The 144,179-nt window shown below is 43.0% G+C and overlaps 1 protein-coding gene across 1 annotated transcript; it reads left to right on the forward strand.

Annotated features, from left to right (window-relative positions):
• The first annotated feature begins 53,651 nt into the window (after positions 1–53,651).
• Positions 53,652–114,086, forward strand: LOC147445213 (coenzyme Q biosynthesis Coq4 family protein / ubiquinone biosynthesis Coq4 family protein). The gene is made up of 2 exons (XM_086524768.1): positions 53,652–54,011; positions 113,363–114,086. Exons 1-2 carry the CDS (start codon positions 53,715–53,717, stop codon positions 113,870–113,872), a joined length of 807 nt encoding a protein of 268 aa, XP_086380894.1. The 5' UTR covers positions 53,652–53,714; the 3' UTR covers positions 113,873–114,086.
• The last annotated feature ends 30,093 nt before the right edge of the window (positions 114,087–144,179 follow it).

A 144,179-nucleotide genomic window follows, 5' to 3' on the forward strand; every position in this document is an offset into this window, starting at 1 on the left:
AGTTGTGAAAAGGAAGATGAGAAAGAGTGTGGATCACTTCTGACTCCAAGTAAAATTTATTAACCAAGTCGGTTAAACATTAAGAAGGGCATCAAAAGCTAAGTGAGGGTTAAGTGGAGGGAGGGGAATATGGTTTAATCCTTTGTTCAGCAAGGTATGAATCTCATGATCCTTGCAAAGGTCTAAGTTTGAAGTACAAATATCTGAGCCATATTTATCAAATTGTGAAACAAACTCTGTATGAGCAGAACAAATACAAGTAGGAGTGATGTGTAATCTTAAAAAGTCAGTATTGTAAAACCAATTTTTTAGTGGATATGTGTATTTCCATCCAAACATAATTGAATTAAGCAATGAAATATTACCAAAATATTGCTAAAACATTTCCATAAAAATAGACTTAGGTGAGGACAATTCTAAATTTTGTTAACAAAAAGACAGTGCACAAAAATTTGGTTATGAGCCTCCTTATTTTTACACAAAATCTTCTTGCCCTCCAGATTAGCAATAGCCTAAAAATATTACAATCACATATCAAGAAGATGCTTTACAGGAAGATTTTTGGCCCTCCCTCTACGTGTGTAGCTTTTAGTTTTACGTCTACCAAAGTTAGAACTAGAGGTGTAGAGGGAGTCAAAAAAGAAGTAAGCGAATTTGGAGTGTTAGTTAAAGAAATGGGTCTTTTTAGGGAAGGGGTAGATAATTCTTCCGTATTGGGTTTAAGCAGACTAAGAAGAGTCTTCACTCCTTTGTAATTGCCATAACATGTCAGGATAATACAAGGTTCATCTTCTTTAAGCTCTTTGAGAACTTCAGGCATCATGTTGCAAAAGTGAATGAATGTGATATGTGCTAAAACTAAGTTACGAGCTTGTCTTCCTAGCCAAGAACCTGTTAAAGATAATAGAAAATCTGCAACTTCGTCAAGGCATAATAATTCCCGGTGATTAAGAATATACCATACTGCTTGATCAAACCAAATGATGCTTGATTTGCATGCAACTTTGTTTTCTAGGAACTTACATGCACATTTGATATAAGGCCTGTAAATATTCCAAATCGAATCGGAATAGTAGTTTTCATTTGGCGTAGAGAAAGCCATAATACCCTCTAGGCGTTCATAGATCCCAGTATTGGTGGAACATTTGGCAGGATCCAAAAAATTCATGGCAAAGGGAGCATTGATTAACTCTCCTTTATCTAAGAATTGAGCACCTTCAAGAATATGAACCCTACATTCATCCATGCAGGCTGCAGGCAAGTTTGCTAAATAAAATCCAAGATTCAAGTGAGATTTGTTACCATATACATGTGGTAGTGATGTGTGTGAACACACTAGGACCACCGAGGAATTTTTTCTCTCTTTCCCCGTGCATTGTATACACGCCCATCACTCTAGGGCTATCTATCTTTCCATTGCACACTAAGTAACACACTCTCTATTGTGTGCCTTGAGCTTCATTTGTCTTCTTCAAGCTGTGTGTGTTCTCCTGCAACCCTAATTCCAACAATTGGTATCAGAGTAGGTTGCATCCTCTCGGGCTTAGTTGCCAGCAGCTCCAGCACACGCATGCTCACTTTCTCCAATTTCAGTGAGCTTTCGTAGGTCGACAAAAAATATCCGCCTCCGTTTCCACTACAGGCAACACATGCAATTTTGTCATTTAGTGCAAAATTTCAGTCGGTGCCGTTTTCTGCATAACAGGTCCTATACAGTCTATTGCAGGTTGTGCTATATAGCACGTACTAGTCTCGCTCAGTTTCTCCTCATTTTGGGCAGTTTCACATTAGGTGCAGACATTTTCCATGGCTGACAACAACATAGATGTGTTCAAGATGTTTGTTGTTGAGGACAAGTTGGGTGGGGACAATTACCCTATGTGGGCTTACATGATGCAACATGTTCTTGTGTCAAAGGGCATCTAGAATATTGTGCAGGGCATTAGTGTACATCCTTGTTCTGAGGATGTAGGCGATATTGAGGATGTTGCAGGTCTTGAAGCAAGGATTACTGCTGTTAGAGTTGTTTTGCATACGACAGAACACGCTCGTTGGGATGTAAAGGATGCACAGGCTCATGCATTGATTGCATGTTTGTAAAGTGCACCATTACTCCTCACATTCGTTCAGCAAAGTCTACCAAAACAGTCTTGGAATATTTTGGCTGGTCTTTATGCAAGCCGCAATGTGGCAAAAATTGCTTTGCTGCGTAAAGAGCTGGAATCGAAGATTATGCATGAGGAAGATGATAAGGACAATTTCCTTGCTGGTATCAAGGATATAAATGAGAAACTTATTTTTGTAGGTGAAGTCATTTCAGAGAGTTCTCTTGTGCATACTGTTCTCGATGCCTTGCCAAATTCTTACCAGACTTTTTCTAGTACTTAGAGACTTATGACCCAAGGAAATCCTAAAGTTGTCAAGTTTGATGCATTGTGCACATTGCTGTTGCAAGAGTCACTTTCCCAAAACAACAAGACTAGAGAGTGTGCAGTTGAACAGGATTTTATTGCTCCTCAAAGAAAGGCTGGTAACAACAATGCAGCCACTTCTTATGGTTCTGATGCGAGTGGCAAAACTTCTGTTCCCAATGCTTCTATTGCCAGCACTTCGTCTAGCAATTCAAGTGATAAGGGCAAAAAGAAGATGCATTGCCATTATTGTAGAGCTAATGATCACTTGATCAAGCAGTGTCCTAAGTTGAAGGCCAAAGAGGCTGAGAAGAAAGAGGGTGCTTCCACTGCAAATGCTGGTTCCACTACAAATGCAGCCATTGTTGAGTCTTCTATGAAAGGAGACTGTGATGATGATGTTGATGTAGAATGGGCTTTTATTGCAAAGTACACTTACAATCTTGTTGTCCATGATGCATGCATGTCAGTCACTGCAAATTCACATGTGAATTATTTTGACAGTGGTGCTACAAAGCACATTACCTCACATCGTGAATTGTTCACCTCTCTTGAGTCTGTCCATCATGGGAATTCAGTCACTTGTGCCAACAATGCCTCTTATCCAATTCAGGGAGTTGGAAAGATTGTGCTTACTGCTGCAAATGGCAATTCTTTCACACTTGTTGATGCACTTTGTGTACTTGGTATCAAGAAGAATCTTTTGTTTGTATCTGCACTTGTTAGACTTGGACTTGTACTCAAATTTGTGGATGACAGATGTATAGTTCATGATCTCAGTTTTGGTGATGAAATTTTGCATCTGTCCTTTTGTGCCATGCGCTGTATAATCTCACCTTGTATGACAGGTGTGGACAAAATTTTGCAAATACAGTTGCAGATTCATGGGTTGTTTCAGATGCAAAATTGTGGCATGCACGTTTTGAAAATCTAAATTTACCCAGTTTGCTGCATTTGCAGAAAGCTGATATGGTTGCTTCTTTGCCACCTCTTGAAGCACTTGTCAAACATGTTATATGCATCAGATTGTTATGCTTTGGCTGTGTCTAGCTTACATGATGTTGAGGAACCTCTCTCTTTTGATGAAGCACAGAATTCAAAAAATTGGATGGCTGCCATGCAATCAAAATATGATGCACTTACAAAAAATGACTCATGGACTTTATGTGATTTGCCTCTTGGGAAAAAGGCCATTGGTACAAAGTGGGTTTACAAGTTGAAATGCAAGCCGGACAGTGAGGTTGATTGCCATAAGGCTCAACTTGTTGCAAAAGGCTATGTGCAGCAAAAAGGCATAGATTATGAAGAAACTTTTGCTCCCACTCGTATGACTACTATTCATTTTCTGTGTTCATTGGCATCTCATTTTGGTTGGGATGTACATCAATCAGACATTGTTATTGCTTTCTTGAATTGTGCATATTTGAGGAAGTTTATGTAACGCAGTCTCGTGGTTTTATCAAGAAAGGACAAGAGCACAAAGTATGCAGATGTTAAAAGGCCTTGTATGAGTTGAAGCAATCTCCTCATGCTTGGTATGAGAAAGCTGACACTCATTTGGTCAAACGAGGCTTTCAAAACATTCCAATAGAAAGCACATTGTATGTCAAGTGTGAGGGTGATGTACTTCTGATTGTGGTTCTTTATGTAGATGATATGTTGATCATTGGACCAAATGAGAGACATATTGCTGAATTTAAGGCTGATTTGAATGCTACTTTCAAGATGAAAGATTTGGGGCTGTTGCATCATTACTTGGGTATACAGTTTAAGCAATGTGATGGTGGTATTGCCTTATGTCAGAAAAGTTACATAGAGACATTGCTATCAAAGCTTGGACTTGAGGATTGCAAACCTGCTGCCACTCCCATGGAAACAGGTTTGAAAATTGAGTCTTCATGATGCTGATGATCCTCCTAATGTTACTCTTTACCAAAATGTTGTTGAATGCCTCATTTATGTATGCAACACGAGGCCGGATATTCACTTTGCAGTCTCACAGGCATGTTCTTGTGTCAAAAGCGTTTGGAATATTGTGCAGGGCATTGATGTATGTCCTGGTTCTGAGGATGCAGGCAATGTTGAGGATGTTTGTTGGAATTACGGTTGCATAGAAATGCACACAGCTTGGAGAAGATGAAGGAAGCCCAGGGCACACAATAGAGAGTGTGTTACTTAGTGTGCAATGGAAAGATAGATAGCCCTAGAGTGATGGGCGTATGTTTGGAATATTGTGCAGGGCATTGATGTACGTCCTGGTTCTGAGGATGCAGGCGATGTTGAGGATTTTTTTTGGAATTACGGTTGCAGAGAAATTCACACAGCTTGGAGAAGAAGAAGGAAGCTCAAGGCACACAATAGAGAGTGTGTTAGTGTGCATGGAAAGATAGATAGCCCTAGAGTGATGGGCGTATATACAATGCTCGGGGGGAAAACCTCCTAAAGAGGGAAGAAATGCCCCAGTGGTCCTAGTGTGTTCACACACATCACTACCACATGTATATGGTAACAAATCCCCCCTAGAGTGATGCAGTGAACGAGAGCTGGCACATGAGTAAAGGGAAGTGCCATGCCCTGAGGACATGATCAGTCCACAAAGGGGAGTAAGCCCAAAGCTTTGCGGAAAGCTTCAAGCTTCTCATGAGACAATGCCTTTGTGAAAATATCTGCAAGGTTGTCCTGTGTTGGCACATAAGCCAAGCTGATCTCTCCTGCTGAGAGCCTCTCCCTGACATAGTGGTAATGCACCTGTTGGTCTTCACCAATCATGCCTTGCAGCAAAGAAACTAGCCTTTTAGAAGAGCAGGAAGAATTGCAGTTTTCTATGTGTGTGTGTGTGTGAGAGAGAGAGAGAGAGAGAGAGAGAGATAGGCTTCTATATGCTTTTTTTTCCTCTGCATTTTGCTTAACTTTGTTCCTCGTACCTTTACAAAAGCAGAAGATGGGCAAAGATGGGCTTCCTGTCCGGAATGTCATCAATTGGAACGAAGGTTGATTGTAGGACATCTATGGCAAGGAAAAACTATATTTTTCACACAAGATGCAAAAGGAAGGTCCCTATCCAGATGCAATCACCTATGCTTGCAGCTTGAAGGCCTCTGGCCCTACGCAAGATGTTGCCTTGGTTTCCTATCAGGAATGTCATCAATTCGAAAGCGCTAATTGAATGATGGCTATGGCAAGGAAGCACAATTCTTTTCTCACCAAATGCATAGAGAGGGTCTCTATTATGCTTGCACCTCAAAGGCCACTGGCCTTACGCAAGACATCGACATGGGTATGAGAATTCACGATGAGATTCCTAGTCACGGGTTGTCCGAGAAAGATCTCATGCTTGGCGATGCTTTGATCAATATGTATGAAAAATGTGGTTCCCTCACAAAGGACAAAAAGTTCTCATCATCATCAACTCAATTAGAAAAATAAATAGACAGCACATAATTAACCATTATGCCACTTATCCCAATTGCAGCTAACCACTACAACAGGAGGGTGCCTAGTCTTGTAACATCCCTCCCACCAGGGATAACAACTGTCCTTAGTTGCTTAATAGAGAAATCCAATGGACCGTGAGTGATGAAAATTGTGGAGAAGGTTTCGGAAGTTGCGAGAAACTTTTCAGGCATCCAGTTGGCATCCTCTCTAGGGTGTCCCTTGAAAGTCAAAAGGTAACGGTCATAAACCATACTAGTGTGTGTAGTGATGGTCTCCTGATCAACTATTTTGTCAAGGATGAGTTGCTCTTCTTTGTCTACAAGTGAAGGTGGATCTTGATAGATCGTTGATTGCAGGTGTGCCCACATTTTGCTTGGGGGTGATTTGGCTGATATTTATGCAAACTATGGTGCCCTCACGAAGCATGCAAAGTTCTGGATAGACTATTGATATAAGGAGGTGCCCAATTGTTGAAATTAGGGATGCAGAAAAATACAGACATCTTGGAGAAGACAAAGCAAGCTCGAGGCACAAAACAGAGGATATATTACTTAGTGTGCAATGGAAAGATAGATAGCCCTAGAGTGATGGGCGTATATACAATGCACGGTAAAAAAACCTCCTATTGAGGGGAAAAATGCCCTTGCGGTCCTAAGTATGTTTATTGTTCACACACATCACTACCAATGTATATGGTAATAAATCCCCCCTGGGAGTGATGCAATGAACGAGAGCTAGCACATAGAGTATAGGGAAGTGCCCTAGAGGACATAATCAGTCCACAAAGGGGAGTAAGCCCAAAGCTTTGCGAAAAGCTTTGAACTTATCACGAAACAATGCCTTTGTGAAAAGATCTGCAAGGTTGTCCTGTGTTGGCACATAAGCCAAGTTAATCTCTCCTATTGAGAGCCTCTCCCTGACATAGTGGTAATGCATCTCAATGTGCTTTGTGCGAGCATGAAAAGTTCCTCGCAACTGTGAATGCGCTTTGACTATCAATGTAGATAGTGTTGGTAGTGTCCTGTCCAACACCCAAATCAACCATAAGGCGTCTGAGCCATGAGATTCCTAGTCATGGGTTTTCCAAGAAAGATCTCATGCTTGGCAATGCTTTGATCAATATGTATGAAAAATGTGGTTTCCTCACAAAGGAAAAAAAGTTCTTGATGGATCGTTGATTGCAGGTATGCCCATATGGCTATGGCATGGAAGCTCTAGGCTGTTCAAGAATGATCTCTTGCTTGGGGGTGATTTGGCTGATATTTATGCAAAATATGGTGCCTTCATGAAGCATACAAAGTTCTTGATAGACTATTGATATAAGGAGGTGCCCAATTGTTGAAATTAGGGATGCAAAAAAATACACATTGCTTGGAGAAAACAAAGCGAGCTCAAGGCACACAACAGAGGGTATATTACTTAGTGCGCAATGGAAAGATAGATAGCCCTAGAGTGATGGGCGTATATACAATGCACAGCAAAAAAATCTCCTAGTGAGGGAAAAAATGCCCTGGCGGTCCTAAATATGTTCATTGTTCACACACACCACTACCAATGTATATGGTAACAAATCCCCCTTGGGAGTGATGCAATGAACGAAAGTTGACACATAGAGTATAGGGAAGTGCCCTAGAGGACATAATCAGTCCACAAAGGGGAGTAAGCCCAAAGCTTTGCAAAAAGCTTTGAACTTATCACGAGACAATGCCTTTGTGAAAAGATCTACAAGGTTATCCTGTGTTGGCACATGAACCAAGCTGATCTCTCCTGTTGAGAGTCTCTCCTTGACATAGTGGTTATGCACCTCAATGTGCTTTGTGCGAGTATGAAAGGTTCCTCGCAACTGCCAATGCGCTTCGACTATCAGTATAGATAGTGTTGGCAGTGTCCTATCTAACACCCAAAGAGCCATGGAATTCCTAGTCAGGGGTTGTTTGAGAAAGATCTCATGCTTGGCGATGCTTTGATCAATATGTATGAAAAATGTGGTTCCCTCACAAAGAACAAAAAGTTCTTGATGGATCATTGATTGCAGGTATGCCCACATGGCTATGGCATGGAAACTCTAGACTGTTCGAGAATGATCTCTTGCTTGGGAGTGATTTGGCTGATATTTATGCAAAATCTGGTGCCCTCACTAAGCATGCAAAGTTCTTGATAGACTACTAATATAAAGAGTTGCCCAATTGTTGAAATTAGGGATGCAAAAAAATACACACAGCTTGGAGAAGATAAAGCAAGCTCAAGACACACAACAGAGGGTATATTACTTAGTGTGCAATGAAAAGATCGATAGCCCTAGAGTGATGAGCATTGTATAAGGCATCTGAGCCATACACACTCAACCGTAGCTGTGAAGACTATCTTGTACTCAGCCTCACAACTAGAAGTGGCCACAGTAGGTTGCTTCTTGCTCAACCATGATATACATGAACTGCCAAGCATGAAACAAAAAATACTTGTGGACACTCGCGTGTCAAAACAACCAGCCCAGTCTGAGTCCGAAAAGCATGTAAGTCTGGCAGCACTGATCCCCCCTTGGGATAAAACAAGCCAAGATGGAAAGTGCTACTCAAGTAGCAAAAAATCCTCTTGACAGCCTGCCAATGCTTAGACCCTAGGCTATGCATAAATCTACTAACATGTGAGACTGCAAACTGAATATGCGGTCTCGTGTTGCATACATAAATGAGGCATCCAACATCAGTTTGGTAAAGAGTGACATCTGCAGGATCACCAGCATCATGAAGACTCAATTTTAAACTTTTTTCCATGGGAGTGGCAATAGGTTTGCAATCTTCAAGTCCAAACTTACATAGCAATGTCCCTATGTAACTTTTCTGACACAAGACAATACCACCATCACACTGCTTAAACTGTATCCCAAGTAATTATGCAACAGCCCCAAATTGTTCATCTTGAAAGTAGCATTCAAATCAGCCTTACATTCAACAATATTTGGTCCAATCATCACCAAATCATCTACATAAATAACCACAATGAGAAGTACATCACCCTCATGCTTTACATACTATGTGCTTTCTGTTGGACTGTTACAAAAGCCTCGTTTGACCAAATGAGTGTCAGCTTTCTCATACCAAGCACGAGGAGATTGCTTCAACCCATACAAAGCCTTCTTACATCTGCACACTTTGTCCTCTTGTCCTTTCTTGACAAAACCACGAGGCTGCGTTACCCAAACCGCGAGGCTGCATTACATAAACTTCCTTAAATATGTCACCATTCAAGAAAGCAGTAACAATGTCTGATTGATGTACATCCCAACCAAAATGAGCTACCAATGCACATAGAACATGCACAGTATTCATACGGCAATTGGGAGCAAAAGTCTCTTCATAATCTATGCCTTTTTGTTGTGCATAACCCTTTGCAACAAGTCGAGCCTTATGGCGAGCGATCTCACCATCCGACTTGCGTTTCAACTTGTAAACCCAGTTCGTATCAATGGCCTTTTTGCCAGGAGGCAAATGACATAAAGTCCATGCGTCATTTTGTATAAGTGCATCATATTCTGATTGCATGGCATCCATCCAATTTTTTGAATTATGTGCTTCATCAAAAGACAGAGGTTCCTCAACATCATTAAGCTAGACACATCCAAAGCATAACAATCTGATGCATAAGATGCATGGCCAGAGCCTGAACGAGTACGACTAGACAAAAGTGCATCCAATTTATTGTCACGCAACGTATGTACCAGCCATTTTGGCATACCTCTAGCTTGCTCATTTTCAGCCCTTTCCTCATCAAGTACATCATGTACATTTGCATGAGTAATAGGCTGATTCGTAACATTATCCAAAACCCCCATAGGTTGTACTGTTTTCTTATTGGAATTTACATTGGAACTTCCACAATTGAAAGGAGGCAACAAAGTGTCATAAATGTTCTGTGAGCTTACATTACTGTCTCTAGTACATGACAGCAAGGGCTGAACAGAATCTTCCACAAACATTACATCTCGTGAAACCAAAATATGCTTTGTTTGTGGATGATACAACCTGTAACCTTTGCTTTCAGCACTATAACCGACAAAAAAACATTTGATAGCCTTATCATCTAATTTTTTGCGTTGTGTTTGTGGCACCAAAGCATATGCCAAACAGCCAAAAACACGCATGTGCTCAATAGAAGGCTTTTTATCATGCCATGCTTCATATGGAGTAATAATTGCAAAGCTTTTGTAGGACACTTGTTAAGTACATAAGTGGCACACATGATGGCTCAAGCCAAAAAGAATGCGGCAAAGCTTGACTTTTGACCATACATCGTGCCATTTCCGTAAGTGACCTAATTTTCCTCCCAGCAACACCATTTTGTTGAGGTGTATAAGGCACTGTACATTGGTGTTTTATCCCATGACTAGCCAAAAATGCATTAAATTCATGAGACATATACTCCCCCCCTCGATCAGAACCGAGGGTGCATATAGTACATTTTGATACATTTTTAGCCATAGCCACAAATTGTTTGAAGCACATAAAATCTTCGGACTTCGCTTTAAGCAGAAATACCCATGCATGCCTGGAGTAATCATTAATAAAAGTCACGAAGTAAAGGTAATTGCCCAAGGACGGAGTTTGCATGGGCCCACAAACATCACTATGCACAAGTTGCAACCTGCATGTGGCCCTAACTGAACCATACTTTGGAAACTTTGTTACCCAAAATACAACCTTCACAAACATGTTTGGCAGGTGCTTTAAGAGGAGGCAAAGAAGCAACTATATCAGATTTTTGCAAACGCAGCAAATTTGCAAAATTCAAATGCCCAAAACGTGCATGCCATAGTTTTGCATCTGAAACAGCCCTTGAATCTGCAACTGCATTTGCAAAATTTTATCCACACTTGTCATACAAAGTGAGCTTATACAGCCCACGACACAAAAGGCCAAATGCAATAATTTTATCACCAAAGTTGAGATCATGAATTGTACATCTGTCATCCACAAATTTGACCACAAGTCCAAGTCTAGCAAGTGCAGATACAGACAAAAGATTCTTCTTGATCCCAGGTACATAAAGTGCATCAACAAGTGTGAAAGAACTACCATTTGTAGCAATAAGCACAATCTTTCCAACTCCCTGAACTGGATAAGAGACATTGTTGGCACAAGTGACTGAATTCCCATGAGGGACAGACTCAAGAGAGGTGAACAATTCATGATGTGAGGTAATGTGCTTTGTAGCACCACTGTCGAAATACCACACATGTGAATCGGCAGCAACTGACATGCATGCATCATGGACAGCATGATTGTAAGTGCACTCTGCACTAAAAGCCCATTTTGCATCAACATCAGCATCATAGTCTCCTTTCACAGAAGACTCAACAATGGTTGCATTTGTAGTAGAACCAGCATTTGCAGTGGAAGCACCCTCTTTCTTCTTAGCCTCTTTGGCCTTCAACTTAGAACATTGCTTGATCAAGTGATCATTAGCTTCACAAGAATGGAAACGCATCTTCTTTTTGCCCTTATCGCCAGAATATTGCTGCCGACACAAGCATTAGGAACAGGTGATTTTCCCCTCGCAGAAGAACCATAAGAAGTGGTTGCATTGATGTTACCATCCTTTCTTTGAGAAGCAATGAAAGCCTGTTCAACTGCACACTGTCCAGTCCTATTTTTTTTGGAAACTGCCTCATGCAATAGCAACGTGCACAATGCATCAAACTTGACAACTTCAGGATTTCCTTGGGTCATAAGTCTCCAAGTCCTAGCAAAAGTCTGGTAAGAATCTGGTAAGGCATCAAGAATAGCCAGCACAAGGGAACTATCTGAAATGACTTCACTTGCAAAAATAAGTTTCTCATTCATATCCTTGACACCAACAAGGAAAGTGTCCATATCATCTTCCTCATGCATAATCTTTGACTCCAGCTCTTTATGCAGCAATGCAATTTTAGCCTCATTTGCGACTAGCATAAAGACCAACCAGAATATCCCAAGCCTGTTTTGCATATTTTGTTGAACGAATGTGAGGAGTAATGGTGCGCTTCACAGACAACACAATCAATGCATGAGCATGTGTATCCTTTACATCCCAACGAGCTTCATCTGTCGTAGGCAAAACAACTCTTACAGGAGCAATCCGTGCAGCAAGACCTGCAACATCCTCAACATCGTCTACATCCTCAAGTTCCTTGGTTAAAGCTTGAAGATTGACACCAAACAAAACACACTCTAGAGGGATCCACATGGTAGAGAGCTTGAGGAGTTGCAAGTTTTATTGACTTTGGGACTAATTAGCATGGATGAATTACAGATCAGAGAAGAGGCATACAATCATCATCATACATGCAAACAGAGGAATTCAAATTTGAAAACCTTCAAATATAGTAAATTTGCTTCAAAAATTTCACACACAAAACAATTTTTTGTAGGATTGGCATGTGTACACACACACACAACCTTGGGTGCTTGCACTAATTCACTCAACTAGATTGGACTCTCTTAGACACACAACACCAATGCCCAGTCGCATTGTAGGTTGAGATTCCAGTCTCATATAGACATATAGCCAGTGGCCAATTGTGTTGCTTCTCTCTCTCTCTCTCTCTCTCTCTCTCTCTCTCTCACACACACACACACACACACACACACACACACACAGAGAGCATGGATGTGAATGCGTGCACGAGCAATTGTTGCACGTCGAGATTGGATTGAGACCTTCAAGCTCTAAGGTCGTCAAGCTACAGTTATTTCATGGAGTTCCAAACGTGGAGGTTTGTGCAAGCTACAGTGGATGACACGTGGAAGGCCTCTCCTTGCTTGGAAAATTTAAGCTCCATTATATATGTGTATATTTACTTTAAAATTATTTTGATCAAGAAAAAAGGTTTGACACTCTCTCTCTCTCTCTCTCTCACACACACACACACACACACACACACACACACACACACACACATACACACCCTTCCATTTTGGGGCTATTCAAAAGCGATATTTTATTAAAATTGGGGTTTAGTTTATTAATTGCAAAATCTTAGCGAGATTCCAAGTTTGCCTTGAAATAAAACGGCATAATTTTGCTAGTGTACATACGAACAATTTCTTAAATTTTGAACTTTTATGGGCATTGGATTTTCAAAAACAAAGTTGAGCCACCCCTCAATTGGCTTTCAAAAGGAAAATAAATTATGGAAAAATAGAGAACCTTTTTGGTATGCCTCCTTAAAGGAGTAAGGCCTTCGTGATGCTCCCCCCTTTTTGCTAATGAAAAAGGGGAGATTATTTTAAATACAAACTTTGTATTTTTTAAATTGATTAATTTTTTTATTGGCATTTGAAGTTAATGGTCATTTATGTCATTTATTCGATGTTATAGGAATCCTAGGTAGAAGCAATGAGCAATTTTTTATGCCGAGCTTGAAGATATGGGTGTGTCGAGTCTTGACATAGATGTCACGCAAGATTAGTGGAGGCATCTAGGGCATCAAATGAGTGGTGGTCGGATGCAGTAGCAACGACGGGCTATCAAATAGTGAGGAGGTGGTCTAGGGTGGCTATGTGATTGCAATGCAGAAAGGAGAGGTAGATGATGACAGAGCCTTGCGGCAGTGCACACCATGGACAATAAAGATGGACCATTGACAGCTAGCGCTTTGGAGTGACAAAGAGGCGGAGGAGGCACTGATGTGCAGGGCTCGGGAAACATTTTTTGTGGACCCGGCTTTGGAACCTTTTCACACGCATATGAACAAGCTAATTCTAAATTTGAGAAGGGTAATCACACTAAAAATCTCATATTATAACTAAAAATTCCATAATCTGAACCGACTTGAGAACCTTCTTGCCCAAACTTGAGCTGGCCATTTTTCATTTTGAACAGGCTTTGGATAAAGCGAACCTATCTTTTCCCGAGCCCTGCTGATGTGCAACCTATCTAGTAGGCCGACAACCGGACGACAATTTCAATATGACAAAGAGGAGCACAAATTTGAAGGCCATGGGTAGGCGCTAATGTGCAACCTGAACAATGAGGTGGCACTTTGCAATAAGGCAGCAACACGAGGAGGGGGTGGTTTAAAGCGTCTTTTTGGTAGCTCCCTTAAGGGCAGGACAAGAAGTGTAGTAGGGAAGTAATGGAGAGGCAAAGCATAGAATAGTAGCTCCCTCAAGGGTGGAGATGGTTGAGCAGTAGGGGGGCGCTTGAGGTGGCCTAGGTGGTGGTCGTCGACTGTAGGCAACATCCATGCTGCAGGGTTGGAGCTCGTCGCGATGATGGTCGGAAAACACAAAGAGCCAAGAGCTTTTGGGGGGAGAGAGAGAGAGAGAGAGAGAGGAGGAATTGTGTGCTAAGGGAGCCACACTCGCCAACACACACACAGAGGTAGTGGCAATGGCAATGAACCAAGAGATGGGCACGTCCCTGTCATTTAGTCTGACCCACCCACATAACACGCTTCATCAAGGCCCTACCTCCTTCAAGTAGGATGCAATCCTAGCCCACCCAGTCGAGATCCTGCAATCCAACTCTAAGAAGCATCGACGATCTTTGCTCAAAAGGGCTTATGGGTCAGTGGTTCCCTTGCATATGGATAATGGCAGGTAGATTCTCTCAAGGGTTCAACGCCCTCCGTGCCTATTACCATCCTCGATGTGGGGGCTACATTCTTTGACATGAGAGCTGGATGAATTTTAAGCTCTCAAGTGCTAGAGTTTTGAAAGACAAGATTTGGTAAAGAAAAGGATATGTTGTATAATACGGTTTTGAAGGAGTGATGATTGAATGAGAGAGAGAGAGAGAGAGAGAGAGAGAGAGAGAGAGAGAGAGAGAGAGAGAGAGAGAGAGAGAGAGAGAGAGAGAGAGAGAAGGCATGGCACGTGTAGAGAGAAAACCCTTAAAGAGACAGACCAAGTGGGAGTGAGGGCAAATAAAGTCAGCGAATTTAAAAAAAAAAATTAAATTCACCACTGCTGCTCAAAAAACATTTTTCCAAAAACTTATGAAACCTACGTATGGAGGTAAATTGACTAAATTTGAATGTCTTTACACAAATCCTTTATATTTTGTATATTTTACTGCCTTCAAACATAAAATTTAGGGGTAGATCTTAAATTCGTTTGTGGCATCACACTAAACTCACGTTTTTTCAAGCACTCAAATCACTACCTTCCTTTTTCTCCCATGCTATTCAAGTGTTGGCCTCTGATGACTACCACATCCAGTTCTTACTCTTCTTCTTGCTGCTAGGTCACCCTCTTTGCCGCCTTTCTTCTCTTGCATCGACACAACATGCCTTCCTACATTTTAGAGATGTAAATATCCCAATTTTGAAACGAAGATGCTTTTTTGAGATGTAATTATACCTATTTTGAGACGTAAATACCCCAAATTTGAGGTTTAAAGGCATTTTTGAGATAAAAATATCCCAATTTTGGAAATAAAGTAATTGCTATTGCATGCCTTCCATAATGTTATTTCATTATTTTTCTTAAAGATTGCAATGGTGGTCTTTACCTTCCCGTGCTCTTCTCAAGGGCAGGCCTCACCATCATCATTAGATGTTGAATCAATGGCGTCTTCAACAAATAATGCGTAAGGCACTGCGACACCTTCCTCCCCCTACTAAAAATCTCAAAGCTTACATCTCTTGTAACATCGATATTATGTATCCCAGTGCTGGAAAAAGGGCTAGGTTTAGTGCAATCCCATCTAGAAATGTAATTGAGTGTACGCTTATTGTAATCATATGTAGGTTTTCTAAGTTTTTTGGGAAAAATATTGTGTATCTAAGTGCTCCCAAAAAACCTAATTTCAGTGTGATCCCATATACAATATAAAACCTTCAAATATAGTAAATATGCCTCTAAAATTTCTCATACGTATGATTTTCAAGTTTTTGGGAGAAAGTATTCTGTATGTAAGTGCTAAAAAAAACCTACTTGTATTGTAAGCTGACCTACAAATTTTGAGGTTTACCTCTAAATTCTAGATTTGAAGGTAAAAACGCCTATAAAGTTTAGACAAATTTAGCGTAAAAACCATCAAATACAATAAATTTGTCTCTAAAATTTCTCATAGGTAGGTTTTCCAAATTTTTGAAACACGACTGCTCGAAGAAAACCTAAGTTTAATGTAAATATTTAAATTTGAATCCTTGCAAAGTGTAAGAACTTCTAAGAATGGGGGTGCCAAGGGCCACATAAGTGCGTTCCAAATTTTTGAAACACGAGTGCTCGAAGAAAACCTATGTTTAATGTAAATATTTAAATTTGAATCCTTGGAAAGTGTAAGAACTTCTAAGAATGGGGGTGCCAAGGGCCACATAAGTGCATTCCAAGAGGCTACATTTAAATACATGTACATGACCAAAACGTTTTGAAACACACGGGTTTTTTTAAAGAGCACGTCAATAGCCAATTTCATTTGCTCATGTCAAATACTTGCATGATGCCACATGTCTTTGAGATATAAGGATACACAAGTGTATCTGGATAGGAGCCCTCACCTTGCCTCATGTGAAAACTACTCAGAGCTTCCTTACCCTCACCCTTCTCCTTTGAAACATATACGACATTCTAAACTACAAACATTGATACCATCGAAACCTTGTTGTGCATTTTTCAGTACATGATCACACTTAGTGTACATGTTGAGCAAAGCATTTTCTACTTGAATGTGCTTTTTGGGCTTCTCCAAGAGCCCTTAATAGGAATCTCATCATGAATTCTTTCATTCATGTCAACTTTTTAAATGTTGGCATTGGATAATGCTACATATCTTCAAGGTGCAAGCCAATATTAACATCATTTGGGCCATTTAATAAGCAAAAAAAATGCTAGTTGTGGTGGCAAGCGAAGCGGGCGAGTTTGGATGTAAGTTTCTAGGAAGGGAAACTATGTGTGATGACTTCTCAAGTTCTTTGGTGAAAGTCCAAAGATTGACACCGACAAAACACACTCTAGAGGGATCCAGAAGGTAGAGAGCTTGAGGAGTTGCAAGTTTTGTTGACTTTGGGACCAATTAGCAGGGATGAATTACAAATCAGAGAAGAAGCATACAATCATCATCATACATGCAAATTGAGAAAATCAAATTTGAAAAGCTTCATATATAGTAGATTTTCTTCTAAAATTTCACTTACAATATTTTTTTTATAGGATTGGCCCTTGATGACCTCCAAATCTAGTAAAATCCTTCAATCTTAGATGCAAGTCTCCAAACTTTTAGAGGAAAATTTTAGGAAAATCATATAAAAATCTTCAAGTATAGAAATTTTGCCTCTAAAATTTTCCCATATGGAGGTTTTCCAAGTATTTGGAAAAATGCATTGTATATCCAAGTGCTCGAAAAACACTATGTTAAATGTAGTCCCACCTACAAATTTTTAGGTTTACCTTTAAATTCTAGAATTGAAGGTGAGAAAACATACAAAGTTCAAAGAAATTATTAGGGATGAATTGTAGATCAGAGGGGAGGCATACAATCATCATCATACACGCAAACTGAGAAATTCAAATATAAAACCCTTCAAATATAGTAAATTTGCTTCTAAAATTTTATCATATGTATGTTTTTCAAATTTCAATTCTTCATGGGATTCTCTAAGAGTCCTTGATGGCAACCTCTAAATTTCGTAAAAACCTTTAAATTTTAAATGTGAATCTCCAAATTTTAGGACAATCATGTAAAAATCTTCAAATATACTTTTCTCATATGTAGGTTTTTCGAGTTTTTGAAAAGGAGCACTATGTATCCGAGTGATCGAAAAAAGGCTAGGTTTAGTGTAATCCCACTACAAATTTTAAATTCTAGATTTGAATGTGAGAAAACTCCTAAAGTTTATGAAAACTTAGTGTAAAAACACTCAAATCTACTAAATCTCAAGATTAAAGTTCTCATATGTAGGTTTTCTAAGTTTTAGGAAAAAAGCACTATGTATCCAAGTGCTCGAAAAAACCTAGGTTTGGTGTAATCCCACCTAAATTTTTTGAGATTTACCTCTAAACTCTAATTTGAAGGTGAGAATACCATAAAGTTCATACGGAAAAGCCTCAGTCTAGTGTAATCCCACCCACAAATTTTGACATTTACCTTTGAATTCTAATTTTGAAGCTATGAACACCTATGAAAGTTCAAAGAAATTTAGTGCAAAAACCTTTAAACAAAGTCAACAGTTTACTCCGCGTTCCACCGTTGTCAACTTGCAATTGCTCGCCACCCGCCCTATATTTTCTCCCTGTCTTGGATTTGTCAACTTGGACTTACTTGCCTTATTCGTCATTGGCTATGAGACCAGTTGCGCTCTCTCTCTCTCTCTCTCTCTCTCTCTCTCTCTCTCTCTCTCTCTCTCTCTCTCTCTCTCTCTCTCTCTCTCACACACACACACACACACACACACATATTTTATTTTTAGTAAATCTGTTTTGATTAGTTTACCAGTGGGAAATCTCAAAGCGAGGAAAACCCACCAAAAAGATCAGATACAAAGGAGGAACACAAAAGTGTTCTATAATGTGAAAGCGCTAAAAGCAAACATAGAAGAGTTGCAAGATTTCCAAGTATATGTCCCCAATATCAAAGGCAAAATGTAATGATTGCCTTAGCAAAATCTTGAACAAGGGAAAAGGATCCGCCTCATGCCGGTGAAACATGCAGAAATTGTGTTGGCGCCACAAGAACCATAGTGATCAAAATCTGGCCTATGTGAAGAAGATGTCAAATCATTGCAAAAGAATTCCAAAAAGGCAGAATTGTTTGTGGAAAATTGCTGAGGGAAATCAAAGGTGCATACAAGCAAAAACGTGGCAAAGGAAATCCTCGGTGCAACGATAATCCCAAAGCAGATGACTAACAATCTCATCACCAGCAAAGAAATCGACACAACGAGAGGAGCTAATGTGATGCACTGCAAGGAGAGTTCCAATCGGAAGAACTCCCATCAAACAACACCAAAGAAACAGACGCTCCTTAAGAAGCAAGTGGGACTTCCATATTGCAATAAGAGCCTTTCTCCACCAGTGATCAGCCAGCAGCCTAGAGTCTTGCACAAGAGAGCATAGATACGGTGGGTAGAAATCGTATAAAGAGGAATGTCCCATAAATTCCAATCCTACATATGACATCCACTAGCCAACGACACAATGGGGAAGAAAACATCCAACATATTCTGAAGTAGCTCCAAATCTGATGATAATACAGGCCCAACCCAAAGCATGCTTCTACCTAAGAAAAAGTAAGCAAATTCCCAAATGATTCCACCACATCATCCACCGTGCGCATGCCTCAACCAAAGAGGAAGTAAGCTTGGTGGTGAGGCTACCGATTAACCAGAGTAAGAGAGAACACCCTACTCCAGTGAATGATTTCCAAACGCAACGAATTCTCATGTGCTTGCTACGTGCCATGCCAAGAGAGATGACCCGTAACAACTTTCCAAGTGGAGAGCAAGCTAGAGATGATAAAGCAACCAAGAATATGACCAACCATCTTACCAAACACAATCTCCCAAAGGGAAGTCTGCCAATGACCAAAGGCAAGAGTGGCAACATGCCAACATAGATCAACAACCATAATTGTCCATGGCTGTAACTGTCGTGCAAGAGTAGGCAATAACATAGCCTTCCTAGCCAATGCGTGGCGGCGAATGTCTAGAATATTACAAAGTTTCTCCATTGCTAACAAACAGAGGCCTTTCTTATGAGAACTAGTGTGCCACAAGTGAGATACAATAATAGACATAAGTAATGAGAGACGGGAGTGCGTCCAGTGCAACAATGGCAAGTAAAAATGAACATATGCTATCATGATACTTTGCATAATACGAAGTCGAACATGTAGCGACCATGTAGACAATTTCCAATAGTGCAATTTGACATTTAATTGTTGCATGACCCAATCGATTTGCTGGGTATTAGTTACCTGCCAACCAATAGGATATCCTAAGTGTCTGACCACCACATGCAGATCAAGAATCTCACCTCTCTCTCTCTCTCTCTCTCTCTCTCTCTCTCTCTCTCTCACACACACACACACACACACACACACTCATATGCATGTGCAGGCAACGAGCAATTGCGATATCGTGTTCTCTCTCTTTCACACACATCATTGCAACTAGTTGCTCTCTCTCTCTCTCTCTCTCTCTCTCTCTCTCTCTCTCTCTCACACACACACACACACACACACACACACACACAACCTTGGGTGAGTGCACAAGCTCACTCAATAAGATTGGACTCTCTCACACATACAACACCAATGTCGAGTCGCACTGTAGGTTGAGGTTCAAGTCTCATACACACACATAGCCAACGGCCAATCGTGTTGCTTCTCTCTCTCTCTCTCTCTCTCTCTCTCTCTCTCTCTCTCTCTCTCTCTCTCTCTCTCTCTCACACACACACACACACACACACACACACAAAATGGACACAAATGTATGCACAAGCAATTGTTTCAAGTCAAGATTGGACGGACTCCTTCAAGCTCCGAGGTCGTCGAGATGCAGTTATTTCATGGAGTTCCCAACGTGGAGGTTTGTGCAAGCTGCAATGGATGACACATGGAAGGCATCTCCTTGCTTGGAAAATTTAAGCTCCATCATATATGTATATATTTACTTTAAAATTATTTCGATCAAGGAGAAAGATTTGGAACTCTCTTTGAGACCTACCCCTCTGTGTGTGTGTGTGTGTGTGTGTGTGTGTGTGTGTGAGAGAGAGAGAGAGAGAATATCACACACATACACGTGCACGCACACAGGCCCTTCCATTTTGGGGCTATTCAAGATCGATATTCGATTAAAATTGGGATTTAGTGTCTTGATTGCAAAGTCCTAGCCAAATTTCAAGTTTGTCTTGAAATAAACGGTAAAATTTTGCTACAAACAATTTCTTAAATTCTTAACTTTTACGGTCATTGGTTTTCCAAAAGCTAAGTTTAGCCAACTTTTTTAAAAAACTTGAAAGCTTGAATGAAAAGTTAAAAAGATTCACAAATTTCAAGCTTCATAGAAATGAGACATTTTGTAAGGTTTTCTTTACTTTGTTAGCGTAGGAGCCAATTTCAAATCCGTGCCCTCTCGTAACCCACGTGGTAGAGCTTTAAAATGGTTGTCTCCCTTTATTTATCATCATGCGGATTTTTATATTGCAGTGAATCTCAATGCAAATTTATATAGCAATTGTGATTCTCTATGCACTCGCAGATTCAAACAGCGATTGCGACAATCAGTAGTAGTCTCACCTCATATCTCCACTCCTATGAGCACATGCTAAGTGATGGCTTCTTTGCTGATGCCGTTACTTACTCTTTGCATCTTGAAGGCCTGCGGTGTCACCCAAAATCTTGACATTGACACACAAATTCATGATGAGATTTCCAACCCCAGGGGCTATTGAGAGGAGATATTGTGCTTGGCCGTTCTTTGGTCGTATGCCAAATGTGGTGCGCTTGAGAAAGCACAAAAACTGTTTGAGGAGCTTCCTGCCTGAAATTTTACCTCTTGGAATGCTCAGAATACGGGAAGTGCATAACAAGAGCAAAGCCAGAAAGCTCTAGGCTGCTTTCAACAGATGAAAAGCATTGGAATGCATTGGTCGTGGGATATGCACAACAAGAGTAGGCCAAAAATTGTTTTCAGCAGATGCAAAGCAAGGGCCTCTCTATAGATGAAATCACCTATGCATGCATCTTGAAGGCATGTGGCACAAGATGCTGATATGGACACAAAAATCAATTCTGTTGTTTGTCAGAGTCTGTTGGAAAAAGTTGTCATGCTTGGCACTATCTTGGTTGATATGTATGCCAAATTTGGTGCGCTTGAGAAAGATGTTGTGCTTGGCATTGTCTTGGTCGATATGTATGCCAAATGTGGTGCACTTCAAAAATCACAAAAAGTGCTTGAGGAGCTTCTTGTCTGGAATGTCGCCTCTCGAAATGCACTTGGGGATGTGCACAACAATAGTAGCGCCAGAGTCTGAAGTGTGGACTCTTGAATGTAGTGATTTCAGGATTCTCTAGACTGTTCTCAGCAGATGCAATCACCTGTGCATGCATCTTGAAGGCATGTGGCTCTACGCACGACAAGAGCAGGGCTAGAAACATGTCGTGCCTTGCACTACCTTGGTTGATATGTATGCCCAATGTGGTGCGCTTGAGAAAGCACAAAAACTGCTTGAGGAGCTTCCTGTCTGAAATGTCACCTCTTGGAATGCATTGAATGTGGGATGTGCATAACAAGAGCAGAGCCATAAAGCTCTAGGCTGTTTTCAATGGATGCACTTGGAATGCATTGGTCATGGGATATGCACTACAGAAGCAAGGCCAGAAAGCTCTAGTCTATTTTCAGCTTCCTATCCGGAGTGTGGACTCTTGGAATGCATTGATTGCAGGATTTGCCCCACAGGAGAAAGATCTAGTTTGTTTTCAGTAGATGCAATCACCTACGCATGCATCTTGAAGGCATGTGGTGCAAGAAGCTGATATGGGCACGAAAAAATCACAATTATATTGTTTGTCAGAGTTTCTTAAAAAAAGATGTCGTGCTAGGCACTGTCTTTGTTGATATGTATGCCAAATGTGGTGCGCTTGAGAAAGATGTCAAGCTTTGCACTGTCTTGGTCGATATGTATGCCAAATGTGGTGCACTTCAGAAAGCAAAAAAAGTGCTAGAGGAGCTTCCAACTCTGAATGTCGCCTCTTGGAATGCACTAACTATGGGCTTCCTTTTGTGAAGTGTTTCTAGCCATTTTCTTGCTTGTTGGCTTGTTGGCTCAATTCATTGCCATTTGAAGTTTCCTCAAGTTTTTGGGTTCTCTCTTTGTGGGTAGCAAAGCTAGGTTTCCTACTTCTTGCAACATTCGCAAATTATTTTGATAGAGGTTCTCTGTCTTGAAGAGTTACGAGCTCGCTCTCTACAGACGTCTCGGATCAGGTCACGGTAAGGATGCCGTTAATTTAATACCTTCCGCCCCTTCTTGAGCAATATTGCAATGCACAGGTGTGAGGGTTCATTGCCATCATCTGGCTGTAGATTGTCATTTCAAAATTACTTTTTTAGCATTTGGAAACAAATAAGTGAATAGTGTTGGCCTTCGCTCCAATGAGCATACATATTCTCATTTGTTTACCGACTGTTGACTCCTAATCATCCCACACATCCAAGGAGATGCAATGATGGCCCGTGTGCTAGTCCAACGAGAGGAAGGTTCCTCAAATGTCAGGCCAACTTCATCTTTCTCGTCCACGACTTTATCTTCCATGTGGCTCTATGCAATATGCTGATATGGGAAAAAAGATGTTGTGCTTGGCACTATCTTGGTTGATATGTATGCGTCCTTGCAGAGCTTCCTACTGAAGTATGCTCGAGGCTCTGGGATGGTAGATGAGAACATGGCCATCCAGGCTTCAACACCAAAGGTCATGGATGTTAGTGAGGCTGTTGAAAAAGATGTCGTGCTTGGCATTGCCTTGGGTGATATGTATGTTAAAAATGTGGTGCGCTTGAGATGCTGATATGTCATGCTTGGTACTGTCTTTGTCGATATGTAAGCATCCTTGCAAAGCTTTCTGATAAAGTATGCTCAAGGCTCTAGGATAGCAGATGAGAACATGGCCATTGAGGCTTCAACATCAAAGGTCATGGATGCTAGTGAGGCTATTGAAAAAAGATGTCAGGGTTGGCGTTTCCTTGATCAATAGTGTATGCTAAATTTGGTGTGCTAGAGAAAGCACAAAAAGTGTCTGAGAAGCTTTCTATCGGGAATGTTGTCTCTTGGAATGCATTTAGTGTAGGATACATGCAACAGGAGCAGGGCTAGAAAGCTCTTGGCTGCTTTCAACGGGGATGCAAAGTGAGGGTGTCTCTCCAAATGCAATCACATAAGCGTGCATCAAGATGCTGATATTGGCCTAAACAATCACTTTGATATTGTTAGTTAGGGGTTGTTGCCAACAATTCCCATGCTTGGAAATGCCTTGGTTGATATGTATGCCACATGTGGTGCAGGATGTTGTCTTTTGGAACGCTATGATTGCAGGATATGCTCGACAAGGGCCGCGTCAGGAGCTCTGTGCTATTTTTTGCAAGTGCTTGAGGAGCTTACTCTTCGGAAAGGTGTTAATTGATTGCGGGATACGCGCACAAAGCCGGAGCCTCTCTCCAGATGCAATCACATATGTGTGCATCTTGATGTACGCAAGATACCGATATGGGCTTGAAAATTCACTTTAATAGGGGCTGTTGCAAAAAATTGTCGTGCTTGGCAATGCCTTGGTCGATATGTATGCCAAATGTGGTGCGGGATGTTGTCTCTTGGAACGCTATGATTGCAGGATATGCCCGACGAGGGCTGCGCAGGGAGCTCTGGGCTGTTTTTTGCAAATGCTTGAGGAGCTTACTATTTGAAACGGCATTAATTGATTGCAGAATACGCACAATAGGAGCAGGGAAGAAAAGCTCTTGGCTATTCTCAGTGCATGCAAAGTCAGGGCCTTGGTCCAGATGCAATCACCTACGCGGGCATCTTGAAGGCATTCACCAAATGTGAAGTGAGATCTCTTGGAGTGCTCTGGGCTGCTTTATACAAATTCCAAGTGAGGGTTTCTCATATGAAGATTTTTGATAAGGGATTGTTGGTGAAGAAATATCGTACTTGGGGGGTGCTTTGGTCTAACTGTATGTCAAATGTGGTGCTCCCACAATAGCAAAAAAAGCTCTTGATGGGCTTCCCTCCAGAATGTCATCACCTCGAATGCATTGATTGTTGGATATGCCCAACTTCATTGTGACAGTGTAGCTCTGGAAGCGGATGCAAATGGAAGACTTTTCTCCAAATACTTTTCTCCAAATACATTCACCTACGCTTGCACCTTGAAGGCCAGTGGCCTTATGCAAGTTGTTGACATGGGTGAGAGAATTAAGTGACCTTGATGGGTATCCTTTTTGAAATCATCTTTGCGGGGTGGATTAAATATCTTATAAGCATCATTGGTTCATGGTCCACATAGCAGTAGTTTAAGTTTGCTTCCCCATGTGGTAGACATGACCGTTGATTTACGTAGCCTACGTAGCGTCTTTACTCGCACCAAGCTTATTTTATTGATCGTGTGCATCAAATTTATATAATGAATCGGGAGATAATGTCACCTGCAATGACTTGGAATGACGTCTCTTGGAATGCACACGTTGCGGCGGAATACGCACAACAGGAGCAGGGCCAGTAGCTCAACCTTATACTAGATTCCAACCAAGTTACCAAAGGCACGGATGTTGCCTATTTCAAAAAGGGCCAAAATTTAGGGCCTCTCTCCTGATGCAATCACATACATGTGCATCTTGAAGGCATGCGGCTCTATGCAAGATGCTGATATGGGCATAAACATTCAGGCCGATATTGTTAGTCAGGGGCTATTGAGAAAAGATTTATGTTTGGCACTGCCTTGAAAGCATGTGGCTCTATGCAAGATGCTAATATGGGCATAAACATTCAGGCTGATATTGTTACTCAGGGGCTGATGTCGTGCTTGGGTGTCGAAATTCACGATGTGATCGCTGGTCAACGTTTGTTGGGAGTACGATTTCATGCTTGGTGGTGGTTTGATCAATGTGTATACAAAATGTAATGTCCTCACAATAGCACAAAAACTTCTTGAAGGGTATCCTCCATGGGATGTCGTCTCTTGCAGCGGGTTAAGTGCAGGAGATACCCGACATCGTTGATATAAGGAAGTGCATTGGCGATAGACATTCAATCGCGCGGTGAGTAAGCATTATCATTTTTTGATTTTTGACACTGAAAACGCAGTTAATGAACACACTAAAAATTGAACGTTGCCGTGGGAATGGCGCGTTCCCTCGTATTATAAAAATTGGGGAGGACTGTGCAAACTCCCCCATGCAAGGAGACTTGCACGTTTTCTTTTTTTTAAAACATAAAAATGGAACAACAAACAATTAATAACATTGACATCTTGTATGATCATGAACATTGAGCTTGACAAAACTCTAACACTCCTTGTGGTTTTGGGCGAGGTACCCCTCTGAAGCACTACGATCGGTAACCAATTTATGCGGAGGTACACGATCAGTATCCCAAACACTCTCAGGTAGAAAAATCTAACATGCTTTTATGAAATCTCTCTCTCTCTCTGTGTATCCAATATTTTGTTTGATCTCAATTCAATGCGAATGCAGCTAACAAAGCACTCTACTTGAAGTGAAGCAGTGAGTGACACGTTGGTACCCTCTCCTTTCTCCAAAATTTTAAACTGCATTATATATAGTAAGTATTATATATAGTAAGTAAGTATACGTATAAATTAAGGAGGTATGTGCAAAATCCGATGTATACACGATGACTCTGATTTGGATATTGAACCACGCATACATAGGACTTACAAACTTGTGTCATTCGTCGCATGTGCCGAAGTCCGTAGTTCGGATAGGTGTTTCGTTTGAAGCTCGAAACAGTGTCATTCACTGTTAGAAATATATGGAGGTTTTACCCTAGCGTATAGTGTACTAGCTCGCGTGACCTGCCTATCGACGGGTCTCGCTCGCTCTTAAAATGACACACACAAACGATCAACACTATCACCAATAACCTACGAATACTTTTTTACCCATTGTTCAAATGCAAGATTTTGTCTCACTCTGTCTTTGCTCCCTTTACTCCTGTTACATTTAACCTTTTGCATCTTTCTCTTCTCCTTCCCCCTTTTGTAGAGAGAGAGAGAGAGAGAGAGAGAGAGAGAGAGAGAGATTACATAAAAGAACATCACTAAAGAGACATATTTCAAACAAAAAAAGTTTTTGTCTACATTATTGCCAAAAAGGCTTAGGAATATATCTGCATAGCACTCTTAATCGTGCTATTTCAACAGGATCATGATATTGAGTTGGAGCTCTACACACTTCTCTTAAATCTATTTTTCGAACCCAACTTAAGTAAATCTTGTAATGACGAATCAACCCAAGCTCTTGCTTTAAGAGCATGAGCATAAGATTGGGAAAGAAATAGGGATCAAGCAACCTGATGTAAATCATGTCTAACTCTTCATCTACATAAGACCCCCATGCAGTGTAGTTTTTCTCAATAACTTCCCTTGCCCATTGCCATCCCCATTCAACAGGTAACAAACCCTCTTCAAAGGCATCAACAATAAGATTTTTTACACTTGGAAAAATATTCACAATTTCTTGGGCCATTTGTTTGGCTGCAAGAAAAGAGGACAACATTAGTACTCAAAAGCTTAAAATTATGAGAGGGGGGGGGGGGGGAGAGAGAGAGAGAGAGAGAGAGAGAGAGAGAGAGAGAGATGATCAACATGGTCACTTTTTAAACGTGCACTTAAAACATTGCCAAAAAGTGCCAAGAGATCCATTAGGTCAAAGTCTTTACAGCAACCTCATTGGTTTTGTTTACAACGACACATATTCTACTCTATAGTTAGACGCCTGAAGATCACTCCAATATATCCCATTGATAAACTTCACAATTAATTTCAAAACTTCAAACTCTTCATATGAAATATAAGATTTATGATTGTGATGTATCTTTTGCAACTGAATATCACAACCACAAACATTGACATAATAAATATCAACCATATGTAGTTCATGTAGAACTCTCATTAATTTTATCTCGCTCAATACTTGTGACACTTTGCATAGTGAAATGCTTAAGCGTCCACAATTTCCATACCACCCATGTGCATATGAATACACCCAATGATGCCACCAACACCATGTACTATTTCCTTGACAAATGTATTCATCCTTAACTTTCAAATATATAAGCATCTTTATATGTATTGGGAGAACAACCAATACATCATGACCCATATTAAGTTACATTAGCAATTAGCAAAGTTCTCTCTCTCTCTCTCTCTCTCTCTCTCTCTCTCTCTCTCTCTCTCTCTCACATTAACCCATGTAGTAGATAAAAACCCACTTCAATAAACCAACAAGGATACCAAATAGTTGCAATGTAAGTAAAAAAAATATGGTTATTAGAATGCATAGACAATGGATTAGAGTGTTCGATCATCTAGAGAAGTTGAGCCTACGACACACCCTACTTGGAACTCTCAAGATCCAAGGTCTAACACGTCAAACACTACAACCGAGGCGTCGAGGCGAGTTACCCAAAGAATAGATTCTAAACATCCATTCATCCACTCCATAGGGACCGTATGAAAAGTTGCAATTGAGAGGCTGTTGCATACCTAACTCTCGTACAGTGACTTGCATATCATCGATATCAAAGTCCATGTGATAATAGCCTACAATACTTCTTAAATATCGTGCTTCATATAATGCCAAGTCTGCAATAATACTGAAGCCTGCGATGAAGACAACCAGCCATTCAAACATAAAAAGTAACAACTTATTTAGCGTCATATGGATTCAAGTTCAAGCTATACGCACCGAAGGATTTCAAAATCCTTAATAAGACAAACAAGACCCTCAGCATGTGCAGGATCCCTCCACAATGGAGGATCTTAAAAAAATGTCACACGTTAAATACACAAAATAAAGACCATAATTTTCTCAGTCATGGTAAAAAAGTAAATATCAAAGATAAGTTTTTTCATACCTCTAATATAAGAAGGTACATCATTGAGGGTGTACAAAACCATGATGTATCGTGCCATTGTTTATCTCCTCTAACAATGGAGATATAAAATTTTAAGAGAAAGAGAGATGAAATAGAATAAAGAAGACTTTGAGGATCATAACGTAGAGCATCATGTCCTTCTTTCTTTTGTTTAAAAGGAGGATTTAAAATATTGAGAGAGAGAGAGAGAGAGAGAGAGAGAGGGGGGGGGGGGGGGGAATGAAAGCAAGTCAAAGGACCTGGAAATTTCACAATTTCACAAAGATGCGTTGAATATTTTGAATGTAGTAGAGATAATACAAAAGTGTTATTCAAAGTGTAGCCTTTGAGAGACCACATTAGGGATTCTATAAGTCCAAGCACCTACGTTGTATACATTTTGCAAGATACGGGGGGTGTTTCAACTTGAGTGAATATCCTCAAAGGATATGGTGTAGTGCGGTCTCCAGCAGCCCCCACTTGTTGTGCATTGACTGGCCTTTTATCACTCACAAACCAAATATTAACTTGAATTTGACGATGCTCGTGGTCCAAAGAAAATGCAACATGGTAGTATCCAAGAACTACCATAGACATATCTCTATCTAAGTATAGCATTTCATAAACACCTACAATGATAAATCCTCGATGGTAGTGATCTCTGCAAAGGTATCTATGAATTATGTAGAGCAAGAAAAGCTTAAAACTACCAAAATACCACATAGAAACTCTTACAATATAATATGAGTCGTATCAAATAATATCACCAGAAACATAGCAAGAACTCTTCCCCTCCATTGCGGTGGATCTTTAAAAAAGTAAGTCAATGTATAAGCCAATCTTCTCAAGAAAATAATAGGTAGTCAATACTCTAATTTAAAAAAGAAGATAAATACCTCAAATGAATTCAGTGATGTAACCAACTTCATAGGATGCACTGCGTCGAGGATCCATTTGTGGCCAATACTTTGATCTAAGAGATATCAATAGAATTTAATATCAAGTGTGTCTGACTTTAAGTGAGAGACACAATGTCAATTTGAACTTGTTGTTATGAGTTTGCTAGTTCTAATACTTCCTTGAATACAATGTTTGGAGTGTAGTAACACTCTTCTTGAGTGTTTTTAGTATTGACAACAATCCTCATAGTAGCAGATGCACTTCGCACACCTGACATTGCAACATATAATTTCCCGTGAGAGAAGATCGACGATGCAAGATATAGACCAAGAATTCCCAGTGTTTGCCCTTGTGCTTTGTTGATAGTCATCCCAAAAGCTAGCCTAATTGGAAACTAGCAACGCTTCATTTGAAATGGAAGCCTTTGATGATTTCCAACAATGAAGTCAGTCCTTGGAATAAAATCTCTCTCTCCAATATTTGATCAGCTGACTATCTCAGTCTCAAGTACCTTATGATGAAATTGTTTGCATATCAATCTGGTTTCGTTACACAATCCACGTCTTGGATCCAAATTCCGTAGCAACATGATAGGAGCATTTTCTTTCAAGACTAAAGCATGAGGTGGAAAACCACCACCAAGAGTGTTGGCGGATACGCCGCTACGGACGTCAGCACAGCGAGAACTCACCTAACAAGATTTGTCAGCTAAGGACGAAGCTCGACCCGCAGGCACGTGGAAGCAAGCATAGGGTGTCAACCTACACTCGACCGACTCTCAACTAATTCCTACAGAGGTATCTACCCAATGTCTAAGCTACAGCCCTCAGGAGTGCATAAGAGGAGAATTCCTACAACGCTTCCAAGAGCCAAATACCCATCAAACGTTCTCGAAACGCCACAGAACTTGAAGGAGACCCTATTAACACCAATAGGTCGCTCTCCCTAAGGCCCATGAACCAAAATCCCAACTCTAAACACCTGGTGCAAAATCACGTAGGATGTCTGGTCGAAATTCGCAGGTTGTCGTTTCCGAAAACTAAAGTGCCTAATGTGTAGCTCTACTCAATGCGAACGTGTGGATATGCTGAAATGCGAAAACAGACAACGTATGCTCACCGAATCACCAGATGTAGCTCGTGGTTCGAGTTCGCAAAACCAGACCGTACACCCGCAATGTAGGTATTGGTGCGTAGCTCTCGTCGGTGGCAACACGCTGCACTTCTCCGCACTCGATTCCGACCATCGATGCGCGCGTAGCGTCAAGATGAAACTCTCACTCTCTCTCGTACACAGTACGCTCACTCACACAGACATAACTTTTTAAAAATGACAAAGGTTTTTTTATTAAGGTCAAAAGTGGTATAAATACCTTACAATCTCAAACCCTAAGGTTCCAATTTAACCATCCACTCAATCTAAATGTCAAAAATGGGGTACAATCTGAAAACTTCTGTAAGCCCCACTATTTACAAAGGTAAAATGTCGGTTTTTCTCAATTAAAGAATAATTACAAAAAATAATATTCTGCCGAGCAATCATTCTCTGTTGGGTGTGTCCAGCTACTAACACTCCCCCCCTCCTAGTTCATGTCATCCCCGACATGGCAATTGAGCTGCTTCTTTAATGTAGGCTTTCGCGCATCTTTAGAAGGGACTCATATCGCGCATGTTGAGCCAGTAACGTCGGGCTGAATATCTCTGTGTTGATGGTGAAGAAGCCGGTGTAGAAGGCTTCTTCGAAGGCCTGGAGGTGATACGAAGGCAAAAACATGATTCTCTGATAAAGTGCATGTATCACCTCGTGGGAAGGCTGAGCAGACAGATCGTAGGCACATCTGTATGTATCTTGGAAGAAAAAGATACTGTCTGTCGCCTGCCTAGGTTTGAAGGTCAGGCGAGCCAGTGAACAATTTGATGGCGTCCGTTAGGGTTTTCATCATGTATTGCTCACTCATTCTCTCGCCTGCCTTCAAGCCTGGAAACTTCAGGTAATCGAGCCAAGTGGGTTGGGTTCTCTGCAACAGCTCATGTGCTTTCCATGTCCGCATCCTTGGTAGAGGGCAAAAAATGAGGTTGTCTCTGATTCTTTTGGGCGGATATTTTGTGAGCCATGCTTTTCTCCACCTAGATATTGCGGATATTTTGTTAGCCATGCCTTTCTCCACCTAGGTTGAGAATCCACTATCAGGTTAACTCCTTCAGGTTTGGAGATATCTGTTTTGTACAATGGCAGTGTTGGCTCCTCTTTTATCCGTTTGTTGATCGTAGCAGCTTCATACTTTAGTAGTGGATATGGGAGAGAAGGCTGTAGCCATTCACGCCGAATGGTATTGGCATCTATCTTCTGAATGGTCATTGATTTAAACACTCTCTGCTCCCACTCCAATGCTTCTTTGGCTGTGTCTCTTACTGCCACTTCTATGGCCTTCTGCAGCTTTTCTTCTTCTTCTTGTGTCAGATCCTAGGGTTCTTGTGAGGGTCCCACCAGGATGTCCTCTTGCATGGTGGTGTCCACCATGCAAGAATGTGTCCACTGGATGTGACACATTCTCTATGTCTATTCCTTCCGTTGTTGCTGGCCCGGTGCTATTTTGTTGCTCTTCAGTTTGTTGTTGGCCTTTCAGCTCATCTATCTGCTGTTGAAATGCCTTCTTTGCCTCTTCCGCTTGATCTCCCATGTTTACTAGGAGGTCGTTCAGATCTGCATTGATTTTTTCTGCCTCCTCAAGCTTCCTCTCGATGGCTTCATTTTCTGTTTGCCATCTCTAAAATTCCTCATCCATCTTTCTTTTAACAGCTTCTAGCTCATTTTTCATGGCCTGGTTCTCTTCTTCCAAGCGTTTTTGCATTACAAGAGATCCCTCGGCCAGCATCAGTCTTTGCCTCTTCTCCAGTGTTAACTCCTTTTGGAGTTCCTTCATTTGTTCTTCATACAAATCAGTCTCTGAAGTTGTGCCAGCCGAGCTAGCAACTCTAACTCTGGCCGGAGATGCTCTTGGCCTTTGGATGGTCTAATCTTTTACTTTAATCTGATCTTTTAACTCTATTACCTCATCCTGGCTTGCCTCATGTTCTATCTCGGCCTTTTACTTGGCATTCCTCAGGGTTTCAACCTCTTTCGACTCTTCAGCAAGTTGTAGAGTCAGATTGTCCCTCTCTCTCTCTCCGCATCTGTCAAAATGACTTGCTGATTTTCTTGTATTCTTCCTCTGCTCTTTGGAGTTTGTGTTCGGCTGCCTGATTCTGTCGTTCCATCTCCTAGCATCTTTGTAATACCGTGTCCAGACTGGCTTGCAGCTCTGTTTGTTTCTCTATATGCTCTTGGCCCTGTTTTTGTAGTGAGTCCACTTCAGCTTTGATATGCACTTCGTTTTTTTTGAGAGTATCAATCTCACTCTCAGTGGCCATTGATCTTGCTATGAGCCCGGTTAGCTTTTGCATTACCACAACCCAATCATTGGTCGGTGGGCTGTAGGTCCACTGTATCGATGGCCATCTCTTTCAATTCTACTAACCAAAGGCTCTGCATCTGTTCCTTGGACCTTATGCTTGTTAACTCAAAGGCTACCGTATCTACCTCTTCTCGAGAGTACCTCGCAGCTAGTAGATCAAGAAATATTCTAAAATTTATTTCCTTTGGATCTAGCTGCTCATCTTTTGGTTCAGCTTCTTCTTTCTGCTCTTCCTCTTTGGTCTTCTCTTGCTTGGAATCTTCTTGTTCATCAGGTCTGTCCAGCTCCTCTTTTTGTTGGGTTTGTGGAGGGCTAAGAGGAGGTGGTGATGGGGGTGGGCTGGATTCCCGGCTTGATGGTGGAGTTGGTGGCTTCTTCTCTGAATCTCGGTCCACCTTGGTTTTTCTCTCTCTTTCTTGGCCCTCTTGCTCTTCTAGCAGCTGCCGTCTCACTTCGTCCACTTCTTCTTCTGTAAATGGGATATTCGGGATATTCTCCGCCGTGGCATCTAAGATCTCAAAGTTTTTGATATAGTCTTCGAACCGATCCTCGTGAACCCTTCGAGATGATCTCGACATGGCTTCTAGGGATGGCTTCCACAACTCGCTCAAATCTCCTTTGAGTGCTCTCTCGGTTCTGAAGCTTTCCATTAGTCTTTCTAGCCGCGCCGCTTTCTGTGACTTGGTTTCTTTGATTGGCACTTGTAGACTTTCTTTCTTTCCCTTCTTCGACTCTGGCGGCTCTTCTAGCACGCTCTCTAACCGGCGCTTCATCCTTGTGGCTACTCTGGGTGCCTTGGGAGGTTCTTCTTCTTTGTCTTCTTTCATCGTTAGCCAATCATTTTGTGAGGGAGGTTCATGCCAGTTTCCCTTGGCAAGCAATGCTCCATAGACAACTTTTGTTATCAGCTCACCAGGTACAATATAGGTGGGATTCCTGTTCCCCATCTTCACCAGGTTGTCGTGGATGTAAGCGGCATAATTTATCTCTTTTGGTTTTCCCTTCTGCATTGCCCAGGTGAAAGTGGTGACAATGGCTCCAGGTGGCATCCTGTACTTCTGTATCCGCTTTATACACATGTGGAAGTATTGGTTGTAGAGTTGGCTCATGATAGCCACTTTTGGGTTTGCAATGTCTTCAAAGGTGTAGTTATTCTTCTTTTCCGAGTAGACCTTGACTTCTTTTCCGAGTAGACCTTGACTTCATCTCGCCTCTTTGTCACACTGTCCCCTTTATTTGAGATGTCAAGTGTGGCTGCCACCACCCTCTCTGTGATGACAATCATGGTATCTGGCTTGCCTTGAAGATCTGTGACTTGGGCCACTCCATCTTCTTTGGTTGTGGTTACAAATTCCCACACTCTTTTGATGTCAATCCCCGTTGGCAAAGCTTCAAAGCAGTTGTGTAGATCCAGCTTCTCTAGGTAATCCCCCATCTTGCTCTTGACAAATTCATTGAGCTCTCGTGGTATCATGGGTAACTCTACTGCATTTCCTTCAGGATCTTTGAATACTCCTTGGTAGATTCTCAGATCATTGGACTCGAGCACATCATCTTGAATCCATGTGCTGGTGGGGTTCAGGGTTCCTTCTGGGATCACAAATGGCTCCACTTCTTCCAAGTAGTCTTTTATAGTCATCCTTTTCTTCTTTGCAGGTGATTTTGCGGCTGCCATGGATCCTGTTGCACTCAGTAGTCCGAAGTTAGTGTTTTTTCCATATTAGCTGATAAACTGAGTTCTAACATGACTTGAAAATTGAAATAAAACTTAAAAGGAACTAAGGAAACTTTGCATTTGCCCACAGTAGCTTCTGGCTAAAAAATTATCATTTAGACACCTACGTGTAGGATGTCTAACTTGTCTGTCTTTGGTGAAACTTGGTAGGCTGGTGGCCCTTGACCTGTGCAACATGGCTATGTAATTGGAATTGGGTTTGGGCATCAAAAAGTGCAATTTTAGGCAGATTTAGGCTTTAGGCTCACAAATTGGGTAGGATGTCCTCAATAGGTGGCAAATGATATTCAAATGGGTTGAAAGTTGATATACATGCTTCTTACACCATGTTAATGGTTTTCATAAAGTCAGATCCTACACAGTAGGTCAAAATCACAATGGAGACATCCTACGCGTAGGATGTCTGTTTTATCAAAATGACTTGAAGTTGGTTCTGGGGGTAGCCCTTAGCATGTGGAACATGGCCCTGCTCTTGGATTTTGATTTGGATAAGCATTGGTGTTGTTAAGAGCATGTGTAGTGTTTTTAGGCTCAAAAAGTGCATCTTGGAGGTTTTGGGGGCCAAAGGTGATGGGAATGGCTTGAAATTTGATACATGAGCTTAGGAAGGTGTTATAAAGAGATCTAAAACTCAAAAATACCATGTGGGGACCAAATTGGTCATTTAGACGTCCTACGCGTAGGATGTCTATTTCATCAATTTTCACATCTGACCCCACACTTAGCTTGGCAATGTGCTCATGAGTATATCGTGCAAGTTTCATGTGATTTGGACTAGTTTTGGTAGGTCTATGACCCTAGCAAATGTGTCATTATATGTGTAAGGAAGCAGCTTGCTAGGTTTGGCATCTGATTTCAACGGTATTGTATATTGGCATATCGATGGATCAACTCCTTTTGGTCTTTGTAGGACCATGCAAACACATCTTTATACTTCTTGAGAAGTTGTGTTAGCAGTTCTTCTTCTTCAGGCTCTAAATCAGTTGCGATATAGACCGGTTGAGGCTTTTCGCCTGGCTAAGCGAGGTCTATCCGTTTTGCATTTTTCCGCCCATCGTAAGATTCCTGGTTTATTCTTTCCCTGACTAGTGGTGTCATTATGATTTTTCTACCTTGGATGGTGAATTTTTTTAGGTGGGATGGTATATTCATGTTTCCTTTTTCTGACTCCTCCTTACCATCACTTTCTCCCTCAGTAGTCCATACCTCTTGTAACGATCGTTTTAGTTCTTGGTATTTCTTTTTACGCTCCAATTTGGTCCACTCTGGGTCTTTTGTTTTCTCATGTTTTGATTCTTGAGTTTTTGTTGATTTTGTTTCTGTTTTAGCCTTCCATACCTGTTTTATTTTCTCTTGCGTTCCTTCCCTTCGAACTTTTGAGAATCTGCCTGATATTTGGTCTTTTACACGATCCTCTGCTTTGACAAGCATTAGATAGTGAGTTTTATCTTTTATCATGGGCATCAGGTTCTCTCTCATTTTGTTTTCTGCTTGTTTTTTTCTATAGTGTTCCTGGCGTCTAGGGTGTTGATTGGCAAAATCATAAAACTTTATATTTGCTGTTTTCTCCCCACGCTCGCTTGAGCTGTCTGAACACTCGTTATCTCATCATTATTTACTTCCAGATGCTCAGAGGAGTTATAAAACTCTTCTTGTTCTGGTGGTTCTATATTCTCACCTTTTACTGGTATAAGGATTACCATGTAATAGGGTAGCACATCATAGCCGTCCTTATCGCAAAATTTTGTCGTTGGGCTATCTGTAATGGTACAGACATCCAATGTTGTTAGTATGTGTTCCCATTCCAGAGGTTCTGAGGCATCTTCGGAAAAAGGTTCCGGAATATAATCCTTGTCCTCAATAGCTCTTTCTAAGACACATTCCTCTCTTTTTAAGCTTCCACAATGTGAAGCTCTGCACATCCATAGCTCTTTTTTTTGCCCTAACCATGCTGGGAGTTCGGACCCTCCCAATGTAGCTGAATCAAACTCTTCCACTGGTGTCTGGTTAACATCTTTGTAACTATGGTCTTTTAGGTGTATTTTGGTTGTAGTCTCGCCATGTCTGAGGTATATGTGGTTGTAACCCCAATCCTGGACCATCTTTAATTGTCTCATGAATGGTCTTCCCAAGATGATCTCGTAATTGTCCTTTTTGTCGAAATCGACTATTGCAAATGTATGCTCATACTCGATTCCGCACAAGGTGACAATTACTTTTTCTAAAAGTCCTAGAGGCTTTTCCATGAACCCATCTGCCAATTGCAATTTCATTCTGGTAGCTCTCAAAGCAGGTTTTCCCCATTTTTTCCAGATTTCCTTGGTGGCGATAGCAACTCCTGCTCCACTGTCAAGAATAGCTTTGGAAACTACTCCTTGGAATTCAACTTGTAGTGTGGTATTTCCATCTTCTCCCTCGCAATATTCTCCAACCTTGTTTAAAGGTACTGGCCTAGTGTTTAGTTGAGGCTTGTCCAATTCTCTGATCCCTTCTTGAAGCTTCGAGGTGGGGTCTTTTACTCCAAATTTTTCTAAGAATTTGCCTACGGTGGTCCACATGTTTTGCCGTAACCTCAAGAGTTCGGCTAATGTGATTGTGCATGCCACAAGGGTGGACAATAACTCAATCAACCCTTGTGAATCCATCACTCTGTTGGAAGAAAGTCTTTGAGATGGGATTGCTCTCACCTCAGACTTGGCTTCATACTCTCCTAGGTAAGAGGGTAGAGTTTTTAGCAAGTCTGGGTGGCTGTGCCCCGAACTATTTGATCCATGATCTCCCCCTTGTGAATGTATATCAAAGTTCATTTGTGATCTTGCCTCAAATTCTTCAATGGGAGGTAAGATCTCATTTTTCTCTTTTCTCGTGCTATTTATTTGGTAACTCAACCTGTTAGCTTCATTGGCATCGCGGATTTGCTTCCACAGGTCATCTAGACCGTTACAATCCTTACCCATTTCTACCAATGTTTTAGGTTGGAAACCATCACTTGTCTCATCTGTTGTATTTGGCACTATGATAGGTTCTCTCCAAGACTCAGAGACAGTCATGAGTCCCTCCTTCGTGTCTACTTGTTTCTCTAAAGTTGATTTGATAGGGGTTGGAGCTGGTACTTCGTGCCAACTTGCAGGTTTACCAAGCGGGTTTTCTATCAAGGATTGGGATGTTTCAATCATCTTTCGACACATTTCCAACCTCTATTTTTCTATTTCAGCATATGGATAAGTCATCATCTTTGCTCTTGGGGTTGGTTGTTTTTTAGTCTGGCTTCGTATGCTTTTAAAAGTGCGTCTAAATGCTCATTTACCTTTTCTGCCAACACTGATCCTCCTGATCCTGCACTTTTGGGTTCTGCTATTTCCTTGGGTGCTATGGTTGCCGCAGTGTGTGAGCTTAGACTAGCTAGATCCTCTAATCGCTCTAATCTATCTTTTCTGTGTTTTAACTCCTCGGATAGAGCCTTTTGCTCTCGTTCTTTCCTGGCTTTCATACGCGCCTTTCTAGCTTTCCAAGTGCTTCTCTGATTTTTCATTTTGAAACTTGGGGCATCGGTTTTTGGCTCTTCAATTATGGGTTCATTCGTCATTCTTTGAGCTTGGGCTCGTGTCACTGCCTGAATAGGTATTACTGTCTCGTTTTCTGACCCTCCACTGGAAGGCACTACTTCCAACATGTTCAAGGTAGTTTTTGCTCCTTTGCTCGGGTTCTTAGGGCAATCAGGAATCAAATGAGTAATTCCACACTCGGTGCAATATGCCTTGACTCTAATGATTTCATCATGAGGACAGTCTCTTAGCCAATGGTCTCCACCACACTTGTAGCAGGGTCCCTTAGGCTGTTGAGGTGCTCCTTGAGCTCCTCTTTGTTGGTATGCATGTCTCTGTCCGCCCATGCCTCCGTTGGCTATGAACAACAATGTTCGTTCATCCAAGCTATATCTTCCTTCTCCTGCTGCCTGTGCAGTTGTTGGTGGTCCTGCACTTCCCATCATGCTCCAAGGTTCTGGCATTGGGGGTTCTTCCGGTGGATAATAGACAGGATTTGTAGCATATCCATTGGGATCTTCGTAATATGCATGCATAGGAACCAAAGCCTTCTCCTATGGTTCATTTACTGTTGGTGTGTATCTTATGCTGACTGGTCGTAATCTTGGTAGGGGTGGTTGCTGCCCCAACACTGGTTGTGGTCTTTCTACACCTACAAGTCCTGGTAGGTTACCTGCTTGATACCTAGGCATCAGTGGAAGTTGAGGAGATGCTACCTAAGCCTGGGGAGCATAAGGTCTCTCTCTCACATATCCCTTGTTATAATAACATTCCTCCGTCACATGGTTTGTCCATTTTTGTTCAATAGCACACCACTTTGGTTGTTTAGCCTGGGGTTTGGCATACCGGTTAATCTTTTTTAGCACTTCCTCTACAAGCTGCTCCTGGCTTACAGCTACTTCTCCTTTCGGTGCTGTCTTAGCGGATTTGCTTCCACTTTGTTGTGAGGATGAATCGTCATCAAGATCCTTGAATTCACCCTCTTTGTAGACCGCACAATTGTCTACAAGGTAAAGAGCCTCCTTAGTTAACTCATTTAACGTCGTGCTCCTCTTCATATGTAAGTCCTCTGGAGATCTGCATTCCTTAGTCCTTGGATAAATATAAGCATAAGTCTCGACTGAGTCGGCAGTTCTTCCACAGGGCAGAACTTAACATATCTTTTTAGTCGTAAGGCTGTCTTTCGCACAGACTCCCCTTCTTTCTGTTTGAATTTATGGATTTGTTAGACTGTATTATGAGCTATCTCCCTTTGTGAGAATTCCTTGATAAACTCGTCAAACACCTCCTCCATAGACTCAAAGTCTCTACACTCCACAGAGTCAAACCAAGTAGCAGCATCCTCCACTAGGGTCAGTCCAAACCCTGCAAATTGGGTAGGAAAGTCTAACACCTCTTCAGCTCTAATTACACGCACAAAGGCTGCTACATGATCCTTAGGATCTTTGTTTCTCGTGTATTTCTTGTTTACCCATTTTTGCACTTGAGAAGGTCTAATTCTATGATGGTCTACAAATCTCATCATTGGTTCTCCTCGTCCTACTCGATATACCTCCTCTGGCCTTCGGTAGTGGGCGGGTTCCTCTCCCAGAGGTGCTCCTAAGCCATAATTTCTGACGGTTTTTGCAAGAGATGGTTCATCTCTTCGAACTCGTTCTATGTGTTGTCTTCCAGGCTCTGTTGACCCTTGAGTTTTCGGCTTACTCTTGCCTTGATACCGTGAATAGAGTGGTGGTTTTTGTGAATCCCTTAGCCCTCGTGCGGTTGGATTACCATCTCGGTTTCGGTCTTGTTCTAATGTTGCACTTTGTCGAAGCCATGCCTGCAATGATGGTTGAGTTGCCGGTTGGTTTTGGTAGTTGAATGTCTATTGTCGGTTAGAATGTGAGGTCGCGTCATACTCTTCTGAAAATGGATTTGTCGATTTGCTAGGGGTGTAGGTGACCCTTGGCACTTCTTCGGGGGCATATGTTGATGTCTCTGGAACTGTTTCCTTTTCTACCTCCTCTGGGAGAATACGTTTGTATTCTCGCCCGTACCTATCAACAAAAACAATATCCTTCCCCATAGCAATTTTATAAGAGAATAAGTAAAGAACCTTGTCTTTGCTTAATTCGTTTGGGTAGGGTTCTTTGCATCGAAAGTAAGAGACTATTCCCTCGCTCTCATGCTTGTAAATTCCCACATTCTCATTATAGGTTGAGACCCTGGTCGTTTTCTTATCATACATAAAAAGGGCTCCAGGTCGATCAATGTTTGGAGGTGGTTCTTGAGTTTCTGAAATCATTTTTCCTTTTGCCACGTTATCTCCATGTCTATTGTAATCCTCAGGGTTACTAACTATCAGATAGTGGTTCTCCTTTTTGTCTCGGAATCTATCTCCATCATCATAGACTCGAATTATTTCCAGTCTCAGAGCAGGTCTTTCCTCTATACAAATACACTGCGTCCTCGATAGTCAGAATAAACTAGGGCTCCCCTCGAGTTTGTTCCTTCTAAGAAGATTATAGTGAACTTGGAGTCGTTCAAAGGATTTTGGGAGGTGCTTCCTCCTAGCATTGGTCCTTCATCGGAGAAACCTCCCATCATGAAGAAGGACTTGTCTGATGAAGCATCAGTATCACTACCCTCCTCAATGATCGGTGCTAATGGATCTAGCCTTGCATGAGTTACACTCTCCTCAATAGACACTAAGCTACATTGATCACCTGCCACCTTTTGATCTCTAAGAATGTGTCTCCCTGATCTTAAATTCATCAAACTTAGCAATGCAGCTTATCAAAAATCTAACCACTCACCTGGTAAAGGATCAGTTTCAGCCCAACTTCTTGCTTTGCCGCTGAATATACCTGTACACAAGCGTTTAATTTCGGCAATCGAATCAAAGCATTTAACCGCTAGAGGTGGTCTTAGTAATGATTGGTATAACTGGAGGGTTAACCTCAACTGCTACTGTATTTTATACAATTTGGATGTTCTTGATTAGGTATACTAATTTGGAACTGTACTTCCCTCGGATGTTGGTCAATTTACATGGAAAGTCTTAATTCCGTCTTTGCTCCGTCAAAAGGTCAAACAAGGTCCAATTTCACTTCTGAAAGAAGTTCTGGAACTCTTAAGTCAATTGGAACATCACTCTATATCCTCAGTCAACTTTTCTCTTCACTAAGCCCCTGTAGACATTCTACGCGTAGGATGTCTACCTGCTCTGTTTTGCCTGGATTTTACACTATAGATTCCCTTTGATGTGCTGAGTCCACAGCTATTTTTACTTTTTGATTTGGACACCTATAAGCTGGTCAATTGATCAAAAATCTGTTCCAGCAGCCTTATGTTGGTCTGACCAGTCAAAACAACTCAAATTTGGACCAAAATTGACTAGGAAGCTTGCCTCAGGCTATACAACACCCTACTATGCCTACAGTCAGTTTTTGGCTTCAATTTCATGCATTAGATATTCTACGCGTAGCATGTCTAACTGCTCAGATGGCTTCAAATGCAAAGCACAGACTCCTCTTAAGGTGCTGATCACTTTGGTATGCTCAAAGTTGGGTTTGGAGTGCTAAATCACACAGAACACATCCTACGCGTAGGATGTCTATATGGTTTGGCTGACCCCAAACTTGAGCCACAGCTTCCCCTTGATGTCAGCAACCCAGTGCTATGCTTAGATTTTAGCTTGGATTTCAAAAGATCCCAATTCTAGCTGTCCTAGCCTTTTTCAGTCAAAAATGCTAAAGTCTGCTTAAAACCCAATTTTCTCACCCAATTGAGATGAAACCTTTCTCAGACACTCAATAAATCATGCATATCATGCTCATGCAGCCATCCTATGGTTTTGGTCTTAAAATAATGCCTTGGCACAATTTGGGTAGGATGTCTGGAAATTTTCTTTCTACCAGGCCTTATCCTGTCAAGATATGGTCAACTTCCACTTTCCAGGTGAAACTAGGGTAAAACCTACCTTTTGAACACACTGGTCAACTCAGAATTTCAAAATTTCCACCAGAACACCCTATAGACATCCTACGCGTAGGATGTCTCCTGGCTTAAAATTTATTTTTTTCCTGACAGAAGTACTCCTGATGCTCTACAGCTCTCTCAGAAACACTCACAGAAACTTTTGAACTTCACTTCAGCTTCTAAACACTCTTTTCCGTCTTTTACAACCTTGTGATGAACCTAACAGCAAATATAACATGCATGAAGTGCTCCAGATCATAAATCATGATGTCCTACTTACCCTACTCCTACTCATCATGTGAGATGGTGATATTGGTGTCTCGGTTGCTTCCTGGCCTCCCCAGACTCTCCTTCCACCGCCTCTACCACTCCAACTCCTACTCTCTACACCACAACTCAACTAATACCTAAAACTATCTAAGTCTACCTAAGTCGCAGGATCTAGGCCAGACACTCACTCCCTAGACTCCTCCTAAGACCTAGAGGGTCCTCCACCATCTGATCCTATCTAAATGTAAAATGAGACTCTGGCAAGCAAGAGAATCCCTATCCTCAAGGACTAGTCTCGGTCACCTACCTATGGTTTTCGTCCCCGGCAACAACGGCGCCAATGTTGGCCGATACGCCGCAACGGGCATCAGCACAGCGAGAACTCACTTAACAAGATTTGTCAACTAAGGATGAAGCTCGACCCGCAGGCACATGGAAGCAAGCATAGGGTGTCAACCTACACTCGATCGACTCTCGACTAATTCCTACATAGGTATCTACCCAATGTCTAAGCTACAGCCCTCAGGAGTGCATAAGTGGAGATTTCCTACAACGCTTCCAAGAGCCAAATACCCATCAAACGTTCTCAAAACGCCACAAAACTTGAAGGAGACCCTATTAACACCAAGGTCGCTCTCCCTAAGGCCCATGAACCAAAATCCCAACCCTAAACACCTGGTGCAAAATCACGTAGGATGTATGATCGAAATTTGTAGGTCGTCGTTTTCGAAAACTAAAGTGCCTAATGTGTAGCTCTACTCAATGCGAACGCGTGGATATGTTGAAATGCAAAAACAGACAACGTATGCTCACCGAATCACCAAATGTAGCTCGTAGATCGAGTTCGCAAACCAGACCGTACACCCGCAATGTAGGTATTGGCGTGTAGCTCTTGTCGGTGGCAACACGCTGCACTTCTCCGCACTCGATTCCGACCACCGATACGCGCGTAGCGTCAATATGAAACTCTCTCTCTCTCTCTCTCTCTCTCTCTCTCTCTCTTTCTCTCTCTCTCTCTCTCGTACACAGTACGCTCACTCACACAGACAAACTTTTTAAAAATGACAAAGGTTTTTTCATTAAGGTCAAAAGTGGTATAAATACCTTACAATCTCAAACCCTAAGGTTCCAATTTAACCATCCACTCAATCTAAATGTCAAAAATGGGATACAATCTGGAAACTTCTGTAAGCCCCACTATTTACAAAGGTAAAATGTTGGTTTTTCTCAACTAAAGAATAATTACAAAAAATAATATTCTTTCGAGCAATCATTCTCTATTGGGTGTGTCCAGTTGCTAACAAAGAGTAAGGCTATTCAGATATTCAATTGTGTACAAATGTGTGTTTTCCTCTGACATAAAAATCGAATCTACACTAAGATACTCTTTGCAAACTCCATGCATTCTTTGCAATGCATAGACATTGATTAAATCCACCTCTTTATTCTGCGGGGCAAGTATTGCTCAATCTTTGAAAAAACTTGCATGATCTTGCACACAACACAAATCTCCATATATAAAGCTTAGAAGATCGGCCAAACTATTTTCTGGAAGCATCATGTGTGAAGGTATTTTGACTCTATCTGTCTCCTCCATCATTCTATCCCCATTGCCAATATCAAGCACCCAGTGCAAAAAACTTTGTTGAAGCGCATTTTGACCACGTTCAAGTATACACATATTTTTGGTAAGCCTCAATATCTTCGTACATTTCCATATGTGAGAATGACACAATGAAGCATTTACAATGTCTGCACAACCACCTTTTGGTACAATAGGTACTATTTGTCAAAAATCACCTCCAAACAAAATGACTTTTCCACCAAACAAAGTATTTCACTACATAATATCTCTTAAAGTTTTGTCCACTGCTTCAAATGCATAGCAATGTGTCATGGGAGCTTCATCCCATATAAGTAAAGTTGCATTCCTTAGAAGTTCTGCAAGCTGACTATTTACCTTTATATTGCAAGTTGCTTCAGAGTGAAGCTCCAAAGGTATTTTAAACCTAGAATGAGCAGTCCTTCCATTACTCAAAAGCAAAGCTACAATACTTGATGATGCATATGCAAGAGCAATTCTACAACTTTCTTGAATACTCGTGAAAGAACTACATTGTATAAGTAAGTTTTTCCTGATCCACCAGGACCATCTAAGAAAAATACCTTCCCTGAATGTGTGTCAATAGCTTGCAGCACTTGTGGTAAGCATCTCGTTGATCCTAATCTCCATACGATCTGCTATATTACGCTGCTCATCAACATTAAACATTGTCTCTTCAGCCATAGCACCGTTTCACTTAAGGATACCATTGTTGAGCCTATTGCATGCAACATGTAATCGCAAAGCCTCTTCCCATGTTGTTGCAAAAAGCATTCTATATGAAGCAAAGCTTGATTTTTTGCCACATCAAATCGTACACTTTCATCTGAAATATGTATCCTTAAGGCATAAACATAGTCCTCACAAAATTCGGTACCAAATCCGTCCCAAAGAGTAATCGGATGCAGTGGCTCACAAAACACTAATATGATTGCAAAGAGTTGTCTCAACTACATTCCATTTTGAAAAAAAGATGCCTCTTGGAGGCAAAGTGACCATTCTTCATCGTCCTGCAATAATCCTCTAGCTATACATGCCTCCTTATATGTAAAAAAAATGTGACCATCATACATTCGCAAGTCTTCAAAAGATTTACATCCCTTGCAAATATTGAGTATCATTCGTAGGTAATAAACCTCACCAGCAGTTGGGACAATATTATACATTCTTCCAATCGAAACACCATGTTGTCATGGAGACCATGCCTTTTGACTTTTATTCCATACCCAACCACTTAGAAAGTCATTATATGTGAGGCTATTTGCTTCTGGATAATTCTGATTTGCAACAAACCATTCGGTCAAAGTAGTTTTTTTATTTTGCTCGTTATCCAACAAAGTTGATACATCATCACCATCTTGAAATGTAACCATATTCTACAATGGAAGGTGTACTTGCAATCGTTGAACAGCAGGTTTTTCACTATGCATGTCAAAGCCAAATATTCTCCACATAGCCTTGATGCAGAAACATAACGTTCATTGAGATAACTCTTGATCTCATCAATAGCTCCTTCAAAATATTGAAGAACAATAGTGGCTCTATCATGTCACTTCTAGACATCTTATAAAGATAAATTACGACAGTGACAGTTGAGCAGATCTTGACATTAATATGGGCTTTGTATCTTAGTGATAAGAAAGGGCTATAAGGAACAACCCAACAATTATTTAAATTATAATTTTTAAACGGAACAAACCTTCCATCATCTCGTCTCATATACACATGATATCCTTTCATTTATAGTCGTAGACGTAGAAAATGTTCGTGGAAACCTGAATCTACACTTTCCATCAACCATACATGGAGAACTTGGGTTCAAAGGACCACGTGGACCATGAGCATTACAATGGCTAACTACATCAAATAATTCTGGAAACACATTCTTGTCAGGGAGCTCTGCACAAACCAACTTGTCATAGTGAAATGTACCTATGGGCTTATATTCGAATGCAAGTATCAACAATATATGAGCATGAGGAACACATCGCTTTTGAAACTCTATCGCTGAAACATGTCCAATCACCTCCCCGAATAAGGCTTGCTTGATAAGTAAGTGCATCATATCTTGGAACTTCTGATAGAACACACGTGCAATCACATCAGGACGATCGACAACACTTTGTCCAAGTAGTAAGGCATTCTCTACTTCCTTCCATCATGGATTACATGTGAATGTGATGAAGAGATTGGGTTTACCCCTACTACGAAGAATCGCCATTGCATCTTGGAATAGTTGGCACATATATCTTGGACCTCCACGAAGGCAGAACAATTCTACGATCAACATTTTGACCTTCGGCCCTCTCTAAGCCATCTCTTGACTCAACCATGTCAACCAATCCTTGGTACACTTCAGCACGAAGTGTTCTTTGGTTATTTCGCATCCACAATAGTCGTGACTCCTCTATAGTATTATAAGCATCCACGACATATTGTTGTAGTAGCCTTACCCCTCAAAGAAGACACTCCAATGTATCATCTCTTATTTGTAAGCGAAAGCCATAATATTGATTTTAACTTAACTTTTTTCCATCGCTAGTTTTTTGAAGGTAAAGACGTCACCCATCCTCTCCACTTGGAAATAATAAAACATGCAATAAGGACATATAAGCCCGATGCATGCTGTAGATTCTTTTCAAGCCCCCGTGTCAAAAATTTAGTACAATGTCGCGATGGAAAATATTTCTATCATCCCCTTGCCCAGACATAATTGCAGCAACTTTATAACCCCTTGGAGTGAGATATTGCCAACCATCACAACGATGCTCCACAATAACCATCCTAATATTGGGTACAATTGCATCTCCAGAAAAAGTAGCAATAGATCGTAGAGCATTCGCATAGGGATTTACTCTATGCATCATCAATTGTAAACACTTTAGAATACTACGATCTAAATTTGAAACATGATGCAATCTGTTGCTCAACTCATGTTCGGTATCGAAAAAATATAATTGTGCAAAGCGTGGAACTTCATTTTGTCCTTCTGCTAGCGCTAGAGAACCAATGCTATGATACACAGAGCCATGTACCTTAAAAGTGTATACAGCTCTTCCACCACAATAAATAGTCTCATCGATATGGGCACCAAGAGACACAAATGCCAATGCATTATTATATCCACGAATGTTTTGCAAGAACTATCTACTTTTTGTTGTGGTTGAGCTCATCAAAGCTTTCAATTCATTTGGTGGCTCATTCAAAGGAAGTAATCTAACTCTTCCATCAGAGCAACAATATTTACCCACGAATGTTTGGATAGTCTTTCCTTCAACCTTCCAAGCCTTTGCGCCACATTTGGAGCAAACAAAATCTAAGCTTCCTAAGCTGTGCAACACACACTTTTTGAATAGAATAGGTGCCAATGACTTGTGATGTAAAAGGAGAGAAGTTGGGTATTCAAAGCGGCTGAACAAACAATGCTTTGCTACTTTAGAATAGTTCCCTCTTCAAGGATAACAATAGGCTCTACAGTCTCTTGATTACATCGCAATGTTATGTTCTCAGTCGTCCCAACATCCATGGTTTCAGAGTTTTCTTCGTGTACATCAGGCAAGCATTGTCTTTCATTGCACCCTAATAAAGTTTCAATGGTATTTTGTAGTGAATGCCTTGTTCTCTCTCGTGCTATTTGGCGTCTTGCCTTTTGTGATTCATCACATAGTCGGCTACGTCGTGCATGACCAGGTGATAATATACGTGGTCAAGATACCATATATCAAATCACGTGCAAGTAGATATCTCATTTAAGCTACTGTCTACAGTTTTTATTAAAATTAAAATTTGACTACATTTTGCATAATATACAATCAATATAAACAATGTCAGATTCTCTACTCTAAAACTAAATACAATTGACACAATGTTAATGACACATTAAATAAAAAACGGTTTGATGAGGATACAACATAGCATTACATAGTTTTTCCATTATGAAGATTAGATCGTTGAGAAACTTGACGTTGCTTTGGTCAAACTAATCTAGCCAAAGCACTTAATTTATTTGTAGTAGCTCGCATATCAGAAAGTCTTAAACCTTGAACCTTAAACCTTTGTCAAAGCACCCTACTTGTTGACAATACTCCTCAATCCTGGCACAATGTGTCGCAGAGTATTGTCTTGATTTCTTCCTTTTGATTTACGTTGACTCATTGAAACCTCTCTTTGGAGATTCTCAATAGATGCCAATATCATCTTTTGAGAATCTTCAACTCGAGAAAGTTTGTCTCTCAAGTATGCCCCACTCTCTAATCTCTGCAAGTTTGTTGCTCTTGCCTCTTCTCGCAATTTCCATAGTATCCCACTTTCAATCTCCAATGCAGAGCTTAATGTTTCAACCACATCATAGACATTGGTTTGCATTGTCTCGATCCTATTGCAGGAGGCTTTGATCTCTAGCAGAGTTTCAATCGCTGGCTTTTTAGAATTCCTGCCAACATTTTGAGCTGCTCTCTTTGCCGCACGCACATTGCGAATAGGAAGTCTTGACAATATCTCCTCTTCATTAGCTAATGCACTTGCAGCTATATGAGAAGCTATCGCTGGCCATTGGTTGCAATAGCTAGAGGAATGGCATGGCTAATCTCCATTTTACTGTACACAAAAAACTACAATGGTTGCAAGGAGAAATTTGACAACCAAATAGAAAGGTTTGAATGCTTGTAATAAAATAAAAAAAACTCTCAAAGCATTCACTTTTAAGTGTTCGTTTTTTAAGAAACAAAGAAAATACATCATCTCTATCTAGTTGTGAGAAATAACAAAGGACTACATGAGAAGTGGCAAACAAACCACAATGCTCATCAATCATTTTTGAAAATTGAATAAAAGTTTTTCTTAATACATGATCAACCCCATCTACCTTTGAAAATGGGAAAAGAGTGTTTAGCTCAAGGACGCTTGAAAGCAGGCTTCTTGTGATTCTCTATCTTATCAGGTCCAACAATGCTCTTTAAAGCATTAATTTTGCTATAAGCCTCACAAACAGAAGAACAACGTGTCTCAGAATCAAGGTAGAGGGCATCCGAATATCCAAGATTTACTCGTATTTGCAATAGGTGTAGGTTGCGGAACCATTGACTGGGATCATTTTGGATTTGGACAAACACCTGGTGAAAGGGTACCCCATCTTGAGTCATGGAAGTGTGATCGTAAGTTCTCCAAGCTTCTTCTACAGTAACACCCGAAAAGAAACCTCGAACAATGCTTTGAAAGAAGTCAGCTTTCTTTTCCAGAGAGTCATGAATCATTATGTGATTCAATACTATCTCCATTGCTTCCAATCCATGACCAAAACATTCAGCAAATACCCTAGGTGCCATAAGGTTCCTAATGGAAAAAATGGAATAAAAAAAGAGACAATGTAAGTGTAGTTACTCTAGAACTTTACGAACAAAACTTGACATTACAATACGTCTCTTTAGATAAGTGCTCAAAGCATTAGAGATTTCTAGCATTAGAGATTTCAATACTTCAATATACAGTATGGAATGCAGTTGAGAGAACTCTTTGCAATCATATTAGTGTTTTGTGAGCCACTACATTCGGCTACTCTTTGGGACATCTTCACATTTTAGGTTCCTTGAATTTTTACCCAATTGTAGTACATTGTACAACTATTTTGAATGTTCAAGTACCCTCTTGAAGAAAATATTGAGTTCAAGGCCCATACAATAGATACTCAAGGCCTTCTTCTCTCTATCTAACCCTTTCTCTTGGTTTTATGAGTTCAAGACAAATGTGATCACCTTTTAGTGATCAACTGTGGTTTTTTTAAAACTATAATGCATGTGCCTTGTTCCTATTGGACATATTCCACAATCAAAACACTTTAGAGTAACAGGTTGAGTTCAAGACTCTCGTGAGTTGTTGAATTGTTCCACGGGTTTTAAGTTCAACCCCAAGTGGCATGATGTATAGAACACCCTGGTGTGGTAGATTATTGTCAAGAATAGGAGCTTGATTATTGCAATGCCTTTATTTCAGAACTCATTAAATTCCTCAATAACCAATGGAATTAGTGCTAGCATCATGGTACTTACATCCTTGGGATTTTTTGAAACTATATGTATGAGAGAGAAACCATAACCACTCATGTCCGAGTGAGTGTGTATGTGTGGCATAGTGGTTATGTTAATTGTCACTTGAATAGCATAGCTGAATTGCACCACCCTGCCATTAGATAGTTCTTTCAATACTTCCATAGACAGGATGCTCAAAATCTATTCCCATCTTAGGTTCCTTGAACTTTTACCCAATTGTAGTACATTGTACATCTATTTTGAATATTCAAGAACCCTCTTGAAGAAAATACTGAGTTCCCGTATAGTAGATACTCAAGGCCTGTTGGTTTAATACCATGCTCTCTTGAGATTGCCTTTTGAGTATTGTGCCTTGATTTTCAAGACTACTTAAAGATTTCTAAGGTCTGCTGGGATTGCTCTAGGCATTTATATCAAGCTCTAGATCTTTGATGTAGCCTCAGCGCCTCAATGTGTACAGTGAGTGTGTGGGTTTTTCTAAATGAACACATGTGTGTAGCCTTTTAGTCAATTTTTTGTTTCTATTTACAAAAATAAATCTGTGTGTGTGTGTGTGTGTGTGTGTGTGTGTGTGAACATGTATAGATACAATCTTTTGGTCTCATAGGCCATTTTGCTCTTTTGAAGAAGTCAATAAATCATTTCAATTCACTTTCATCTCTCTCTCTCTCTCTCTCTCTCTCTCTCTCTCTCCCCCCAAGTCTCATAGGCCATATGGCCCTTTTGAGGAAGTTAACAAACCATTTTAATATACCCCCCCTCTCTCTCTATCCTTAATTTCATCTTTTTCTCTCACACTTAACTCTCTCTCTCTCTCTCTCTCTCTCTCTCTCTCTCTCTCTCTCTCTTTGTATGTGTGTGTATCTTTATGGTCACATGGATCTACTCATTGTCATCTCTCTCTCTCTCTCTCTCTCTCTCTCTCTCTCTCTCTCTCTCTCTGTGCTGTGTGTATGTACTATGTGTGCGTGTATATGTGTAAGTGCCTTTCAAATTCATTCCATTTTCATCTCTGTCTCTCTAGGCCATTTCTCTCTTTTCAAGAAGTCAATATATAATTTCAATTCACTTTCATATGTGTGTGTGTGTGTGTTTGTTTATCAATCTTTTTGAATAAGGTTAATTTATCATAGCATTTCATGTCATTTTCATCTCTCTCTCTCTCTCTCTCTCTCTCTCTCTCTCTCTCTCTCTCTCTCATAGGTCTTGAGCAACTCTCCTCGTCGGCTAGATCTTTAAGGTATCTTGGGATAGTTTCCTACGATGTTAAAACTCTCTTCTTCTTCTCTCTCTCTTTCTCTCTTCCCCCCTACTTGGTCTACTTCTTCTTTTTCTGTGTGTGTGTGTGTGTGTGTGTGTGTGTGTGTTTTATGTGCCACCAACACAAACATAGAAGGTGATTTTTTGTCCACTAGCAGCTGTGTACAGAGCGTATATGTGTAAGTTTCTTTCAAATTCATTTCTTTTTCATTTGATCACATAGGCCATTCCGCTCTTTCGAGGAGTCAATATATCATTTCAATTCCCTTTCATCTCCTGTGTGTGTGTGTGTGTGTGTGTGTGTGTGTTTGTTTCTTCTTTTTAAATTAGGTTAATTTATCATAGCATTTCATCTCTCTCTCTCTCTCTCTCTCTCTCTCTCTCTCTCTCTCTCTCTCCCCCCCCCAGGTCTTGAGTTCAACTCTCCTCGTCGGCTACATCTTCAAGGTCTCTTGGAATAATTTCCTACGACGTTAAAACTCTCTTTTTCTTCTTCTTCTTCTTCTTCTTCTCTCTCTCTCTTTCTCTCTTCCCCTCTACTTGGTCTACTTCTTCTTTTTGTGTGTGTGTGTTATATGCGCCACCAACACAAACATAGAAGGTGATTTTTTAACCACTAACAGCTGTGTACAAAGTGTATATGTGTAAGATTCATTTCTTTTTCATTTGATCACATAGGCCATTCCGCTCTTCGAGGAAGTCAATATATCATTTCAAATCACTTTCATCTCCTCTGTGTGTGTGTGTGTGTGTGTGTGTTTGTTTCTAAATCTTTTTAAATTAGGTTAATTTATCATAGCATTTCATGTCAGTTTCATCTCTCTCTCTCTCTCTCTCTCTCTCTCTCTCTCTCTCTCTCTCTCTCTCTCTCTCTCCACACACACACACACACACACACACACACACACACACACACACACACACACACACACACACACACACACACACACACAATAGGTCTTGAGTTCAACTCTCCTCGTCGGCGGCTAGATCTCTAAGGTAGCTTGGGATAGTTTCCTATGACGTTAAACCTCTCGTCTTCTTCTTCTTTTCTCTCTCTCTCTCTCTCTCTCTCTCTCTCTCTCTCTCTCTCTCTCTCTCTCTCTCTCTCTCTCTGTCTCTCTCTCTTCCCACTACTTGGTCTACTTATTTCTCTATCGGTGTGTATGTATATTTTCTTTTTTAATGACGTTGAATGCTTGAATAAAAAATAGCACATAATTGAAACGAATCAAAATATAACCAAGTTGAATGCTTGAATAAATTAAATAATTATATTAAAAAAGCACATAATTGAAACGAATTGAAATATAACCTGGATGAGCTAGTTCACGCACACTCGACGGCTATCGAAAGCACTCCCCTCGGCTTGCCTGCAGGCTACACCTGTTACAAATAACATAACATTTCATTTCAATTCATTGTCTCTCTCGTTGTGTGTGTGTGTGTGTGTGTGTTATGCGTCGCCAACACAAACATAGAACTCGAGTCTCAGGTAATTTTGTGAAGCGGTCCACTAAATAGCTAATAGCTAATAGCTGTGGTCGTTTTACTGTAGTTGCCATGGCGCGCCAGTAGTGAGCAGGCAACCCCACCCTGCGTAGGGAGGTGGCAAAGCAGCGCTAGCAGTAGACTGGCACGCCCTCACACCATCAGACCATTGCCTTCTGCATGCTCATTCTTTTGCACACGTGCTATTGCCGGGTGCGCAGATTAGTTGGAGCTAAGGCAAGGAGCTCGAGCTCGAGCTTGATGAGGAAAAGGTGGCTTGTGGCAACTGGAAAACACAGAGAACATCGCGCGCTTCACAGAAGAGAGAGAGAGAGAGAGAGAGAGAGAGAGAGAGAGAGAGAGAGAGAGAGAGAGAGAGGGGGGAGAGAGAGAGAGAGAGAGAGAGAGAGAGAGAGAGAGAGAGAGAGAGAGAGAGAGAGAGAGAGAGAGAGAGAGAGAGACGGAAGTATTGGCTACACCTCCCTTGCAACAGGCTGAGCTCGCATCAGCCGGGACGGCCGATCGGGTAGCAAGAGCCAGGACTGCCGAACATGCAGCAAAACGCTATGGCGTTTGAAGACAGGGTGGCTTGACGTAGCTTGAGAGCAGGCAATACGCCTGGTTGCACACACGCATGCACGCCAATACAATAGCAATAGCAAAGGAGCAAGCAGTGCTACCTTACCAAGGGAGCCTCCTTCGTTTCTGCTTCTCTCTCTCTCTCTCTCTCTCTCTCTCTCTGGGTGTAGTACTTCGTAGAGCAGAGAAGGGAATGTAAGCGAGGAAGGAATACGACCGTCACCAAGCTGCAAGTTAACGAGTTTTAAAACCCGGCAGAGCAAATTTGCAAGCTTGCTAGAGCCGCCGCGAAGGTCGCCGCGAACGTGAGCGTGTGCTAGCGCTTTCTTTCTTTTGTCTTTAGCCTTCAGGTTGCAGCTTGCGCCACGTGGCAACCCTATACCAAGCGCCATGTATGTTAGTTTAGATATGTAACATTGGCCACCTTGGCGGATTACCCTCCTGCAACAGATGCTGACCTCCCGTCGCTCCAACGTCAAGCTTTTATTTTCGCAGTCGAGATCACTTGTTTCTCATGTTGCAAAGTTGGATGACAGTGACACGGGCAGGGGCAATGTTCTCTCCTCAAGGACAACAAGCAGATTGCACTATAAACCCTGGCAGAAGGTGGCCATTGCATTCGGATCTGCCTTGGGAGCTCTTATGGACCCCTCTCGGGCTGATCTTGTCGCGGCCCTTGGAGAGACCACTGGCAGCCTTGCCTTCCGCAATATGCTTGTCCGGATGAAGCAGAGCCCCGAAGGTAGGGTAAGTTTTCTAGTAAGCGCACACTTTTGCCAAGGTGTTAAAAGTTGAAGAAGTTAATCAATTCTCTCTTACCATCTTTATGTCATTCTTCTATTTCCGTTGTTAAACATGAAATGGAACCAGATCAAATACATAAGTAAATTGAGCAGGGGTAGCAACAATCTCATCAAAGCATTTATCTTCTTCTTGTGCATAATTCTTTGCAGCAGGATGAGTGAAGCTCGACTTTGAATACTTTTCCACCCCAATTACCTATCGAACAAGGCACCAGAACACTCAGTGTGGTTGTCCTTAATATAAGACATCTTGTCATCGCAGCCTTTTGCCAATGTGATTGAGATATAGGCAGGTCTACCGATTCTATCTCATCAATGTCTTTTATATGACCAGTTATCGGATGTGTACTTGTGAAAAGTTGCATGATGAAATGAGGCCCTCTTAGGGGCTGAGAAAACTGGCCTTTTTGCTTTGTTAAAACGGGGCACATTTGTTTTGTATAGGGGTTTAAAGGATATATTTTACCTCAAAAAGAAACACTGGTTTACTCTTTGTTAAATTGATGGTTTTTAACTTACCTAGGCCCGAACCCTTTTAGGTTATTTGTGGGAGGAGTGACGAGGGAGTCGTTGAACAGCTTATGACTCAAACCAAGATGGTTATTTGTGGAGGGTGTGTTGAATGTTCATCGGCGGCTTTATGTTTCTATGTCTTGTAACATATATATGTGAGCATTTGGGTCCCATTGTGATGTGCCAACCACTAAATATTCCTAATTGAATGAGATTGCCTAGGTATGTAATTTTAGTGCATCAAGACACCGCGTTGATCTAGACACCCGTTGTAGATCAACGTGGTCTGGGTGTGATGACTAATTTTGCTACGCCAGAATATCAAGAGCTTTGATTTGCAATGAGAATATTCTCCTTATTGGATAAGATTTTTCTGGGAAGCCAACGACTCAAGATATCAAGAGCTCAATTATGGAATGAGAAAATTAATTGTCATTGTCCCTCGGAATGACTCTCGGAAATTTTTAAGCTAACTTGAGTTGTTTTGCAGATATATGGTAATCACGGACGATTACTCTTCTTTCAAGAAGGGGGGAGGTCACAAACTGCGGACGTGTCAAGCCACTGAAGAACGGAGCCAACTTGCAGATCTTCGCCGAGGGACTGAACCCAGAAGCAAAAAAAGAAGCAGAAGTAGCAGCAGAAGTTTTATCAACTTACAAAGTCTTGCGGAGTGGCATGTTTTTAGGAGTTCCCACCAGCTTATGGGACCCCATTCGATGGGGCCCATGGGACCTAAAGACAATAAATAAAGCAGGACCAACACAAACACACACACACACACAAATCTCTTGCTTAAACTGTAGATGACGTGGTTGTTGTACGGAATCCGGATGCCCGTGTTTTGCGCTGACAGTGCCACGCGGCGAGTGTACGGACTTTCTCAATTTGCGCTGTTGACGTGGCAGGCGTACAGAATTTCCTGAAATGCGCTGACAGATCTGGGCGTCAGCTTTTGAGATGTAAGGTGCAGTGGAATGAATGTTTGCGCTTTGCTCAAGCTGAGTGCTTCGAACTGTGCTCAAGGTTCCTTTTGTTCTTATGGAAGGTAGAGCCTTCCGTTCTTAATGAGAGAATGCTGTGATCACAAACAAAGTGAATGGACACGGTGCGTGCAAGTGTATGAGACTGAGAGATAGAGAGAAGAGAGATACGACATCAGAGACGTTGTAAAACCCTCCTCCGAAGGCCCCACTCTCATCTGCTAGAGTGGTCTACTTATGGTTGCACAATCTGGTACAAATGGTATGCATGAGACTGATGCAAGTCTAGGCTATGTCGACGATGATGACGGTGATGACGAAGTCGACCTACGGGCTGAAATCTGCAATCTTTCTACTGCTGTCCAAAAACGCTATGAGTTGAAATCTGCTAATCTTCTATCTGCTGAATTCTGACTCTATGTCGGTGACGATGTCGATGACGACGATGCGACGACGACACGCTGAAAACGCAGATTGTCACGGGGATGTGGCAACTGTTAACTATGTCATGAGGACGTGGCAACTGCTAACTTTAGTTGTTGGTTTCTTTCCAAGGGGTTTTGTTTTATTTTTGAGACCCTCTTCTTGAAGTAGCAAACGGTCGGACATTGCATGGCCAATGTGAACGGTAGTTTCACCCGTAGATGGGTAATGGTTGGCACTGGAATTCGTATGGTAAGAGGATGTTTAGGCTCAGAGCAAGATCATATAGGTTCCCCCCGTCGCACTTAGCAAGTTGGTGGATACTAGGGAGTGAACTCAATAAAGGCCTAAAGTCAAGGTGTGACTACCAACAGAAAAGTATCCGACAGTTGGGCCACATTGCATTTTTGGATGCGGTCCCAATGAGGATAGATGGTCAGAAGACCAGTTGGAGCCCAACGGAAGCATCTCCTAAAATTTAGGGATCTGCTACTTTGGGCCGAGAAATGTGTTCGCGTCATTACCTCCGGTATGACTAGGAGAACATTTTACAGCTCTGTCGCGAAGTCAACTGGGCGATCGGTTGGGCTATTTTTAAGCGGCGAACCCGAAACGGGAAAATGCTTGTAAATGCGCGAAGTGTCACATTTTTGTGCACTTTCCAATGCAAGGAAGAGTTGGCGCTGATTTTATAGCTGGGAGGCTCATTTGCAACTCTCTGTCCACAGGTTAAGAGCTATGGAGTGCTTCCTTTCCCTCTTATGTACAGTGCGGTGCCAGGAGTGATGCCTTGCACGCTTCGCACTGCTCTCTCTCTCTCTCCCCTACGAGCAGTATGTTATGCCCCACTAGTGGGCTTTTCATTTGACCAATGTACAATTATGTGGGTTCATGCGCGATTGCCGAGGCAAGAGCCTCTTGCACAGGTAATGGATTAGCTAGCGGCTAATCCCCCGCAGGTACAGGTGAATTCGGAGAGGTTTCACGTCAGAAATCTCGTCCGATTCAAAGGGCAAGTAGCCCTACAGGTGCGGGAGCTCGAGGTCTTGCTACAGATGCGACCGGCACACGAAACGGAGCCCAAAACAGGGAATTACAGCCTGTTGTGTATTTTTGCAGGTTTAGGGTTTCGGCCCTAAACGGACCCTAATTGTTGCTAAATTGGCTTTATCTGACAGAAAAATAATTCTAAATGAATTATTGGATTTATAACTGAGAGGGTTTTCTCGCTTGGAACATCAAGGAAACATAATTCTAAATGAATTATTGGAATTTTAAGTGAGGGTTTTTCTCACTGGAGACATTCGAGTACAGAGTATTCCTAGTGCGTCATTCAAAGTAATGACGATAGCACTGTGAACGAGAATATCTGTAAGGCCACCAGGAACGAGTACTTCTGATGCGTCACATCGGATGGGTGACAGGGAGCATCGGGAAGAAGTATCCGACCATCCGGGAACGGACATCTCTGATGCGTCATAGGATGGGTGACAGAGCATCGTGAAGGGGATTGTACCGTAAGTTCGGTAGGAAAGGACTAGGTGATGGGTATTCCTGATGCGTCACAAGGTGGGTGACGGGTGCATCGGAAAGGGGATATCCATAGTCGAGAGGAAATCCGAAATGGAAAGAGGAATACGCGTAAAAACGCAAGCACAAGAATAAAGATGGGTTCTGAGAAGCTTTTCTTAAAAAGCGGAAAATTTGAAGGAGTTTTCCGGGAAGAGCAAACGCTTTCCCGCGAGGAATCTATGTTTGCATTGCATTTGTGCATGTGTTGCATCTAGGGACGCCTGGGAAGTGCTGTGAAAGCATTGATTTTAACTTATAAGGTTTTATTGAGTTTTTGGGCAGGTTCAGACCAATTTTAAAATTATGCCGGCTGTCCACTTAATAAGTGGGCAGCCACTTAGAAAATAAAGCAACAAAACCAACCAGCGAATTCTCTCTCCTTATTTCGGGTAGCACAGAAAAAAAAAGAAAAAAAAAAGAAAAAAAGAAAAAAAGAAAAAAAAAAACGGCCGCGATCTCTCTGCGAGCAGCGATTCGTGCCGTTGTGAAGGAGCTATAAAAGCACCACATGCCCTCACCAAAGGGAGGTTGCCAATGCCAGCAAGAGAAGACTCTGCCGCCAGAAGACGCGAGAGATCGCGAGACTACGAAGCACGAAAGTTGCTTTTCTCGCGCAAGAGCGACAAGTACCTATTGTGGATTCACCATACGAATTGTTGTCGTGTGTTTGCGTGTGTGTTTGCAGGTACTTCATCGCGAAGGAGAAGCGAGAAGGCTTTGGCCTACGCTTGGGAATTCCGGAAACGAAATTCGGAAATTGTCTGTGGAGTCTCAACTCCGAGTATAGACGGAAAAAGGATTGAGAGCTTGTCTCTCGGATTTCCCTTACGGGAAGGAACGACCATCGAGTCAGAGATTTAGAACGGAGGGGTTTTCTCCGGTTCTTGTGCTTGTAAAAAGATTCTCCCTAATAAAGAATTCTCTTTAAGGGGGGGGACCAGCCCATCTTCTGGTCCCCAATACTGTGTCGATCTTCTCACTCTCTCTCTCTCTCTCTCTATCTAATTCTCTCTATATCTTTTGGCTTCAATAATAAGAGATAAATTCTATTTATCTGAGTATATTTTATATTGTTATGCGCTCCCGTTTGTGACAGTGGTATCAGAGCATGGTCTCCTCTCTTTCTTTGTAAAGGAGGACGACTCTGGGAAGATACGGGAAGAAGCCATGACAAGCCAAGAGAGAAGTAAGCAGGCGGAAACCTAAGTCCTGCAGGAAAAAGCTCGCAGAGTTGGAATTTTTTTTCTCTCTGTAAGAAGTCGACACAAGACTTGGGATTCTCTGAGAAGGCAACAAGAGCATGATGCTCAAGAACCTAGAGAATCCAAGGAGCGGAATGCTCGAGATCCTTCAGAATTCAGAAGATATCCATGAACATCAATCCAGAACCATAGCCAAGAAATCCCGTCATCTTGGGAAGGATATGAAGAAGGTCTTTAGACCTCAGAACCCTCCGATCAAGTTTGATACTTTTGACGGAAGAGAATATGTCCCGAAAGCTACCGCTTTCATTTGACAGTATGAAGTTGCCTTTGCAAACGGCAATTTCTGAGAAGCGTCAAAGGTAAGGCATGTAACCAAACACCTCAAGGGGATTGCAAGTACTTGGTGGTATACCAAAGCTTTGCAAGGAACTTACAACAAGACTTGGATTCAATTCAAGGCTGAATTTTTTTCCTTTACGCTTTGAGGAAGGCATCCAAAAAGATTGGGATCGGTTTGCCCAATAGAAATACGAGCAAGTCCAAGCAAGTAGTGGTTCACTCTTGCCAAGGTAGCTCCACTCTTGACCTTCTCTGAGGAAGGAAAGATGAAGAAATTCAACGAAGGACTTTTGCCCGAATTTTGTAAACCCATCTGCAAGATACTTTGCAGCAGATGGTGGAGTCAACAATAAAAGCTGAAAGTGTACACCTTGATGTACATAGAATACAATCCCCGCAGTGGGACGAGAACCATTGAACATAGAAACAACGAATTTTTGTTACCTCTCCTCGAAGGATACATTGCTATCCGGAGAAAGTTTGGAGTAAGGGAATTCAATCTAACTCCCGAGTTTTTGACCCTCAAACTTTAAGTGAGAGGGCAGGTCTTGGATCAAAGTTAAATCTTTGAGGAACTCATAAAATGCGTATTGCTTTTATGCACGAGATATGCATGTGTCTGACCAGGACAATCACTCTCGCGTATTTATGAGAGTAGGATCAATTTGAAACATTGTTTTCTGAGATGAATTGGTTTGCTCAACCATCCGGAAGGTCAACTATTGATCTCGTATCCGGTAGTTCACAAACAAATTACCTGCTATTGCGGGTAGGACGGCAGAAAGGAAGGAACCATTCAGATCTTTCAACCAAGAAAAGCTTTCACTAAGCTTGAATACTCTTTAAGCCCACACCCCCTACCCGGTAAGGGAAGATATGGTAATGCTTTTCGCACAAGTGAATGAACACTCTTTACGAGGGAAGGAACAAGCAACGACTACGGCCTGTGCTCGAGGAATCCAAGGATTGAAATCCTAGATTATTTGATGAGCGGGTTTTGCTCTAAGATCGAGCCAAGTGATCATCAAGTTGAGCGTCTTCGCTCTAAGGATCTTACAAAGGGAAGGAAACTTCCCAGGTTCACAGAAACTCTAACACAGCTTAAGAATTAGGTACACCTTTGAGTACATGGATAACCCACGAAGATGCAGACCTATGCCAAGGAACTGGATGAGAGTTTGCTATACTCTCTTGAGCGCCTTTTTATGCGCAAGGTTATTCCGACACGAGAATCTCTATTTGAGATGTGTTCGGTAGAAGGAATTTGAGTTTCTCTACGGAGAAGAGGTTTTCTGATGATCATTGATCATTGAGTATGCTATGTGCTTTTACCATTACAAAAGCAACTTTTGGTTGCGGTATATGTTTCTCCATGAGCAGGTCAAGTAGCATTTACACGCTGCTGGAATAAATTCGAACTATTATGTTCGTAAGAGTAAAATTTGCCAACCATTTTAAAATGGTAAGAATTACCTTAACCACATATGGGAGAACATCCTTGAGATCCAAAGCGGGTTCACCCTTAAGTGGGCCAAGTTTGAACTTATGTTCAGAAAATGCTATGGCTAGAATCCTATTTGCCTGAGATTTTGCAAGTCGTCATTGATGCTCGCAAGGTGAATCATTTTTTATGATTTTGTAAGGAAGAGATGCTAATGGGTGTCGGAAAATCACTGCTGGTGGTAATAACTCGTAGGAGGAAACGATTGGAAGAAAGTGTTGTCGTGCACAAGGAATCTTCGGCCTGGAACCGTCCGCCTACGTTGAGCGATGGCCTGGAACAAGAACCTTCTTTAAGGTGATCGCAAATTGTGGAAGAAAGACATCGAGCTTAATGCTCTATGACTTGAGTATTCCCTATGTGGGAGGACACAAGAGGTTTAATACCCTCTAGACTAACAGCGCAGGATTATGCGCAAAGACAGATACCTAGATTGATTTCTAGGAGGATTATTCTTCTCGGGATTGAGAAGGGGGAATTGAGTTAACAGATTCTTGGATGAGGAAACTTCCAATCTGTTGGAAAGACGCGAATGACGAGTTCCTACATGGCTCGTAAGTTTGATGAATGGTGAAGGATATCCTCGAGGTACTAGAGGAAGGACATGAAGCGGTAAGGTAAGTATTGAATTCTTGAATTTTTGTTTAATTTAATTTTTAAGTTCTCTTTTGAGAAAGGACTAGCTCAACTCACCATTGAGAAAGATTTGGAATCTTTCCGGTTTCTCCCCGGCAGTTCAGTTGGACCTCTACAGTTGAGGACAACTGTTTATAAGTGAGAGGGATGTTGCTAAATTGGCTTTATCTGACAGAAAAATAATTCTAAATGAATTATTGGATTTATAAGTGAGAGGGTTTTCTCGCTTGGAACATCAAGGAAACATAATTCTAAATGAATTATTGGAATTTTAAGTGAGGGTTTTTCTCACTGGAGACATTCGAGTACAGAGTATTCCTAGTGCGTCATTCAAAGTAATGACGATAGCACTGTGAACGAGAATATCTGTAAGGCCACCAGGAACGGGTACTTCTGATGCGTCACATCGGATGGGTGACAGGGAGCATCGGGAAGAAGTATCCGACCATCCGGGAACGGACATCTTCGATGCGTCATAGGATGGGTGACAGAGCATCGTGAAGGGGATTGTACCGTAAGTTCGGTAGGAAAGGACTAGGTGATGGGTATTCCTGATGCGTCACAAGGTGGGTGACGGGTGCATCGGAAAGGGGATATCCATAGTCGAGAGGAAATCCGAAATGGAAAGAGGAATACGCGTAAAAACGCAAGCACAAGAATAAAGATGGGTTCTGAGAAGCTTTTCTTAAAAAGCGGAAAATTTGAAGGAGTTTTCCGGGAAGAGCAAACGCTTTCCCGCGAGGAATCTATCTTTGCATTGCATTCGTGCATGTGGTTGCATCCAGGGATGCCTCGGAAGTGCTGTAAAAGCATTGATTTTAACTTATAAGGTTTTATTGAGTTTTTGGGCAGGTTCAGACCAATTTTAAAAATATGCCGGCCGTCCACTTAATAAGTGGGCAGCCACTTAGAAAATAAAGCAACAAAACCAACCAACGAATTCTCTCTCCCTATTTCCGGTAGAACAGAAAGAAAAAAAAAAAACGACCGTGATCTCTCCGCGAGCAGCTATTTGTGCCGTTGTGAAGGAGCTATAAAAGCACCACATGCCCTCACCGAAGGGAGGTTGCCAGCGCCAGCAAGAAAAGACTCTGCCGCCAGAAGACCCGAGAGATCGCGAGACTACGAAGCACGGAAGTCGCTTTTCTCGCGCAAGAGCGACAGGTACCTATTGTGGATTCGCCATACGAATTGTTGTCGTGTGTTTGCGTGTGTGTTTGCAGGTACTTCATCGCGAAGGAGAAGCGAGAAGGCTTCGGCCTACGCTTGGGAATTCCGGAAACGAAATTCGGAAATTGTCTGCGGAGTCTCAACTCCGAGTACAGACGGAAAAAGGATTGAGAGCTTGTCTCTCGGATTTCCCTTACTGGAAGGAACGACCATCAAGTCAGAGATTTAGAACGGAGGGGTTTTCTCCGGTTCTTGTGCTTGTAAAAAGATTCTCCCTAATAAAGAATTCTTTTTAAGGGGGGGGACCAGCCCATCTTCTGGTCCCCAGTACTGTGTCGATCTTCTCACTCTCTCTCTCTCTATCTAATTCTCTCTATATCCTTTGGCTTCAATAATAAGAGATAAATTCTATTTATTTGAGTATATTTTATATTGTTATGCGCTCCCGTTTGTGACACTAATAACCCCAGGAGCTTTGGGGATGCGAGGGGACCGCTGTATAGGTGAACTGGCGCATTTTTCGGGGCAGAAAACAGAGAATTCAGCGTGCTGCAGATTCTCGCCAGGTTTCGCAAAGTGTCCGTATGCATCGGGAAAGTCACCTATTGCGTGGGGATACTAACTGTGAAGCGTCCTAGTACAGTTATGTTGCCGAAATCAGGCCAGAACAGTTGAAATTCAGCCAAGATTGTGCGGGGCAGCTTGTAGGGAACCACAGCTTTTATTCCCTCTGTTAAAGAATAAAGAAATACCGAAAGGGGCGCCTAATTTAGGGGCCAATCTAGTGTCTGACTCGCATACAAATGCATTCTAGGTTATCTGTATCCAAAGAAAGACTCTCGTAGCCTTTCTCACCTATAAATCCACTCGATCTACTTTCAAACTCTCTGTGTTTTCAAGGTCATCCCAAACTCTCTCTGTGTCTTTAACCCAAACTGACCTTGGCTCACTTTTTGAGGAGAAAATGATTTAATCCCGTCGATGGGACCATGTAACCGGCCTGTTAACTTCAAAAAGGGCGGTAGACTTGATGTAGCTTTCACCCATTATTAGTCGTCTATTCTACTTGTGCTATAATGACACAAGAGAGGGGAATGGGATACAAATGCTAGAATGCATCTGTATGCGAGTCAGACACTAGACTGGCCCCTAAATTAGGTGCCCCTTTCGGTATTTCTTTATTCTTTAACAGAGGGAATAAAAGCTGTGGTTCCCTACAAGCTGCCCCGCACAATCTTGGCTGAATTTCAACTGTTCTGGCCTGACTGCGGCAGAATAACTGAACTAGGACCCTTCACAGTCAGTATTCCCACACAGTGGATGACTTTCCCGATGCATACGGACACTTTGCAAAACCTGGCGAGAATCTGCAGCACGCTGAATTCTCTGTTTTCTGCCCCGAAAATGCGCTAGATCACCTGTACAACGGTCCCCTTGCGTCCCCGAACCTCCTGGGGGTATTAGGGTCTGTTTAGGGCCAAAACCCTAAACCTGCAAAAATACACAGCAGGCTGTAATTCACTGTTTCGGGCTCCGTTTTGCGTGCCGGTCGCATCCGTAGCAAGTCCTCGAGCTCCCGCACCTGTAGGGCTACTTGCCCTTTGAATCGGACGAGATTTCTCACGTGAAACCTCTCCTAATCACCTGTACCTGCGGGGGATTAGCCGCTAGCTAATCCAGTACCTGTGCAAGAGGCTCTTGCCTCGGCAATTGCGCATGAACCTGCACAACTGTACATTGGTCAATTGAAAAGCCCACTAGTGGGGCATAACAATAAAGAATAGGGGAGAGAGAGAGCAGTGAGAGGTGTGCAGGTCATGACATCCTGCACCTCACTGTACATAGAGGGTAAGCCAACACTCCATTGAAGCTCTCCCACCTGTGACAGCACTCAAAAACGAGCTCACAGCTGAAAATCACGTTTTTGCCTTCTCTTTAAGTAGTAAATCGGCCACAGAGTGCCAAGTCACTCATTTGTGCATTTTCCCGCTTTAGACCCTCGGGTCTAAAAATATATCACCTGCAACCTCTGTTTACTTGGCCATAGAGTAACAAAACGATCCCCATGTCAAACTGCACGTAATGACACGAAGACATTTTGCCGTCCAAAAATAGCAATCCCTAAAATTTAGGAGTTTCTGCCATTACATTCTTCTAGGTCATCTGACCCTCTTTGTACACTGTAGCCACACCCAGAACTGAAATGTAGCCTATGTAGCAAAGGATTCCGCTTTGGCTGGCCAATGACTCCACTTTGTCTAACCATAGTCCTTGTCCAACCTTAGTGCTCTTTAGTCCTCAGGCGTGGACTCTCTCTGAACAGTTCCACTCTTGCTATGCAATGCAGGGCAGTTAGATTTCCAGAGGGGTGTTTCCAAAAGGTAAAACAAACGAAATTCCCTAAAGAAAGAGAAAATAAACAAAAATGGAATTGCCACTGGCGGGTGACATATCCCCCTCTTGAAATCTCAAACGTCCTTGTTTGCACCTATGTCGTACATGCTTACAATCAGCACTCGGGTGTCGAGAGCGAACCCTCTTTGATTCTCAGGGATGTTCTCCCATATATCATTCTTACCATTTTGAAACGGTTGGTGAACTATATTCTTACGAACATAATAGTTGGAATTTATTTCAGCAGCGTGTAAATGCTACTTGACCTGCTCATGGAGAAACATATACCGCAACCAAAAGTTGCAACTATAATGGTAAAGGCACATAGCGTACTCAATGATCAACGACCATCAGAAAACCTCTTCTCTGTAGAGAAACTCAAATTCCTTCTACCAAACACATCTCAAATAGAGATTCTCGTGTTGGAATATCCTTGCGCGCAAAAAGGCGCTCAAGAGAGTATAACAAACTCTCGTCCAATTCCTTGGCATGAGTCTGCATCTTCGTGTGTTATCCATGTACTTAAAAGTGTACATAATTCTTACGCTGTGTTAGAGTTTCAATGAACCTGGGAAATTACCTTCCCTTCGTAAGATCCTTAGAGCGAAGACGCTCAACCTGACAATCTCTTGGCTCAATCTTAGAGCAAAACCCGCTCATCAAATAATCTAGGATTTCAATCCTTGGATTCCTCGAGCACAGGCCGTAGTTGTCACTTGTTCCTTCCCTCGTAAAGAAAGTGTTCATTCACTTGTGTGAAAAGCACTACCATGTCTTCCCTGACCGGGTAGGGGGTGTGGGCTTAAAGAGTATTCAAGCTTGATGAAAGCTTTTCTTTGCTGGAAAGCTCAGAATGGTTCCTTCATAATTTTCCTACCCGCAGTAGTAGCAGGTAATCTATTCGGAAATTACCGGATACCAGATCAATAGTTGACCTTCCGGCTAGTTAAGCAAACCAATTCATCTCAGAAAACAATGTTTCAGTTTGATCCTGCTCTCATAAACACTCGAGAGTGGTAGTCCCGGTTAGACATAACCATATCTTGTGCAAAAGAGCAAACAAGCACAATGCACTTTATGATTCCTCAAAGATGTAACTTTGATTGAAAACCTGCCCTCTCACTTAAAGTTCCAGGGTCTTCTATTCAAGAACTCAGGAGTTAGATTGAATTCCCTTACTCCAAACTTTCTGTGTTCAATGATTCTCGTCCCACTACGGGGATTGGATTCTATGTATACACTAAGGTGTACACTTTCAGCTTTTATTGCTGACTCTACCATCTGCTGCAAAGTATTTTGCAGATGCGTTTGCAAAATTCGGGCAAAAGTCCTTTGTTGAATTTCTTCATCTTTCCTTCCTCAGAGAGGATCGAGAGTGGAGCTACCTTGGCAACAGTGAACCACTACTTGCTTTGACTCACTCGTGTTCCTATTGGGCAAACCCATCCCAATCTTCTTGGATGCCTTCCTCAAAGTGTAGAGGAAAAAAATTTGTCGAAGAATTCAACCTTGAATTGAATCCAAGTCTTGTTGTAAGTTCCTTGCAGAGCTTTGGTATACCACCAAGTACTTGCAATCCCCTTGAGGTGTTTAATCACATGCCTCATCTTCGACGCTTTTCCAGAAATTGCCGTTTGCAAAGGCAACTTCAAACTTGTCGAATCAAAGCGGTAGCTTTCGGGGCATCTTCCCTTCCGTCAAAAGTATCAAACTTGACTGGAAGTGTTCCTAGGTCTAGAGACCTTCTTCATATCCTTCTCGGAATGACGGGATTTCATGGCTATAGTTCTGGATTGACGTTCATGGATATTTTCTGGATTCTGAAGAATCTCGAGCATTCCGCTCCTTGGATTCTCTAGATTCTTGAGCATCACGCTCTTGTCGCCTTCTCAAAGAATCCCAAGTCTTGTGTCGACTTCTTGCAGAGAGAAAAAAAAAATTCCAACTCTGTGAGCTTTCTCCTGCAAGACTTAGGTTTCCGCCTGCTTACTCCTCTCTTGGCTTGTCATGGCTTCTTCCCGTATCTTCCCAGAGTCGTCCTCCTTTACAGAGAAAGAGAGGAGACCATGCTCTGATACCACTGTCACAAACGGGAGCGCATAACAATATAAAATACAATTCGGATAAATAGGATTTATCACTTATTACTGAAGCCAGAGGATATAGAGAGAAATAAATAGAGAGAGAGATAGAGAGTGAGAAGATCGACACAATACTGGGACCAGAAGATGGGCTGGTCCCCCCCCGTAATAGTATCTTTATTACTGAGGAGATGTCTATACAAGCACTTGAACCGAACGTATTACCACGTTCGTTCTAGAATAAGACTTGATGGTTCCCGGAAGCCTCAGCTTCCGATTCCTAGGGCAAAACCCTATTCCAAGGAACTTCCGTTCCTTATTCCAATTCCTCGAGAATCAAGGTTCTCGCCTCTGGATCTCACCTTCCAGACTCAGGGCATGGCATCCCTGCAACTGTTTTCCAACTCTCTTTCCAGAGTCCTCTTCCCGCAGAACAACTCTGCTTTCCCGGACACGAAGTCCTTGGGAATCCCAACTTCCGGATCACAACTTGAGAGACTACCTCTCTCCGATCCGTGGCTCTACTTCCCAAACTCGGGTACGAAACCCTTGGCTGATCTGGCTCTAGTTCCTCGGAGCGCTTTTCTCCTACAGAGGCTCATACCTTCCTCTGCTCCTACTCCCTCACTAAGAGGAAGTACACCTGCAAACAAATACTCACAGTTCATAACATGAAAATCGTTACCTTCAAAGTCTCGATGCTCGAAACGCAACTCCGTTCTCGAAAAGCAATTCCCCGGAAGAGATCTCTCCATAGAAAATCCTCTCTTCCAATCCTACACACAAAAGAGGTGTGTTCTCGGGTTCCTTCTCATAAATCAGCCCCGTCTACGACGTTTATGGGCTGAAAACAGAGAAAAACAGAAACTTGTCGCGATGGAAACACGCTTCGTAGGCACTTCTTCGCGAGGGAACTCGCGCACTGGGTCTTGGCGACATTTGGTACACTTGGGACAGCCATGGGCATCACTGGCAACGTCTTCTTACGGCTGAAATCTGCAGCAGCATCTCCTCCTTGCAAAGATTGGTCCTCTGTAACAGACTTGGACACTCCAAGTCAAAAATCAATCGCGACAGCACCAAATAACCACTTCAAAACAATTCACAGATCACAATAGATTTGCACTGGCCCGGCGGAGTTCCGTACCTAGAGATATTGGCCCCAAAGACTGGCTCCCCTTTCGGTATTTATTTTTATATTAATCAGTTTAAAGTACAAGAGAGTGGCTAGGGTTTCACTCTCGGACTCTGCGTCCAGATGCTCTGAGAAGTGAGGCCCTCACCACTAATTTAAAGATTACAAGGGATGCCCAAAAGCAGAGCCCCAAAAGCTTCAAATCAAAAGCAATTGCTCTCTCTCTCACAGAGAGTCAAAAAGCAAAATTTGCGTCGCTCATCATTTTCCTTAAAAAAAAATAAAATAACAAAATATAATATTAAATAGCCTCCGCGATTTCCAGAAATTAGGGTTTTTGGCAGAAATTAGGGTTTGCAGGAATTTTAGGGTTTCTTGCAGAAATTAGGGTTTCTGCTGTCGGTAGCCACATCATCACTTTGTGACATTCCTCCCCTTTGAGTGAGGGTATGTGATGCACATCTGGTACACTTGGGGCAGCCATGGGCATCACCGGCAACGTCTTCTTTACGGCTGAAATCTGCAGCAGCATCTCCTCCTTGCAAAGATTGGTCCTCCCCTCTGAGTGAGGGCATGTGATGCTTTTATAGCTCCTAGCCACGGGCACGAATAGCTGCTCCCGCAGAGATCGCGGCCGTGTTTTTTTTTTTTTTTTCTGTTCTGCCAGAAAAAGAGAGAGAAAACGCTGGCTGATCTGTTGCCTTATTTATCAGATGGCTGCCCAGTTATTAAGTGGGCGGCTGGCGTATTTTAAAAATAGTCTGAACCTGCCCAAAAACTCAATAAAACCTTATAAGTTAAAAACAATGCTTTCACAACACTTCCCAGGCGTCCCTGGATGCAATCACATGCACAGTTGCAATGCAGACATAGACTTCCTCACGGGAAAGCATCTGCTTTCCCGAAAAGCAATCCCGCTTTCTCAAAAAGCATATGTTTTTCCTCAAAGTTTCCTCTGAACCCATCTTCATTCAAGTGCTTGCTTTTTCCTTGTGCACAATTCTAACACAGTTCGGAATTTCCTCCCGACTATGGATATTCCCTTTTCGATGCACCCGTCACCCACCTTGTGACGTATCAGGAATACCCATCACCTAGTCCTTTCCTACCGAACTTACGGTACAATCTCCTTCACGATGCTCTATGTCACCCATCCTATGACGCATCATAGATTTCCGTTCTCGGATGGTCGAATACTTCTTCCCGATGCTCCCTGTCACCCATCCGATGTGACGCATCAGAAGTACCCGTTCCTGGTGGCCTTACAGATATTTCCTTTCACAGTGCTCCCGTCATTACTCTGAATGACGCACTAGGAATATTCTGTACTCGGATGTCTCTAGTGAGAAAAACCCTCTCACTTAAAATTCCAATAATTCATTTAGAATTATTTTTCCTTGGTGTTCCAAGCGAGAAAACCCTCTCACTTATAAATCCAATAATTCATTTAGAATTATTTTTCTGTCAGATAATGCCAATTTGGCAACAGATGATGCGTTCAAGACTCAGTTAGTTGCCGCGGTGAACGTCTTTTCGCAGCTGGTGCAGAATCCAAGGTTTATGGAGTTCTTGCAAGTGCCACAAGTGCAACAGCAAAATAGGCAACCTACACCGCGTACGGAGCTTGTTGATGCTCAAGCCCAGGTACTTCATGCGGCTCAAGAGGAAAGGGAACACTCGCATGTTGCGGAGTCAAGGGCTCCAAAACAGGTTCCTCCTGTGCTTGAACAGGTGGCTACAACGCGTATTCCACAGGTTATGCCAGTTCAGCCCGCCACCTTTCAGAGCCAGCATGCTGTGTTGAATGGACTGGGAACTGGATACCAAGCTATGCACTCAGTTTTTCCACCACCCACGGTACATCCTGGGTATTTCGGGGATGGATCAGTGTTCCAAAGTATGGCTGGTTATGGGCGTGGAAGTCAGCCGTACATGCCAGGAACAGTGTTCGGGGGTATGCAAGGCATCATGCCAAACCCCATGTATGGTAGTATCGGCATGCAACAAGGTTTTCACTGCAACCAGGGCTAGTTTGGGGTGGCACAGAGTCATTTTGGCATGGCTGGTTTTTCTGGACAGCAGCAAGATATGCATCTCTGACGCAAAATGTGAATGGCCAAGATGTGCCGATCATGCCTACCACAGTGCCCATGTTGCAGACCATCCCTTATGACAACTTGGGGGCACTAGAGAAGCCGAAGGCTTACAAAGAAGGTGGTGCAGCTGTAAAGTTTAGTACCTTCAGTGGTTTCGAGGATAAGACGAAGGCTCTTACCTTCCTCCAGCAGTTTGATACAGCTTATGCAAGAGGGAATTTTACAGAGGCCTCGAAGGTCAGGAAAGCTGCCACTTTCTTAAAGGACAATGCGCTTACATGGTGGACGACATTGTTAATGCAAGGACAGGCACCCGCCACTTGGGTTTACTTCAAGCAAATGTTTGCATTTGCTTGGCTATCAAATGAATTTGAAGGCGACGTCATGACAGATTGGCACCAGCTTACTTCAGCTTCGTGCAAGAGCTTGCTGGAATACAATAGGAGGTTTTGTAAAGCGTTACTCTCAGTGACCTCCTACAGATTTGTGCCATTGACAGAGCAGATAGAGAAGTACTGTTGTGGGCTGCCTAAAGGGCTTCGCGATTACTGTACAAAGAACAGAGTGGCTACCCTCACTCAGCTTATGGAAGTTACGAACACTGGTCTTGCCTTGTTGAAAGGAGAGGACAGTGGATTTCCCAGCAGCGACAAAGAAGGGCAGCAAAAGAAAAATTCAGCGAAGAAGCCCTTTGTGAAAACGGCTCCTGATGCATCACAGGGGTCAGAATAGGCCATCAAAGACAAGGATTCAGTCGGGACTTCTGGATCGGAGGCAAAGAAACAGAAAAGGAAGCCTTTTGTGCGCAAGTCGCTCGAGGAAAAGAAGGTCCTAATGGCTGAGAACAAATGCTTTATATGCGAGCAGCCTGGTCACTTTTCTATCAATTGTCCACAAAGGAAAAGACCAGCTGACTCAAAGGATAAAGAAGACCAGAAAGGCAAGAAGCCTAAACCCACGGCAGGTTTAGTGCCAGACATGGTGGGTGACAGGCCCAACACAAATGCCAGTGAGTTATGCAGGGCATGGGGTAAAGTTAGGGATTAGACGGCACTTATCTTCTTTGATCGAGGTGCCAAAGCCAACTTTATCTCACCAGAGTTAGCTATGAAGCTGGGCATCAGAGCTGAAGAGATTGGGTACACAGTAGAGGCACGGTTGGCATGTCCTGGCCACTCAGAGTGTGTTACTCCCATCATTGGAAAATTGCGTCTGCATATTCAGTCATATGTGGACACAGAAGAGTTCTACATCATGCCGCTGGAAGGTTGTGACGCCTTGTTGGGGATCCCGTGGATGTTCCGAGTGCATGGAGTCTTGGATGCCTACAACAAAAAGATCACTGTACAGCATAGTGGCAAAACTCACATCTTGGATGTAAAGCTTAAAGGAGAGTCAGTCCCTATTGTACCTGCTTCCGCTATCACTTCTGTAATAAAGAATCATCTTTCTGTGTACTTGATTTTTGCACGTGATGTCTCAGATAGTGATTAGTCAAATTTATCTGTGTTAGATAAAGATAGGTCAGCATTTTTGCAAAAGTTTAGTGACTGTTTTTCTGATTCATTACCCCCACAATTGCCGCCAGAGAGACTTGAGGACCATCAGATAGATTTGGTGCCAGGGTGTAGCCCACCAAATAGACCTCCCTACAGGGTTAGTGCGGCACAACAGAAAGAGATTATGGGCAAGGTTGAGGAGTTATTAGAGAAGGGGCTGATTCAGCCTAGTTCTTCACCCTTTTGCTCCCTAGTGCTCCTAGTGCAGAAGAAGGATGGCTCATGGCGCATGTGTATTGATTACCGTGCGTTGAATAAGAATACCATTAAGAATAGGTTTCCTATTCCTAGAATTGATGATATTCTCGATCGTCCAGAGAGTGCTGCAATTTTCAGCATGATAGACCTTAAGAGTGGGTACCATCAGATTCGTATAAGGCCAGAGGATGTGCACAAGATTGCGTTTAGAACAACATTTGGTCTTTATGAGTTTCTAGTGATGCCGTTTGGGCTAACAAATGCTCCTGCCACGTTCAATAGAATGATGGACCGGATTTTCCGCTCGCATCAACAGTTTGTTGGGACGTTCTTCGATGACATGATAGTGTATTCGAAGAATGAAGAGGAGCATAGGTGTCACTTGACCATTGTGTTCGAAGAGCTGCGCAGTCACAGGTTACTTGTCAATCCTAAGAAAAGTGAATTCTTCCTCGAAGAGATCCACTTTCTGGGCCACAAGTGTTAGAATGGATCCTGCAAAGGTTGAAGCTATCAAGACATGGCCAGACTTGAAGACTGTGCACGATGTCAGAAGCTTCTTGGGATTGTGTTCCTACTATAGAAGGTTTATCAGAAATTTTGCAGAGATAGCATCGTCTCTCCACGCTTTGCAAAAGAAAGAGGTCACTTTCAGATGGACCCAAAAAGAGATTTCAGCTTTTAGTCTCTTAAAGGAAAAGTTGACTTCAGATCCAGTTATTGTTTTGCCAGATCTCAGGAAGTCATTTGTGGTCCAGTGTGACGCGTGTGGCAGTAGCATCGCAGCAGTGCTAATGCAAGATGGACGGGTAGTAGCTTATGAAAGCCGAATTTTTCAAGGGCCAAAGAGGACTATGCAAGTCTATGAATGTCACGTGACACATCCAACCCTATGTGTCCGTGGACAAGCTACACCATAACAGGGTTCCCATTAGTCCAGTCAGTTTAGATTAGAAGTGATCTGGCACTTTTTGTGAGTCTATTCGTAGACCGTGCATGCCCAGTCACTCAGTGTAGATGCATATCCTCTGGTTGCACACCGCATAAGCATAAGCATTTCCATCAGATTCCATCAGAGTCAGTTTGGGGATTTTTCAAGTGACTTTATCCTATTTTTCCCTATTTTTAACATTTTTCACTTATTTATTAAGTGACTTTTGTTGGGTACTCAGTAGGGCAAATTGACTCTCGCCAAGCCTCTTTTGGTGAGACCCATCCCCATCAGCCATCAGCGTTTGGATCGCCATCAAGCATCACCCCCCTTGGCGTTTCCCTCACCTGCAGCTATCGCCATCAAGCGTTTATGCTTGGCGTTTTTCCCCTACCACAGGCAGCGTTTTCAGCAAATTACTAACGCTAGCAAACCTGCAAACTTCAGCGTTTTTCAGCATTGGATACCTGCAAATACCAGCGTTTTCAGCATGCGACAGTATCCCTAAAACGCAGCCAGATAGTGTAAGCACATCAGCGTTTTTCATCTTCATATGAGCCTCGGCAAGCGGGTCATTTTCAGCCATAAAAACAGCAGTAAAAACCAGTCATTTTCAGCCCCCAAAGTGGTCCAGATTCTCAACGATTACCCCTTTGTGGACAGCAGATAGAAGAGCATCGAATTCAGCCCTAAAGTCATCATCATCGTCATTGACATAGTCACCGTTTGCATCAGTCCATACATCATCACTGTACACCTTTGTGCAATCAAAAGTAGACCACTCTCGCCGACGAGAGTGGGGCCTTCGGAGGAGGGTTTTACAACCTCTTGGGTGTCGTATCTCTTTTCTCTCCTTCTCTCAGTCTCATTCACTTGCACGCACAATATCCACTCGCTTTGTTTGTGATCATAGCACTCTCCATAAAGACGGAAGGCTCTCTCCTTCCCTAAGAACTAAAAGGAACCTTGAGCAATATAGATCACTAATCTTGAGAAAATACAACATTCATTCCGTTGCACCTTACATTGGTATCAGAGCTGTGGAAGTGTTCTGTACTACTCAAGGGAAGAACCACAAAGAACCACAAGAATTTTTTTGCTTGTGGCGGTCGCACAAACCCAAGTTCGCTTGGGCGTGTCGATTCCTAATCGTGTTTTGTTGAGGAGTGAGAGGAATCCCAAGAAAGAAGGGCTTGTCCAGCCTCCCCTTGTGTCTCTTTTCACTCATTGAGAGTGGACCGTGCACTTAGCAGCCGGCCAATCGACGTGAGGTGGGAAAAAGCAACCTTGGTGTGAGCGCAAGGCCGCCAAGGGGTGCGCCCCAGAAAGGAGTAGAACTCGGGTGAAGAGAAGATCCTTCTCCAACGCGATTTGCAAGCAAAAGAAAACCTCAAGAATCTCAAGAACCTCAAGATCCTCAAGAACCAAGTTCCTCATGAACTTAAGAATCAAAGATCCTAGTGCATGGTCGTCACTCGAAGCGGCATGGATACTTCGCATTTAGGTGATGAGCATGAGAGAGGCGACGAAGGATTTTCCCCACCAGGAGATTTTTCCAATCCTCCCCCTTCGCCATCTACGCCACGAGTTGTCCTAACTCCTATGGAGATGATGGTCAAGTCGATGTTGGACATGATGGCACAACAACAAGAAACGAATCGAGTTGCATTGGCACAACTCGCAAGCAAAGCAGAAGAACAAGCAGCAAAGGACCGTGCACAAGAAGCCAAGGACCGCGAGCGCGACGAAAGAAACGCCAGACTTGCCGCACAACAGGAAGACAAGCGCCTTGCTTTAGAACGCGAACGCGACGCAAGAAAAGAAAGAAAAGAACTAAGAAAGGAGGAAGCGGCAGCACGAAGCGCGGCCTTGGAGGCCGAGCGTGAAGCTCAAAGGGAGCTACGCACTCAAGAATTTATTTCCCAAGTGCTAGTCTCGAAGATCGAACGACCCAAAGATCGTGGGAGTTCCTCAAGTGGTGCAAGCCACGATGCGGATTGCAACAACCGAGTCACCGAAAAGTTGACCTTCAGTAAGTATGATGGTAAGATGGATGCTACGGTTATTCATTCTTGGTTGCATCAATTTAATGCTTATTTTGCGACAACTAAGAAAATAGGAAATAGCAAAGTTTTGACGGCAGCTATGTACCTTGCTGGTGATGCCATCAATTGGTACCACGCATGGCAAGAGGCACAGCTAGCCGCGCACCTAGAGGCAGCCGACGATTTCACGCCCCTCTCTTTTAGTTGGGCTGATTTCCAAGACAAGCTCAAGGCGCGGTTTATGCCACCTCAGTACCTCGCACGATTGAAAGAGGATTGGCACAATCTCAAGCAACATGGTATGCCAATCATGTCTTTTTCTAACCGTGTTTTGCAGCTAGACACTCAATTACGCAAATCGGATGATGAGCGCAAAGAGGCTTTTCTCTTTGGGTTAGACGAATACATTAAGTTTGATGTTGAAGTCTTTGACCCCACGGATCTCAACAAGGCGGTAGCAATCGCTCTCTCCCAAGAGATGAAGCACAACAAGGGAAAGCCTAAGGAGAACAAGTCTTCTCAAGGGACATCTCAGAATTCTCAGAACACACAGAATGGTAAGAACGGTAAGAATGGTAAAAATGATAATTCTTCTAGCCCTTCTTCCTCTAATTCCTCAGAAAAGAACTCTAACAATGAATCTAAGGGTAAAGCTAAAGCACTTGCAAAACCTAAGCTAACCCCTGATGAAAAAGCTTCATAAGGTATTATAGGAGGATACATCACGGCTGAAGAACAAGTGATTTATGCTAAAGAAGGTAGATGTTTTCAATGTCACGTCAAGGGTCACATTAAGAAGGCCTGTCCTAAGACAGTCCCACCTAAAGAACCAAAGGCACCCACATCTACCACAAACTCTGTCACAACACAACCTGTATCTTCTCATGACTTTGACACACACATTGATGAATCTCTCATGAAGTGTTATGGTCATGTAAAAGGACAACGTTTTATCATATTGTTTGATCCAGGCAGTATACATGATGTGATTAGTCCCCCTCTTGTTGAGAGAGCCCGCCTAGAGGTTAGTAAGAAATCTCCTCTTGAGGTTTTTGGCTTCGCTCTTGGTATGGACTCTCTCATCACGAAGGAGTGCATTGATGTGATGTTTACTGTTCAGCAAGCTTCTTTTCGTAGGAAATTTCTTGTGTTTCCTCTCTCAGGATGTGATATGATTTTAGGCATAAATTGGTTTCGTTAACTCAACCCTCTCATTGATTGGGAGGCTAACACTCTCACTTTCCATGCCAAAACTGATTCCCCCCTCATCATTCGTGCTGAGGAGGGCTTGCATTCTTTGCCTCTCATCTCGCATGTACAGGTAAAGCGTGAATTACGAGGAGGAGCACAAGCGGCATTCATCTATGTTGCCCCAGTTTCCCAGAGCATTCAGGCTCTAGGTAAGTATTCGAAGTTGTTTACGAAGTTTAAACATCTCTTTTTGTAGGATGATCTTCCACCTCGTCTTCCACCCGAGCGGCCGGAGGACCATCGCATCGAGCTTATGAAGGGAGCGCAGCCTGTGAGTAAGGCTCCCTACCGTTTGAACAAGTCACAGGAGGAAGAGTTAGAGCGACAACTCACAGAGTTGGTGGCTAGAGGATTCATACGTCCTAGAGTAAGTCCCTTTGCTGCTCCTATTTCGTTTGTTCGCAAGAAGGATGGTTCGTCTCGTTTGTGTGTTGATTACAGGGCATTAAACAAGATGACCGTCAAGAACAAGTTTCCGATGCCTCGCATTGAGTATATCCTTGATAGGCTCAATGGGGCAAAGGTTTTCAGCAAGGTCGATCTCAAAAGTGGATACCATCAGGTACGGGTATTCAAAGACGACATTTTCAAGACCGCCTTTCGCACCGAGCGAGGGCAATGGGAGTATATTGTTATGCCTTTTGGATTGACAGGAGCCGTGGATACGTTCAATCGTCTCATGGTAGGTCGTTTTGGCGATATGGTAGGTGTATGTGTGTTCATCTTTTTAGATGATATTCTCATTTTTTCTGTCTCGTGGGAACAACATGAAAGAGATGTTGAAAGGGTACTAACTCGTTTGGATGAGTGCCAGTTGTACATTGCAGCTAAGAAGTCTGAATTTTTTCTTACTGAAGTCACTTATCTGGGTTATATCATTTCTACAGAAGGCGTCAAGCTAGACCCCGCGAAGGTGGAACAAGTTCGTAATTGGGATTTGCCCAAAACTGCATATGATGTGCGTTCTTTTCTTGGTTTATGTCAAGCATATAGTTCACACATAGAGAAATTTGTACGCATTGCTGCATTTATGACTGACGTTTATAAAGGGGTAAAGACTCGCCGTCAGCGCATCTATATGTCATGACCTTTCTTGTGGATACATGCGATGATAAAAGAGTGTTGATAGCACAAGATCATCAGTGGCGTGTATTTATGGTATGCAATCGAGGACGTTTGCGATTTCAAGGGGAGGGTATGTCACGGGGACGTGGCAACTGTTAACTATGTCTGGCAACTGCTAACTTTAGTTATTGGTTTCTTTCCAAGGGGTTTTGTTTTATTTTTGAGACCCTCTTCTTGAAGTAGCAAACGGTCGGACATTGCATGGCCAATGTGAACGGTAGTTTCACCCGCAGATGGGTAATGGTTGGCACTGGAATTCGTATGGTAAGGGGATGTCTAGGCTCAGAGCAAGATCATATAGGTCCCCCCGTCGCACTTAGCAAGTTGGTGGATACTAGGGAGTGAACTCAATAAAGGCCTAAAGTCAAGGTGTGACTACCAACAGAAAAGTATCCGACAGCTGGGCCACATTGCATTTTTGGATGCGGTCCCAATGAGGATAGATGGACAGAAGACCAGTGAGAGCCTAACGGAAGAATCTCCTAAAATTTAGGGAACTGCTATTTTGGGCCGAGAAATGTGTTCGCGTCATTACCTCCGGTATGACTAGGAGAACATTTTACAACTCTGCCGCGAAGTCAACTGGGCGATCAGTTGGGATATTTTTAAGCGGCGAACCCGAAACGGGAAAATGCTTGTAAATGTGCCAAGTGTCACATTTTTGTGCACTTTCCAATGCAAGGAACAATTGGTGCCGATTTTATAGCTGGGAGGCTCATTTGCATTTCTCTGTCCACAGGTTAAGAGCTATGGAGGTCTTCCTTTCCCTCTTATGTATAGTCCGGTGCCAGGAGTGATGCCCTGCACGCTTCGCACTGCTCTCTCTCTCCCCTACGAGCAGTATGTTATGCCCCACTAGTGGGCTTTTCATTTGACCAATGTACAATTATGTGGGTTCATGCGCGATTGCCGAGGCAAGAGCCTCTTGCACAGGTACTGGATTAGCTAGCGGCTAATCCCCCGCAGGTTCAGGTGAATTCGGAGAGGTTTTACGTCCGAAATCTCGTCCGATTCAAAGGGCAAGTAGCCCTACAGGTGCGGGAGCTCGAGGTCTTGCTACAGATGCGACCGGCATGCGAAACAGAGCCCAAAAACAGGGAATTACAGCCTGCTGTGTATTTTTGCAGGTTTAGGGTTTCGGCCCTAAACGGACCCTAATACCCCCAGGAGCTTCGGGGATGCGAGGGGACCGCTGTACAGGTGAACTGGCGCATTTTTCGGGGCAGAAAACAGAGAATTCAGCGTGGTGCAGATTCTCGCCAGGTTTCGCAAAGTGTCCGTATGCGTCGGGAAAGTCACCTATTGCGTGGGGATACTGACTGTGAAGTGTCCTAGTACAGCCATGCTGCCGAAATCGGGCCAGAACAGGTGTTTCTTAGCCTAGATTGTGCGGGCAGCTTGTAGGAGATCACAGGTTTTATTCCCTCTCTTAAAAAATAAAGAATTACCGAAAGGGGCGCCAATTTCGGGGCCTACAGGCTGTCCGCGTCTGTTCGGAGCATTCTAGCTTCCGAGCCGTGTGTACTTAGGTGTTAATCCCCGTTACAGGTTACCTTTGCAAAGTACTTTGTGTGTGTCTAAAGTAAAGAATTTCGGGTGAAAGCCAACATCTACCGCCCTATGGGCCGGTTACACAGATGCTGAAATGTGCGTTTTCCGGGCTGAAACTGTAAACCTTGCGGAAACTGATCGTGCGGCGAGGAGCTGCTGCTGCAGGAAGGTGAGATCTGCGAGGTCGGGACTTTATCTGCGGGTGCTAACTGCTGAAAACTGAAAACGCTAATATTCCTTGCTGTGCCGTCGCGGTAAAGCTGCAAAACGTCGGGGCTGATCTGCAAACCAAAAACGCTAGGGCTGAATTTCTGTTGCTGTCGCCAGTTGCTCTGCAAAATGCAAAACGCTAGGCTTCTCTTAGGTTCTACTGTCGTCGGAATCTGCAAGTGCAAAAACGCTGGCCGATCTGTGATGAAAACGCTAGGTAATGGCTCTGCTCCAAAAACGCTAGGTCTCCTGGGGGGTTCTGCTGAGAAGTTGCTTGTTGAGCGTGGAGCTCCTGTTGCCTCTTCTGCCATTTAGTGCTAACTCTAGTTTGCTTATATATTTTCTTAGCAAAATTGCCCTACCTACTTTTGTTGGGAAGCCACTTAAATTAATAAGTGAAAAATGTCAAAAATAGGAAAAATAGACTAAAATCATTGGAAAAATCCCCTAACTGATCCTAATGGATTCTGATGGGAATACTGATGATCATGGTGTGTGCAACCAGAGGATATGCATCTACACTAAGTGACTGGGCATGCACGGTCTACGAATAGACTCACAAAAGTGCCAGATCACTCCTAAATCTAGACTGACTGGACTGACTGAACCCTGATCATGCTGTAGCTTGTCCACGGACACATAGGGTTGGATGTGTCACGTGACATGAGACCAGATGCTTTTAGAAGTTGTAGCTTTTCATGAAAACTGCTTTTAGAGGCCAAGGGCCTTCAAATATAATCCATGAGCTCTCATTTTGGCGTTCTATTCGCGGGAGATGTAGAGCAAAGCCATCGGAGTTGTACCTTGTTGATGCAATATAAAGAAATACCGAAACGATGCCAACGTATGGGGCCGCCACTCCCCATCTGGTGTGCCGTGCATTTCTTTCAATTCAGTGTTATTTGAAGTGCTTAAAGTTGTTCAATCTGTCCTTTTTGTGGCACGTGGTGCCCGTCCCATTTCAAAGACCGCCATAGACGAGGGCTGTCAACACGAGCGTTTTTCTGCAAGTTGGCTCTTGGATGGAACTTCGCCACTCCCCATCTCGTGTGTCGTGCATTTCTTTCAGTTCAGTGTTATTTGAAGTGCTTAAAGTTGTTCAGTCTGTCCTTTTCGTGGCACGTGGTGCTCGTCCCGTTTTACAGACCGCCATAGACGAGGGTTGCCAACATGAGCGTTTTGAAACACTCCGGCACAAAGGGGCGCTTGATGCAGCGGGAGGTGCTAGCTTGGTGTCGCGTTCACATCTAACCCTATGTGTATGTGGACAAGCTGTACCTATTTCTAGGGTTTAAGTAGCCTAGGAAGTGTTCTAGCACCTTTGTGAGCCTGTACGCAGAACATGCATGTCCAGGCACTTAGAGTAGTTGCATACCCTTTGATTGCACAACCCATTATCATTAGCATCAGTACCCAGTACCCAACATGAGCATTTTCACCGCATAGGAACCTTGTTGTAGACCGTGTGTGAACCACCTCTCTTGAGTCAATTTCAGCGTAACCGCGAAACGTTTCACCCTGAAACGCGGTGTTTCACTGAGAAACGTTTCGGTCCAAAATGAGAGCACACTGAAACGTGAGACCTAAACGTGCGTTTAGCGATTTTGAAACTAAAACTATGGTAACTTTTTGTTAGTGAAACGACTTGTGTTTCACTTGGTGAGCGAAACGTTTCAAGGCCCGAAACGTTTCACCTGTTGTGACCTGTCGAAACGCGTTTCATGGTGACACTGGGACTCAATTTATTAATAAATGACTTTTTAGCCACGACAATCGTGGGGGGTTTATGGGGCTGCTTGACCCATATCTTTTCACCTATATAAGAAGCCCATTGGGCGCTAGAAGGAGTAGAAGACCTAGAGAATCAGAAGCACCAGCAGGGCAGGCATGCAGTGCGCCCATCCTTTACAGCGTTTTGTCACAAGACAGCGTTTTCAGCCCTTGATCATCAGCGTTTTTCAGCCAGTAACGTTTTTGCTTTTTTCTGCGTGCCGCCGTAGTACCCCATCCGATCAGACCTTCCCTCGTCGCAGTCGGTCGTTCCATCGCGGCCAAGACGACGGAAACAGTTTTCAGCCAGCAGATCCATCAGCATTTTTCAGTTTTCAGCCATCGTCGTCGTCACCGATGATAGATCAGCCCATTAGCTTCGCCGCATGATCCATACCTCGTTAGCATCTATAACAAACTGCTGACGTGTCCACCTACTGAAGAACGGAGCTACCGGCCGAGGGGCCTAAACCCTAAGAAGAACAAGTAACAGAAGTGTCACAAAGTGATGACGTGGTTGCCCGAGAGCAGAAACCCTAACCCTAATTTTTTGCCAGAAACCCTAACTGTTGAAACCCTAATTCTGGAAACCCTAACCCTAAAACCTGCAACCCTAATTCTGGAAACCCTAACCCTAAAACCTACAAACCCTAATTCTAGAAACCCTAAGAAGAACAAGTAACAAAAGAAGAAGTCCTACCAACTTATGGGGCCCCAAGTGACATAAAGGCATTAAAAATAGAGCAGAACACACTCAAAAGACTTTGCACATCAAAATATGATGATGTGGCACCTGTACGGACGTCCCGAATTTCACGACGGATTTTTAGGGAAATCCTGAAATTTTAGGAAAGTGATTTTTTGGGGCCCTCTCTGGTACTTTTTAGCGCGTAGATTGCAGAGCAGGTGCTCCTCGGCTGTTGTACTTTGTGAATCGGCAGTAATATAAAGAAATACCGAAGGGGGCGCCAAGGTTTGGGGCCAATACTCTCTGGGTGAATTTTCGCCACTCCGTGTCGCGTGTCGTCTCTCTCTCTCTCTCTCTCTCTTTCAGTTCAGTTGTTATTGAAGTGCTAAATGTTTGTTCAATCTGTTCTTTTCTATTGGCACGTGGTGCCCGTCTTGTGACAGTGGTATCAGAGCATCAGGCGTGTGCACCGGTCCTACAAAAGAGCAGACAGAGCTATTGAAATTTTACCGGACTTATTAGCCACTCCCACCCATACTTCATCGCACATCGGGTGCGCTCCCGTCTTCACCGCTCATGTCTTACAGGGCATAAGCCAATTAAGATCACTTGCAAGAGAAGGATCCAGATTTGTTTCAAGTCACTGTTTTTCTCAGAAGCAGTGCCATGCAGATGTTGATGTCTACAGCTATCAAGCAGCATACTCCAAGTACTTGGCAAGCTTTCAAGAAAAAAAATATTAATTTGCCCGAAGTTATATGGTTTCTGACATCTTCCTTCGCAGTGCAACTTCTGGCAGAGTGGGGTATCCTGAAATGCTTGCCATGAAAACCCTAGCAGAATATATCTTGAAATTTCTTGACATCTCTCAATAGATGTCTCTTTTTCAGTTGATAACCTTGGAGGTTCGGTGTGATTGCTATCTCTTGGGACTACCATGGCCGCCAAAGAAACACTGTCTGTCCAAGAGCTGTCCAAGAGCTGATGGACCATGCTGTGCTCGGCTACGACCTTATGGAATGAACCTAACCCTAATTTTGGTGCAGGTTTAAGGATGGGAAGTCAGTCGACTTTTCGAGCTCGACTGATATCGAGATTGCTTTTTAAGTTTGAGTTTTGTTTGATCTTGTTTGGTGATCCTGTTTGGAATTTGTTCGAAATGGATGGTATGTGTTTTGAACCTGTTTTGGTGCCGATTTGAATTGTTTGACTCTGGTTTGATACTGGTTTCAATGATTGGTCATTTTACTCCCGGGTGGAGAAGTGAGAAATACTGTTTTGGTATTGTTTGAACCTCAGAACGACACAGGCCGATGCCTGGGGAGCGTTTCGTTGTATGTTTGAAAACCTCCGAACGATGCAGGCCGATGCCTGGGGAGCGTTTGGTTGTATGCTTGTAAAATAATTGTTGTTGCGACTCCCGGTCCGCACCTGGATGGTTATGCGGGAGGAGTATTAAGAAGTCTGAGCAGTGGTTACTCTCAGCACTTCCAAACGATGCAGGTTGCGGTCCGGGGGGCGTTTGGTTGTAAAAGGCCTCTATATCTCCCGGCCCGGACCTTTTTAGGTTATGCGCGAGGAGTGATGAGGGAGTCGTTGAATATCTCCTGGCCTGGACCTTGTTAGGTTATGCAGGAGGAGTGTTCATCGGCAGCTTTATGTTTCTATGTCTTGTAACATGCATATGTGAGCATTTGTGCTGCATTGTGATGTGCCAACCACTGAATATTCCTAATTGGATGAGATTGCCCAGGTATGTAATTTTAGTGCATCAAGACACCCGTGGAAGATCAGTACGGTCTGGGTGTGATGGCTAATTTTACTACGCCGGAATATCAAGAGTTCTGATCTGGACGAAAGGAGAAGCTAACTCCTTGATCAAAACAGCCGATAGGAGCAACTAACTCCTTGATCAAAAGAGCAGAAAGGAGAAGCGAACTCCTTAATAAAAAGAGCAAACTGATTGTCCCTCGGAATGTCCCTCGGAAATTTTTGAGCTAACTTGAGTTGTTTTGCAGATATGCTGTAATCGAGGATGATTACTCTCTTTCAAGAAGGGGAGATGTAACAAACTGCTTACGTGTCGACCTACTGAAGAACGGAGCTACCGGTCGAGGGGCCTAAACCCTAGGAAGAACAAGTAACAGAAGCGTCACAAAGTGATGACGTGGTTGGCCGAGAGCAGAAAGCCTAACCCTAATTTCTACCAGAAACCCTAACTGCTGAAACCCTAATTCTGGAAATCCTAACCCTAAAACCTGCAAACCCTATTTCTGGAAACCCTAACCCTAAAACGTGCAAACCCTAATTCTAGAAACCCTAAGAAGAACAAGTAACACAAGAAGAAGTCCTACCAACTTATGGGGACCCCGTTGGATGGGGCCCCAAGTGACATAAAGGCATTAAAAATGAAGTAGAACACACTCAAAAGACTTTGCACATCAAAATATGATGATGTGGCACCTGTACGGACGTTCCGAAATTCGCGGCGGATTTTTAGGGAAATCCCGAAATTTTAGGAAAGTGATTTTTTAGGGTCAGCTTTTCATATTTGATGCTTTTAGGCTTTGAGCCTTTAAATATGAGCCTTTGAGACCCTCTCTGACACTTTTTAGCGCGCAGATTGCAGAGCAGGTGCTCCTCGGCTGTTGTACTTTGTGAATCGGCTGTAATATAAAGAAATACCGAAAGGGGCGCCAAGGGTTGGGGCCAATACTCTCTGGGGTGGAATTCCGCCACTCCGTGTCTCGTGTCATCTCTCTCTCTTTTAGTTCAGTTGTTATTGAAGTGCTAAAAGTTTGTTCAGTTTGTTCTTTTCTATTGGCACGTGGTGCCCATCTTGTGACATTGGTATCAGAGCATCAGGCGTGTGCTTTTCTGAAAGCATACCGGTCCTACAAAAGAGCAGCCAAAGCTATTGAAATTTTACCAGACTTGTTAGCCACTCCCAACCATACTTCATTGTACATCGGGCGCGCTCCCGTCTTCACCGCTCATGTCTTACAGGGCATAAGCCAATTAAGATCACTTGCAAGAGAAGGATCCAGATTTGTTTGAAGTCACTGTTTTTCTCAGAAGCAGTGCCATGCAGATGTTGATGTCTACAGCTATCAAGCAACATACTCTAAGTACTTGGCAAGCTTTCAAGAAAAAAAAATTTAATTTGCCCGAAGTTATATGGTTTCTGACATCTTCCTTCGGAGTGCAACTTCTGGCAGAGTGGGGTATCCTGAAATGCTTGCAATGAAAACCCTAGCAGATTATATCTTGAAATTTCTCGACATCTCTCAATAGATGTCTCTTCTCCAGTTGATAACCTTGGAGGTTTGGTGTGATTGCTATCTCTTGGGACTACCATGGCCGCCAAAGAAACAATGTCTGGCCAAGAGCTGATGGACCATGCTGTGCTCGGCTACGATCTTATGGAATGAACCTAACCCTAATTTTGGTGCAGGTTTAAGGATGGAAAGTCAGTCGACTTTTCGAGCTCGACTGATATCGAGATTGCTTTTTAAGTTTGAGTTTTGTTTGATCTTGTTTGGTGATCCTGTTTGGAATTTGTTCGAAATGGATGGTATGTGTTTTGAATCTGTTTTGGTGCCGATTTGAATTGTTTGACTCTGGTTTGATACTGGTTTCAATGATTGGTGATTTGTACTCTCGGGTGGAGAAGTGAGAAATATTGTTTTGGTATTGTTTGAACCTCGGAACGACATAGGCCGATGCCTGGGGAGCGTTTCGTTGTATGTTTGAAAACCTCCGAACGACGCAGGCCGATGCCTGGGGAGCGTTTGGTTGTATGCTTGTAAAATAATTGTTGTTGTGACTCCCGGCCCGCACCTGGATGGTTATGCGGGAGGAGTATTAAGAAGTCTGAGTAGTGGTTACTCTCAACACCTCCAAACGATGCAGGCTGCGGTTTGGGGGGCGTTTGGTTGTAAAAGGCCTCTATATCTCCCGGCCCGGACCTTTTTAGGTTATGCGGGAGGAGTGATGAGGGAGTCGTTGAATATCTCCCGGCTCGGACCTTGTTAGGTTATGCGGGAGGAGTGTTCATCGGCGGCTTTATGTTTCTATGTCTTGTAACATGCATATGTGAGCATTTGTGTTGCATTGTGATGTGCCAACCACTGAATATTCCTAATTGGATGAGATTGCCTGGGTGTGTAATTTTAGTGCATCAAGACACCCGTGGAAGATCAGTATGGTCTAGGTGTGATGGCTAATTTTACTACGCCGGAATATCAAGAGTTCCGATCTAGACGAAAGGAGAAGCTAACTCCTTGATCAAAACAGCCGATAGGAGCAACTAACTCCTTGATCAAAAGAGCAGAAAGGAGAAGCTAACTCCTTAATAAAAAGAGCAAACTGATTGTCCCTCGGAATGTCCCTCGGAAATTTTTGAGCTAACTTGAGTTGTTTTGCAGATATGCTGTAATCGAGGATGATTACTCTCTTTCTAGAAGGGGAGATGTAACAAACTGTTGACGTGTCGACCTACTGAAGAACGGAGCTACCGGTCGAGGGGCCTAAACTCTAAGAAGAACAAGTAACAGAAGTGTCACAAAGTGATGACGTGGTTGCCCGAGAGTAGCAACCCTAACCCTAATTTCTGTCAGAAACCCTAATTCTGGAAATCCTAACCCTAAAACCAGCAAACCCTATTTCTGGAAACCCTAACCCTAAAACGTGCAAACCCTAATTCTAGAAACCCTAAGAAGAACAAGTAACACAAGAAGAAGTCCTACCAACTTATGGGGACCCCGTTGGATGGGGCCCCAAGTGACATAAAGGCATTAAAAATGAAGTAGAACACACTCAAAAGACTTTGCACATCAAAATATGATGATGTGGCACCTGTACGGACGTCCCGAAATTCGCGGCGGATTTTTAGGGAAATCCCGAAATTTTAGGAAAGTGATTTTTTAGGGTCAGCTTTTCATATTTGATGCTTTTAGGCTTTGGGCCTTTAAATATGAGCCTTTGGGGCCCTCTCTGGCACTTTTTAGCGCGCAGATTGCAGAGCAGGTGCTCCTCGGCTGTTGTACTTTGTGAATTGGCAGTAATATAAAGAAATACCGAAAGGGGCGCCAAGGTTTGGGGCCAATACTCTCTGGGGTGGAATTCCGCCACTCCGTGTCGCGTGTCGTCTCTCTCTTTCAGTTCAGTTGTTATTGAAGTGCTAAAAGTTTGTTCAGTTTGTTCTTTTCTATTGGCATGTGGTGCCCGTCTTGTGACAGCATCCCTAGCGGTTTCAGATTTCACCAAATTCAACCCTTAGTCTCGACCTTGTCGCCCTGACACCGTCGTCGTCATCGTTGTCGACATCATCATTGTCGTCAATATCGTCGTCGTCTAGTAATACAGCATCTAGAACCATTGTACCGGACTTTGTGCAATCTAAAGCAAATACCTCTCTAGCAATAGAGAGGGGGGCCCCTGGAGGGGGGTTTGGGACCCCATCTGGCGTCATCTCTTCTCTCTCTCTGTCTCTCTGTCTGTGGACCACTCACAACACTTTCTCTCACAGTTTCCACTTGTTTTGGTCATTGCACATTCCCTCACTAAGTTAAGGAAGGTGCTCCCTTCCTATAAGTAAAAGGAACCTTGAGCACTCACTGATCACTCATCCTGAGCTTGCACCATCATTCACTTCTGCTGCACATTACACTTGGCTTGCGTTTCAAAATGTTCATGGAATTGCATGTTTTTGGATAGTTTTTGCCATATGTTCTGAAACACATATAGGAGAAGCCATTAGCGACTTGAATGCTGCGTTTTGAAAGCAAGCGATGGGCTGGCCTTCAGTGTCAAGGGCAACTAGTGGGTCTCCTAGTGTTTACTTTCTCCCACTCTCTAGGGGAAGCGTTTTGAAACGTTACTCAAGGGGGGGTCTTTTGCTCTGCAAGGTGAGGCCTCGAAGGACGACGACGAACCAACACCAACTCTTAGCTATGGATAGCACATTGACCAATACCCAGCTAGCGGCCTATGCTCATAAAGCTCTCAAGGAAGCCATTAGTTTGTGTGGCTTAGGTTTGTGTAGCCAAATGCGAATGCACGAGCTTGCTAGAGGACAAATGCAAAGGCAAGCTTGATAGGGACGGTAGGACCAGTGCTCAGTTAGCTGCCTCGGTACCCACGAGGTCCGAGAGCCGTCGCTATAAATGCGAGAAGACGCTTTATTTGGCTCGGGAATGCGAAGTCAAAGGCAAAACAAGGACTCACAAGAGGTCAAAGGCAAAGGCAAGCTTGACATAGATAATCGTGATAAAAATGTGACAGAGGAGATTGGCATGGCTTACGTGGTGATGGCCACAGTGGCGACGATGCCAGATTTCTACTCGGGTGGTGGTTGCCGCAACTAGCTTTAGCCAGAGAGGCTTGTGAGGGGCAGAGGGACAAAATGAAGCTCCCTACAAATGATTTGGACCCATGTATTGGAGTTCAAGTTATCAGTGTCTGAACCCGTGGGTTGAAGACACATGCTATTGGCAAGGAACCAATAAGACGTATCTAAAACACTATGGATGAGTGCACCAATTTATTGTTGTTGGTTGGATTATGGACAAGATGTGTTTCAAAGTTCATCGTCTAGGAATGTTTGGATGTGATATGTTCACAGTTTACGAATGGGGATTCTTGGACGTAGTGTGGTAAACTTTGTGCAAAAGGTCAAGAGTGCATTCTTCCAAGGTAAAAGGTTGGAGATAGCATAACCGAGGTCTACCCAAGTGGAGGCCTCTTCTGGGTTGTCCATGGTAGCTTCTTTGTTGACTTGGTCGTCCTACATATGTCCACTATGAGTTGCAGAGAGTGTTAAAGTTTTAGCATCTCAAGTGAATGGCCCAATGTGATCCCCTTATTTATTTTGTCTTTAGGTATTTATTTTACTTATTTGTCAAATCTTGGGTGGGGCAATTTGCTAAGGTAAGTATATAAACATTACCTTGCCCCCATTGTAAATATCAATTCATTGCCAAGGTTGGTTGGTTCAGCAGTATCTCTCTCTCTATCTCTCTCTCTCTCTCTCATGTATTCTGTCACGTGATACATCCAACCCTATGTGTCCGTGGACAAGCTACAACATAACAGGGTTTTGTCAGTCCAGTCAGTCTAGATTACAGTCCAGTCAGTCTAGATTATAAGTGATCTGGCACTTTTGTGAGTCTATTCGTAGACCGTGCATGCCCAGTCACTTAGTCTAGATGCATATCCTCTGGTTGCACACAGCATGATCATAAGCATTCCCATCAGAATCCATCAGAATCCTTCAGGGGAATTTTCCAGTGCATTTAGCCTATTTTACCTATTTTTGACATTTTTCACTTATTATTTTTAAGTGACTTTTGTTGGAAAGTAGGTAGGGCAAATTGAGTAAGTTTGTATATAAGCAAACCTAGGCTAGCACTAAATGGTAGAAGAGGCAACAATAGCCAAGCTCAACAGGTAACTTCTCAAGCAAGAACCTTGGTGGTTTCCCCTCCAAGCAAGATCCCATCCAGGGCGTTTTTCACCAAGCTGATCCTCGCCATACACCCCCCAGCACTTGCCGTTTCCATCTCCCTCATCGCTAGTAGACCACAGGCTTAGCGTTTTTGATCCCAGATCTTCACCGCAAAGAACCCTCAGCCTAGCATTAGTAAAAAGCCCAGATCGCCCTCCCTTCTGGCCTAGCGTTTTGAGCAGATAAGACCTCAGCCATGCAGCGTTTTTCAGCAATGAAGCAACTGCAGATTTAGCCCAAAAAGATCCGCCGATTCAGTCCTAAAAGATTTGCAGTTTCAGCCCTAAAGAACAAAGATCAGCAGAATCAGCCCCAAAACCAGCGTTTTTGGATTTGTAGTAGATTTCAGCCCATAGCGTTTTTGCACAGCAGATACAAACTTGCAGATTTCAGCCCTTAGACCGGTGTCGCCATCCCCGTCGTCATCGCCGACATAGCCTAGACTTGCGTCAGTCACATGCATTCACTTTGTACCAGATTATGCAATCATAAGTAGACCACTCTCACCGACGATAGTGGGGCCTTCGGAGGAGGGTTTTACAACGTCTCTGGTGTCGTATTTCTCTTCTCTCTCTATCTCTCAGTCTCATACACTTGCACGCACAATGTCCATTCACTTTGTTTGTGATCATTGCACTCTCTCATTAAGAACGGAAGGCTCTCCCTTCCAGAAGAACAAAAAGGAACCTTGAGAACAATTCGGAGCACTCATCTTGAGCAAAGTTCAAACATTCATTCCGCTACACCTAACATATTCTCTCCATTGCTCTACACTTCTGTAACAAACTTGGACACCCCAAGTCAAGATTCCGCGACACAACAGAGATTTACTTCAAAACGCTTCACAAATTTAAGAGTTGACACGGCCCGGCGTAGTTCTGTGCCAAGAGAGATAGGCCCCAAAGACTGGCGCCCCTTTCGGTTGTTATTTTATATTAATCTTTTGAGCAAAGTACAACCGCCCGCGGGTGCTCGCTCTCAGACTCTGCGTCGAGATGCTATGCAGAGTGAGCCCCTTGGGTTCATTAGAAAGATTACAAGGGATGCTAAAAGCAGAGCCCCAAAAGCATTAAACTTAAAAGCTTTCATCCCCAAAAGCTAGCGTTGCGAAAAGCAGTCAGCGCATCTTGCAGAGATTTGTACAGTGCCACGTCAGCGAGATAGCGGAAAGTGGGAAAAATCCGTACGTTGCCACGTCAACCCACGTCAGCACGTCCGTGAGTGTGTCCTGGCTCTTCCATGTCATCAATTTGTGACATACCCCCCTGTTGAAAAAATTGTAATCGCCCTCGACTATGCCAGCAAAACAGACAGAGGCTATAAACTGTCTTAGTAGACACTGATTGTTAGTAGCGACGCACGAGGTGATGAAAACGTTGCTGTCCAGCGATTTTCAGCGTGCTCGTACGCTCCCGGCATGGTCTGGAGCAGTGCAGAGGGTCTGGGGAGGCAAGATTTGTGGGTGAGGCCCAGCAGCTGAGCACTGCCTCTCCATATTGAAAACGTTGATGCTCTCAAAAATGTAAATGGGCTCCAAAAACGCAACCCTGCCCAAAACGCAGGTGTCTTCTTCTGCTGCTGCTGGTGCAAAAAATGCTACTATCTTGCACTTGCTGAAAACGTAGATGGAAGAGGAGGGAGTTCTCGCGATGAGAAGGTTTGTAGAGGCCTGCGGTGGCAGCCAGAAAGCAAAAACGCAAGTAGATTTGCCCTGAAAACACAGGTGGAGGGGGGTCCTCCGACAAAAAACTCCATATTCCGTCGCGTGCGTGGCTTTTGCAAAACACTGGCAGATCTGTAGAAACACTGGCTGATCTGATCTTTGGGAGGAGAACTGTCACAAACGGGAGCACACACGAATAATCAACAAGATGAAAATAAATAATCTTTCAACTAAACAAAGTTGAGGGAGAAGTTCGACACAGTATTTGGGACCAGAAAATGGGTTGGTCCCCCCCTTAAAGAGAATCCTTTATTAGGGAGAATCTTTTTACAAGCACAACAACCGGAGAAAACCCCTTCGTTCTAAATCTCTGACTCAATGGTCGTTCCTTCCCGTAAGGGAAATCCGAGAGACGAGCTCTCAATCCTTTTTCCGTCTGTACTCGGAATCGAGACTCCGCAGACAATTTCCGAATTCCGTTCCCGGAATTCCCAAGTGTAGGCCGAAGCCTTCTCGCTTCTCCTTCGCGATGAAGTACTTGCAAACACACACACAAACACGCGACAACAATTCGTATGGCGAATCCACAATAGATACCTGTCGCTCTTGCGCGGGAAAAGCGACTTCAGTGCTTCGTAGTCTCGCGATCTCTTGCGTTATCTGGCGGTAGAGTCTTCTCTTGCTGACGTTGGTAACCCTCTTTCAGTGAGGGCATGTGGTGCTTTTATAGCTCCTTGGCCACGGCACGAATAGCTGTTCGCATAGAGATCGCGGTCATTTTTTTTTTTTTTGGGCGTTGTTCTACCCGAAATAAGAAGAGAGAATTCGCTGGCTTGTTTTGTTGCTTTATTTTCTAAGTGGCTGTCCACTTATTAAGTGGGCGGTCTGCATATTTTAAAATTGGTATGAACCTGCCCAAAACTTCAATAAAACCTTATAAGTTAAAAACAATGCCTTTCACAACACTTCCCAGGCGTCCCTGGATGCAACCACATGCACGAATGCAATGCAAACATAGATTCCTCGCGGGAAAGCGTCTGCTCTTCCCGGAAAACTCGTTAAAATATTCCGCTTTTTAAGAAAAGCTTCTCAGAACCCATCTTTATTCTTGTGCTTGCGTCTTTACGCGTATTCCTCTTTCTAGCGAGCGCATAACAATATAAAATATACTCGGATAAATAGTATTGATCACTTAATACTGAAGCCAAAGGATATAGAGAGAAATAAATAGAGAGAGAGAGAGAGAGAGAGAGAGAGAGAGAGAGAGAGAGAGAGAGAGAGAGAGAGAAGATCGACAGAGTACCGGGGACCAGAAGATGGGCTGGTCCCCCTCCCCCCCCCTTAGAGAGAATCCTTTATTAGGGAGAATATTTTTACAAGCACAAGAACCGGAGAAAACCCCTCCGTTCTAATTCTCTGACTCGATGGTCGTTCCTTCTCGTAAGGGAAATCCGAGAGACGAGCTCTCAATCCTTTTTCCGTTTGTACTCGGAGTCGAGACTCCACAGACAATTTCCGAATTCCGTTCCCGGAATTCCCTAGCGTAGGCCGAAGCCTTCTCGCTTCTCCTTCGCGATGAAGTACCTGCAAACACACGCGACAACAATTCGTATGGCGAATCCACAATAGATACCTGTCGCTCTTGCGTGGGAAAAGCGACTTCCGTGCTTCGAAGTCTCGCGATCTCTTGCATCATCTGGCGGCAGAGTCTTCTCTTGCTGACGTTGGTAACCTCCTCTTTCAGTGAGGGCATGTGGTGCCTTTATAGCTCCTTGCCCACGGTACGAATAGCTGCTCATAAAGAGCTCGCAGCCGGTTTTTTTTTTTTAAATCGTTTTTTTTTTTCTGTTCTACCCGAAATAGGGAGAGAGAATTCGCTGGCTGTATTTTTTTAATTGGCTGCCCACTTAATACCCAAAATAGGGAGAGAGAATTCGCTGGCTGGTTTTGTTGCTTTATTTTCTAAGTGGCTGCCCACTTATTAAGTGGGCGGCGGGCATATTTTAAAATTGGTCTGAACCTGCCCAAAAACTCAATAAAACCTTATAAGTTAAAAACAATGCCTTTCACAACACTTCCCAGGTGTCCCTGGATGCAACCACATGCACGAATGCAATGCAAACATAGATTCCTCGCGGGAAAGCGTCTGCTCTTCCCGGAAAACTCGTTAAAATATTCCGCTTTTTAAGAAAAGCTTCTCAAAACCTATCATTATTCTTGTGCTTGCGTCTTCACGCGTATTCCTCTATCCAGCTCGGGTTTCCTGCCAAACCAACGAGATATTCCCTTTCTGATGCTCCCGTCACCCCATCACGTGACGCATCAGGAATATTCGTTTCTCGGTCTCTCCCACTGAACTAACGGTAAAACCCTTTTGCGATGGTTAATGTCACCCATCATATGACACATTAGAGTTTTCCATTCGTGATGGCTTTTAATAATTTCAATAGATCTACTCCTAACCTTACGGTTCAAGTGCACATCTTTAAAATATCATAATTTCAATAAAAAGAAATTACTCGAGAAAATAAGAAAATAAGAAAATAGTCCATTTAGCAACATTCCTCCGGCTTCTAAACAGTTGTCCTCAACTGTAGTGCTTGTACATATCCTTCCAGAATCTCGGGATAGGATGCTAATTCCTGCTCGGTCATCCACTGAGCATCTAGAGTGAAATCTTTCCAGACTTAAGTGTCCGATCCTGATGATGGATAGTCTACTCCGGTTGGAGTATCTCTTCTGTAGTTAGAATGTAGGTCCTCAGCAATGATTGCTGACTCCATCATCCTCTGAAGGGTATTATGAGGATACACCTTTACGCTCTTTCGAAGCTGTGGTAGGAGACCCGCTTCGAATTTTCGCATCTTTTCCTCGTTGGAGATCTTCATGAAAGGAGTAACCTTTAGAAGAACCGACCAATACTTATCAACATAAGTAGTGAGTTTCTCATGTTCCTTCTGAGCGAGCCAGTCCCATTCCTTCTGAATGTCTTGTAGGGAAGTAGTAGGAATTTTCTTCTTGGGAGAAGATTTAGATACGGTATGAGAAGTAGATGTAGTAGTATAGTCAGGAGAGTATGATGGAGAAGAGATTGAGACATCCTTGCTTTCATTAAATAGAGAAAGTTCTTTTTCTTGGCCCTTGCTTTTGGAAGGCCGTTTGTCCTGATCTGAAGATCCTTGTGCGTTCGGCACCTCTTTCCGCACCATCCACCTGCGGATTACTTTCATTAACAGGATTTTCTTGACGCCGATCGGCATCCGTTCCTTGCGGCTTCTTGATTCCGTCCAAAGCCTTTTGGACAACCTGCAACGAAATGAATTGTTGCAATTCCGCGAGTTGGGCTCGCACTTACTGAAGTTTGTCTTCAGCGGTTCTTCCGTGGCTTGTCATGGTTCTACCCGTTCCTTCCCGGAATCGTCCTTCTTTGCAGAGAAAGAGAGGAATCCGGGATACCACTGTCACAAACGGGAGCGCATAACAATTTAAAATATACTTGGATAAATAGAATTTATCACTTAATACTGAAGCCAAAGGATATAGAAATAAATAGAGAGAGAGAGAGAGAGAGAGAGAGAGAGAGAGAGAGAGAGAGAGAGAGAGAGAGGGAGAGAGAGAGAGAGAGTGAGAAGATTGACACAGTACTGGGGACCAGAAGATGGGCTGGTCCCCACCCCTTAAAGAGAATCCTTTATTAGGGAGAATCTTTTTACAAGCACAAGAACCGGAGAAAACCCCTTCGTTCTAATTCTCTGACTCGATGGTCATTCCTTCCCTTACGGGAAGGGAAATCCGAGAGACGAGCTCTCAATCCTTTTTCCGTCTGTACTCGGAGTCGAGACTCCACAGACAATTTCCGAATTCCGTTCCCGGAATTTCCAAGCGTAGGCCGAAGCCTTCTCGCTTCTCCTTCGCGATGAAGTACCTGCAAACACACGCGACAACAATTTGTATGGTGAATCCACAATAGATACTTGTCGCTCTTGCGCGGGAAAAGCGACTTCCGTGCTTCGTAGTCTCGCGATCTCTTGCGTTATCGGGCGGCAGAGTCTTCTCTTGCTGACGTTGGTAACCTCCTCTTTTAGTGAGGGCATGTGGTGCTTTTATAGCTCCTTGCCCACGGCACGAATAGCTGCTCGCGTAGAGATCGCAGTCGTTTTTTTTTTTTCCGTTTTTTTTTTCTTGTTCTACCCAAAATAGGGAGAGAGAATTCGCTGGCTGGTTTTGTTGCTTTATTTTCTAAGTGGCTGAACCTCACGCTGATGGTGAAGCATTGGTCCCATGGAGAGCTTGAAGCTGTTGATACCATGTGAGTGCGTGTGTGTGGAAGCGTGAGAGAGGAGAGGAGAGAGACACAAACGCAAGATATGGTGAAGAGTGGGCGATCAACACTCCATGACTACCATGAGCAGAAGACTTAATACTCAATGACCGGATGATGGAAGTGGGTACCCCCCTGGCCCTGTAAATAGGTGCCCAAGGGGAGGTAGGGCAATGCTAGATAAAATCCCCCACGACCCAACAAGAAAAGAAATATATATGAGGGCGCTCAGACAAGGTGGGCGGTCAGCCACAAACTCGGGTGGTCCGACCACGTACAACCTAGACTATGGGTGGCCAGCCCGGAGACATACTAGCTGTACAAGTATGCCCTAGACCTATGTGAAGCAGCAGAGTGGTGTAAGTCAACACTTTCTTGATGTGCCCAAAGATAAACTCATTTGTGATGCGATCTCCGGCCTTCCGTGCATCCACAACGTGTAAGAAGTATGTGCCAAGATAAGACGACACAAGAATAATAATGATGACGAACAACACTCCAACCATCTGATATGATGGTGCACCCAAACTGCTCCCAACGTGCCTTGACCGGGACCAAGGCCTTATCTATCAAAGCCTTTTGCTCATTAAGCACTATAGTGCGCATCTTGCTATACTCCACCCCTGACCATGAATTTGTGTGGCCAACATCAACTATAGCCTTGACCATCCTCTTCCATTGCTCAGTCCTCAAAACATTGAAGGAGATGTTGCACTCAATAAGAGTGCGAGCAATCTCTATCGCAGCAACCTTTTGACGCTGAAAGAGAGTTCACACGCGAAGGTAGGGTGCTTTGCCTAGGTGCATGCATCGCCTTCATCCTCCTCCTCTTGCACAACTCGAGCCTCTTTCTACTAGAACCAGCAAAGGGATTCTCCCCTTGAACCTCAGAAGATGAACCATCAAAATCCCCACTAAGAGCATCATGAAGAGCATCCTGTGTGTGTTGTCCACTTGTATTTTTTTTGGTGCTGGTACTTCTGCATAATTCTCTGCAATTAGCTTGTCCCTAATATCCTGTGTTACCTTTTTGCACCCTCCAGAATTATTGGTCGTGCCAATGCCAAGGCCTTATCTATCAAAGTCTTCTGCTCATCAAGCACTGTAGTGCGCGTCTTGCTATACTCCACCCCTGACCATGAATCTGTGTAGCCAACATCAACTATAGCCCTGACCATCCTCTTCCACTGCTCATTCCTCAAAACATTGAAGGAGATGTTGCACTCAATAAGAGTGCGAGCAATCTCCATCTCAACAACCTTTTGACGCTCCTTCACCTAAGAAAGAGAGTTCACACGCGAAGGCAAGGTGCATGCATATTGCCTTCATCCTCCTCCTCCTGCACAACTTGAGCCCTCTTTCTACTAGAACCAGCAAAGGACTACTCCCCTTGAACCTCGGAAGATGAACCACCAAAATCCCCAATAAGAGCATCATGAAGAGCATCTTGTGTGTGTTGTCCACTTGTAGTTTTTATGGTGTTGGTACTTCCGGATAATTCTCTGCAATCAGCTTGTCCCTAATATCCAATGTTACCTTTTTGCACCCTCCACAATTATTGGTCGTGCCAATGCCTGTCAAGTGTTTGACGACACGAGAAGTTGTAGTCGTGAGCTGAAAATTGCAGTGCCATCGTGGAGTGTCGGAATCCGCTTGGCTTAGTTTTGATAATGCAGATGACATTGGTGTGCTCCTTCTAGTACGGGTTGCATGGCTTAGGCATGATGATTCTGTTGCAAGCAACAAGACAGACACGAGAGAGAGAGAGAGAGAGAGAGAGAGAGAGAGAGAGAGAGAGAGAGAGAGAGAGAGAGAGAGAGAGAGAGAGAGAGAGAGAGAGAGAGAGAGAGAGAGAGAGAGAGAGAGGAGGAACTTGGAGAAGAGAGAGAGAGAATTTTACCTGCGTAGGGAGTTCTGCAATCTGCTATTTCTCTGCAGTGACCAGTCTCTTGTGCAGGTGTTCAAACGCCTAAATGTATTTGCCTAAAAATTGCTCGTCCATATGAAGCGAAAACCGTCAGCTACGCCTAATTCGCCTAATTTTTTAATTATTTATAAACAACATCGTACGGATTGATCCGTACGGATTTGTACGTACGTGTGGAAACAATCTTGATGGAAACGGAAAAAGGGAAGCGTCAACTTCTAAAGGGTTGGGGATCTATGAATATCCAGCAGATATTGATCGTCTTTGATCCTGGATCAACGGACAATTTTTTCTCATTGGACATTGCAGAACTCTTGGGCCTCATTCCGGCTCAGCTTGGAACTCCGGTCACACTTCCGGATCGGCATTCGAGGGGTTGACTACCAATGCAACTCTTTTGTAAGGACAACTCAATCTTAGGATTGGCGAGTACAAGGAACTTCAATCATTTTTAATGGCACCCATCGAGGGATGTGATATCATTTTGGGTATAGCATATGCAATGGTCCTAGATTATGTGGAAAAGACCCTTGCTTTTGAGCATGAGGGCAAGACCATTAAAATTTTTGTTGATCCACGAGGATTGGCTATTTTCTATTGTAAGCCATACCTTCATTAAAATTGAATCAAAGAAGTGCGTTTTTGCTTACTTGATTTGCGCACGGGAAAAGGATAAAACTAGTGAGGTTTCGCTCTCTAGTTTGGAAATTAAACGTTTTCAATTTATTGAAAGGGATAAGCATTGTTTCATGGACACTCTTCCAAATAAGCTACCTCTGGAACGTCTGGAAGATCATCACATTCATCTCGTACCGGGTAGCTCTCCCGCAAACCAACCCCCTTATAGGGTAAATCTTGCTCAGCAAGGGAAATTTTGAAGTTAGTCTATGAGCTTTGGAAAAAGGTCTAATACGATCGAGTACTTCACCCTATTGCTCCCTAGTTTTATTGGTGTAGAAGAAAGATGGCACATTTCAAATGCGTACAGACTACCGATCTTTAAACAAGATCACTATCAAGAATCGCTTTTCGATTCCTAGGATTGATGATAATCTCGATAAGTTATAGGGTGCAAGCATCTTTAGTCCCATTGACTTAAAGAGTGGGTATCATCAGATACGAATCGCCCCTGAGGATGTCCATAAGACTGTCTTTGCACTACCTTTGGACTTATATGAATTTTTGGTAATGTCGTTTTGCTTGACCAATGCTCTTCCACATTTAGTCGAATGATGGATCGCATTTTCAGTCCACACCGAGCTTTTACAGGAGTGTTTTTTGATTACATACTCGTCTTTTCGAAGACTGAGGAGGGATATTGGAAGCACTTGGGATAGTGTTTCAGGAACTGCGAAAGCATGACTTGCATATAGATGCAAAAAAAAGTGAGTTTTTTCTCACGGAGATGCACTATTTCGGCCATATAGTCTCTTATAACCAAGTGAGTATGTGTCGCTAAATTGGCTTTATCTTACAGGAAAATAAGTTAAAATGAATTATTGGATTTATAAGTGAGAGGGTTTTCTCGCTTGGAACCCCAAGGAAAAATAATTCTAAATGAATTATCGGAATTTTAAGTGAGAGGGTTTTTCTCACTGGAGACATCCGAGTACAGAGTATTCCTAGTGCGTCATTCAAAGTAATGACGAGAGCACTGTGAAAGGGAATATCTGTAAGGCCACCAGGAACGGGTGCTTCTGATGCGTCACATCGGATGGGTGACAGGGAGCATCGGAAAGAAGTATCCGATCATCCTGGAACGGACATCTCTGATGCGTCATAGGATGGGTGACATAGAGCATCGCGAAGGAGATTGTACCGTAAGTTTAGTAGGAAAGGACTAGGTAATGGGTATTCCTGATGCGTCACAAGGTGGGTGACGGGTGCATCGGAAAGGGGATATCCATAGTCAGGAGGAAATTCCGAACTGTGTTAGAATTGTGCACAAGGAAAAGCAAGCACTTGAATGAAGATGGGTTCAGAGGAAACTTTGAGGAAAAACAAGATGCTTTCTGAGAAAGCGGGATTGCTTTTCGGGAAAGCATATGCTTTCCCGTCCCAAGTGTACCAGATGTCGCCAAGACCCAGTGCGCGAGTTCCCTCGCGAAGAAGTGCCTACGGAGCGTGTTTCCATCGAGACAAGCTGCTGTTTTTCTTTGTTTTCAGCCCATAAACGTCGTAGACGGGACTGATTTACGAGAAGGAACCCGAGAACACACCTCTTTTGTGTGTAGGATTAGAAGAGAGGATTTTCTATGTAGAGATCTCTTCCGGGGAATTGCTTTTTGAGAACCGAGTTGCGTTTCGAGCGTCGAGACTTTGAAGGTAACGATTTTCATGTTATGATCTCTGAGTATTTGATTGCAGGTGTACTTCCTCTTCGTGAGGGAGTAGGAGCAGAGGAAGGTATGAGCCTCTGCAGGAGAAAAGCGCTCTGAGGAACTAGAGCCAGATCAGCCCAAGGGTTTCGTACCCGAGTTTGGGAAGTAGATTCACGGATCGGAGAGATGTAGTCCCTCAAGTTGTGATCCGGAAGTTGGAATTCCCAAGTAAGGACTTCGTGTCCGGGAAAGCAGAGTTGTTCTGCGGGAAGAGGACTCTGGAAACAGAGTTGGAAAAGAGAGTTGCAGGGATGTCATGCCCTGAGTCTGGAAGGTGAGATCCAGAGGCGAGAACCTTGGTTCTCAAGGATTTGGAATAAGGAACGGAAGTTCGTTGGAATAGGGCTTTTCCCTAGGAATAGGAAGCCGAGGTTTCCGGGAACCATCAAGTCTTATTCTAGAACGAGCGTGATAATACGTTCGGTTCAATTGCTTGTATAGACTTCTCCTCAGTAATAAAGATACTATTACGGGGGGGGACCAGCCCATCTTCTAGTCCCCAGTATTGTGTCGATCTTCTCACTCTCTCTCTCTCTCTATCTCTCTCTCTATCTATTTCTCTCTATATCCTCTGGCTTCAGTAATATTTTATCCGAATGTATTTATGCGCTCACGTTTGTGACAGTATGGATCCTACGAAGAGCCAGGTGTTACAAGACTGGCCAATTGGTTTGCTCATGCAGCAGGACCACTTTATGACCTAACGAAGAAGAAGATCCCTTTCAAAAGTTGATCGAGACAACAAGGAGCATTTGATAAGCTCTAGTATTTTGTAACAGGACGGGCACCACCTGCCAACGGAAAAAGAATAGACTGAACAACTCTAAGCACTTCAAATAACAACTGAACTGAAAGAGATACACGAGACACGAGACGGGGAGTGGCGGAGATCCACCCTATTTCATTAGGGATGGTTATCTCTACCAACATCAAGCAATTTGCGTGGCGGTGCCATTGAGGAAGAAAATCATGGATGAAACACATGCTTCGCCTTATGTGGGTCACGGGGGTATTCTCCCCACGACCTTAGCATTGGAAGATATTTCTTTTGGTCAAGCCTTAGGACAGACATCGATCAGTATGTCGGGGAATGTTTGGTGAACCAAAAAGTCAAGTACGATTAGCATAAGACGCCTCGGTTACTCCAACCTTTGTGTGTGCTTGATCAACATTGGGAGAGTATTGTCATGGATTTTATTATGGGTCTTTCAAAGACTCAGAGTGGAAATGATGCAATCTGAACCATTGTGGACAAATTTAGCAAGCAAGCTCACTTTACTACATTTAGGCATAAGGGGAAAGTGGTAAAACTTTCCAATGGGCCGTTTCAAAAAAGTGACTAAGTGAATGATGTGACATTCCGATTAGAGCAACCGTCTAATTGGAGAATCCATAATGCTTTTCATGTTAGTTTACTCCGGCCATATGTGGGACCGCCTCCTAGTCAGTCTATTAGAGCAACCGTCTAATTGGAGAATCCATAATGATTTTCATGTTAGTTTACTCCGGCCATATGTGGACCGCCTCCAAGTCAGCCTATTGCTGAGGAACCTCTTGAGGTGGATGAAACAAAAGAAATACTCCAGGCGGAGCAGATCATTCATCATCAGGGGCAACCACTAAAGTCTGAACAGATTACACGGAATATATTTGGTAAAGTTCTAGACGCTCAGTGGATGATCGAGCAGAAATTATCATCTTATCTCGATATAATTTGGAAGGATATATACAAGTACTACAATTGAGGACAAGTGTAGTGGAGTTGTCCTCAGCTATAGTGCATCTTATCCCGATATTTTGGAAGGATATGTACAAGCACTACAGTTAAGGACAACTGTTTAGAAGCCAGAGGGATGTTGCTAAATGCACTATTTTCTTATTTTTTAGAGTAATTTCTATTTATGAAATTAGGATTTTTAAATGTGTACACTTGAACTATAGAGGTTAGGAATTGTAGATCTTCTGGAATTGATAAAAGCTATCAGGAACAGACAACTCTGATGTGTCATATGGTAGGTGACATTAAGCATCGCGAAGCAGTTGTACCGTTAGTTCAGTGGAAGGGACCAGGAAGTGGGTATTTGTGATGCGTCACATAATGGGTGACTGGAGCATCGGAAAGTGAATATTCCATTGGTTTGACAAGAAATCCGAACTGGAAAAAGGAATGTGTAAAGATGTAGGCACAAGAATAAAGATAGGTTTTGAGAAGCTTTTTCTAAAAAATGGAATATTTTTAATTGCTTTCCTGGAAAGCGGATGTTTTCCCACAAGGAATTGCATCCAAGGATGCCTAGGAAGTGTAGCATTGGTTTTCAGCTCACTGAGTTTTTAAACTGGTTTCACATATTTTATTAAGTGACTTGCCGCCCACTTAATTAGTGGGCAGCCACTCACTAAAATTAGAGGCTAAACTTATAAAAAATGACCCAATGTTGCCTATACGGCTGAAAAATCAGCAAGCGATCTCTTTCTGTCACGAGTCTGTGGCAACTTTACTTGTTGATTTCTTTTTGGGGGAAATTTATTTGATTTGTTTTAAAGCACCCCTCTAGAAATGCCAATGCCCGAGTTGCATGGTGTGAGGCAGATAGTGAGAGTCTAGGCCGGACGGCCGGTGAGAATTGAAGTTGGGCAAATGGACTAAGGTTAGCCATAGTGGGGCTACGAGTGAAAATCACCTGATAGCTGGCCGACATTGTATTTTTTGATGCAGTTCCAGTGGTGATTGATGGTCAGATGACCAGTGTTAGTGCCATGGAAGCATCTCCTAAAATTTAGGGAACTGCTATTTTGGACCTGAAAATGTGTTCGCGTCATTACCTTCGGCATGACCAGGGGAGCATTTTATTGCTCTGCTGCCAAGTCAACTGACGCACCAATTGAGATATTTTTAGCCAAGTTGGCCAAAATCCGAAACTGGGCGAGGTGTCACTCTGTGAGCACTTCTGCCACTTTGAGGGGAGTCTACAAGAGGAAGGGGGCGCATTTTTCAGCAGTAGGCGGATTGCAACAGGTTGCAAGAGCTATGGAGTGCTTCCTTTCCCTCTTATGTACAGTGCGGTGCCAAGAGTGATGCCCTGCACGCTACGCACTGCTCTCTCTCTCCCCTATGAGCAGTATGTTATGCCCCTCTAGTGGGATTTTCATTTGACCAATGTATAGTTATGTGGGTTCATGCGCGATTGCCGAGGTAAGAGCCTCTTGCACAGGTACTGGATTAGCTAGCGGCTAATCCCCCGCAGGTACACGTGAATTCGGAGAGGTTTCACGTGCGAAATCTCGTCCGATTCAAAGGGCAAGTAGCCCTACAAGTGCGGGAGCTCGAGGACTCGCTACAGATGCGACCGGCACGCGAAACGGAGCCCAAAACAGGGAATCACAGCCTGCTGTGTATTTTTGCAGGTTTAGGGTTTCGGCCCTAAACGGTCCCTAATACCCCCAGGAGGTTCGTGGACGCAAGGGGACCGTTGTAGAGGTGATCTGGCACATTTTCGGAGCAAAAAACAGAGAATTCAGCGTGCTGCAGATTCTCGCCAGGTTTTGCAAAGCGTCCGTATGCGTCGGGAAAGTCATCTAATGCGTGGGGATACTGACTGTGAAGGGTCCTAGTACAGTTTTGCTGCCGAAATCGGGCTAGAACAGATGGACTTCAGCCTAGATTGTGCGGGGGAGCTTGTAGGGAACCATAGGTTTTATTCCCTCTGTTAAAGAATAAAGAAATACTGTAAGGGGCGCCAGCCTTTGGGGCCTACAGTCGCTGTCTGCTTGGAAGCATTCTAGCTTCTTGGCCGTGCTATTTGTCTTGAAGTGTAATTCAGTCCCAATTACAGGTTCCTTTTAAGTCATTGCTTTGTGTCGTAAAGTCAAGTGTTGAAGAATCGGGTGAAAGCTAACGTCCACCGCCCTACGGGCCGGTTCCATGGTTCCGTTGCCGAGACAAGATCACTTTTTCCTTAAGAAGTAAGCCTTGGTTGGTTTGCGGCGAAGACACAAAGCACAGGAACTTGGAATTACACTATGGCTGACAGGACAGACAATGCTAGAGAAAAGGGTTCCTCTTCCCAGGGTAGACAGGCTATTCCTTTACAGTATGAAGTTGGCGAGAGTTCACGACTGCCATTGTCTACGCCTTTTGTTCGTGTGAATACACAGCGCGAACAGGTTGACGGGTTCATGACTGGGCACTTTGAAGAGGATGCGTTCAAGACACAATTAGTTGCTGCTGTGAATGTCTTCACTCAGTTGGTGTAGAATCCCAGGTTTATGGATTGTCTGCAAGCACCATTAAAGTCATAGCAGGGAAGGGAATGCCCTCAGCGTACAGAGCCCGTTGAGGCTCAAGCCTAGGTCCTCCATGCGACTGAGCAGGATAGGGAGCATTCACATGTTGCGGAGTCACGTCAGGCTCCTACACAGGTCCCTCTTTGTCCATGAACAGGTGGCGAGGATCTCTACTCCACAGGTTTTGCCAGTTCAGCCCGCCACCTTTCAGGGTCAAAATGTTGCATTGAATGGACAGGGAACCAATCTCCAGGCAATGCGTCAGGTTTTTCCACCACCCACGGTACATCCTGGGTACTGTGGGGGTGGATCCGTGTTCCAAAGTATGGCTGGCTATGTGTCTGGAAATCAACAGTACATGCCTGGAGCAGTGTTTGGGGGTATGCATGGCATGACGCCAAACCCCATGTATGGTAACATTGGCATGCAGCAAGGCTTTCAGAGCAATCGAGGCCAGTTTGGGGTGCCACTGGTCAATTTTGGCATGGCTGGTTTTTCTGGATAGCAGCGAGATATGGCACCTTTGATGCAGAATCTCAATGACCAAGGGAGACAGATGGTCCCTACTACAGTGCCCATGCTACAGACGCTTCCCTATGACAATTTGGGGCCAATAGAGAAGCCAAAACCATACAAAGAAGGAGGTGCAACAGTGAAGTTCAACACCTTTAGTGGCTTCGAGGATAAAACAAAGGCTCTTACTTTCCCTGCAGTTTGATACAGCTTATGCAGGAGGGAATTTTACAGAAGCCTCTAAAGTAAGAAAAGCTGCCACTTTCTTAAAGGACAATGCGCTCACATGGTGGACGACATTGTTAATGCAAGGACAGGCACCTGCTACTTGGGTTTACTTCAAGCAAATGTTTGCATCTGCTTGGTTGTCAGATGAATTTGAAGCCAATGTCATGACAGATTAGCACCAGCTTACGTCGGCTACATGCAAGAGTTTGTTGGAGTACAATAGGAGGTTCTGTAAAGCGTTACTCTCAGTGACCTCCTACAGATTTGTGCCATTGACAGAGCAGATAGAGAAGTACTGTTGTGGGTTGCTTAAAGGGCTTCGCGATTACTGTACCAAGAATAGTGGCTACCCTCACTCAGCTTATGGAAGTTGCTAACACTAGTCTTGCCTTGTTGAAAGGAGAAGACAGTGGGTTCCCGAGCAACGAGAAAGGAGGGCAGCAAAAGAAAAATTCAGCAAAGCAGCCCTTTACGAGAGCGGCTCGTGAAGCGTCCCAGGGGCAAGCTAGGTTCAATAAAGGCAAAGGTTCAGCCGAGACTTCTAGAGCGCAGGCGAGGAAGTAGAAAAGAAAGCCTTTTATGCGTAAGATGCCCGAGGAAAAGAAGGTCTTGATGGCTGAAAACAAGTGCTTCATATGCGAGCAGACTGGTCATTTTGCAACCAACTGTCCACAAAAGAAAAGGCCAGCTGACTCAGATGACAAAGAGGACAGGAAAGGAAAGAAGCCTATGCCCTCAGCAGGCTTAGTGCCAGACATGTTGGGCGACAGGCCTAGTACAGATGCAAATGAGTTATGCAAAGCGTGGGGTAAAGTTAGAGACCAGATGGCACTTATCTTCTTTGATCCAGGTGCCAAAGCGAACTTTATCACGCCAGAATTAGCTATGAAGCTGGGCATCAGAGCTGAAGAGATGGGGTATACCGCAGAGGCAGGATTGGCATGTCCTGGCCACTCAGAGTGCGTTACTCCCATCATTGGAGAGCTACGTCTGCATATTCAATCGTATGTGGACACAGAAGAGTTCTACATCATGCCACTGGAAGGATGTGATGTCTTGTTGGGAATCCCGTGGATGTTCCGAGTGCATGGAGTCTTGGATGCCTACAACAAAAAGATCACTGTACAGCATAGGGACAAAACTCACATCTTGGATGTAAAGCTAAAAGGAGAGTCAGTCCCTATTGTATCTGCTTCTGCTATCACTTCTGTAATAAAGAATCATCTTTCTGCGTACTTGGTTTTCGCACGTGATGTTTCAGATAGTTGCCAGCCAAATTTATCTGTGTTAGATAAAGACAGGTTAGCATTTTTGCAAAAGTTTAATGGCTGTTTTTCTGATTCATTACCGTCTCAACTACCGCCGGAGAGGCCCGAGGATCATGCGATTGATTTGGTGCCAGGTTGTAACCCACCAAATAGGCCACCATATAGGGTTAGTGAGGCGCAGCGGAAAGAGATTATGAGCCAAGTGGAGGAGCTCTTAGAGAAAGGGCTGATTCAGCCTAGCTCGTCACCCTATTGCTCTCCAGTGCTCTTAGTATAGCAAAAGGATGGCTCGTGGCACATGTGTGTTGACTACCGTGCGCTGAATAAGAATACTATCAAGAATAGGTTTTCTATTTTAAAAATTGATGATATTCTTGACCGCCTAGAGGGTGCGGCGATTTTTCAGCAGGATCGACCTTAAAAGTGGGTACCGTCAGATTCGAATTAGGCCTGAGGATGTGCACAAGACTGCGTTTAGAACGACATTTGGTCTCTACGAGTTCTTAGTGATGCCATTTGGTCTTACAAATGCTCTTGCTACGTTCAATAGGATGATGGATAGGATCTTCTGTCCATATCAGAACTTTGTTGGCACATTCTTTGATGACATGATAGTCTACTCGAAGAATGAAGAGGAGCATAGGCATCACTTGACCATTGTGTTCGAAGAGTTGCGCAGGAGCAAATTGCTCATTAATGGCAAGAAAAGCGAGTTCTTCTTGGAAGAGATCCACTTCCTCGGACACATTGTGTCAAAAAGTCATTTGTGGTCCAGTGTGACGCTTGTGGCAGTAGCATTGGTGCAGTGCTAATGCAAGATGGTAGGGTAGTAGCCTATGAGAGCAGAATCTTGCAAGGGCCAGAGACGACCATGCACGTCTATGGAAAAGAGTTACTGGCTGTGATTCATGCGCTCTTAAGTTGGAAACACTATCTGCTAGGTGCTCATTTTGTTGTCCAAACGGATCATCAGACCTTGCGATACTTTCTGACACAGTCAAAGCTATCGGGAAAGCATATGCAATGGGCAAACATTCTCTTCATGTTTCACTTCCAAATTGTGTATGTGGAAGGCAAGAAGAATGTTGTGGCTGATGCGTTATCAAGAAAGCCACAAATATCAGCTGTGTCAATTCCCTATCATCATGAGCTTGATGACATGAAGGAACAGTATGCGAGTGACGAAGATTTTGCAAGGATCTTCGAACAGTTACAGGAAGGACAACGTCATGAGCACTACCTCCTCAGAGGTGGTTTTATAATGATGCATGGCAGACTCTGTCACTAGGCCATTGCGACATAAAGTCATGGTAGAGAGTCACGTCCCACCGTATACAGGGCATCGTGGTATTGATGCTACAGTGAAAGCGGTTGAGACATTCTTTTCTTGGCCTACCTTAAGGAGAGATGTGGATGCCTTTGTGCGAGCATGCGTGATTTACCAAAAGGTCAAGTTTGACAGACAAAAGGCACCAGGGTTGTTACAGCCATTGCCGATTCCAGATAAACCATGGGAAAGCATAGCTATGGATTTTATCTTTGATCTTCCCATAACATAGACAGGAAATGATGGAATCTGGACCATTATTTGCAGATTCAGCAAGCAAGCTCATATCATTCCTGTTAGGAAGAAGATAAAACGAGATCAGATGGCACGTCTCTTTATGTACAATATCTTTAAGTACCATGGTATGCCAAAATTAATTGTCAGTGACTGTGACCCACGGATGACAAGTCTATTCTGGAAAGGCATATTCGAGAATATGGGCACTACGCTTAAGTTCTCATCGTCGTTTCATCCATTTACAGATGGGCAGTCAGAAGAGGCAAATTCTAATGTCTTGGATCTGCTTAAGTGCTATGTGTCAGAGCACAAGGCGAAGTGGGAGCAATAATTGCCGTTGGTTGAATATGCGTACAATAACACAGTGCATTCTTCAACAGGCAAAGCACCTTTTGAAATTGTCGAAGGTCATGTGAAAGTTCCTCCCATTTTGCATACCAAGGAAAAGATCTTTCAGGCAGATCAAGATGTACAGAATATGGATGAAATATACCAGAAGATAAAGCATGTCCTTGAAAGGACATAGGCAAAGCAAAAGAAAGCTGCTGATCTCCACCGTCATGAATTGTTGTTTTCACTTGGTGATTGGGTATTGTTGCGGTTTGAAAAGGCATGCTTAAAGAAGCAAAAAGGTAAAGAAAGTCTCTTTACAAAGCTCAGTATGCGTTACTACGGGCCTTTTCAAGTAACAGAGAAGATCAGTGACGTCAGTTATAGGCTGAAATTGCCTGAGAACTGGAAGATTCACAATGCTTTTCATGTGAGTCTTCTCAAACCATTTATTGGTGATGTGCCAGAGGATATGCCAGTTGAGGAGCAGCTAGAAGTTGAAGAGCTTGATGAAATTTTGGTCCTAGAACAGATCATGGCACACAAGGAAAGAAAAGTCAAAGGCAAGGTTACAAGGTGATATTTGGTGAAGTTCAAGAACTATCCACCTATGGATGCAAAGTGGATGGAAGAGAGTGAACTATTAGAGTCACCAACTGTATTGGAGATCTACCTTGAAGCCTTTGGTTTACCACCTACATATTCTCCAACTCAAGAAGAGCAAAGGTCAAAAGAAAAGAGACCTGCGCTAGAGGGGGGTGATCCAGGAGCTAGCACTTCCCATGTATCTATGGATTTAGTGCAATAGAAGTATACCCTGCTTGGCAATTGCCCTTGGAGAATGAAAGTTTTGTCCAAAAGTTTGTTGAGTGCTATAGAAGTAAGTATGTCTTGTCAGTTGTCAAGAGTACAACAATTGCTTCTAATGAGGACATGTTGACGCATTTTTAAACTGTTGGTTTATTATGCTTGAAAGGATTCCAAGTGTACTAAAAGTTATGAACTCTATTAAAGCCAGTGGCACAGTGTGAAAGCTATCCACTATGTCAATGGAACAGTCACAGGTAGAGCATACATGAGTTAACAAGTGTTGAATACACAAGAGTGTCAACTATGAGCATGTATGTCTCGTACCATGTTAACCAAGTGTGTACACACGAAAAGGTTGACAACCGTGATACGGTGTCCACGAAGTGTTGTACACACTAATGGATTGATAATCATGCAAACGAGGACGTTCGGGATTTCAAGAGGGGGGTATGTCACGAGTCTGTGGAAACTTTACTTGTTGATTTCTTTTTGGGGGAAATTTATTTGATTTGTTTTAAAGCACCCCTTTGGAAATGCCAATGCCCGAGTTGCATGGTGTGATGCGGATAGTGAGAGTCTAGGCCGGACGGCCTGTGAGCACCGAAGTTGGGCAAATGGACTAAGGTTAGCCACGATGGGGCTATGAGTGAAAATCACCTGATAGCTGACCGACATTGTATTTTTTGATGCGGTTCTAGTGGTGATTGATGGTCAGATGACCAGTGTGAGTGCCATGGAAGCATCTCCTAAAATTTAGGGAACTGCTATTTTGGACCTGAAAATGTGTTTGCGTCATTACCTTCGGTATGACAAGGGGAACATTTTATTGCTCTGCTGCCAAGTCAACTGACGCACCAATTGAGATATTTTTAGCAAAGTTGGCCAAAATCGGAAACTGGGCGAGGTGTCACTCTGTGAGCACTTCTGCCACTTTTAGGGGAGTCTACAAGAGGAAGGGGGCGCATTTTTCAGGAGTAGGCGGATTGCAACAGGTTGCAAGAGCTATGGAGTGCTTCCTTTCCCTCTTATGTACAGTGCGGTGCCAGGAGTGATGCCCTGCACGCTACGCACTGCTCTCTCTCCCCCCTATGAGTAGTATGTTATGCCCCTCTAGTGGGCTTTTCATTTGATCAATGTACAGTTATGTGGGTTCATGCGCGATTGCCGAGGTAAGAGCCTCTTGCACAGGTACTGGATTAGCTAGCGGCTTATCCCCCGTAGGTACAGGTGAATTCGGAGAGGTTTCACGTGCGAAATCTCGTCCGATTCAAAGGGCAAGTAGCCCTACAAGTGCGGGAGCTCGAGGACTCGCTACAGATGCGACCGGCACGCGAAATGGAGCCCAAAACAGGGAATCACAGCCTGCTGTGTATTTTTGCAGGTTTAGGGTTTCGGCCCTAAACGGTCCCTAATACCCCCAGGAGGTTCGGGGACGCAAGGGGACCGCTGTAGAGGTGATCTGGCGCATTTTCGGAGCAAAAAACAGAGAATTCAGCGTGCTGCAGATTCTCGCCAGGTTTTGCAAAGTGTCCGTATGCGTCGGGAAAGTCATCTAATGCGTGGGGATACTGACTGTGAAGGGTCCTAGTACAGTTTTGCTGCCGAAATCGGGCCAGAACAGATGGACTTCAGCCTAGATTGTGCGGGGGAGCTTGTAGGGAACCATAGGTTTTATTCCCTCTGTTAAAGAATAAAGAAATACCGTAAGGGGCGCCAGCCTTTGGGGCCTACAGTCGCTGTCTGCTTGGAAGCATTCTAGCTTCCTGGCCGTGCTATTTGTCTTGAAGTGTAATTCAGTCCCAGTTCAGGTTCCTTTTAAGTCATTGCTTTGTGTCGTAAAGTCAAGTGTTGAAGAATCGGGTGAAAGCTAACGTCGAGTGCCCTACGGGCCAAGTGGATACGGGCCGGTTCCACTTTCTCTCTCCTCTCTCTAAATCAATGGCAACTCTCTCTCTCTCTCTCTCTCTCTCTCTCTCTCTCTCTCTCTCCCCCCCTCCCCCTTTGCTATTCTATCGTCTCCCTTCCTCCTGCTATTGTTGTTAGCACCTCACTGGCTATTCCTGCCAGTTCTAGAAGCTATAGAAGCTGCTAGCGCTCCCTCTCTTGCAGCAGAATTGCCAGCTCTAGCTACTAGAGACCCTTTCGTCAGGATTGTGCAAGTGATCGTGCGAAGCCAGCGTGCGATGGTCGCTTCTCCGCGTTTAGAGCGACAGGTACAGATTGTTAAGACGCTTTTCGAGTTGTGGTTTTGTGTTTGTGCTTTTTGCAGATACTCTATTACGGAGAACGAGCAAGGAGGCCTTGGCCTACGGTTGGGGATTTCGGAAACATAATCCAGAACGGTCTGCAGAGTTTTCTACTCCGGGTATAGATGGAATTGAGAGTTCGCCTCTCGGAATTTCCCGCACGGGAAGGAATTGATCTTCGAGTCTAAGATTAAGAATGGAGGGGTTTCTCCGGTTCATGTGCTTGTAAAAAAGATTCTCTTCAATAAAGATTCTCTTTAAGGGGGGGACCAGCTCATCTTCTGGTCCCCAATACTGTGTTTATCTTCTTCCTCGTCTCTTTTGGTTGAGAATTTATTTATTTTCAGCTTGTTGATTATTCGTGTGCGCTCTCGATTGTGACAGGTCCAACTCTCTACAAGACTCCGCATCCAGATGCTCTGCTAAAGAGTGGCCCTGTGGGCACTTATAAACTTACAAGGCATGCCCAAAAACAGAGACCCAAAAGCTTTAATTCTAAAGACACTTGAATCCCAAAGCATCTGCACCCAAAAGCTGATGCCAAAAGCTGCCCAAAACAGCCAACACAAAACCCGGAAATCCGTACAGCCTGCCACGTTAGCATGTCAGCGCAATCTATAGAAAACCAGCCCAGACGTCAAGCTTTTGTAGTTTAGGGTTGAGGCCCCTCGGCCAATGTTTTATAAGTTCTTCAAGTTGTGTGGGTTAAGATTTTAAATCCTTATCCCTTTATTAAGCCCCTCGGCCTGAACTTCTTCAGTTCTTATGGTTTTAGTTTCTTCTTGTCCTCTCGGCCAGTTCTTTCCACTTGGGCACGCCTCATCATCACTTTTGTGACATGGTGACTGGTCGGGCGAGTTAGCATTGAATTCTGATGAGTATGTAAGCATGATATGCTGAAATGGAATTTGGGCCACACGACAAGTCATTGAGAACTTTTCAAGTTGGGAGGGCTTACGAAACTGAATCATAAGCGGCAAACTGGACACTTGTCAAGAGTAGAGCACCTTGTTGGACAACTCACACTCCAGAAGCATAGGCCTAGCTTGGGGACGCCCAAAATGAGTGGGGGATTGTTTTTTGGTTGGCTTGAGTGGATTTTCAGGTTCATAGCTTTAATGGAAAGCTTGCCTTCTCCCTTGTCTGAGGTAGTGAGATGATTGCTGAAACGTCTAAAATGCAAGGGAATCCGCTCTAGACTTGTACTTTTGACCTACAGAGATTTTGGCGCCTTTATGCTTACTGAAATTGGATAGAAAACCTGCGATTTCAGCCCTGGACAGGTTTGGACAGGTTAGTGGAGTTTGGTCGAAGTGTTTAGATCGTTTGTTTTCAAGAATTATCGAAAGGGACGCCAATCTTTGGGGCCTACAGGGTGTGGGTCTTCGTGTGCGCAATGACGATCTAGTTGTTGGACGCATATGTGTTTTCTCTTCTTCTCAATTCTTTGTGTGAAATTAATTGGTAATTGAATTAGTACTGGCCTCTACCATGTACCAGCCGGCCTCAAGCTTTCTATGGCCACCAATGACACGGACATAGCGAGGGGTCTCCCTACAGGCTAGGAGACCCCCACCCGAGCTCCAGGATACATAGAGTTGAGACTCAATTGCATGCAGATTCAGGAGATTCAGACTCGTCACCACTAGGTAGGCCAGGAGAGATTTGTTTTGATGTTGGCAGACCCTGCCGCGATCATACGAGTAGCCCTTACACCACACCCACCCATGTACCAGATCTTACACCCTAGTTTGACATAGGATGGAGCTAGCTAGCTTGATGCACTTCATGATTGTACTTCCCTGAGCATATGGATGTGCACCATACCCCCTATAGATAGAGAACCCCCCCCCCCCCCCAAATTTTCCTTCACACACACACACACACACACACTATATATATATATATATAGGACCACATTTTGTTACTTCGTACCTTTATCCTTTCCTGATAGATGGATGCCCACAGGTTTATATTTGATTCGTCCCATAGGCCGACTTCGGCCTCTAGTAGACATAAAAAGATCTCTCTCTCTCTCTCTCTCTCTCTCTCTCTAATAGGGTCGAGGGTTTCTGCGTTTAGACAAGACGCACTTGATCACTGTGTTTGTCTCGCCAGTCACACAAACACTCTCCCTAGAAAGACGGGCCATGCCAATCTCCAAGTCACAAGAATCCTCCTAGGAGTGTTTTCTCTCTCTAGAACAAAGCAGTTTTGAGTTCTCTCTCTGATGCATGGCGACTGTTTTTCCTCCTTATAGGATTTTCTTTCTTGATAATGTCCCTGTGATCTTGAAACTTCTCTTTTCTTCCTCTCTTCTCTAGAGTCTGCTGAGAGTAAGAAAGTCAAATGCTAGATCTAAGGTTAACCCTACTTTCAAATTTCAATGTAGCACACAGGTAAAACTTCTGTAAAGAATTTTTTTTCCCCAAAGAGTTGATTTAACGGTAAGGCTTTGGCCTCTCAACCTATGGGTTGTGGGTTCAAATCCCCGTTGGGTCACGCTCTAGAGGGACCCCTTGTGCTCACCCGGTGTTCGTCGGAAAAAAAAAAGAACGACTTTGTGTTCTTGATTGATTTTGACTGTTTGGAATCTGGATGCTAAGAGCTGGCTGTCTGCTTTTACTGTCTCATGAACTCCTCTTGATAGATGAAACTGGCTCTGGTATTTCCCCAAAGGCACCCCTGGGTTATTTTGTTGCTTGTTCAGGCTTAAATATATTCACAACAATATAATATGTTATCTTTTCTCTGGACCCTTGCCTTTTGTGCTCCCTCTCTTTCTTAGTTTGCTGTGTCCTAGTTTTTTCAGGCAGCGTTTTTGGTTGTAAATGAATTTTCTGTTTGATGTCGAGTACGTTTTTTATTTTATCGCAGAGAATTTTGGCTGACCGTCCTCGAGTAACATCTACATCAGTGGGCCATGCTTGGGATTTACCAGACAACACCTTTGGGGCTGCTTATGCCAAGTTCATGGGTAAAAGGAAATTTTCACCCGATGATAGACCCCCTGTGAGGTTTATGGACTCTGAGGAGCTTGCTTATGTGGCAACTCGAGCACGGGAGGTCCATGACTTTTGGCATGTTCTCTTCAAGCTACCAACAAATTTGATGGGTGAATCTGCTCTCAAGATGCTGGAGTTTCAGCAAATCTATCTTCCCATGTGTTTTCTTTCTGTAGTGGGTGGCACAATGAGGCTGAAACCGGCTCAGAGGGATCTTCTTATTCATGAATACGGGCCGTGGGCATTCAAGGCAGGAAGAAGTTGTAGTGACTTGATGTGTATTTATTATGAGGAGAATTTTCATGAAGACTTGAATGACGTGAGGAACAAGTGGGGGATTATTCCAGCTCCATCATTTCAAGGGACAAAAGCTGTACTGTAATGTCTGATTACTAGCATAATTGTGATGTCAAGAAGCAGACTTCTTCCTTAAGTGATTTTGCTTGACAAGCATTGCCTCATCTTCAATATAACCGTTGGGGCTGTGATAGGTAGTTGTACTAGCACCAGTTTTGTAAAGCAGGCGGTAGTTGAGGATCCTTTTTGACACACGGCTATTTCATTTCGGTCTATTAAAGGAAGATTGTTTTCCTTAAGTTTATGTGACCAGCATGCTGTTCAGTGTTTATAAGCTCAAATTTTACCTTGCAATGGTACTGCTCAATATGTTGGTTGGGAGAGGACAACTTGAGATCTATTGGTCTCTGTATCGTCGCTTTCTTCATATGAAGGCGAGGGCCGGTAATCCTTTGTTCTTATGTGTGTGTGTGTGTATGCAGCAGTAGTGTGTGAGAGGAGGTTGAGTTGGCGAGAGAGAGAGAGGCTGGAATCTGTGCCTGCGCGCGGCTCTCTGTCCTGCATGTAGTTTCTGCGCTCCTCCTGGCTCCCTGCCCCGTGTGAGTTCCTCTGCCCTGCGTGCAGCTTCTCTGCCCTGTGCCCTATGTGGCTTGTGCGCCACCTGCACTTGCTGCCCCTGCAGTGTACGGTACCCTGCGAGCTACAGCAGACCTCTGCTCTGCACTCCCTCTGCGCCATTGGACCTTCCCCGTGACAGTTTGTAGCTTTTGCGCTGTCTTTTTCCAGCTCGGCGTACAGATTGTTCCTTGCGTTTCCTTTCTGGGGTTTTTCAACACAGGTGTTCTACGTAGTTTTTCCAGTATAGTTTTCCGGGCAGTGATATTTTGCAAATGTATGCCCTTTGTGGAGACGTTTATACTTCTGAGGATTCTGTAAATAGCTTAAAATAATCAATTAAAAAAATAAAAAAACACAAATTGAAGTCTATTGTAGTGTAAATCTGGTTTTTTCTTTGGCCGTGGTCTGGTTGCTACATGTTAGAGTTCCCGTGTGTTTTCAAGCGTCGCAAAGCCATGGACAATGCTTTGGAGACTACCTTTGAAATCAAAAGTTGTTTGTATGAAGACTTCGAAGAGGCTCGGAAAGCTTGGAATGGTTAGGCACGGGCCCTTGAGGTGCGTATTCTAGTGTAGGACCTTATGGATCCGGTTGCGCAATACGCCATGAATGCGGTCATTTTGTTTTTCCCGGGCAAAATGCCCACTGCGCAAGATGTCGGACAATGGGTTAATTTCCTTCTCAAATGCCAAGCTGTCCGAGGCGTTTATTTTGGTGCTCGTGGTTGCTATGAAGTTTTATTTGTAGATACTGAAGCTAGAAACCTTTTGCTAGAAATGTGTCTCCTCTTTTTGGCACGCAGATGACTCATGTTTTGTCGTGGACACTCACGAAACATTATTAGAGCCTTATTCGTCATAAATGCCTTGTGTGGCTAGAAATTGTTGATTTCCCTCGCACGTGGAGACATATCCTTCCACTGCTGGCCGCCCAGCTTGGTAAGGTGATTTGCCTCCCGAAATTTGGATGCAAACACCAAGAGGTTTTGTAGTCTTTGGGATATGGACAAGCATACCCTTGAAGGAATTATGGTGGATTCAGGGGACCCATGGATGGACAAGCATCCTTGTAAACTCAAATGGGACAAATTTGCGAACTCCTCTTTTCGATGTGGTAAATTCGGTCACATGCAATCTGAATGTCCAGGACCAGTTTTACAGCCCACTCTTTCGGTTGTTCCTACGTGTAACCTTGTCCATGTAGGAAAATCTGTCGGTGAAGCTAAACAAAATGGAGTCTCTAGTGTAAAGGTGATTCCCATTGTGGATAAAGGGAAAATTAAGAATCCGCAGTCTGTTGATGCAGGGAATGGAAATGCTGTGAAAGGCAAAAATGTTGGGTCAAGTGATGTCAGCGCATGGGTGGTGCCTAAAAAGACAGTGAAAATTCGTACTCCACCCTTCTCCCGTAATTATGTTCCTCTCATTAACGCCAATAAGGATGTATTGTTCAAGCAACTTCCATGCAATGACAATCGCACGTTGATTGATGCTTGGGAAAAAGCGATGCACTCTTATAAGGATGTACTTCTGGGTGAGACTTCCACCTCTCATGTAAATTCCGTGGACAAGTTTCTTGATTTGACTCAGCGGATGGATTCTGGTATGGATGTGGTGGATGGAGATGTCCATATGGGCACCTCCACTTGATCCCTGTGTTTCTTGCCGTTGTATATATGATTCCTGATGCACAATCGCATTAAATGCATTTCATACAATGTGCGTGGGTTATGTAACGTTGATAAATGGCAACTGACGTGACACTATGTACATACATGTAGGGCAGACATAGTTATTTTGCAAGAACACAATCATCATGACTTTGTTAGTCAGTGTTCTTATTTTGCTGGTTATTGGATTGCGTATGTTGGTTTACAAGATTATTCAGGTTTATTGATGCTGGGTCGACATGAACTTCAGCGTGTTTTGTTGTATAATGATCCACAGGGCCGGTGGATGGTGGTTCAATGCCTGTTGAATGGTCAGGTTTATGAATTTGGAGGCATTTATGCACATACGGCCTCTGGGCAAAGGGCTGCCTTATGGCGAGACATCTCTTCTCACTCATGGACTTCCAATGCATTCCTTTGCGGTGATTTTAATAATACCCCTAGTATGGATGATAGTACCACAGGTAATTCACATATGTTGCTTGCGAAAAGGCAAGAATGGGATCATTTTTTTGCTTTTGCTTAGATGATTAATTTATGGCGGTATTTGCATCCAAATGTCTCTGGTTTTACTTTTTAGCATGTTGCTCACTCTTCTTATCGAGCACAATTGGATCGATGGTATTTGCTTAATTTGCAACAATATGAGGATTTCGTATGTGACATGAGCATGGATTACACCTTGCAATTGTCGGATTATTACCCTGTTTTGTTGACCTTGAGCTTTGGGCAGTCTCTTTGTGATCAGCCTCTTTCTAAGAAACGCATATTAACAATGCTTATCTCACTCATGAGGTTTTTTGTGACATGATTTTTGATATTATTCCCCCTGTGCCTGCTCACATGTTGATCTTGATGTTGCTTGGTTGCAAAGTGTTATCTATGACTATGGCACACATTACATGCAGTGCACTTGGGGGATGTTAAGGTTGCGAAACAAGCTTGTCAATGGTTGCAACTATTGGTTGATTTGCGGCCCTTGTCTAACTCGGAGACGTCGGAGTTGTGTGAAGCCTGTGTGTATATTCATCACAATGATAAGCGAAAACTTGCTAAATGACAAACGCTTGCCCGTCAATAGGCTTTTATGGATAAAGGTTGCGCTTTGAAGCAATTCTTTAAGCATTTGTATCATACAAGGGTCTTGCAAGCAATCAAGCGGGTTATGCTTCCCTCAAGTGTTTGGACTTCTTCGAAGCAGGAACTTGTTGATGCCATTGTTTTGGATTATCGACAGGTGTTTGCTGCTCCTTCTCAAGCATCTTCGGTTGCTTGCCATGCCTCTCTTTTGTTCATCCGATCATATCCCCGCAAGATGCATGCTGCCTTGAGGAACCGTTCATTGATTCTGAATTGCATAGTGTGTTGCTTGCATTGGGCCATTGGCGGTTGGGATGGGCTTACAGTGGAACTTTTGGAGGATCTTGAACAGCCATTGCTTTTCATGATAAATAGAGAAACATGATTTGCCTCTTTCTTGGAAAGAAGGTCTACTTAAATTGTTGCCTAAGCAAGTGCTTTGCGAGCGATTCTCTCACTGGCGTCAAATTACTTTGATGCTGGTGGTTTACAAGGTATTGGCTAAGATGCTGGTACATTGCATTAAGGATCATCTATTTGCAAGGCTCCATCAGGCTCAGTATGGTTTCATTCCACGTCGCCAGCTTATGGCCAATTTGGCTAATGTTATGATTGGCACGGAGTATGCTAAGTACACTCAACAAGATGTGCTGGTTATGCAAGTTGATATTGAAAAGGCCTTTGACACTGTACAGTGGGACTTCATTGTTGCCAGGCCGATGTGGTTTATCTCCTGTATGGTTGTAGCACGTCTTCGGGGATCCTAGAAGGTGAATTAACCGAATATTGGCCTCTTGGTTGTTCGGTTAGGTAGGGTTGCCCCCTTAGTGCTATGTTGTACGCTATTGCTACTCACCCTCTGTTGATGTATATTGATCACCTCACCTTTGTTGACCGCCTTCATGGTTTGCGGCTACCCTCGGCTCATACCTTCATTGGCCAGGCTTATGCGGATGACTCGTTGTTTATGCCTCATAATCAGCGGATGATGTCGAAGTGATTATGGAAGCCTTGGAATTGTTTGGTATTGCGGCTGGGCTTAGAGTTAACTTTTGTAAATCAAAGCTTTTGCCTCTTCGTTCTTGTGATTGGCATAGTCTATTGTGGCCAGGTGAGATTGTTTCTCCAAATGTAATTACCAGGTATTTGGGGTATCCAATTGGATGGAATGTCACTCACTCTCAGAAGTGGATTGGGTTATGCAACATTTGAATGTCAAATTGCATTATTGGAAGTTATCCACTTGGCCATTACATGTTCGTCTGCGAATCATTCAGAGTATCTTGATGGCATATGTTTAGTTCTTCTTGCCATTGATGCACTGGTGTCACAAAGTGATGACATGTCTGCCCGAGAGCAAACCCTAGCCTTGACTGCTGCTGAAAACCCTAATTTTGCAAACCCTAACCCTAAAACCTGCAAACCCTAAAATCTGCCAAAAACCCTAACCCTAAAACCTGTCCTAAACCCTAACCATAACTCTAGGCAGCAGGACAAAATTACTGGAAAATGCGCTGGCATGCTGACATAGCATCGTACGGAAAAAAAGCATTGGATTTTTGCACTGATTTTACAGCCCAGCGACGGATTTTTTGCTGCTTTTTGTCCACTCAAATTGCCAAGGATAGAAGAAGAGAATGGATTGCTTTATTTTGGCAGAACTCTCCTGTGACAGAGAGAGAATTTTGCTTTTATTTTTGGAAGCTTTTGGGGCTCTGCATTTGGGCATCCCTTGTAATCTTTAAATTGGCGGTTTAGGGCTCACTCTGCAAAGCATCTTGTCGCAGAGTCTGAGAGTGAAACCCTAACCGCTCTCTTGTACTTTGACATTGATTTAATACATAAAGAAATACCAAAAGGGGCGCCAGTCTTTGGGGCCAATATCTCTAGGCACGGAACTCCGCCGGGCCAGTGCAAATCTATTGTGATCTGTGAATTGTTTTGAAGTGGTTATTTGGTGCTGTGGTGATTGATTCTTGACTTGGAGTGTCCAAGTCTGTTACAGTGGTATCAGAACACGACCGATTTCTCTTCTACGAGAAATCCGATCCCCAATTTTTTTTCCGCGGCACCTATGGCTTCACGCAAGGATCAGTCGACTCCCTTTGCATCTGGAGATGCGGGCAGGGATCACAACGAAGATTCCGGCAGAGAGTATGGCCCGCCTCGGCCTACTCAAGCGGAGCGACGAGAGATGGAGCATCGTCAATTGATCGGTGATGCAACAAAGATGATGCTCAATTTTGCGAAGGACCCAAAATTTGCAAAATTTATGAGCGAGACTTTTTTTTCAGGAAGTGCACGAGCAGTGACAGAAAACCACTACACCCCCTAAACCCGCTCTCAAGAAGCCTTCTGCTCACAAGAAATATTCAGAGAAGGAATTAAAAGAGGTGGTTGATGCACGGATTGCTCAGCTTTTTGACGCGCAAAAGAAAGCCAAAAAGCATGGCAAAAAGCAAAAGAAAGGCACTGACTTCCCGGGTTACTTGGGTCGTCAGTCGACGTTTGACAAAGCAAAGAGACAGAAGCAGCGTGTTCACTTTGAAGGAGTACCCAGTTCTTCTTCTTCTTCTTCTTTGACAGTTCTTCTAGCTCTTCAGATTCGAGCGAAGAAGACAGAAAAGGTAAAAAGCGAAGCAAGAAACAACGCTTCGGAAAGGGCAAGAAAAAGGCAAAGAAGTTTAAATCTCGCCCAGAGACTGACAGTTCTATTGAGGACTCGTCTACAGACAGTTCAGACTCCGATGACGGAAACTTTTATGCGAACAAGAAGAATTTTTATAAAGCCAACCAGTATGACTTTCTGGAAGATAAAAGCAAGAAAGTCCGAGAGTTTAAGGAAGGTGGACAGCCGATCAAATTCGACACTTTTTCAGGATACTCAGATGCTTCGAAGGCTTTGTCTTTTATATAGTAGTTTGACATCGCTTTCGCGGGAGGACGCTACTCAGAGCACTCCAAGATTCGGAGAGCTGCCTCTTACTTTAAGGGGAATGCTCGCACTTGGTGGTCCACGCTTCTTTTAAACAAGACTGCTAAATGGCTGAAATTTAAGAAGCTTTTTATTTCTTCTTGATTGACGCAAGAGTATGAACGAGATATACGAGCGGCTTGGAACCATCTTCGGATGACCAAGAAAGATACAATACATGCTTACTGTGAGAGATTCTGGAGCTCTTTTCTATCCGCCTTGTCACGTGACACATCCCAACCCTATGTGTCCGTGGACAAGCTACACCACAGTAGGGTTCAGTCAGTCCAGTTAGTCTAGATTAGCAGTGATCTGGAACTTTTGTGAGTCTATTCGTAGACCGTGCATGCCCAGTCACTTAGTATAGATGCATATCCTCCGGTTGCACACATCATGATCATCAGTATTCCCTTCAAAATCCATCAGATTTAGTCAGGGGAATTTTCCAGTGCATTTACCTTATTTTCCTATTTTTGGTTATTTTCACTTATTATTTTTAAGTGACTTTCCAACAAAAGTAGGTAGGGCAATTTTGCTAAGTTAATATATAAGCAAACCCAAGTTAGCACTTTCTGGCAGAAGAGGCAGCAGGAGCTCCCCGCTCAACAGGCAACTTCTCAGCAGTACCCCCCAGCACCCCCAGCGTTTTTGGATCCCCATCCTTGCTGGGCAAGTTTCCAGATTCTTGGCGTTTTCCTCATTTGCAGACCATCGCCATCACCCTCAGCATCCTATCCATAGCAGATCCCCGGCATCGCCATCGAGTCCCATTTGCTAGCGTTTTCCAAATCAGCTTTGCTAGCGTTTTTCCCCAGATCAGCATTAGCGTTTTTGCAAGCATCAGAGCACATCAGCGTTTTTGAGATTCAGCCCTAATCTGCAGCAGAGACATAGCGTTTTCAGCCTATGGTACCGTAGCAGATTAGCCCCAGATTGGTTGCAGAAGTCCCCTCATTTTCAGCCATAAAAACGCAGCCAAAACAATCATTTTCAGCCACCGAAAGAGTCCCGAATTTCAGCTATTAGAAGATCCCAGATTTCAGCCATCAAGTCGTCGTCGTCATCACCATCATCGTCATCGGCATAGTCCCATTGCATCAGTCCATTGCATACGCATTGTACACCTTTGTGCAATCAAAAGTAGACGACTCTCGCCGACGAGAGTGGGGCCTTCGGAGGAGGGTTTTACAACCTCTCGCGTGTCGTATCTCTTCTCTCTCCTTCTTTCAGTCTCATACACTTGCACGCACAATATCCACTCACTTTGTTCGTGATCATAGCACTCTCCATAAAGACAGAAGGCTCTCTCCTTCCCTAAGAACTAAAAAGAACCTTGAGCAATAAAGATCACTAATCTTGAGAAAATACAACATTCATTCCGTTGCACCTTACATTGGTATCAGAGCTTTGGAAGTGTTCTGTACTACTCAAGGAAAGAACCACAAGAAATTTTTTTGCTTGTTGCGGTCGCACGAACCCAAGTTCGCTTGGGCGTGTCGATTCCTAATCGTGTTTTGTTGAAGAGTGACATGAATCCCAAGAAAGAAGGGCTTGTCCAGCCTCCCCTTGTGTCTCTTTTCACTCATTGAGAGCGGACCGTGCACTTAGTGGCCGGCCAATCGACGTGAGGTGGGAAAAAGCAACCTTGGTGTGAGCGCAAGGCCGCCAAGGGTGCGCCCGCAGAAAGGAGTAGAACTCGGGTGAAGAGAAGATCCTTCTCCAACGCGATTTGCAAGCGAAAGAAAACCTCAAGAACCCAAGACCCTCAAGAATCAAGAACCTCAAGAATTCAAGACCCTCAAGAACCCAAGTTCCTCGCGAACTTAAGAACCCAAGATCATAGTGCACGGTCGTCACCCGAAGCGGAATGGATACTTCGCATACAGATGATGAGCATGAGAGAGGCGGCGAAGATTTTTCTCCACCGGGAGACTTTTTCGACTCTCCCCCTTCGCCATCTACGCCACGAGTTGCACTCACTCCTATGGAGATGATGGTCAAGTCGATGTTGGACATGATGACACAACAACAAGAAATGAATCGAGTTGCCTTGGCACAACTCGCAAGCAAAGTAGAACAACAAGAAACAAAGGACCGTGAACAAGAAGCCAAGGACCGCGAGCGTGACGAAAGAAACGCAAGATTTACCGCACAACAATAAGAAAATCGCATTACTTTAGAACGCGAACGCGACGCAAGAAAAGAAAGAAAAGAACTACGAAAGGAGGAAGCGGCAGCACGAGCCGCGGCCTTGGAGGCCGAGCGTGAAGCTCGAAGAGAGCTACGCACTCAAGAATTGCTTGTCCAAGCCTAGCCTCGAAGACCGAACCACCCAAAGATCGTGGGAGTTCGTCAAGTGGCGCAAGGCACGACGCGGATTCCAACCATCTAGTCACAAAAAAGTTGACTTTCAGTAAGTATGACGGTAAGATGGATGCTATGGTTATTCATTCTTGGTTGCATCAATTTAATGCTTATTTTGCGACAACTAAGAAAACAGGAAATAGCAAAGTTTTGACGGCAGCTATGTACCTTGCTGGCGATGCCATTAATTGGTACCACGCATGGCAAGAGGCACAGCTAGCCGCGCACCTAGAGGCAGCCGACGATTTCACGCCTGTCTTTTAGTTGGGCTGATTTCCAAGACAAGCTCAAGGTGCTGTTCATGCCACCTCAGTACCTTGCACGATTGAAGGACGATTGGCGCTCTCTCAAGCAAAATGGTATGCCAGTCATGTCTTTTTCTAATCGTGTTTTGCAGCTAGGCACTCAATTACGGAAATTGGATGATGAGCGCAAAGAGGCTTTTCTCTTTGGATTGGATGAGTATATCAAATACGATGTCGAGGTACTCGATCCAATCGATCTCAACAAGGCGGTAGCAATTGCTCTCTCACAGGAGATGAAGCACAACAAGGGAAAGCCTAAGGAGAACAAGACTTCCACAAGTACCTCACAGACTTCTCAGAACCCTCAGAATGGTAAGAACGGTAAGAATGGTAAGAATGATAACTCTTCTAACCAATCTTCCAACAGTATCTCATCAAAGAATTCTTCCAATGAATCTAAGGGTAAGGCTAGCACAATTGCTAAACCTAAGCTTACTCCAGATGAAAAGGTAGCACAAGGAATTGTAGGAGAATACATCACGTCGGAAGAACAAAGCACGTATTTTAAGGAAGGTCGTTGTTTTCATTGTCACATTAAGGGTCACATAAAAAGAACATGTCCTAATCGAATGAATCTAAAGAACCCATAGCACCCATTTCCTCTGTCAATGCAATGAATGATAACACGAGTGTGCCCAAAGTTTCTCAGGACCCTCCCATTGATGAATCTCTCATTAAATGTTATGGTCGTACGTCGGGGCTCCGTTTTGTCATATTATTTGACCCAGGTAGTATGCATGATGTGATCAGTTCCTCTCTTGTTGAGAGAGCCTACCTCGAAGTTGGTCCGAGATCTCCTATCGAGGTCTCTGGCTTTTGTCCCGGTATGGACGCTCTCATCACAGAGGAGTGCCTTGATGTGTTGTTTGCAATTCAACAGACTGCCTTCACTAGAAGATTTTTTGTTTCTCTTCTCTCAAGATGTGATATGATTTTGGGCATTCGATGGTTTCGTGAGACTAACGCTCTCATTGATTTTGAGGCTAACACTTTAACTCTCAATGCCAAAAGTGATTCTCCTACTGTCTTTCATGGAGAGGACGTTTCTCATTCTCCCTCTCTCATTGCTAATATGCAGGACAAGACTGAAAGGATACGGGGTAAGGAGATTCTCTCAATCTCTTTTTCTCCAAAGCATGACACACAGGATTTGCATGATCATGAGAAGCATGATGATTTGAATGATAATGATTTGCATGATGATTTGGATGACAAAAACAAGCATGATGAATTGCATGAAGATGATGGGATGATGTGTTAGTTGATGCTTTTTCTAGCGAAGCTAACCTCGTTGTAGATTCGCTCAATCACGAAGAGTCGATCTTGGCTTTCAAGTCGAGGTCCACAGATCCCTCACAAGAAGATCTGATAGATCCTGAAGAAGCGATCTTGGCTCTCGAGCCTTGGTCCAAAGAACCCTCACAGGAAGTATTACGTGTTCGCATGATTGATACGCACGCATTGTTCGAGTGCTTCATTCGTGAAGGTTTCCTGTATTTTAGTCAACATCGTTATGTGATCCCTTTTCCTAGGCATGCCATATTGTATGTTGAGCACGTTTCTCTCATGGATGAGCACGAATGTATGCGGAATTTTCATGAAAAGTTGAAAAGTCTGTATGTCAAGAAGTCACATTCTATGTCTCTTCCTTGGCATGACACAGTTTCCGAACGAGCACATGATAGTATGAGCACCAAGCATGGGCATTTCCATTGGGATTTGCCACAGTTGATTGATTTCGATCAAACAGAAAAGATTCGATCTCATTGTGTGCATGTGTTTGATGAACAGGTTGTTACTCCGTCTCTATGTTCATCTACATTGCATACACAGTCTTTAGAGAAGACAAGATTTTTTTCCTTCACTTTATATGGACTAGGTATGTTCATGGTTTTGTGTTGGAGATGGTTTCAGGAATTTTTAGCCATGGAGATTCTTGAAGATGGAAGAAGCAGGACTCTAGATGAAGTTGAAACAAAGAAGGAGCCACATAAGACTTTGTGTCGCTTTTGGCGCGGCCCAAAGAAGCAAGCGTTGCAGACCTTTATGAAGTTCAAGTACCGCTCGACCCACACAGCAGAGTGGGCCGGCGAAGAGTCCCTTCCAGGATTCCAGATACTATTGGTGATCTCCCTCGACGCCATACAGTTCGGTACCAGTACCTCACTTTGAAAAAGAGCGGATGTCACGTGACACATCCCAACCCTATGTGTCCGTGGACAAGCTACACCACAGCAGGGTTCAGTCAGTCCAGTCAGTCTAGATTAGCAGTGATCTGGCACTTTTGTGAGTCTATTTGTAGATATAGATGCATATCCTCCGGTTGCACACAGCATGATCATGAGTATTCCCTTCAGAATCCATCAGATTCAGTCATGGGAATTTTCCAGTGCATTTAGCCTATTTTCCTATTTTTGGTTATTTTCACTTATTATTTTTAAGTGACTTTCCAACAAAAGTAGGTAGGGAAATTTTGCTAAGTTAATATATAAGCAAACCCAAGTTAGCACTTTTTGGCAGAAGAGGCAGCAGGAGCTCCCCGCTCAACAGGCAACTTCTGAGCAGTACCCCCCAGCACCCCCAGCGTTTTTGGATCCCCATCCTCACTGGGCAAGTCTCCAGATTCTTGGCGTTTTCTTCATTTGCAGACCATCGCCATCACCCTCAGCATCCTAGCCATAGCAGATCCCCAACATCGCCATCAAGTCTTATTTGCTAGCGTTTTCCAAATCAGCTTTGCTAGCATTTTTCCCCAGATCAACATTAGTGTTTTTGCAAGCATTAGAGTACATCAGCGTTTTTGAGATTCAGCCCTAATCTGCAGTAGAGACATAGCGTTTTCAGCATGTGGTACCGTAGCAGATCAGCCCTAGATTGGTTGCAGAAGTCCCCTCATTTTCAGTCATAAAAACGTAGCCAAAACAGTCATTTTCAGCCACCGAAACAGTCCCGAATTTCAGCGATTAGAAGATCCCAGATTTCAGCCATCAAGGTGTCGTCGTCATCACCATCGTCGTCATTGGCATAGTCCCATTGCATCAGTCCATTGCATACGCATTGTACACCTTTGTGCAATCAAAAGTAGACCACTCTCGCCGACGAGAGTGGGGCCTTCGGAGGAGGGTTTTACAACCTCTCGGGTGTCGTATCTCTTCTCTCTCCTTCTCTCAGTCTCATACACTTGCACGCACAATATCCACTCACTTTGTTCGTGATCATAGCACTCTCCATAAAGACGGAAGGCTCTCTCTTTCCCTAAGAACTAAAAAGAACCTTGAGCAATAAAGATCACTAATCTTGAGAAAATACAACATTCATTCCGCTGCACCTTACACGCCTCTTCATTCAAGAAGATCTCGTTCAAAGAACAGATTGAGCGGTTCACCTTGGGTCTACCTACAGAGATCCGAGATCAGTGGTTTGAGCAGAAGTTGGCTTCTATTCATGAGTTGATGAGTCATGCGAAGCGGGGCTTTGCCATTCACTCTGGCAGTCTGACCTACCCCACAGATGAGACCATGACACAACGAGCCGAATAGACTTCTGGGAATGAAAGTAGAAAGAAAAAGAGCAACCCAGAGAAAAAGGATGCACGACTCAAGATTACTCCTCAAGAGCGAGCTCGCTTCATCAAGGAGGGGAAGTCTTTGGATGCGGGGAACATGGACATATCTCCGCGAAGTGCCCTAAAAAGGCACATAAAGAATAGAATGATAAGGACGACGATAGGCCTGAGAGTTCGAGAACAGCTGAGGAATGTGGACGAAAAGGCAAGATGAAAACAGGATTGGTTCCAGATTGTGTGGGTATCGATCCCAACACTATGGACGAGAGTACATAAATTTGCCGAGCTTGGGGCAAAGTGAGATCAAGAGGCCCCGATCTTCTTTGATGGAGGAGCCAAGGCCAATTTCATTTCACCGGAATTGGCGGCGCGGCTCGAGATCACTCCCGATCGGATGGGACCACCTACGGAGGCAGTTCTAGCTGCACCCGACAGGGACGTAGCCATTACACCTGTCATTGGCAAACTTCGGTTGCATTGTCGGGGGTATTTGGGGCATGAGGACTTCTTCATAATGCCTTTGGAGGGTTGTGATGTTCTCTTAGGGATTCCCTGGTACAACAAGAACAATGCTGTGGTCGATTATCGGGCGAGGAAAGCGACTTTGACTAAAGAGAAGGGCATAACCATTGTACTTGATATTAAACTGAAGGGCAATCTGTCCCTACTGTATCGGCTTCGGCCATTTCAAAATTAATGAAATCCAATCTGTTTGTTTACTCGATCTTTATGAAAGAATTGAGCGATAAGGATAGGACAAATATGTCTAAACTTGATAAAGAACGCCAAGATTTTCTCCACTCACGCCGATTGCTTCTCAGAAGGCCTACCAGGCGAGTTACCATATAACTGACTTGTACAATGTAGAGGGCGGTACTGTTTCAATCACCTGTTAACTTTACACAGAGCACTGAGAAGGGAAGAGAACACAGTTGCGTCCATCGACTAGAATGTCACTGCGCACACGAGACCGACACCATGTAGGCCCCAAAGACTGGCGCCCCTTTCGGTATTTCTTTATTCAAATTAAGGTAGACGATCCGACCACTTAGCACAAGCTTTCACAAAGCTGTCCAAACCTGGCGAGGGCTGAAAATGCAGGTTTTCGACCTGATTTTGGTAGCATAACGACGCAAAAACCCCTGTAGGTCAAAAGTACCTATCTAGGACGGATTCCCTCGCTATCTGGAAGCTTTCTGGTGAGCTATCACAGAATTTCTGGTGAGCTACCCCAATACTGGTTGTGGTCTTTCTACACCTACAGGTCTTGGTAGGTTGCCTGCTTGAGACCTATGCATCGGTGGAAGTTGAGGAGATGCTACCTGAGCCTGGGGAGCATAAGGTCGCTCTGTCACATATCCCTTGTTATAATAACATTCCTTCGTCACATGGTTTGTCCATTTTAGTTCAATAGCACCCCACTTTGGCTGTTTAGCCTAAGGCTTGGCATACATATTAATCTTTTTTAGTACTTCTTCTACAAGCTACTCCTAGCTTACAGCTACTTCTCCTTTCGGTGCTGTCTTAGCGGACTTGCTTCCACTTTGTTGTGAGGATGATTCGTCATCAATATCCTTGAATTCACCCTCCTTGTAGACCACACAATTGTCTACAAGGTAAAGAGCCTCCTTAGTTAACTCATTTAATGTCCTTAGTTAACTCATTTAATGTCGTGCTCCTCTTCATATGTAAGTCCTTTTGGAGATCTGCGTTCCTTAGTCCTTGAATAAATATAAGCAGTCTGGACTAAGTTGACAGTTCTTCCACAGAGCATAACTTCCAATATCTTTTTAGTCATAGGGCTGCCTTTCGCACAGATTCTCCTTCTTTCTGTTTAAATTTATGGATTTGTGAGATTGTATTATGAGCTATCCCCCTTTGTGAGAATTCTTCAATAAACTCGTCAAACACCTCCTCCATAGACTCAAAGTCTCTACGCTCCACAGAGTCAAACCAAGTAGGAGCATCCTCCTCTAGTGTAAGTCCAAACCCTACAAATTGGGTAGGGAAGTTTAACACCTCTTCAGCTCTGATTACACGCACAAAGGTTGCTACATGATCCTCTGTTTCCCTTGTATTTCTTGTTTATCCATTTTTGCATCTGAGAAGGTTTAATTCTACGATGGTCTACAAATCTCATCATTGGTTCTCCTCGTCCTACTCGATATACCTCCTCTAGCTTTCGGTAGTGGGAGGGTTCCTCTCCCAGAGGTGCCCCTAAGCCATAATTTCTGATGGTTTTTGCAAGAGGTGGTTCTCGTTCTATGGGTTGTCTTCTAGGCTCTGTCAACTCTTGAGTTTTTGGCTTACTCTCGCCTTGATACTGTGAATAGAGTGGTGGTTCTTGTAAATCTCTTAGCCCTTGCGCGACTGGATAACCATCTCGATTTTGGTCTTGTTCTAATGTGGCACTTTGTCAAAGCCATGCCTGCAATGATGGTTGGGTTTCTTGTTGGTTCTGGTAGTTGAACGTCTGTTGTCGGTTAGAATGAGGTCGCGTCGTACTCTTCTGAAAATGGATTTGTCGACTTGCTAGGCGTATAGGTGAACATTGTCACTTCTTCAGGGGCATATGTTGATGTTTCTGGAACTGTTGCCTTTTCTACCTCCTCTGGGAGAATACGTTTGTATTCTCGTCCGTACCTATCAACAAAAATGATATCCTTCCCCATAGCAATTTCATAAGAGAATAAGTAAAGAACCTTGTCTTTGCTTAATTCGTTTGGGTAGGGTTCTTTGCATCGAAAATAAGAAACTACTCCCTCACTCTCATGCTTGTAAATTCCCACATTCTCATTATAGGTAGAGACCCTGGTTGTTTTTTTATCATACATAAAAAAAGCTCCGGGTTGATCAATTTTTGGAGGTGGTTCTTGAGTTTTTGAAACCATTTTTTCTTTTACCACGTTATCTCCATATCTGTTGTAATCCTCAGGGTTCCTAACTATCAGATGGTGGTTCCCTTTTTTGTCTCGGAATCTATCTCCATCATCATAGATTCGAATTATCTCTAGTCTCTGAGCAGGTCTTTCTTCTATACAAATACACTTGCGTCCTCGATAGTCAAAAATAAACTAGGGCTCTCCTAGAGTTTGTTCCTTCTAAGAAGATTATAGTGAACTTGGTATTGTTCAAAGGGTTTTGAGAGGTACTTCCTCCTAGCATTGGTCCTTCATCGGAGAAACCTCCTGGCTGTTGACTACCCATCATGAAGAAGGACACACCCTGCTATGTCTACAGTCACTTTTTGACTTCAATTTCATGCAGTGGACATACTACGCGTAGCATGTCTAACTGCTCAAAATTGCTTCAAATTCAAACCACAGACTCCTCTTAAGGTGCTGATCACTTTGGTATGCTCAAGGTTGGATTTGGAGTGCTAAATCACACAGAACACATCCTACGTGTAGGATGTCTGAATGATCTGTTTGACCCCAAACTTGAGCCACAGCTTCCTCTTGATGTCAGCAACCCAGTGCTATGCTTAGATTTTAGTTTAGATTTCAAAAGACCCCAATTTTAGCTATCCTAGCCCTTTTCAGTCAAAAATGCTAAAGTCTGTTGAAAACCCAATTTTCTCACCCAATTGAGATGAAACCTTTCTCATGCACTCAATAAATCATGTTGATCATGCTCATGTAGCCATCGTATGGTTTTGGTCTTAAAATAATGCCTTGGCACAATTTGGGTAGGATGTCTAGCAATTTTCTTTCTTTTGGCCTTATCTTGTCGAGATATGGTCAAACTTTCACTTTCCAGTGAAAATAGGGTAACCTACCTTCTAAACACACTGGTCCACTCAGATTTTCAAAATTTACACCGGAACACCCTGTAGACATCCTACGCGTAGGATGTCTACTGGCTTAAAATTTAATTTTCTTCTGACATAAGTACTCCCTATGCTCTGCAGCTCTCTCAGAAATACTCATAGAAACATTTGAACTTCACTTCAGCTTCTAAACACTCTTTTCCGTCTTTTACAACCCTTTGATGAGCCTAATAGAAAATATAACATGCATGAAGTGCTCCAGATCATAAATCATGATATCCTACTTACCCTACTCCTACTCATCATGTGAGATGGTGATATTGGTGTCTCGGTTGCTTCCTAGCCTCTCCAGACTCTCAAGCTATCCTTTCACCGCCTCTACCACTCCAACTCCTACTCTCTACACCACAACTTAACTAATACCTAAAACTATCTGAGTCTACTTAAGTGGAAGGATCTAGGCCAGACACTCGCTCCCTAGACTCCTCCTAAGACCTAGAGAGTCCTCCACCCTCTGATCCTATCTAAATGTAAAACAAGACTCTGGAAAGACAAAGAATCCCTATCCTCAAGGACTAGTTTCGGATACCTACTTAGGGTTTTTGTTCTCGGGAACGGTGCCAATGTTGGCGGATACGCCGCGATGGACGTCAGCATAGCGAGAACTCACCTAACAAGATTTGTCAGCTAAGGACGAAGCTCGATCCACAGGCGCGTGGAAGCAAGCATAGGGTGTCAACCTACACTCGACCGACTTTCGACTACTTCCTACAGAGGTCTCTACCCAATGTCTAAGCTACAGCCTTCAGGAGTACATAAGAGGAGATTTCCTACAACGCTTTCAAGAGCCAAATACCCATCAAACGTTCTCGAAACGCTACGGAACTTGAAGGAAACCCTATTAACACCAATAGGTTGCTCTCCCTAATGTCCATGAACCAAAACCTCAACCCTAAACACCAAGTGCAAAATCACGTAGGACGTTTGGTCGAAATTTGCACGTCGTCGTTTTCGAGAAATAAAGTGCCTAATGTGTAGCTCTACTCAATGCGAATGCGCGGATATGCTGAAATGCGAAAACAGACAATGTATGCTTACCGAATCGCCAGATATAGCTCGTGGGTCGAGCTCGCAAAGCTAGATCGTACACACGCAATGTAGGTATTGGCGCGTAGCTCTCTTCGGGGGCAACACACTGCACTTCTCCGCACTTGATTCTGACCACCGGTGCGCGCGGAGCGTCAAGATAAAACTCTTACTCTCTCTCACAAAGAGTACGCTCACTCACATAGACAAAAATTATAAAATGACAAGTTTTTTTCGTTAAGGTCAAAAGTGGTATAAATACCTTACAATCTTAAAACCTAATGTTTCAATTTAACCATTCACTCAGTCTAAATGTCAAAAATGGGATACAATCTGAAAGCTTCTGCAAGCCCCACTGTTTACAAAAGTGAAATGACGGTTTTTATCAATTAAAGAATAATTTCAAAAAATAATATGCTACCGGAAAATCATCCTCCGTTGGGTGTGTCCAACCGCTAACAACTATTTATTGGGGACTCCATTTATTTTACGAATATACCATCAAAGTCTCAAGTACTTCATGATGCAAACCAAGCCTTTCGACAAAAAAATGAGGTGGAAAAATCTTCTTTTGCAATTTTATTATCTAGGTACAAGATTGAATTTCTCTTTGGCCTATCACCCACAAACGGATGGACAAAGTAAGATAGCCAATCTTACAATACTTGATCTACTTAAGACTTATGTTAGAAGTAGATCAACGCTCACAATGGGAAAAGTACTTATCTCTTGTAGAGTATGTGTACAATAATATCGTACATACTTCTGTAAGAAAATCACCTTTTGAAATCATTGAGGGAAGACCTGAAAGTCCCTTGCTACTTAATTAAAGTACATGGTAAGATCTTCGTTGCCGATGAGTATAGCCGTGATCTACAAGAATCTTTTCAAAAGATTAAGGAGGCTGTATCCATCTCTCAACAAAGGCAAAAAGCTACTGCCAACAATCACAGAAGGTCCTTAACGTTCAAAGAAAATGATTGGGCCTTACTTAAGTTTCCCAAGCGTCGATTGAGGCTGATGACGGGCAAAAATCCTACAGGCCATCAAAAGTATTATCCTAAACGAGAAAAGAGATATTATGGTCCTTTTCAAATCTTGAAGCCAATTAATGAGATGGCTTATCAACTCAAGTTGCCCAATCATTGGCTCATACACAATGCTTTTCATGTGAGCCTACTTAAGCCCTACAAGGAGAGCCATCAAGTGAACCGAAGACCCTCCCGAGATCAAAGACCAAGAAGAGGTGCTACAACCTGAAGCTATCCTTTGGCATGAAGACAAGGTACTATGACATGGTAAGATTATCAGTCGGTATCTTATTAAGTTCAAAAATTATCCTTTTGAAGATGCTAGATGGATGCAAGGAATACAACTTAAGGATAGTATGAACCTTGTCAATGCTTACAATGCTACATTAGAGTAAGTAAATGTACAATTTTTTTCAAATGACCAATGTTTTTTCCATATAAGACTAGTTCTCTTTTTATTGTGCACAAATTTAAGTAGTATGCATGCTTAGAATCATGTTTGTGATGAAGACGTCTCTCAAACACCAAGAAGAATTTGTCACTCTACTTGGGAGAATGAAATAAACTAAAGAGAAGACATGCTAGCGGCAGCTCTATCTCCCAAGCACCAAATAAACTAGTCATCTATCTTGGAAAGATGTCGTAGGGTAAAAAGGGATCCTCTACCCGCTAAGAAATATTGACTAATGACTAGGGCTTTATATCTTCTACCTCATAGTCGAGGATGACTATGATTTCAAGAGAGAGGTAATGTCATAAAATCTAATATGTAGCCAACCCAAATGATTTTCTCATATTAAACTGATCATTTAATATGGGAGAATAGACGGGAACAAGAGTTAGAACATAGACATGTGCTTATGGTTCTATCTCAACACGGGGCCAATGGTAAAAGGGTTCAAATGAGAAATGGTATGTCAAAGAGAAAGGCTAGCCAATGGAGTTTAAAGACCTTAGGGTTAGCTTCATTAAAGACCTCCAAAGGTTAGTGTTAAAAGTCATTTGACGTTAGGTAATCTAGGGAGCTTGAGGTGCTTGTGGGAACACTACCCAAGCTTGAGGAGCTTTGTCGTGCTTGCTGACTAAGGTGCTTGTGTTCCAAAAGTCAACAACACCCTACAAAGGAGGGGGCAATCCCTAAAGCTAGGGGGATTAGAGAACACACACACACACACACACACACACACACACACACACACACAAGGTAAGCCCAAGCCTCAAAAGGTAGCAAGGACACATGTCAAGCCCCTACCCATGTTGCCCTCGAGGTGTGCCTGAATCCTATTGGATAGCCTCCCAAGTGGTCCAATGATAATTTAGTTAATTTAATTAATTTATTTTTTATTTATCAAGTCCTCTCTCTCAAAGGGGAAAGGGGGACACTTGTCCCAAGACTACCCTTGTTGCTTAATATGCCTCTTGCATGTGATTTGCATGTGATTGGCTAGGGCCTGGAGGGGTCCAATGAGCTTACTACAAGGGGGGGTCGACCAAAGCAAGAAGGGGGGTTGCTTGGGGGGTATACTCTCCCACACACACTCACACACACTCTCATGGTGTGAAGTGCAAAGTGCAAGAGCTCCATCTCCTTCTCCAAGCTAGTAGAGAAGTTGAGAGCCTACATCAACACTCTTGGCTATGGAATGCAAATCCAACCAAGAGTCATGCTTCAATGTTTAATCTTGTCATCTTCTCCATATTCATTAGTATGCTATTATGTATGCTAGGAAGAAGAGTGATGATAAGTGAGGAACTACTTATTTCTCCTATGGAATGTTTCTTCTTCCTCTTCCCTACCCTCATTCCCTACTAGCTCTCTCCTCCTTTAAGGGAGTTTGAGGCCTTGAGACTAAGGCTTGGGATAGTTAATTCTTTTTACAAAGTTTATGTTATGCTCATGATGCATGAAGCTTTCCATCTTCATTGCATCACCTAGGTCACAAGGAACACAAAGATTGTATTGTACCAAGTCTCTCTTAATAAGAGAATCTATAATACAAATGCCTATTGGAGGGGGGACGGGCTTGACATAAATCCGGTCCTCAACTGTTAACAAGTTCTCTAAACTCTCTCCTTTGCAAAAGTATTGTTCATGCAAAGTTAATTAAGTACTATGTTCATGTTGCTACCATCAGTTAAGTTCACCCTCTATGTTCTCAAAGTAATCTCACAAAAATGCTCTCTTTTATTATCCTTCCGCTATTCTCAAAGTTCATAGGCCATTTCCATTACAAAGATGCTTAATGCAAGCTCAGAGGTCATACCAATAGAGGTATTCTTACTTCTATGATAGTGTCTATGCCCGATTGACGTACAAAGATAATAAATGCAAGAAGAATAATTAGAGAACCCTCTTGACCAAGATTTATCAGATAAGAATGCCTAAGGAGAAAAGTCTTTGTGTTATTTCTTTTACAAAAAAATTTCATCCAAAGGATTGAAAAATGAGTCATTGAAGAGTTCTAATCAAAACAAATCCATTAAAATTGATATTGCTTGTCGGCTCTTGTGCAAAGTTAAAATTGAGAAGATTTTGGCTTGAAACTCTTAAACATCGGAGATGATTTTCCTAGCTTGTGTGTTTTTTTCTTCAACAGATTAACCTTTGGTAAATCATGCAGTGCTTTGAAGAAGAGGTTGAAAAACAGCCCGAGGTATCACCTTCCTATCAAGCAGTGAAGGGTATGACAAGTGTGTGTTGGAGGTCAGTATTGAACATTTTCTGCAAGAGTCGTGGCCGTAGCTTCAAGTAATGATGGTGGTGGACTTGCAATAGAAATACATTGATGGGGCAAGGAAATCAATGTCAAGGTGAAATTGGGCTAATGAGGAGTTGAGAGGGTGTGTAGAGTGGAGAGTACATGGGCTTGCCAAATTCCAAGTGTGGAGCTTGACAACTTTTGGTTGGTGACGAGCTGCAACCAAGAATGGGATTGCAAGGAAAATGATTGAGAAGAAGATGAGATTGCAAGGGATCATGTATGGTGGCAAGAGTTGACATGAGGGCTAAACCAAAGAGGGATATACTTTGAAAGGGCTTAGCACTTTCTTTTTACGTTCAATCGTGCATTGTTACTTTCCCTTTGATGGGCCTTAACTTGCCATGTCCCTGACATTAGCAAGTTGACTTTGATGCTATAGAATTTCACTAAAAATGGCTCCAAAGCATTAAAGGAATGAGATTATGCCCTTTGATGTTTTGAAAAGCTAGGGAGAGAAAAAAGAAACTATCACCTGATTTAAATGCAATTAATTATGCAAGAGACTAATGATAGGTGACAAAATTCTCATGCAATTGAAGATGATGCCTAGGATCAATAAATTAGACTAAGAGATGCTAGCTTGCTTGAGGCTCTAATACCACATGTAGATATAAATGATGGGTGGATAGAGGTTTGTGGTACTCATGCTCGCTAATGCTAGTGCTAGTTAACAAAGACAAAAGAACTTGATGCAAATAGAGGGCTTAATTACTAGGATGCAAGAAAGAGAGTTTGTACAATGAGGAGTGTGTGCTTATATAGCACTACGTTCAAGCATGTGCTGATGCAGTGGGTGAGGTGTAAGCCTGTTGACCTCCGTTCAATGCTCATGTGCCTAGGGAGAGAGAATCATGGGGCTCTAGAATAATGGACTCACATGGGTGATGGATGTGTGGTCATGGCACCATGTGTACCTCATTGGATATGTATGGTCTTCATGTCATATATATATATATATATATATATATATATATATATATATATAGAGAGAGAGAGAGAGAGAGAGAGAGAGAGAGAGAGAGAGAGAGAGAGTATTCCTATAGCACTCCATGGCTAGGGAAATCCCAACACTAATCATGAATAGTACAAAGATTTGTTTCTTCAAAAAACCAACGGAATATGGTTTGGTGGCTCCTTGTATCGCTTCCAAGGCCATTGTGTGCATTTGCATGTCCATCTTGTAGCTTTGCATTATTTCTCTGCAAGTTCTAGCAAAAGGGGTCTTACATATTAGCAATGCCATTTTCTTTTGATATCGTCATATCTCAGCAACAAATTCCTTCCATCACTTGCACACTCGTCGTGCCCTCCTCATTATGGAACAACTTTGTGGGTGCTTTCCATGGTACTGCCTACTTGTGCAATTTGTAGAAACCACTTGACTTATGTCGATGAGCATGCACAAGTTCCTTTGGAGATTTTGGAGTTTTCCCATTATGATTCGAGTCCTTCTCAACACGGGGGGGGGGGGGGGGGGGGGGTGGTATCAACAATGTTTTACCACATGTTCTCCTCTATTCTCTCAGGGTTGGGATCTCATCATGCTTCCATGTAGCCACATTTGAATCCATGCTCTACATCTCTTCATCATCTCACTATTGTCAAGAATTGTTGGTGCACCCAATTCTTTTGGCTTCATTTGCAATGGTAGAATTTTGTGCATGCTCCTTAGTTTGAGTGCACTCAAAGGTAGTCCAGAAAAACCAATCAAACATCTTGGAAAGATAATTAGATGGTGTGTGTCCATCACCATGGAGGGTATTCTTAAAATAGACTCCCTTTTCAAAGTAATGAGATTTCTTCATTCTTTAAGTGCTCCACATATCGAGCAACCCATATGCGCTCATAAAGTATGCACGGTGGGAAAAGTGTGTTGCACCCATGCCAAACCAGATCTCATCAAGATAATAAACTATTTAAAAAAACAAGACAACTGGAAACTAACCATGTAGTGATTTATTGACTTTTAGTCCCATAATTTTTCAATAGCCTTAGTGAATTCACATAGCGGTTCTTTAAATACTTTTCATTGCTCTAGAATAGTACTCAAAAGATTCATTAATTGCATAACCTTTGCAAAAGATGCCCAAATAAGTTTATGTTTATTCATAACATCCATATCTATATTTTTTTCAATTGTACAACTGCACAAATCTCTCCACAAATCCCATCGTTTTCCTTCTTTGCCAGCATCACCATTAGCTCCATTACTTTGAAATACACTATTGATGTGGTTGCATGTATACCTCAGGATCTTTTGCAAGAATCATTTTTCTTTATCACCACTCATTGAAATTTCTTAAACCAACTCTCAAGTGTTTCTTCCACTATTGTTTCCTAATAAAGAGACTTGCCCCTTTTGAAAACCAATAGAGTTCAATAATCCTTCCATCTCCTTCTCCTAATAATTCAATTAAGTGCTATAAAATAAGTAAAACCCTATGCTTGTCGATTCCAACCAAAAGAGCTTATAGCAATGTTTTAGAGTGGATACCTTAGAGTAGAAGATTATTAGAGAAAGACCTTATTAGTAGATCATAGATTTGTATTGAGTTCAAAAGAGTTGTAGATCTAGAACTTTAGGAACGGCTGAAAAAATTCATTTCAATGCAAATTTAAGAGTAGATAGAAGCTATTTTCAGTGAAAATGCTATCAAAACCATGAATTAGTAGTCAATAGGAATGCATGTTTAGAGATTTTTGTTAGGAAAAAGATTGAGAAAAAATATAAGGAATAACCATTAGTCAATACAAACCAAGAAGTTTTTGTGAGCTAAAAATCTCATAATTGGTAAGTTTTAAATCCCATGGAGGCATCTAACTATAGGTATGACCAAGTATAGCATAAGGTAGTTCAAAACAAATCTAAAGCAAGAAAATTCCATCTTGATTGAAAAAGAAAAAGAGCCTCTGTATGCAACTCATATCATGCAAAAGCTTAGTATGATTGTTTGGACAAATGAATCAAGAAAATATATTTGAACTCTCAAAAATTAAAGAACATCATTGTCATCCTTATTTTGAATGTGCTAGAAAAAGTCCTATGGGTTGTTGGCTCAAACAAATGCAACACTAGTACACTCTACAATTTCTTTGAAAAAAATATAAGGGAAACAGCCAAATCACAACCTTAAATAAGAGAACCCATATGTAGTACTCTACAATTTCTTTGAAAAAAATATAAGGGAAATAGCCAAATCACAACCTTAAATAAGAGAACCCGTATGTAGTACTCAAGGAGAAGTAGCCCCATCTTCTAGAGTCAATTAGGAATTTTAGCAAGATATTAGAGCCATAGTAAAGAAGCATTTAGCCCTAGGAACATCTAGTTTTCATAATGCACATCATGTGAAAATACAAGGATTTTATTATGGTCATTGACATATCAACAAAGCATGAGCAGAACTATATTGATGAAATGGAAAAACATCCCAAAAAGTGTTTAAATTGGAAGAGATCAATTAATTTTCATGCTATTTGATGTAATCAATCAAACCAAGAGCAGCCCTATGACAGGACCAGCCAAACATTAGGGATTTATCATATGTCATTAACCATAGTACCCTCCATTGTACATAAATAATCTAGTAAAGAGAAGGAGCCACCAATAGGCTAGCCCCTTATCTAGCTTATAGACTAGTATCCCCACTAATCAACCTAAAAAACAAAGAGCTTCATTGTAGAATTTGCGATGGCACTCTCAGCACCTTGTAGAGATCCCTCCATAGATGTGTATGTGGTGGAGTGACATTGGTGCATAGCAGCTAACTGCTCTATTCCTAGCTCTATGGTGGCGATAGCATTCCTAGAATCTTGTAATATCTTCTTACAAAGCTCAAACAAAGAAGTAGAGAAGTAGAGGAGGATGCACAAGTGGCACAACTGGTGAGCTAGGAGTAGGTACAACGGGTGTAGCGGGTACATCTGAGATGGTTGGTGGTGATGGGGTGTGAGATATATTGACTGCAATAGAGATGAATATGGGAGAGGAAGGGAGAGGATCCTATGAGGGAGAAGCGACCGAGTTGTCATGAAGAGTGAAAGTAGAGATTGACACAATTAAATAAGAAATGGAAGTAGACAAAGAGCGTCATGGAAGATGCATCACCCTAGTCTGCAGGCTCTCTAACATTGGCAATGAGCGTAGAGACTCTATTGTGTCCTTAGCCACCTTTGCTTTGATCTTATTTTTCTTGGTTACTTTATGATCAGCTTGAATACTTAGAGATTTTCTTTTCTTGTGAAAATGCACTGGTTGCCTATTCTCATCCACTTTGTCAGGGGTAACATGTATATTTATGACCCATACTAAGAGAGGTGCTACAAAACATTTGAAGCTCAACTACACAAACTTCACTTGGGCACAAAATCATTTGGCCCGAGACTATAAGGATGTCAAGAGAATCTGGTAGAATCCACAGGGTAAGGTGTGGATCAAATAGTAAACTTTATCCCAATGGGAGAATGTAGTGGGCAAGTCACATTTTCCCTTATCTTCTTTGGCATTTGTTGGCACAAGTGGTTGAATTCCCATGAGGGACATCCTGGAGAGAGGTAAACAAGTAACAATGAGAGGTGATGTGATTTGTAGCACCACTATCAAAGTATCACACATGAGCATCTATAACAATTGACATACATGCATCATGGACAGAAGGATCATAAGGGCACCTTGCACTAAAAGCCCATTCTACATCAACATTAGCATCACAATCTCCTTTCACAAAAGACTCAACATTAGCTGCATTTATAGTGGGGCTAGCCTTTTTCATCTTATCCTCTTTTGCATTCAACTTAGGACACTGCTTGATCAAGTGATCATTATCTTTACAATAATGGAAACACATCTTCTTTTTGCTCTTTTCACCAAAATTCCCAAACAAATTGCTGCCAACAGAAGCATTAGGAACATGTGATTTACCACTCGTAGAAGAACCATGAGAAGTGGCTACATTGTTGTTAGCACCTTCTCTTTGAGCAGTAATAAAGGAATGTTCAACTGCATGTTGTTTGGCCCTGTTTTTTTGGAAAGTGACTCTTGCAACAACTTTTGGATTTCCTCGGGTCATAAGTCTCCAAGTACTAGCAAAAGTTTGATAAGAATTTGGCAAAGCATCAAGAACAGTCTGCACAAGGGAACTGCCATAAATGACTTTACCTGCAAAAATAAGTTGCTCATTTGTATCCTTGACACAAGCAACAGAAGTGTCCATTTCATCTTCCTCATGCATAATCTTCAACTCTAGCTCTTTACACAATAATGCAATTTTAGCCTCATTGGGACTTGCATAAAAACCAAAAAGAATATCCTAAGTCTGTTTTGTAGATTTTGTTGAATAGATGTGAGGAGTAATAGTGTGCTTCATAGACAATGCGATCAACGCATGAACCTGTGCATCTCTTACATCCCAATGAGCTTGCTCAGCCGTAGGCAAAATAATTCTAAGAGTAGCAATCCTTGCAACAAAACCTGCAGCATCCTCAACATTGCCTATATCCATAGAACTAGGATGTACATCAATGCCTGACACAATGTACAAATTCCCTTTGACACAAGGATATGTTCCATCATGTAAGCCCACAGAGGGTAATTGTCCCCATCCAATCTGTCCTCAGTAGAAAGCATCTTGAACACATTTGTGTTGTCGTTAGCCATGGTGAATGCTTGCACCTGATGTTAAAGCTACTCAAAAAGAGGAGAAATAAAGTGAGAACGACACGTGCTATATAGCACAAACGGTAGAGGACCCTAAGGGGCCTGTTATGCAAAAAAAGATACTGACAAAAATCATGCACAAAATGACAAAATAGCCTATGCAGGATTGTCTCTAGTGGAAACAAAGTCCAAAATGACCTGCTAATGCTCTCCAAAGCTCACAAAAATTAGAAAAAGTGAGCAAGCATGTGTTGGAGCTGTTGGTGACTAAGCCCAAGAGGATGCAACCTGTTCTGATATCAATTGTTGGAATTAGGGTTGCAAGGAAACACATACAACTTGGAGAAGATGAAAGAAGCTCAAGGCACATAACAGAGAGTATATTACTTAGTGTGCAATGGAAATATAAGTTAGCCCTAGAGTGATGGGTGTATATACAATGCACGGGGGAGAAAACCTCCTGGTGAGGGAAAAAATGCCTTGGCGGTCCTAATTGTGTTCACACACATCACTACAACATGTATATGGTAACAAGTACAATAGTTCATTGTATTACGACCCTTTGCAGACTCCTTAATTAATATTCTTCCACTACCAAAAAGCCTTTCTTCCCCTCCCCCAAAGATTTAAAGTAGAGAGGAGGAGTTGCTTTAAGAAACCCTCCTACCCTGCTAGTGGAATTGAACGCCCCTTTGCACATTACTCTGAATAAGAGATCAAAGTTATCCCCTGACATGAAACAGTAGAATTTTAAATTTCAAGCAGTTCGGCACAAGTGTATTCAACCCAAATAGTTGGTTTTGCTATGTCTGATTCTGCACAAAGCCATTTGGTCAAGGAAAAAAGTAGAAGAACTAGACAGAGTCATGGCCTGTTCCCAAGATGCAAAATAGCCATTGAGAAGATTCCTCGTTTGTTCTTTAATTTCCCTTCTAACCTCTCAATAGTTCAATCTTTGTTCAACACTTTAGTTTTTACCCCTAGTTGGAAACAATTACTTCTTGGGGACTCAATGAGATAACTAAAGAGTTTTGGGCTAGAAGTAGGGCTAAGTTATTTTGAGTTATCTAGGTTTTTAGAAATTCCTCCTTATTTGTAAGTACTTACCAAAAACCTAGTCTGAGAGTGCTCGTCGTTGGTTGTCATGTGCAAGATGCATCTCTAAAAATTGACCAGGTCAGGATATATAGAAGGAGGATTGTAGTGATCAAGTATTTATTTGAATACTACACTTTTTTGGATGCTAGAACTCAGAAGATCCACATTGACAATGGGACCATGGATATGAAACATGAGTGGGTGCAAGAAGATGTCAAATAAGATCCATGTGTTAGCCAAGAATTTTGAAGAAGCCAAGGCCTATGTGTCTCGGCTTTAGGCCAAAATTGATCATTTGTAATCTCTTTCTATGGTGTGCACTTGCAAGTTTTTAGGGCTTGGATACAACTGTATCCCTGTATTTGTCACTTTTACCCCCTTCCTTGGGTATGTAGATGTGATCTTTTGCTTCCTACTTAATTCAAAAGTGCTTATATGGTTATAAAAAAAGGGGTTGGATATGCGCAAATGTACAAGGTGCACTACTTAGAGTATGGAACCTTGGTAAGTGTACATTGTGGGAAAATGCCTGAATGTGTCTTTAGTTATCTATTATTGTTTAAGCAAAAAAGTTCAAGGTGAACTATTTACCTGAGAGAAAAAGCATCCATGTGCAAAAGGAGAAGCCAAACAATTGAGCATAGAATTGGTGAGATGGTGCATGTTTATGCTACCTAGGATCCTTTCACAATAGCAAAGCAATTAAAACATGCAATAGTGCACAGCCTCATGATAAAAATTCTTATTGAAAATGATTCTAAATCTGCACTATAACTATTGGTGATGTTGAGTTTGCTAATGTTTTAGACACAATTGCTCCACTACCCAATAAACTAAGGGTTGAGATAAGCTTGGAGTTTGCCCAAGAGTTCAAATAACATCACTACCCTTTCTCGAGGTGTGTAACTAGCTTCAGATTTTCTCTCTATGACTAGATTTCTTGTTTTGAGATGTATTAGTAGTTTGGCTACTTCCAATATTATTTATGAATTTTATTTTTATGAGGAAAGGAAACCCTCTACCTTAACATCACCTGGTTTAACAAATGGGTTAAGATTCTAGTAGCACTGGACAAAAAGGGGGGGATCCACATTCCAAGAAAACAAAACCGAGCAACACATTTTCTTGAGCGAAGCTTGTAAAAAACTTGATACAAAATGCATACCTACTTAAGCTAACCAAGCTAACAAAATGCAATCGCTACTACAAGAAGGTTGGAAGAACACCAAGAAGAACACTAAGAAGTGATTTCTCACCAAGAAGAACACGTAAACATGTCTCTGGTCACTACTCTGTGTGACATTGTACTTGAGGGCAGAGCAAATGATAGGACCAAGTAAGCTTGCACCTCATCTGAGTGGACGAGTGTGACAAGGTATTAGGAGCAATAACATGGACGGTTATCTCAAATTGATAGCTCTACATTAGTATGTCATACTATATTTATAGAAGAAAAGTAAGGAGAATCTCAAGAGATTCTCACTCTCTTTCTCTTTGAATTGTAGTGGTTGCCACTTCCATGTCTCCCTCTCTTTATCTTTTGGATTCATGGAAGGCTACGACGGCATGGATCTCTCTCTCTCTCTCTCTCTCTCTCTCTCTCTCTCTCTCTCTCTCTCTCTCTCATTGTTAGTTGAGTCAACGTCAGTTAATAGAAGCTTCTCAAGACCGAAGACGTACAGATGTACATCGAGGATGAATACAAAGAATCAGTAAAGATTAAAGTCACACATTTTCCACATTTTCCCAAAATGGTTCCGTATCTAAATTCTCGATTTATTTCAAGCCATTGTAATATTTTAATGTGTAATGGGGTCAATGGGAGTTCCAAGCTGTAAAGAACAGGTCAATTAGTGTGCCTAGGTAGTAGATTTAGTAAGTGGTGGAGCCCTAAAGGCCTTGGGCACCCGGACATTGCATATTTTTACCCTAGGTATATAAGGCAGTGTGTAAAAGAAATGAGGGTTCTCAAGCTCATTTGTTGAGAGCACTCTTTGGTGAGAGCTCTTGAGGTGTGTGGCTATGGAGTCCTTGAGCTTCTCCTTGCTCATGTGACTTGATTAATACTAATCAATGCTTAATTCTCTTTCACTATGCCTCTCTCATGCTTCTTATGATTGCCTATGATGCTTTGATTAGCTAGATCTTGACTAATTAGTAGTTAATCCCTCTCTAATCTTGTGTGATTGCCCTTTCTTGCTTGTGTGTGTGCTTGCGATTAGTGTGTTGCATGATAGGATTAGTGTTGTGTACATCTTGCAATCGTAGTGTGTGTGATTGGGTTGATTGGAGGTGAAGAAAAGTGGATGTGGAGATTGACTTTCATTGTGGCTTAGCTCCTCCATAGACCGAGAAGCTCACCTCGTAGAGTTAACCATTCGTGTTGCCATGATTAGCTCACTAATCGTGTGAGCG

Source organism: Adiantum capillus-veneris, chromosome 12 (genome assembly GCF_014529385.1).
Source record: "Adiantum capillus-veneris isolate H3 chromosome 12, ASM1452938v2, whole genome shotgun sequence".
In the NCBI taxonomy this organism is placed as follows: domain Eukaryota; kingdom Viridiplantae; phylum Streptophyta; class Polypodiopsida; order Polypodiales; family Pteridaceae; genus Adiantum; species Adiantum capillus-veneris.

Bases quoted from the DNA above. Each gene is read 5' to 3' on its own strand.
- LOC147445213 (XM_086524768.1), top strand. From the start codon at position 53,715: ATGCTGACCTCCCGTCGCTCCAACGTCAAGCTTTTATTTTCGCAGTCG. The intron at 54,012-113,362 runs GTAAGTTTTCTA...ATTTTATCGCAG, and splicing joins AGCAGAGCCCCGAAGGTAGG to AGAATTTTGGCTGACCGTCC.